The sequence below is a fragment of the Taudactylus pleione genome, unplaced genomic scaffold (assembly GCF_031769625.1).
Source record: "Taudactylus pleione unplaced genomic scaffold, aTauple2 ptg000032l, whole genome shotgun sequence".
Taxonomy (NCBI): domain Eukaryota; kingdom Metazoa; phylum Chordata; class Amphibia; order Anura; family Myobatrachidae; genus Taudactylus; species Taudactylus pleione.
In genome coordinates this window covers 7,864,442-8,008,620 of record NW_028284434.1, presented here as the reverse complement: position 1 = coordinate 8,008,620, position 144,179 = coordinate 7,864,442, and the positions used below count along the sequence as shown (strand labels likewise).

Here is a 144,179-nt window from a genome sequence, read left to right as displayed (position 1 = left end):
GCCCAAAAACTGTATTTGCCAAATGCACCTGAAATCTTTAAAAATGTGTGTATGAAATAAAAAATGTGACAAATGTTCTCCATTGTATTGTGACATTATTTGAAAAATGGTTTAGAATTAATCCTGGCCCACAATCCAAAAACGAAATCCCCCCCAAAAAAACAAAGGATTTAAAAAAAAAGGTTTCTTTAAGGAACACTTTGAAAAAAAAAAAAAGGATGCAAATTCGCCAGCCAAAAGCAAAATGGTAAAATACACACAAACATGATGACATTATTGTTATAATAGCACAAAACCCCCCCCCCAAAAAAAGAACATTCCTAAAAATGTACGCTAATTGATTGTGTAATCCTGAAATTAGCAGCTGAGATTTTCACCTGCGTACGGTTTTGTGCTAACCAAAAAAACTCTTTTCAAAACACATTACAAGCTGGTTTGCAATTCAAAGTTGATTGCTTTTCTGACAAGCCGTGATAAATCGATGAAACATCGAGGAGGCCCGGACCGGAGGACAAGCCCATCGCCATTGTGGTCGAGTAATCCACACCCCAAGCTGTGCGAGCAATTTGAACGGAAAGAGGATCAGCCAGTGACGTATGACTTGGTACGAACACATTTGACGTTCGCATGAGCTAATTTATGTACGCTCCAAAAACGCCTCGCCACGCCTGCGTTTTTTCCATCTCCACCCCCGTCAACGCCCAAAAACGGCCTGTTCTGTCAATCACATTTCACATGTCACTTCCTGTTTGCAATTTGACGAACGAGACAAAAAAAGCTTGCAATCTGCCGTACGCACATGCGCAGTGTAACACTGGCGCATGCGTGGTTTCACAACATCGGAACGCAACGAGCGTACTGATGCTAACGAACGGCTCTGAATGAGGGCCTAAATTCCATCATAAATGATTTCCCCGATCCCAAAAAGGAACTAGCCAAATGTCAAAGATTTTTGAGAAATTTGGGTAGTTCTCATGAGCCCACTAATAAAGATTGGCGTGTGGTGTTAAGGGCCTGTCTACCACGCAATACCGACGTGACAAAATTTATCATGGACTGTGTATTGGATGGCGACGTTCCCTTAACAGACCAAGTAAACCAAGGTAACATTTCCCGCATTGTGACTCAATTGGGTATATATTTTCCAGTAGTAGTTAACAAAATCTTCACAATCAAACAAAAGGAGAGTGAAACTGCAGAAGACTATTGCGACCGGGCTCTGCAGGCTATCACCCAGTACACTGGGATAGAAGATATTAAAGATAGCACTCACCACAGGGGAATGATAGTCACGATACTAATGGACGGTCTAAAAGAGAATTTAAAAACTTGGGTTCAGACCTCACAGCCTGGCTGGAGGGGACTTACAATAGATAACCTCATAGAGTCTGCCATAGAACATGACAAAAACATCTCAAAAAAGAGGGAGATCTAGAGCGAAAAATTAATGGCTGTCAGTATACAAGCTCTGGAGGGAATGACGGTAACATCACAGCCAACAGACACACTTGCACTTGCACACACACTCATGTCAGAGCAAGTATGTGCTCTCACTAACCCCACTCAACAACAAACACAACTCTATCCCACTAACCCAATGCAACCACAGGTCCCAGGCTATCCACCAACTTCTTATCCCTCACAATACCCTTACCCTCCCTATCCTTACCCATATCCACCACCTTTACTCTCTGCTCAAATTTCACAACAACACATGCTTTCACTTGAATCACGGACATGTTTTAATTGTAAACAAACAGGACACTTAAGTAGAAACTGTACAGTAAAAAGAGTATGGACCCCACATCAGGGGAGACCTGGATACCCCCATAAGGGACATGCACAGAGGCCAGCAAATGTTCAGCAGGCACCAGCTTCAATTGTAGCCGTAAATGCTTTATTGGAGAATGGTAGCCAATGCTAGGGGTCAGGTCATACCTGTAATCTACAGATAGTCAGGTTAACGGGAAGTACTAGGGAAGAACCAGACTTGATGGTTGATGTAGCTGGTACTGAATATCCTTTTCTTGTAGACACAGGGGCGACCAAGTCAGTGATGAAATCTCCCATTAATTTACAGGTGACCAACGAGACAATACCAACAATGGGTGTGACAGGTAAAGTGGAACGTTATCCTTTAACAAAGTCCACAGAGGTCAGTATTGGGCCGTTGCATACCAGACATTCTTTTCTCCTGGTTGCCGCAGCTTCTACTAACCTGCTGGGCAGAGACTTGTTATGTAAAATAGGATGTGTTATATATTGCACCCCTGATGGTGTATATTTAGATATCCCAGAGAGAATGGTATACGAGGTGCGGGATATGTTAGACACTCCTCAAAGGATAATGTATCACTCTACAATTTTAAAAGAAAATCCATCACAAGTACTGTAGATGAAATGTTGTCCCAAATTCCAGATTCCCTTTGGACTAAAGATGGACAGGACACTGGATTAATGGCAAACGTAAGCCCAGTAATGGTAAACTTAAAAAGCGATAGGCAAGCTCCAAAAATCCCCCTGTACCCACTAAAACAGGAAGTAGAATTAGGGGTATTTACAATAATTGAGCGATTATTGCAACAGGGAATTTTAGTCAGTACAGCTAGTGTTGCCAACAGTCCCATCTTTCCAGTAAAGAAGAGTGGTGGGAGGGGTTATAGACTGGTGCAAGACCTTAGAGGTGTTAATAAGGTAGTAGAGAGCCAATTCCCTGTAGTGCCAAATCCAGCTGTCATCCTGATGCAGATCCCACCAAATGCAACCCACTTCACTGTCATTGACCTCTGTTCTGCTTTCTTCTCTGTGCCTCTCCACCCTGTCAGTACCTATTCGCATTCACATACAGAGGTGTGCAATATACATGGACACGATTACCCCAAGGTTTCATAGACAGCCCCAGTATCTTCTCCCAGGCATTGCATGACTGTTTACAATCTTTTCAACCTGCCAATGGATCGGTTCTAATTCAATATATGGATGATTTATTGCTATGTTCTGACTCGTTTATGTCATGTGTGAATGATACTAAACTTTTCTTACTTCATCTCTCGCATACAGGACACAAGGTGGCTAAGGACAAGTTACAGCCGTACCAATCCAGAGTAAAATATTTGGGACACTGCCTGACCCAGGAGTTACGACATCTTACAAATGATAGAATCCAGGCCATACAAAACGTGACACTGCCGCAGAATCAACAGCAAATTCGTACCTTCTTGGGAATGTGTGGATATTGCCGAATGTGGATTCCAGGTTTTTCTATATTGGCCTTGCATTTACAGGAACTAGTCTCTTCCTCAAAGCCCGATCGACACGATCACACAGGGGAATCAGAACAGGCTTTTCTTAATCTTAAGGATAGTCTGACAAAAGCTCCTGCATTGGGAATACCCGATTATGAAAAACCTTTTGATTTATATTGTACGGAAGCCGATGGTTGTGCTGCAGGTGTCCTTACACAAAAACATGGTGATGCCAGTAGGCCCGTAGCATACTACAGTGCCCAATTGGACACAGTAGCAAGATCAGTCCCCACCTGTTTGAGAAGTGTAGCAGCTACCGCTTTATTGGTGAGTAAAAGTGAGGACGTAGTATTGGGCCATGATATGATTGTCTACACTCCCCATGCTGTATCTGCCCTGTTGAACTCAGCTCAAACCAGACACGTCTCCTCGGCTAGGTTCACCAAATTGGAACTAGCTCTAATCGCTCCTGCAAATATTACTGTCAAATGTTGCAGTACGCTGAATCCAGCAACATACCTACCATATGTACAACATGACGTACAAAGGGTGGAAGGAGAGGAGTTGCTGGCGGGAGGTGAGTTCGGCAGACATGATGATACTCACGATTTTATGACATATCTGATTCAGACCTTTACTTGTAGACCTGACATACATGACACACCTTTAGAGAATGTGGATTTAACTTTTTACACGGATGGGAGTTGTCATAGACAAACAGACACAGGTGAATTATGTACAGGTTATGCTGTTGTAAATGACACAAACATCATGGAAGCTAAACCTCTCGATCCTCCTCACTCAGCCCAGGTGGCAGAGTTAGTAGCATTGACTAGAGCATGTGAACTGGCAGCAGGCAAATCTGCTAACATTTACACTGACTCGAGGTACGCGTTCGGGGTGGTGCACGATTTTGGGGCTCTATGGCGTCTGAGAAATTTTATGACAGCAGCAGGCACACCAGTTGCACACTCCCGACACATAAAACATCTTTTAGAAGCAATCCAACTGCCCAAAGCAGTGGCAGTAATTAAATGCAAAGCCCACACATGTGAGGATGACCCGGTGTCACTGGGCAACAACAGAGCTGATGAAGCTGCAAAATGGGCAGCAGGGTTAAAAATGTTTTCTCCAACTGAAACAATTATGTCATTCCAAACTATTGATATGCTGAAATTAATTGAGATGCAAAATTTGTGTTCAATTCAGGAAAAATCCATTTGGAAGTCCAAGGGATGTGGGCAAGAGTCCTCTGGGCTCTGGAGGGACGGACATGGTAAGCCAGTAGCCCCCAAGGCATATTACCCCAGCCTGGCTGAGGCAGCACACGGTCTAACTCATCTAGGTAAACAGGGTATGTGCAGGTTGGTGAGGGCATACTGGTGCGCACCAGGTTTTTCTTCACAAGCAGAGAAGATGGCAATGTCCTGTCTGACCTGCTTGAGAAAGAACATAGGGAAAGCGATCCCTACTGAACCGTCCCACATTCCACCGACTGATGGACCTTTCCAGGTGATACAAATTGATTTCATCCAATTACCACCCTGCGGGAACCTTAAGTATGTATTAGTGTGCACAGACGTGTTTTCTAACTGGGTTGAGGCCTACCCAGCAGCCACTAATACTGCTGCATTTACTGCCTAGAAAATAGTCCAGGAATTTGTATGCAGGTACGGTATCCCTAAGATCATCGAGAGTGACAGGGGTACTCATTTCACAGGTGATGTGTTCCAAAATATGTGTAAGCTGATGGGTATTAATAGCCTACTTCATACCCCCTACCGACCGCAAGCCAGTGCCATGGTAGAGAGGATGAACGGGACTATTAAAAATAAATTAAGTAAAATTATGGCAGAGACTGGACTAGGATGGCCAGAAGCGTTACCTTTGGTCCTACATAGCATAAGGACCACTTCCAGACCTCCTCTGACTCTGTCCCCATTTGAAATATTGTTCGGTAGACAACCTCATTTGATTATGTCCTCAGGAAGACTTGAAGGGTAACAACGAGGTAACTGTAAAGTATCTTATATCAATGAGTAAGCAGTTAAAGCAACAGCAGCAGAAACTGAAATTGTTGTCTAATGATATGCCTGAAACTAACTGTCATGATGTTGAACCAAGAGAATATGTAATGATCAGAAATTTCTTGCGTTCAGGTTGTTTGACTGATCGGTGGGAAGGTCCATACCAGGCGCTGCTGACGAGTACTACATCTTTGAAGGTGGCCGAGAGATACCTGGGTCCATTCCACTCACTGCAAAAAGGTCAATCAACCGGTGGAGAAACAAGGCGGAGACAAGGCTGATAGTGTGGACCTGTCGCTCGCAAGCTTGTTCCGGGAGGATTGAAAAGGTCGTAGTGAGATACCTGAACTGAGAGAAATTTTGCAGGACTTGTTGTTAAAATGGACGGGCCTGCTGTGTTCATTTTCATATTCTCTTTTAGAGTGTTCAGCATCCTGGTCAGTTCGGGGATATCCAGTGTCTGTGATGGGGGACCGATTGAGGAAACGGGAGCTGATGGCAGTGCTGATGGAGTGGAGACAGGAGGAGTGCAATGCCAATCAGGGGAGTGTCTGTCCAATCTTAGTACTGTTATTGTTAAGAGAGATGTCATTCCGGATACTCGGGGAAGATGTGGAAGTTTATCGTCTGAAGATTCTTGTGTTTGTGAACTTTGTGGGTCCCTAGTTGATGAGAACTGTATCCAACGGTGCCAACCTAAATATAATCCGTACTGGGGTGGGTATCCTCTAGAGGATTATCATAGCATGGTAGGCAAAGTGTTAAATCAAACTGATTGCTGGGTGTGTTCACATGTGCCACAGGGACAGCATAATGTAGGGTTGGTGCCATTTCCGCTGAATATCACGGAAATTTTAGAATTGCAAAAAGGGAAAACATTGGATGGAAAATTCCTCTCATCCAAACCACCTCATTTCAAACTCTATCAATTCCAAGTAGATAGATCACTTTTGTGTTTAAACATAACCAACCCCAATAAACCCGGAGGTTGGGAAGTGACGGGGAATAATCAGACGATGACCTTCTCACAAAGAGCTGATAATGAGTCCATAAACTATGATCTGTTACGCTCAATTAAATCAAGTGGGAAACATTTTAGGTACAGGTATACATTGAGTTCCACCAAAGAAATTATTGATAAGGTACCAGATGGTTATTGTGCTAAAATAATACAACCAGAAACTTGCATATACCAGATGGAAGAGCCTGAGATAGGATTGTTTGCAAGGGAAATGTGTTTAATGATAATGATGCATACCATTCCTTATGTTCTCCCCGATAATGTATATTTTATATGTGGAAGAACGGCGTATAAATGGCTCTCCCCGAGTTCCGAAGGTTTGTGTTACCTGGAAGAGTAGTCCCAGAAGTTATGACCCTCACACATGTTTAAATGCTGGGAATACATAAAAACACACCGTCACCATATCTTCACACACAATATGAACACAGAGGCAAGAGAAATATGATACCTGGTGATATGCATAAAGCCGCTCAGTTAATTAGTGAGATAACCGGCTTCCAAGTTTTAGTCACACTGGATCCCACCAGGATCGCTCGGGGTACACTAAATTTTAGATATATCCAGGAACTTGGTAAATTAATAGATAATATCACCGAGATGTACGATGACACATGCAGGTACACAGGGAGAGAACTGCAAGTGTACAAGAAAGAACTGGTGCAACACAGGCTAGTGTTGAATTATTTAACTGCTGTTACTGGAGGGTATTGCATAACGTTAGCCACCCAATTTGGAGTAAAATGTTGCACTTATGTCACCAATGATACCAGCGACCCCAAGTAGGTGATAGACCGGAAGATGGATGAGATTCTGCAGCTAAAGTGGGAATTCCGTAAGAACCATAACGCATCAGTGGCTGAAGCAGGGGAAAAGATAGAAGGATGGGTGTCATGGCTGAACCCAGTGAAATGGTTCTCAGGTCTAGGGGAATGGGTCCAGGAAGTGATCGCCAACATAGGCAAATTCTTGATCCTTATACTGATTGTCATCATAGTAATTGGCATATGCGTCCGATGTGTTCCTATTGTGTTGAAGTGTGGAAAATGTAAAAACAGAGTGAAATGAAGGAATGAAACTATGATGGTGGTCAGAAATTATAATATGTATACCGAGGTAGATACAAAACTGCATTACAACCCTGAGCTAGGAAGTACCATCATTTAATGTATTATATTTAGACATGCATAGAATGTATCATTGAAATGTTATTTATAAGAACACCTCAGACAATGTAAAGTCTCAATTCCCCTTCAAGACTGCTGTTATAAGACTGGTGCATCCCCACACCTTTGACATGATCTTCCAAGATCCGCGGTGTGCGTATAATAGTAGTTTTATGTCCCCACTCAGAGACACATTATTGATGGAGTAAGAACCACCTTGTGCCATCCCATAATAACACTAAATAATATGTAAATGTAAGCCTAAATTAAATTTTAATAGCAGATTGTGATAGCATGTTGTTCGCTATCAAAGGGTGGACTGTCGAAGCTGGATTATTGGCTAAGACAAGATCAGTTTAAAATTGAATCGCAGCGACACCATCTTGCGACTGGTCGCAAGACGCCATTTTGCAAAATGGCCGCCTAAGCGCCATTTTAGATAAACTCACATTTTAGTACATGTGGCGACAATACCATTAGCATCATGCGAATGCATCTGTGACCATCACCATAGGTTACGGCGATTCAGCGAAAGCCTATTTCATTACTTTACGTATTATAAAGGATATATTCCAGAAATGGCTTTACAGTATTGCATTAGAGCAAGTGGCCAGGTGACAACTGGCTTGTGTAGATAAGCTTCCTGGATAGTGTTTGCCCTCACTACGGGTGGTCCGGCTAGAATACATTAGCAAGCTTCCTGCAATGACATGATTTCAAAGGCTAGAGTGTCACCTTAGGTCTGTCTCTTGTAGATGGGGTATTTTGCATTTTCACACAAGAGACCGGGAGAATAAAAAGTTTTTTTTTCCTTTGAACACAGAAATGTGGGGGCCTGCTGACAGAGGACATGTAGAACTATCTGGCCCAGCATGTCACGCTGCTAAGATGTTAAAGTCAAGTGCACCCATCTTCATACACACATTAATATGTCTTTATATCAAATCCCGAATACTCACACATTACATATTCACACATAAGGTTTAATAAGCTTTAAAGTATATGATTTAAGTTGGTTCAGTTAGTTTAAATGCTGTGAAATAAAGATATTTGATAACTTAGGTTCTGTACATGATAAGAAAGCAGTGTTTGGGTCCGTACTGATGTGTACTCTTTCAACAGAATTCCGGTACTATCGGTGTGGAGATCGCATCGTGCATTCGCAAGTTATGGATCGCAGAACCTACAAACAACAAAATGTTTTATTTCATGAACTGTTAGGATGTTACAGAGGGCGTGACTAGAAAGATCCCCAGCTGTTAGAGGCAGGGAGAGTCTATTTGAACCAGCCTGTTAAATGTGCTGTAACATATGCTTCTCCTCTGAAGCCTATCTCCGTGTCCGGAAGCGCTGCATATGTATACTGTACTTGGGTCTGTATTATTTCCTTTTACGCCTAAATTGTGTATAGATCAATTGCGTGTAACTGTCTGAACTTTTACCTGAATAACACTTGTGCTTTGGAACCACAGATTCCACGTCTAAGTCTTTATTTGCGGTCTGACTGCGTACGCAAATTAGCGTTATTCTTAGAGTTTTATAGGAAGGATTTTAGAAGGTATAGGCAGGGGTATATAGAGGTTCTGATCCAGTTTCGATAGTACATAGGGGGCTTGGCTATCCAATCGGGAGGGACCAGCATGAAACATAGTGAACACATTCCCTCCTCTCCCAAATTTCAAGCAGGGGTGACTTTGAAACAACATCAAGGTAGCTCCCAATAGACCCTGTTGCAAACTATAATATAACAATTCATAAAAACAATAGTATAAGGTACCAAAAATAACAAAATACTCATGTCTAGCAACTTTTTCAATTATGAAAAAAAAAAAAAAAGTAACAGTATGGGCCCCAGGTGGTGTGCCAGGGCACATTAAAAACCATATAGGAATTAAAAAAAACATATAGTAAAAGGTAACATTAAAACATTTCGGAAAAAATCCTACCATGTAACAATTATATTAGAACTTTAAAGTTCAATGATAACACTAGAGATGGAGCCTGAATGTAAAGGAGGTTTGGATGAGCCAGAGGGTCTAATCGGTGTTCCTGGGAGAGGGGTAACATGGAAAAAGTGTTGCTTCGCAGCCACTGGGCTGTCACAGATATAAATATGACCATTATATATTACTTTCAGTGTGGCTGGGCACAATAAGTTAAACCTTGTATGCGTTTTGAGCCACTGAAACAGAATAATCCTGAACGATAAGAATGCGGTGGTCAATGACAACAAAGGTTTAAACCTTTCTATAAGCAGCCTAAATATGTTCCTTAACATTTTGCATGCAGATACACCCGCAGTCACTCACAGAACATAGGCATGCTGAATATCATTGTAATCAACAGAAGCTGCCTGTGCTATCTAGTTGCATCATTGTGCGAATAAGATGCATTTGAAGGTAAAAAGATGCATGAGAAGATGCTCATCGCTACCGAGTCACACTGAACTCCCACGTTATGTGTGGCGCGACTTGAAGTGCACGGAGGATAGATGTATGTGGGCACATCTGTACCTGCAATATACCCAACAATGCCACCTACCAGGGCCGGATTTACCGCTGCCCATCCTAGGCAGCAGCCTTGGGCCCGGCGGGATCCAAGGGGCCCGTGGCTAAGATGTATAGAGTGACCGCGCTCCCCCCACCCCCACCCTGGTGGCCGCGCCTGGCACCACCTCCCCCCCAAAAGTAAAATAAGGTGGCCCCGTTACCGTGTCCATAGTGCTGAGTGCATTGACAGCGCTGCCAGTGCCGCTCGCATCATTACGTCAATGTGCATGACGCTGTGTGGCCCTTTCCCTCTGACCCTCTTGCCTCTGTCCTTGGTCTAACGCTGCGTGATGTGCCACGTGATCCTCCGAGGAGCAGCTGCAGCAGGGAAGGAGGGAGGAAATGGAGCCAACCTACGCCGGGCACACGCACAGCACAGCTCTGCACCTCCACTGTTCCAGCAGCTATTTGTGGGGATGAGTGTGACATAAATGACAGGATGTATATATATATATATATATGTGTGTGTGTGTGTATATATATATATATATATATATATATATAATGTGTGTGTGTGTATATGCATTATTATAACCCCAGCTGGGGTAAATATATAAAATAAAAATCCCTGAAGTGCTGTAAATTACTTGCCTATCATTAGGGGTATTTCACTTGGGATTGTCCATGTTATGGCAAAGGCACTTGGGTGGATGTACTTGGACTTATACGAGTGCCAAAACATTTGCTTTGTGTGTGTGTATATATATATATATATTTATATATATATACACTACTTTGGTATAGATGCAGGAGGGATTTGTGGGTTGAGGGGGGCCCCAGAAATATCAGTGTAACGGGCCCCAAAATTTCTGTTGCAGGCCAGTCCGGCTCTATCATTAGGCAAGGTATAGAGCGCCGGTGAGTCACATGTTACTGCTGTCTATCCCCTCTCCCTGCGCTATCAGGAGGCACTGCTCCGTAATGCGATGTGACATCATCATGTCATACCGCAACTTACACTGACCAACGCAGAGGAAGAGCCACTCGACGAGCCATGGAGGTCAGCGGCGCTAGTACAAATGTCCCCGGCAGGTAAGTTTGGGGGGGGGGAGGGGTGAAAGGTGCTGTGGGGGAATGGGAAAGAGTCGAGCTGTGAGGGGAGGGGATCAGTGTTGAGAAAGGAAGGGGGGGTCTCTGCTAAAGTGGTCTGTGCTTTGAGGGCAGAGGAGTCTGTGTTGTCAGTGGAGGTGGTATCTTTGGGAAGAGGGGGATCTGTGCTGAGAGATGAGGGGGGGTCTGTGCTGAGAAGTGAGGGGGGGTCTGTGCTGAGAGGTGAGGGGGGGTCTGTGCTGAAAGGTGAGGGGGGTCTGTGCTGAGAGGTGAGGGGGGGTCTGTGCTGAGGTGAGGGGGGGTCTGTGCTGGGAGGTGAGGGAGGTCTGCGCTGAGAGGGGTCTGTGCTGAGAGGGGCCCCAAAACCGGTATCATGCCTAGGGCCCCATGAGGTCTAAATCCGGCTCTGCCACCTACCTAGTCTGCTATTCACTATAGCTTCCTGCATATCTTTGCCTACAAAATCAACATGCACTTGTACACAGTCTAAACCTGTGCACCCCTGCATGCAATATTATTTACAGCCTGGCTATTCCTGTGCCATGGTGGTGGTGTTGGGGTCCCTCTAGCCCAGTGATTCCCAACCTCAGTCCTCAAGGTACACTAACAGTCCTGGTTTTAGTGATATCCATGCTTAAGCACAGATGGTTAAATCAAAATAACTAAGGTACTAATTAAGTCACCTGTGCTCAACTATGGCTATCCTTAAAACCTGGACTGTTAGTGTGCCTTGAGGACCGTGGTTGGGAACCCCTGCTCTAACCTCTGGTCACTCCTACCAACTCTTACCTTCTGAACCCTCCATTTCATTCTTTCCATTTGACGCTCATGATTTTCGCCTCTTCCAACTTCGAGTAGCTGCCTTTTTCCGTCCCCCTGAACTTAGCTCAAAATTCCTAGATAACTTTGCTTCCTGGCTCTTAATCTTCAAATTAATTCTCAAGACCCATTTCTTAGTCAAAGTTTTCCAGCGCTCATCCTAACCCACTACTCCATGCTCCTTCCTCACAATCTAGCCCATCTGTGTCACCCCTGTTTGTCTGCCCCTCCCCTTTAGAATGTAAGCTCTCACGAGCAGAGCCCTCTTCCCTCTTCTCCCTGCATCTCCTTGCCTTACTTATACTTTCATTTACAATGGCACCTAACACTTGGTTGCTGACACCCTGCTGCTTATTTAGGTGTTATGCAGCAATGCTGCGGAACCCTTGTGGCGCCATATAAATAAAGGATAATAATAATAATAACTAAAAGTTTAACTACAACCTGCTTACTATCATGCAGTTCCTGTCTCAGCCAGCAGGGTTCTACATTCAAGATCTACATCACCTACAGAGAGGGAATCGGTATGTAATGCCGACGGTTCAAATACAGACAGCTGCAGTCTGGTGGTTGGAAATTCTGACAGCTGATGATAAGTACCCTTACCCTCCCCTCTCCCCCCCTAACCCTCCCTTAGGGGTGCCTAACCCTAACCTCCCCCCCCAGTGCCTAATCCTAACTTAACCCCTCCTCCCCACACCCTAAACCTAACCCTCCCAGGGGAAGTGCAATACCCTAACCCTGTCCCTTAGTGGTGCCTAACCCTAATCCTCCCTTCTTCTACGCTAACTCTCCTGGGGGGTGCCTAACCCTAAGTCCCCCGGGGGAACCTATACCTAACCATCCCCCACCATGGCTTGACGCTAAGACACCAGGCATACCTTCGTTCGGTATGCCGGGTGTCGGGATTCCGTAGTGGGGCTAATGGTAGGAGTCGGGATTTCGAGGCCTATCTTTAGTCCCATGTCGGGATATAGGCGGGCGGGATAGCGCCCATTGGTATCCTGACTGCATCCCATAGAGAGTGCATATCCCTTAAGTGTTTTACTGTCTGAACTTACACTTTGGGGTAAATTTACTAAAGTGAGAGTTTTTAGAAGTGGAGATGTTGCCCATAGCAAGTTGCAACCAATCAGATTCTACCTATTATCTTCTAGAAAGTGCTAGTTAAATGTTAAGTAGAATCTGATAGGTTGCTATGGGCAACATCTCCACTTTTAAAAACTCTCACTTCAATAACTATACCCCTTTGTGTTAGTTTCTTGTGCATTGCCGGTCCCAGCATGGTCACCAGCTACACTGTCGGTCCCAGTCCAGATTCCAGTTGCATTACCGGTCCCAGCCCGGTTAGTAGTGCCAGATTAGTGCCCATGTGGGCCAGGAGCTGAAATTTATGAAGGGCCTATTGTGTGACGACGCAGGGTTTGATCAGCACTGTGGAGAAGTTCTCCTGTGCAGGCAGGGTTGATGTGGTGGCGCATTATATTACTGCACTACTGTACCTCTCCACACTGCATCCACGCCCTACAGTATATCACTGCACTACCTTCCCACACTACGGGCCTGATTCAGAGCCGCTCGTAAGCGGCCGCTAGTTCGCTCTGAGTGATGTTCGCACAACTGCGCATGCATATGGGTCGTAATGCGCATGCACAAAACAGTCATTGCGGTCGGAAATCGTGAGCTCGTAAAACAGCGAGGGGCTGCTAATTTGATTGACAGAATGTACCGTTTGTGGGTGGTAACAGGGGAAGGTGCTTGAAAACGGCCGAGTGGAGATCCGTACGCAGGCGTGCCTAACGGTCAAAAGGCCGTTTAATGGGAGTGCATAATTATTAAAGGAGCGTCATCGACCACGTCACTTGGTTGTCTTTTAGCCTGAACTGCTCGCAGTGAAAGCAGTAAGAAAATCCTACCACAAGCACTGCGAGCAGTTCAGATGCTTTTTGATGTTCCCGATTAATCTAATAAATACCGGAGATGATGTGAGATGCGAACGGCGTCTTTACAAAGTAGCGAGAGCATTTTTCGGACGCTCGCTCAGACATAGAGGCGTCAACACACCGCAAAGAGCGAGTGCTCAATTTAAATATCCGGACCCTTTTTTAGAGCGACCATCCGCAAATAGCGTCCGGCTCTGAATCAGGCCCTACATCCCTGCAGTATATTACTGCACTAACTCCCCACACTGCATCCACGCACTATATCACTGCGCTATCTTCCCACACTCATTCCTGCAATATACATATCTCCCAACATGACCCATTCCAGGAGGGACAAAGGGCCTGATTCAGAGCTGAACGCTCTGACCAGAGCGCTCGCTCTGAATCAGTGCCCTCCTACCTGAAAATAGAGCGGCCTCCTGGCCGCTCGCATAGCTGTGGGTGACCACCCACAGCATATGCGAGCGGCCAAAAAGATGGTCGCGATGGTCAAGACCATCGCGACCATCGGGCTTGCGTCTAGACCCTGCGGTAGGGTCTCGCTGCCGCAAGCCCAGGAGTGATTTTGGCTCTATCAGAGCCAAAATCACTCCCACTGACATCACTAGTGATGTCAGTGGGGCCGGCTTCAGACGGTAGGCGTTCCCATGGGTACGCCTACTGTCTGGCAGCCACGCCCCCAGCACGCCCACCAAAGGGGGCGTGCTGTCAATCAACATCGACAGCACGCCCCCTTGGTGCGAGACCCGGAGCGACGGAGAGCCCGTCGCTATCCGGGTCTCGCGCATGCGCACGACGGAGCTCCCTCCGTCGTGCGCATGCGCAGTGGGGCAACATCGACCCGCTTGCGAGCATTCTTTGCTCGCGAGCGGGTCTGAATGACCCCCAAAATGCTCTGTTCCTGGACTTCCCTTTTAATTTATGATTACCATCACCTATTTTGAAACACCTTTCTTATCAATTACCTAGTTTAACACAGGTGACGGCAATCATAAACTAAGAGGGAAGTCCATGAATGAGCAGAGCATTTTGTCCCTCCTGGAATGGATCATTTTGGGAGGTATGTGTATATCACTGTGCTACCTTCTCACACTACACACATTATATCACTGAGCTACGTTCCCACACTACATCCCTGCAGCATATCACTGCACTAAGGGCCTGATTCAGACCCGCTCGCGAGCGGATCCGGCCCCACTGACATCGATTTTAGCTCTTATAGAGCCAAAATCACTCCAGGGCTTGCAGTCACCGAGACCCTACCGCAGGGTCTCGTCGCAAGCGCGATGGTCGCGATGGTCTTGACCATCGCGACCATCATCATGGACGCTCGCATAAGCTGTGGGTGGTAACCCACAGCTATGTGAGCTTGCAAAAGGGCGGAAGAAAAAAAAAAAACACGCCCTGATTCAGAGCGGGCGCTCATTCAGAGCGTCTGGCTCTGAATCAGGCCCTAACTCCCCACACTGCATCCACACACTATATCACTGTGCTACCTTCCCACACTACATCCCTGCAGTATATCACTTCACTAACTACCCACACTATATCACTGCACTACCTTCCCACACTACATCCCTGCAGTATATCACCTGCAACTCCCCACACTGCATCCACTCACTATATCACTGCGCTACCTTCCCACAGTACATCTCTGCAGAATATCACTGCACTAACTCCCTACACTGCATCCACACTCTATATCACTGCGCTACCTTCCCACTCTTCATCCCTGCAGAATATCACTGCACTAACTCCCTACACTGCATCCACACTCTATATCACTGCGCTACCTTCCCACTCTTCATCCCTGCAGTATGTCACTGCACTAATTCCCCACACTGCATCCACGCACTATATCACTGCGCTATCTTCCTCTTATCTGCATCTCTGCAGAATATCACTGCACTAACTCCCCACACTACATCCACACACTATATCACTGCGCTACCTTCCCACACTACATCCCTGCAGTATATCACTGCACTAACTCCCCACACTGCATCCATGCACTGTATCACTGCGCTACCTTCCTACACTTCATCCCTGTAGTATATCACTGTACTAACTCCCCACACTGCATCCACACACTATATCACTGCGCTACCTTCCTACAGTACATCCTTGCAGTATATCACTGCACTAACTCTCCACACTGCATCCACACACTATATCACTGCGCTACCTTCCCACACTACATCCCTGCAAAAAATCACTACACTAACTCCCCACACTGTATCCACCACTATATCACTGCGCTACCTTCCCACATTACTGTACATCCTTGCAGAATATCACTGCACTAATTACCCACACTATATTAAAATGACATTCAGACAAGTTGTATATATAATGGTTAGGTGCCACATTGTCCTCTTCATGGGGCCTATTCATCAACACTAAAATATCGATGGAGGTAATTAGGTTTAGAACTCGCATGGAGTTCTACCTAATTAACGGAGGAATTCATCATTCCTCCTCTCCATAAGTATCTATTCTGAAAAGTTGCCATTTTTGCGATGACAGCTTTTCAGGAAATAGATACTTTTCCCTCTCTACTCTAATTTACTGCAGCTGTAAACGCGTTACGTTCACAAAAGCAGCGCATGCGCAGCACTGATTACAGCTGCAGTAACTCTGTGTCCAAAAGTTGCCCCCTCCGATCCCCTCCCCCACCTACCTGGCTGCCTGGACCCCGACAGGCTGCAGCCGCGGACCCAGACCTCCCACTTGGCTTGGTTCTTTATTTATTTATTTTTTTTACGTATTTTCTGCCCTAAAATCTAACCAACATATTAAAATAGGCTGGCTGGCAACTTTTACCTTTGGGGGCAAATGCAAGCAAGTATCTCCGATTTTTTAAATAGCGCATGGCAGCTTAAAAATGGGTTTGACTCAGGGGCGTATCTATAATGGGTGCAGGGTGCGCGGGGAACATGGGCCTCTGGGCCAAGGGGGGCCCCGCACTGCACACCCTGCACCCATAATATTACTTACCTCTCCTTAGTCTTATGTCGGTGCGGGTGACCGGCGCTGTAAAACGACTCGAAAATGACCTGTGCATTCATTATAGACTCTGGGCACACTCTAGTGCCCAGAGTCTATAACTCCAGCGCTGGCCGCACACACCTCAGTACGCTGCCGGCCGCCGGGGCGGAGGGGAAGGGGCCCATGTCGGAGACTGCACATGGGCCCCCTCCTCTCTAGAAACGCCCCTGGCTTGACTAAAACCTATAGGTGTGGATAGCTAATGAGTGATTTAAAATTGGTATGTCACACCCCTGGAGATCCAGGGTCCCAGTTATCTCTCACCCCACTATTGGCCCCACATTAGCCCGATGGAATAGATTACGCAAACTAACGTGTGTGTCGTCTACTCTCTTTCCCTTGACTCCCCTCTTCAGTAACCCTGATTTCCCTCCGGGTGTTGCCGGCAGCGCATTTGCTATTTGGAAACGTCAGGGAGTGCAGCGAGTTGGCCAGCTGATCGAGGGGAGAGTGGTGCTCTCCTTCTCCGCTCTACAGGCTACATGGGGGCTCCCTCCGGCTGAGATCTGGAGATATCTCCAATTGAAGCACTTTCTACAAAGGAACGATGTTCGCACGGCGGGATCTAGATCTTTGACTCCCTTTGAGGATTTGTGCCTGACGCCTTCGTGCCCGGCGCATTTTCTCTCCCGGGGTTACGCACTTTTGATTGAACATTTGTTCCCTACTCTTCCCAAATACGCTAAGGATTGGGAGCGAGACCTACACCTTGATTTAGAGAGTGATTGGAGCAAAGTTTCTCAAGCTACGTTTGCTAGCTCAGTTAGCTATTCTGTGATTGAGACACAATTTAAGGTATTGTCCAGGTGATACCGATGCCCTCTCACGTGAGTAAAAATGTTTCCGGGGCTAACGGATACATGTTGGAGGTGTGATATGAAGACAGGCTCCCCACTACACATCTGGTGGGACTGCAGTCTATTACGTCCCTTTTGGAATCAGGTGATTTCTATTACTAAGACTATAGTGGGTGCAGATACCCCCTCTGATTCCTCCTTCTGGCTTCTCAATTTATTCCCTGGCCCTATTTCAATCTATAAAAAGTCCCTGGTGAAGTTTCTTAATAGTGCTGCCAAAGCTGTGATCCCGGTGCGTTGGCGTTCAACTTCTCCTCCCACGCTTAAGGAGTGGTTCACCCGTATAGACCTGTATATGTCCATGGAAGATCTCCGAATGGGCCCGGAAAGATATCAGGAGTTTATTTCTACCTGGCACCCATGGTTGGAATTTAAGTCTTCTAGTACATATTTAAGTTTTGCGGATTGAGCTCTGATTATTTACCTATTTTTTTTTCTCTTTTCTTCCTCTCCGTAAAGGGGCTGTTCCTTCAGGAGCACGTATATATTTCTAATTGAGAGCCACCAGCTCTCCCAAACCATTCTCCTCTTTCTCACTTTCTCTCTTCCCCTCTTTTCTGTGTTAGATCAATATTCATTTATTCATCTATTTCATGTATTTTTATTTAATTGTTTTTTTTTTTTTTTTCTTGACTATTGCTGTTAAGGTGTGGCTTTATTTCTATATCTAGCACTTGTTATGTGTGATGTATATTTCAAACTATGATACCGAATGTATGTGGTTTTTCTCACAAATTGTTTCTTTTTTGGAAGCATAAATAACAACAAAAAATCTACCAATAAACATATATTGAAAAAAAAATAAAAAAAAAATTGGTATGTCACAGAGATATAATCGAATATAACACCTACCAGCCCCTTCTGACAAAGCAAAGAGTATTCTAGAGACTTTTATACAATTCTGAAAGTCTAGTCTAATTACCTCAATATAATACAAATAATTATTGTAACCTATATGCAATACAGGCAGTATCTAGCAACCAATATAGAATACACAGAATTCTAGTGACCTCTAAACAATACAGGGACAACTCTAGTGACCAATGTACAATACAGGAAGCATTCTAATGTTCTAGTGAATGTTGTAAAGTAATTTCACCTGCTTCTTGACCTTTAATAAATATGGGCTGCTGCTATAGTATGAAAGTCCTGTCCATTTCTTAGTGGCAGTACAAGTCCATTTTCTAGTGCTCCTCAGTAGAAAGGAAAGAAGCTATGGGCCAGATGCCTGTGCATTCCGCTTGCTAGACATTCCCTATCTCAGGAAGTATCATGTAATCCACAGTCCAAAATAATTCCAGAACCTGTCACTAGAACACTACTGTGCCATGAACTTCCCATTTCTTACTCCACTACAATCATGGTCACACCCAAACAAGTTGTGTATGTTATCATCAGCAACTGTTTTTCACAAAATAGTCCTTTGTACATTATAGATATAAAAGGTATTGTGAAGGCAGGATAAACCAACCAGACATAGGGTCTCATTCAGACCCGCTCGCGAGCGCTGTACACTCGCAAGCGGGTCGATGTTTCCCAAATGCATATGCGCACGACGGAGGCGCCTCCGTCGTGCACATGCACGAGACCCGAATAACGACGGGCGATTGACAGCACGCCCCCTTTGGTGGGCATGCCGGGGGCGTGGCTGCCCAGACGGAGGCGTTCCCCGCCTACCGTCTGGGTCCGGCCCCACTGACATCACTAGTGGGCCTGATTCAGACCCGGTCGCAAGCGCTGAGCGCTCGCTACCGGGTCGATGGTGGCCCACAGCACATGCGCACGACGGAGCCGGTTCAGTCGTGTGCATGCGCGAGATCCGGCTAGCGACGAGCAATCCGTCGCTCCGGGTCTTGCACCAAAGGGGGCGAGGTGTCGATGTTGAGTGACAGCGCGCCCCCTTTGGTGGGCGGGCCGGGGGGTTGGCTGCCCAAACGGAGGCGTTCCCATGAGAACGCCTGCCGTTTGGGGGCGGCCCCACTGACATCACGAGTGATGTCAGTGGAGAGATTCCGGCTCTGTTAGAGCCGAAATCTCTCTGGGGCTTGCGGCCACAAGACCCTACCACAAGGGTCTCGTCGCAAGCCCGATGGTCTTGACCATCGCGACCATCATCATGGCCGCTCGCAATAGCTGTGGGTGGTCACCCACAGCTATGCGAGTGGCCAAGAGGCAGTTCTATAAAAAAAAAAAGCCCGGCTCTGATTCAGAGCGAGCGCTCTGTCAGAGCGAGCGACTCTGAATCAGGCCCTGAGGCCCTCATTCAGAGCCGCTCGTAAGCGGCCGTTCGCTCGTAGTCATCCGATGTTGTACAACCACGCATGCGTCGGTGTAACAGTGCGCATGTGCGTACGGCTGATTGCGATCATTTTTTCAGTCGGTCGTCAAACAGCGAACAGGAAGTGACATGTCAAATGTGATTGACAGAACTGTCCGTTTTGGGGCGGTGACGGGGGTGGAGATGGGAAACCGCAGGAGTGTCGAGGCGTTTTTTGGGCGTACATAAATTATATGATGCGAGTGGCCAATGTGAACAGAAAAAGTGATACGTCACTGTGTGATCCAATTTTCAGTAAGACTGCTCGCTCAGCTTGTGGTCTGGTATAGTCTACCGCAATGACGATGGTCTCTTCGTCCTTCCCTGGGCTCATCGATGGAGTGTCGATTTATCAATTGAGGCCACAGAAACAATCATCTTTTAATTGTTAAACTGCTTGTAAGGTGTTTCGCAAATAGACCTTTTTTAGTAGCTAAAAACCGAACGCAGGTGAACTACTCAGCTGCTAATTTCGACCTAATACAATCAATTAGCAAACATTTTTTTTTGTTGTTGTTGTATTTTGAAATATTTGTAAGTGTTTTTTTTGTAGTTAAACAATATTGTACGCATGTTTTATTTTTGTGCTAATATTTTTTGGCCAAAGAAACCAATTGTCATTTTTTTTTTTCCTAAGTGTTTTGTAAAATTCATTTTTTTTTTAACCCTTGATTTTTTGAAAAATAAAACAAGTTTCTATTTCCGTTGTATTGTTTGTAATTTTGATGGAGGGATTACCGTTTAACCAGTTTTGTAATAAATCAACAATAGAATTGAGCAGATTTTAAACAGAATTTGTTTTATTTTTTATTTTTTTATTTTTCGGAAAAAAATTTAAAACAACGTAAATCAAAATAAATTGTTTGTTTTGCCACACACATAAAATAAGTGGCATTTCATACACAAACAAATAAAAAAATGAAAAACAATTCACAAGAAAGGAGAGGGAGGTTTTGGCCATTAAGGAATATGGGGCAAACACAGAGATGGATTGTGGGGAAATTAGCCAGTGCTGTCATCGCCTTTAGGCCGTTTGTCCGGGGGTTGGAGTGAGCCGGAACGGGTCCGGGAGGTCCTTCGCCTGGCCCGTCCAGAGGCAGATGTTGGGGCCTCTGGACTAGGCATAGGGCTAGGCACATTTTTGGAGGGATGGCTGTTGTTGTGCCAGAGGTGGAGGGTAATGATGTTCTGGCAGGAAGGGAGGCCGGTTCCAACATGTGCTGGCGAATGAGCTGCTCCAGGGCATTGGCAATTCGCACGTTGGCCGCAGCATTTTCCTCCAGGGCGTCCGCCACCCGTAGCAGACTGGCGTCCATCCTCAGGAGAATCTCGGTCTGCTGATCCGTTTTAATATTGAGATCACTGAGGAGGGCCACTGCCTGCGAGGGGGAAGGCCCTGGACTGTCTTCCACAGGGTCCCCAGCCGGATCTACTGCTTCCTCCCCTGCAAATCCAGAAGAAATTCTGCGGCCAAAGCTCACCTCTGGAGCAGACTCATCCGCCTGTGTCTCTGTGAGAAAAAAGAGAAGAGTAAAATTAGAATCTAGAAATTTTCAAAAACACATTTCAGAGTTGTTAACATTACAACATTTACCTGGGTCAACATGAGGAGCCGCAAAGTCTGGCATGTCGGTATCCATGTTCGACACGCCAAACACCTCCTCATCCTGCACACACCCCTGTGCCAGCTTCTCCAAATCTGTGAGCTCAAGTGACACAGGGGTGGGACCCCCACCTGTCCCCCTTGCATGCCTAGCCCTATCAGCAAGTTTTTGTTTCAGGCGATATTTGAAGTCGCTCCATCTGTAGTTTAAAAAGTTGGCATTATTACTGCAGTATTTTGACCTGTAAACACTTTTTAGTCAAATGTAGTTTTTACGTACCGGCGTTTGACCTCCCGGGTTGAACGTCCCAACTCACCCCATTGACAGCACTGGCTATGTCGTCCCACATTTTCCATCTCTGGCTTGCACCCATATTCCTTGCTGCCTGTGGTAGGGTGTCATTGCACATTTGGACCAAAACCTCCATCTCCTTCCTTGTGAATTGTGGCTGCCTTTTTTTTTTGTGGGCCTACTAGGCCCAGCAGCCTCTTCCATGTCATCCTCAACACCTTTTTTTAAAAAGAAAATAATTATTTTAATGTAAAATGTTTCCCAAATATTGTTAATCAATCATTTTCTACAAAAAATACAAATACTTACCTGGCGCCTCTTGGCCAGTACCTTGCTGCTCTCTAGTCATTTTGGACTCAACTACAGCAGACCGATTTGGGATTTCAGTGACGTTTTTATACATGCGTCAGCATTAGTAGGCCGCATCATTGATTGTGCGCTCCTATTGTCCGTCCTTAATTTGTGCGGGAAAATAAAGACTATTTATGGCTTGGTGTGACTCCATTCGAGGTGGCATTTTTGGATTGTTGGAGGTTTTGCGGTGTATTGGTTTGTTGGTACTTGGTGGTTGTTTCGAAGGAGTAGTTGTTATTTGTTATTTTTTTGGTTTTGTTCAATTTTTTTTTTGTTACGTTAGCATTGTTTTTTTTTTTACTTTTTTTTGTTTGAATTTTTGAGTATTTTAAAAATCCACCTGACAAATTAATAGTAAATAGTTTCCAATATTTATTTTTTTTTTACATTTTTTTACAGTTATTTTGGCAGTGACCCAGTGACGTTTTAGAACTTTGGGATATTTGTCTGTTTTTGGTAAGTGTTTTTGCTTTTACGAATTTACAAATTTCAATGTGTTGGTCTTAGCATATGTTTCGCTAAGTAATGGGGTTTTTTTTCGGTGTAAAATCATGTATTACCACTAAATGTAGCGTACTATTTAGCGAACTAATGTGTCCTTATTTAACTGTAAAAGTAGCGTACTATTTAGCGAACTAATGTGTCCTTATTTAACTGTAAAAGTAGCGTACTATTTAGCAAACTAATGTGTCCTTATTTAACTGTAAAAGTAGCGTACTATTTAGCGAACTAATGTGTCCTTATTTAACTGTAAAAGTAGCGTACTATTTAGCGAACTAATGTGTCCTTATTTAACTGTAAAAGTAGCGTACTATTTAGCGAACTAATGTGTCCTTATTTAACTGTAAAAGTAGCGTACTATTTAGCGAACTACTGTGTCCTTATTTAACTGTAAAAGTAGCGTACTATTTAGCAAACTAATGTGTCCTTATTTAACTGTAAAAGTAGCGTACTATTTAGCGAACTAATATGTGCTCCCTTCTCTATTTTTTCGCAAACTATATTTTTTATCATTCATAGTTTATTAAATTAATCTAAAAAGTATTTTCTACTTTGGAAATGTAGGTTGTTTTGCACGACACGTCCCAGGCCTGTAAGCATCTTTGGTTTGCTTTGAAAAGATAAGTATATTTTTCTTCACACATTTGTCTAAAACAATAACTACCTGGCTTACCATTTCAGGTTGATGTTGGTCGTATTATATTGGCCATGGTTCCAGAACCCGACCAAACTCAACTTCGTCCCAGGCGTAGGCCTCGTAGGCGTGCAAGGCCCCAGATATATAGAACACGTGTCACCCTTTTTGGAATGCCAGATGATGAGGTGTTAAGGCGCTACCGTCTTCCGCCACAAATCATCATAGACACTCTCTCATTAGTAGAGAGTGATCTTGAGCGGCAAATTGGCAGTCCTACAGCAATACCACCACTTACGCAATTAATGTTGGTGTTACATTTTTGTGCCTCAGGATCCTTTCAAACCACCATGGGAATAGTGGCAGGAATTTACCAATCCTCCTTTTCAAGGATCCTGAGGGCAGTGATGGATGCACTTTTTAAACACCTCCATCATTTTATTAAAATGCCATTGGATATGGGCTCCCTTAGTGTGGTGAAGGCTAATTTTTACCAAATTGCTGCCTTCCCACACATCATAGGGGTTGTGGATGGTACTCACATACCACTTCAGCCTCCAGCAAGTCTGGAGGCAATATGTAGGAACCGAAAGCACTTTCATTCACTGAATGTAATGGTGGCATGTGATGCCTCCCTCCAGATCCTGTCCCTGAATGCCAAATTCCCAGGCAGTGCACATGATTCCTTCGTCCTCCGGCAATCAGGGCTTTGGCACAAATTAAACAACCTACAAGCTGGTGATGCGTGGCTTCTGGGTAAGTTGATACCTTCTGTTGAAAACAATCCAAAGCTTGGTCCTGATGTTATTTTTTATACTTTCACAGGAGACAGTGGTTACCCTTGCACACCCTGGCTGCTCACTCCTTATTTGGTTCCCACACCAGGGCCACAAAGTCAGTATAATTCTGCACTTACAGCCACCAGGCAGGTGGTGGAGCACTGTATCGGCCATTTAAAAGGCGATTCAGATGCCTCCACCGCTCTGGTGGTGACCTCATGTATTTGCCAGATATGGTTTCGAAAATTGTGGTCCTGTGTGGGATATTTCACAACATCGCCATAAGGAGTGGTGTCCCAATGCAGCCAGAGGATGCCTTGCCTGAGGATGGCCCCCCCAAGATTGGTTGGAGGTCAGTATGTGGGGGGGTCATACGCGATGACATTGTTGCCATATTTTTTAGGTAATTATTTCCCCAAATTAATTTAATTGACACAATGTAGACATGTAATATTTTAATGTACAATTTTAATTTTTTTTTGTTTTTGTTTTATTCCCTAAAATTACCATAAAAAACGATGCATACTACCTGATCCAAAAAAATCACTTCATGTGGACACATTGGATATAACTTCTGGAACAATGATTTCTTCGCCTCATTTGTGGATTCATGTTGGCATGTTACTTCTTCAAACAGTTCCTGATTGTTGTTTTTCTTTTGTTGATTTTGGTGTTGTTTGGATTTTTGTGTGTGTTTTCAATGTGTGAATTGATTGTGACAATTCACTTGGTGTTTATTATTTGTGTGCATTAAATTTATTTTTAATGTTAAACAAACATTTCCTTGGTAAATTACAAGCAAGTGTAACCTGGTCAAAAAAAGGCAAATTTGCTTAATGGCTAATCCTGTAATGTGTTAAATTGTAAACGTTTTGACCCTGCTTTGTGGCTAAAAACAAACAACAAAGGTATTATGGTGAATCAGCATGTTTTCCAATCTAGGCCTAAGCAGGTTTTGTTTATTTTTTACATTACCCCCCCAAAAAAACAAACTATTTTTGCCGTTAATTATACAAACCTATTGGTATTGTTAGGTGTTTAATGTGCCAGCTTACATACTTACTTGAGCTTTCTACACTCAAATTTACATTCATTAAAAACTCATGGTAAAATAGTAGACTTATGTAAGGTTCAACAATCTATGATTTACAGACAAGGAATGAGACTTAAATAAATCAAAATAAATTTTATTTTTATAAACATTTTTGTAACAAAAAAAAAAAATGTGTGGCGCTGGAGCGCCAATATATTATCCAAGGCCACAAGCATGGCAACGACATGGCCCCTCAAGATGTTTAAGCCAGCATAAATGTCAGCGATGCGCCTCTGGTCCTCTGTGGGTTTAAAAAATGTGCGGATTAATAAAATGACACCTTAAGTTATATGTTAAAAAACAAGTAACAAAATCAGACTCTACAAAAAAAGGTGAAAAAAAACATCAACAAAACAAAAGGAATGACAAACGAAAAGATTTTAGCAAAGAAAGGACAAAATTTTTTTTAAAAACAAAACAAAAAAAAAGAGTTAAAACTACGCAAAAATACGACATTTGTTGGTACCGCAAACAAGAAAGACACAAGTATGAGTGTTTGGACATGTGTCATATGTGTAAGGGGAAAACATCCTAGACATTGTTTCACAAAGATATATATCCAAAAAATGTAAAATACTTTACAGTTTTGACCTGCACAGGCAAAAGGACAACATCAACCAAAAACAAAATAATGAAAAAACAACCATAGTTTAAAAGGGAAACATACCGGTCATAATGCTGCCTGGGCCTGGAGCCCCGAAATCGTCCTCATCAGAGGTGGGCCAGTGCAGCACGGATGGAGGACGGGTTATTTGGGAGGAAGTTGAGGGTGAGGAAAAGAGAGGGGGGGGGTGGAGGGGAGGGTGAGGAAAAGAGAGGGAGGAGTGGAGGGGAGGGTGAAGTTGGAGGGATGGGAATGTGAGGAGAGGGAGGGGCCTCACGGTCTGCCAGGTCTGGGGTGGAGGGGGAATTTGGGGAAGAGTGGACAGAGGATGTTTGGGTGGGAGTGGGGGATAGGGGACGAGCCCGATGTCGGTGGCGTCGGAGTCTGCGCTCAGCCCCTAAATGATGTTGATAAATTTAAATTATTACATATTTCATTTTTCTGGAAATAAATGTACACACCAAAAATAAATTAAATTAAAAAAAACAGGGCTATACGGTAAACATGCACATGCAGGTATGTCCAAAATAAAGAAACAGGGCTATACGTTAAACATGCACATGCAGGTATGCTCCAAAATAAAAACACAGGGCTATACGTTAAACATGCACATGCAGGTATGTCCAAAATAAAAAAACAGGGCTAGACGGGAAACATGCACACGCAGGTATGCTCCAAAATAAAAACACAGGGCTATACGTTAAACATGCACATGCAGGTATGTCCAAAATAAAAAAACAGGGCTAGACGGGAAACATGCACATGTAGGTATGTCCAAAATAAAAAAACAGGGCTATACGGCAAACATGCACACGCAGGTATGCTTACATTTAAAAAAACAAATCTGCTCACGCAAATTGGCCAACAGGCGTGGGGATCTGCGGCGCAGATCCGACCACCTGCGTTCCAGTTGGCCTATATTTCGGTGATAGCCGAAGGAACGCAGGCGGCGGCGCACCTCCGCGTAGGCCAAACGCTTGCGGAGGTTGGTGATGGGGGGCGGATGCTCCATGATTCTCCGGTCCATCACATCAGTGAGGACCAGGAGCTCACGCCTAGAAAAAGCTGAGGCTCTCATGATGGCAAAGATTTTTTTTGCACAAAACAGTTTTAATAAAGGTCCTAGAAAAAATTTGATTGGATAATGTACTTTGTAAACTAACAGAAACCATTCTATTGGTTAATGTATGAGTCATGTGACCTACACCCTCACAAATATAATGTGAGTTATGATAGGCTTGATGCAGTGACATGTGTAAGCTAATTTAAATATTTTTAAAAAAGTTACAAAATCGGCCTATAAAAAAAACGCAAATCAATAGTAGCATTCAAACAAACTTTTATTTTTGAAAAACCATGCCCTTGGTCCAACCGTACGTATTCTGCGGAAGCAATGATACACACTAACAATAATAAAGTTTATTGACATTGAAAAAAACGGATTGCAAACATGTGAATAACAATTAAGCTATTAATATAGTGATTGCCATTAATCGATTCAAGTATGTTTGCTGAATTAAGTAGCAGGCAATCGAAAACTGACAGGGCCACTTCCGGGATTGACTTGTGTGAGCGTTCCCTGCAACCAAAGAGGAGACGGACGGTCGCTATTTTGAACATTCGCTAGCTAGAGGAGGGGTTGGGAGAATATGGGGTGGAAGATTAGCTGCGAGTGAACATACGAGTGAGCTCTTGAATTTACATTTTTCCGCTCGTACGGCGGACGAGCGGCCACTTGCGTCCGGGTCTGAATCAGGGCCTGAGTGCACAGTTTGTGATATAGTGCTCACAGAGAGGTACAGTACTTCCGTGCCCCCTGCTCCTGAATGCCAATTGCAAGACATTCTGGGGCGCACAAGAGCCAAATTGTCTTTGGTTGCACCCCATGTGAAAATGTCAGGGATCCTATGGGCCCTCACTATCTCACAGCGTGCTGCTGCTAACTGCACTTTGATTGGTGTGTGGAGATTTCACACCACTGTGATTGGCGGATGGCCAGGGGATGGGCAGGCCCAGCAACAGGGGGGTACAAAGGGGACAGGAATTTTGGGAGCCCAATTCACATGTCCCCCTTGCCTCTGCCACTGCTGTTTAAACAGGGCACCAACACGACAATTGCGGCTACATCCATCTGCCAGTGACAGAAGGCTGGCCCTGCGCAGCGTGCGTGACATAATGACATCTCTCCGATGAATCAGAGAGGAGCGCCAGAGAAGACTGAGGAACACTGGCAGAGCAGCAGGTAAGTGTTGGCAGGGGCCTTACTGGGCTAAAGAGTCACGGGGTGAGTGGTGGGGAGCTGCAGATGAAGGGGGGCAAGGAGGGGGGTTGCAGACACAGGGCTGGGGAAGAGGGTGGTATGTGACAGACATGGGCAGGGGAAGAGGGGTGTTTGTGACAGTGGCTGGGAAAGTGACAGACACAGGGGCTGGGGAAGAGGGGTGTTTGTGACAGACACAAGGGATGGGGAAGAGGGGTGTGTGTGACATGGACTTGGTAAGAGGGGTGTGTGACAGACACGGGCTGGGGAAGAGGCGTGTGTGTAACAGATTCAGGGGCTGGGGAAGAGGGGTGTGTGTAATAGATTCAGGGGCTGGGGAAGAGGGGTGTGTGTAACAGATTCAGGGGCTGGGGAAGAGGGGTGTGTGTAATAGATTCAGGGGCTGGGGAAGAGGGGTGTGTGACAGACACAGGGGCTGGGGAAGAGGGATGTGTGTGACAGACACACGGGCTGGGGAAGAGGTGTGTGTGTTACCCTCCGTAGCAATGCCCCTCTTGCAATGCCCACTGTAGTAGTGCCCCTTATGCAATGTCCCCAGTAGCAGTGCCCCCAGTAATGGTCCCCCATATGCAGTGCCACCTGTAGTAATGCCCCCTATGCAGTGCCCCTTATATAATGCCCCCAGTAGTGGTCCTCCTATAGAGTCCCCCAGTAGTGTCCCTTATATAGTGCCCCCAGACCCAGTAGTGGTCTCCACCAATGCAGTGCCCCTTATATAGTGCCCCCAGTAGAGGTCCCCCTATAGAGTCCCCCAGTAGTGGTCCTTATATAGTGCCCCAGGCCCAATAGTGGTACCCCCTATGCAGTGCCCCTTATATAATGCCCCAAGTAGAAGTCCCCCTCTATGCATTGCCCCCAGTAGTAGTGCCCCCAGTAGTAGTCCCCCTATGCACTGACCCTAGTAACGCCCCCCCCAGTGCCCCCATGAAGCGCGCCCCCAATGCAGTGCCCTCTGTAGCGGCCCCCCTCTATGCAGTGCCCTCTGTAGCAGCCCCCCTATACAGTGACCTCTGTAGCGGCCCCCTTACACACACCAAAAAAAAAAAAATCACAACTTACCTGAATCTCCGTTCCTGGCGCGCCCGCCGCAGTCAGCTCCGGGTCCCGGCTCTTCTCCTTCAGTATGGGAGAGACGTCAGCGTCATGACGTCTCTCCCATCACACGCTGCGGGGGGAGCCAGAAGGCCGGGCTCATGAGTGAGCTCCAGCCGGCTCCCTCCGTTGTGCAGCAGCCAATGAGAGTCTGTCTGACTCTCATCGGCTGCTGTAACATAGACACAGCTGCCGCCGGCGGCTGTGTGTATGTCACTGTGTAGTGTGGACTGCGCTCACTGGCCCTGATTCAGAGCCGGACGCTCTGACAGAGCGCTCGCTCTGAATCAGGGCCGTCCCTCCTACTTTTTGGAGTGGCCTTCTGACCGCTCGCATAGCTGTGGGTGACCACCCACAGCTATAGCGAGCGGCCAAAATGATGGTCGCGATGGTCAAGACCATCGCGACCATCAGGCTTGCGGCGAGACCCTTGCGGTAGGGTCTCACTGCTGCAAGCCCTGGAGTGCTTTTGGCTCTATCAGAGCTATTGGCTCTATCAGAGCCAAAAGCACTCCCACTGACATCACTTGTGATGTCAGTGGGGCCGGCCCCAGACGGTAGGCGTTCCCATGGTAACGCCTCTGTCTGGGCAGCCACGCCCCCAGCACGCCCACCAAAGGGGGCGTGCTGTCAATCACCATCGACAGCACGCCCCCTTTGGTGCGAGACCCTTAACGACGACTTGGCCGTCGTCATTCGGGTCTCGCGCATGCGCACGACGGAGCCGCCTCCGTCGTGCGCATGCGCACTTGGGCAACATCGACCCTCTTGTGAGCGCTCAGCGCTCGCGAGCGGGTCTGAATCAGGCCCACTGCGCGGTCTACACTACACTAGCGGCGGGTGCAGATAACGTTATACCAGTCCCAGCCCAGTTACCTATTGCTATACCGGTTCTAGCCCTGATACCTTATACTAGTACTCTTCTGGTTATCTGCATGCGAAGGAACTTAATCAAGCCACCTAATTTTGTTCATGTATCTTCCAAACCAGCTCCCACTGAAAACTCCAGTCCGGGTACAGAAAATCTTCAGTTCTGGCATGCCAAGTGTATGAGGATACATTTGTATTAATGCCACTTAAGTAAGTTGAAGCATTACATATTGTAATATTGTCAGCCAATGTAGGGAGACAGCAGTGGTTACCTAATCTTAAATTACAGTCCTTACTGCTCCTATCACCTTATTTTGCTATCAGAAGATGAGGAGTCACAGAGTCTGTACATTGAACATTAAACCCATCTTGTTACAGAGAAACTCAATCTAACATGACACTCACACCAGGAAACATAACCCCATTGATAATTTGAGCTTTGAACGATCGTGCTGCTAGAAAGACAGGAGCTATGGATTTGCCAGATTAGTTCCTCCAACACAAGGAGAAACAATATTATTTATACAGTAGCACTACAGATCTCCTTTTCGGCTTGTTCTGGATTATAGGCCTTTGGCCCTGATTGAGAGGTGCTCGCAAAAAGCGAGCGTTTGCTCTGAATCAGGGCGGGCGCTTGTTTTTTTAGTTGCGGCCTCTTGGTCGCTCGCATAGCTGTGGGTTGCCACCCACAGCTTATGTGAGCAGCCAGGTGATGGTTGCGACGGTCAAGACCATCGCGATCATCTGGCTTGCGACGAGACCCTTGCAGTAGGGTCTCGTGGCTGCAAGCCCCAGTGGACTTCCTGCTCTAATAGAGCAGGAAGTCCACCTACTGACATCACGAGTGATGTCAGTAGGGCCGCCCACAAACGGCAGGCGTTCCTGCAGGAACGCCTCCGTTTGCCCAGCCACTCCCCCTCCCCGCCTTCCAAACGGGGCGAGCTGTCGATCAACATCGACAGCCACCCATTTTGGATGCGAGCGCCGGAGCAAGTGCTTTTTGCGCTCGCTCCGGGGCTCGCGCACGCGCAGTGTGTACTGGCACACCAACGACCCGCTATGCGCTCGTGAGCGTGTCTGAATCAGGCCCTGATTCAGCAGCATATGCAATGGCGATTACGGACGCAGATCAAGCGATTGTTTGCCATCGCTCATGCGTATAAGCCGCACTGCGCGTGTGCAGCGATCACATTGTGAAAATGGACGCGCAGAGGAACCCATAGCAAAGTGAGTGACAGACTGTCAGCGTTTGGGGGTGGTCGGAAAAATGCAGGTATGTCTTTCTGAACGCCGTTCCATTGGTGTGCATAAATAAGCCACTACGATTGCATGCGCAGTATGAGAGCTCTCTGCGTGCGAGGAAACTTGCAGTGTTTGCGGGTGTCTAGACTTATTGCAAATGTTGGGTGACTGGCCGATGTTCATCAATGGTACCGATGTTTATACAGAAGAGTGACATTGGACGGATATGAGAAGGCAGCAGTGGGCGTCTTTACGTCGGCTGAGCTTTGGCAGGCATTAGCATATTTTCGCAGCTGTGTTCCGTGCGAAATCACAGCTGCGTTCCATGCGAAATCACAGCTGCATTCGCATTAGAGTCCTCTATTGAATCTTTACCAAATGTGGTTCAGTACAAGTTTCATACTGCTTGAATCCATTACAATGCTGATAAAATGAATTTACCTATAATGTGCAAATTGAGGATTCAGTTATGGAACCAGGATATTTACCATGAAGGTGCAGAGATTGCTTGTTTGCTTTAGGCTATGCACAGACATAGGCACAGATCAGATGCCTTTAATTGCACTAGAAAACTTAGGAATATTGGGGGTCATTCAGACCCGCTCGTGAGCGGCAATACGCTCACAGGCGGGTCGATGTTCCCCCACTGTGCATGCGCATGACGGAGGGAGCTCCGTCGTGCGCATGCGCGAGACCCGGCGAGCGACGGGCTCTCCATCGCTCCGGGTCTCGCACCAAAGGGGGCGTGCTGTTGATGTTGATTGACAGCACACCCCCTTTGGTGGGTGTGCCGGGGGTGTGGCCTGCCAGACAGAGGCGTTCCCATGGGAACGCCTACCGTCTGAGTCCGGCCCCACTGACATCAGTAATGATGTCAGTGGGAGTGATTTTGGCTCTGATAGAGCCAAAATCACTCCTGGGCTTGCGGCAGCGAGACCCTACTGCAGGGTCTCGTCGCAAGCCCGACGGTCGCGATGGTCTTTGACCATCGCGACCATCATCATGGACGCTCGCTATAGCTGTGGGTAGTCACCCACAGCTATACGAGCGTCCAGGAGGACGCTCCATTTTCATAGAGGAGGGCCCTGATTCAGAGCGAGCGCTCTGGTCAGAGCGTCCGGCTCTGAATCAGGCCCATAGGCCCTGATTCAGAGGCGCTCGCTATTTGTGAGCGCTCGCTCTAAATCAGGGCGGGCCGTTTTTTTTTTACCCCAGCCTCCAGGCCGCTCGCTAAGCTGTGGGTGACCAACTTCGACAGCTGTCGATCAACATCGACAGCCGCCACGTCTTGTAGCGAGCCCCGGAGCGAGTGATTTCTCACTTGCTCCGGGCCTTGCACGTGCGCACTGCCCGCCCATCGACCCACTTATGAGCGCATAGCGCTCGCGAGCGGGTCTGAATCAGGCCCATAATGATTGCTATGGACAAAATCCAAACATTGTGATGAAGAAGCAAATCACTTGTTGAATCTCCTATTTATTTATTTTTGTTCATATTCATTTTACATATCAATATGCCTTTTACATCATTGCAGGTTAGGTGCTAAGTTTAATAGCCACTACATAAAAATTGTGTGACAGGATCAGGGGTTTTAAAAAGACTTGCACCAATATCAGTTAGTTCAGCACTCATTCACATAGGGCCTGATTCCGATCCGTGTATCCGGATTGGACACAAGGTAAGCGAATGTCCACCATTGCGAATGCGTAAAAGGCGCATTAGGCACGCACAGCAAGTGAATTGCGATTTTGGTCACAAAGAGGATTTGCTCGCATAGTGATTGACAGGTAGTCGGCACATGGGGGAGGTAAAGGGGTGTGGCTACAGAAACGCAGGCGTGTCAGGTTCGCTTAAATACTGTTTCTGTGCCTGAATATATTAGCCACCTCGATCTTGCTCGCACCTGGAGAGCCCTATGAATGTCATGAGAGCCACACTGTTTGAGTCAGGTCAGGTTTACTCAGAAGGTCAAAGGACGCCTAATATGTGTCAATATTTCTGATGTTTACGTTATTGCACGTTATCGCATATAAGGCAGCAGTGGGCGACACAATGCTCAGGTAAACTTCTGAGTCATTAGCGTTTATATTATATAATATTAGTGTAATAGCAAATGCAATTACATCCATATCGGAATCAGGCACATAATGAGCATGTGTAAGTGCAGAAATAGCGGAAATTCTTGGCTGTTACTGTCATATCAAAGTGGTTCCCAAACTGGTTGTCACAGGGCACTTGCAGGGGGCCACGGGTTGGTGGTCCAGGACCAAATCAAATTATTTATGGTCAATGTGATAGGAAAAACCAGTGCAGGTTACACAAATAACAGACAACTCCTATGGCACCTCAAAATTAAAGAAGCCTGATGACACACAAGAAAGAGACACTAAACTCTAATTAGTCCAATAGAAAACAAATGTGTGACATAATAGGATCTAAATTAATGTCCCAAAATAATAAATCCAGTTCTTCTTAGATGCTTTTGGTTCTTTGTATTCCATTTCCAAGATCCCTCAAATGCATACAAAAAGAGAGGGCAATATAATAGTGTGATACTGTATATAATTTACCCCCTTGGTACATATGACAATGTGAAAAAGATATAGGGCCAAATGTAATAGGGTGAGAGTTTAGAAAATGTGAAAGTAAATGCTCACACTTTTTAAACGTGGCCAATGTAATAGAGCTCAAAAAAATCTCACGATTTAGGGCCTGATTCAGAGCCACTCGTAAGCGGCAGCTCGTTCGCTCTGAGCGATGTTTGCCCAACTGCGCATGCGTACGGATCGTTATACGCATGCGCGAACCAGTCAGTGCGGCCGAAATTCATGTGCTCGCAAAATAGCGAATGCCTGATAATTTGAGTGATAGAGTGAGGCGTAGGTGGGTGGTAACAGGGGAAGGTGCTTGAAAACGGGGAGTGGAGATCCGATCGCAGGCGTGCTTAAAGGTCAAAACGGGCTTTTTATGGGTGTGCATATTTAAAACAGCAGCGTCATTGACCACGTCACTGGGTTTTTTTTAAGCCAGAAATGCTCGCAAAATTGTGGTAGCAAAAACCGACCACAAGAATAGCGAGCAGTTCATACCCTGTTCGATGTACTCGATTAATCTAATAAATAGCGGACATGACGTAGGAGCGGCCAGGGGGCGTAATTTCCCAAAAAACGACCGCAAGTTTTGTACGCTCGTTCAGACCTAGAGGCGTGAACAGACCGCAAACAGCGAACGGTTCATTTGAATAGCCACCCCTATTTTCAGGACGAGCGAGCGCTAATTGCGTCCGGCTCTGAATCAGGCCCTTAATCTCTCATACAGATGTTTTCCCATTTTGAAGATAAAACTTGACCAATGTGAGAGTTTACTGCTAAACTCTCACATTTTCTAAACTCTCCCCCTATTACATTTGGCCCATACTCTCTGATAATGAGAGGTGAGTAGTAGTAGTTGCACCTAATACAGCCAGATAGTAATAGCAAGCCTTTGGGATTAAGGACCTCATTCAGACCCTGTCGCAAGAGCTGAGCGCTCGCAACCGGGTTGATGTTAAGGCCCTGCGCACGCGCAGCGGCCGCACTGCGTGTGCGCAAGCCCCGGAGTGAGAGAGAAACTCTTTCGCTCCAGAGCTCACTACAGCTTAGCTAGCGACCAGGAGGCCGCACTAAAAAAAAAAAGCAGCTGCCCTCATTCAGAGAGAGCGATCGCTTCTTGCGACCGCCTCTGAATGAGGGCCAGAGTGCTTACACCAAGTAAAATTGATCGCCATCTTGTAAAGGTTTCTTTAGACCAGGGATGGGGAACCTCAGGCCCTGGGGCCGTATAAGGCCCGCGGAATCATTTGGTCTGGCCCTCTGAGCTTTTTTTCTGCTAGTATCATCTGGCTAGCAGGGTGCCTAGAATGACACCCTGCAGCCAGAATCTATGCCGCAGTGCTGCCTGGGGTGTCCTTAGGACACTTCAGATGGTCACACCGCTGCCCTTACAGCTCCCCAGAGCATCCTCAGGATGCTCCAGGCATTGCTGTAATCACCGGCAATTGTGGCCCCACCCCTATGTGACATCACACGGAGGGGGTATGGCCTGCATCCGGCCCGCAAATAATGTTATGTAGATCAAATTGGCCCTCGGCAGAAAAAAGGTTCCCCACCCCTGCTTTAGACCAATATCACAAACGGGTCCCAATAATGGGCACATATGGGAAAGAGAAGTGAACTCACAGGGTAGTATGTGACAACGACACAGCGTTTATTGTGGTTATAACTGTAAACAACACTAAAATTCAAACAGTGGGATAAAATTAGTACTAGAAATGTCACCCCGAGGAGCAGAGCATCACTCTGCCTATTTTTTTTATAAATTGTAGAACATTTTTGGGATGATTTGATAAATAACCCGCTATGTTTTTTTAGGGGCCAGCGGCGGAGCCACTGTGTTAATTCAGAAGCCAGTGAATTTCATGAGATATCACAGAGATACTGAGTGCATGTAAGTTTGCTATGAAATTGAGTAGTGGTTGCTGGGATGCTGTTTCAGAAGACAGCCAACAGGTGCATGAGAATCCATTCTGTCCCAAGATAACTGAAGTGTGACACAGAGTGAGAGCTGATGCTGGGTCATAGTAAGGGAAAACATACAGAGAGTCGAAGTGCAGAAATGAAAAGTCTACAGAGATTGTCAGCTCTTGGACCAATCTGTGTGAAACGTTGCCTTGTGGTAATTCAGTGTAATTTAACAAAGAACTGTAATGGAGAGAACAAGGCGATATAATAAAGGTGGGCATATATTTAATCAACTAAGATGATTGGTCACCCAACAGGGGTGTAACTAGGTATTTGAAGGCCCCATAGCAAAGGGAATGTAAGGGCCCCTATGTACCACCCAATGGTAAAAAATGTATAACACATGTAACTTTGACAAGGAAGATGGGCCCCCCTCAGCTTTGCGCCCCATAGCAGCTGCACCCAGTTACGCCCATGGGTATTGCACAATTACTGTGTCTGTAAGTTCACCAACTAGCTTGCAACTAGCCCTACATGTGCAGTAGCACTGGCTCCCTTTAAACTCTCCAGAAAGGTACAGATGTGTCCTCGCACTGTTTGCTGCAGTTAGGCCAAATAGCCCCTCTTGGCGCGCCAGGTCCTGTGAGACTCTTCTAGCGCTGGGCGTCTGTTTTGTGTTTTTTTTGTGTTGCTAAAAATGCATCTAAGTTTGCAATGTGATGCGACTAGGACACACCAGAAGACTCTGCTGTTAAATTTGATATGCGGCAATTGTATATCTGTGTGTGACTGAGTCTCTGAATCAGCATGCAAAGTGCTACAGTGTAGCAGCTGCAGCTTTTTTCCACACTAAGGGCCTGATTCAGACCCGCTCGCAAGCGCTATGCACGTGCGCGAGCCCCGAAGCGAGCGAGAAATCACTTGCTCAGGTGGTCGCAACAAAAAGGGGCGGCTGTCGATGTTGATTGACAGCTCGCCCCGTTTTGTAGGCGGGGAGGGGGGGTGGCTGGCCAAATGGAGGCATTCCCGAAGGAACGCCTGACGTTTGAGGGCAGCCCTACTGACATCACACGTGATGTCAGTAGCTGAGCTTCTGGGGCTTGCGGGAACGAGACCCTACCACAAGGGTCTCATCGAAAGCCCGATGGTCGCGACCATCACCTGGCCGCTCACAAAAGCTGTGGGTGGTAACCCACGGCTTAGCAAGCGGCCAGGAAGCCGGCTTAAAAAAAAAGTTCCATTCACTAAGTTCAGCCGAACACAGATATAAAAGTGTCATATATCAAATTAATCAGCACGGTCTCCTAATGTGTCCTAGTCACATTGCATTGCGACTTAATTTTCGTCAAAAATAAAATACCTGATGCTAGCAGAGTTGCACGAGACTTGACGGCTCACTCACGCAAGGCATGTCGCGCTGTGTGGCGTATTGAGGACAGATGTAAGAGGACACATCTGTAGGTGCCAGGGCCGGATTAAAGGCAGGGCGACAGGGGCGGTCGTCCAGGGACCCCCACACATAGGGGGCCCCCACACACTGTCCCCGACCCCTGGCCACATGCCTCAGGTCAGGTCCGGCTAAGGTTGGTCGCGATCTACTAGAAGCTCGCGGAGCTCCTGCATGTAGATCGCGACCAACTAACTGGGAACGCTGGCCTCTGATCGCTTCAGAGGTCACAAGCGATGAGAGGAGCCTGCGTGCCTTTACTGGATCTAGTTAGATCCAGCAGGCAGCGGCAGCAGCGATGGCGGGACCTAGGAGCCCTGACAGCGTGGGGTGAAGACAGGTAAGTTTTTCACAGGGGTGTGGGCGGGGAGGGGGATTTAGTACTGGGGGCACTACATTAGGGTGCACGACTACAGGGGGCATTGCAGGGGGCACAACTACTGGGGGCATCGAATAAGAGACACAACTATTGGGGCACAACTACTGGGGGCATTAGAGATGGGGAATAACTACAGGGAGCATTGAATAAGAGGCACAACTACTGGGGGCATTGCAGGGGGCACAACTACTGGGGGCATTAGAGAAGGAGCACAACTATTGGGGGCATTGGAGAAGGGGCACAACTTCAGGGGGCATTGCAGAAGGGGTACTATATGTGTGTATATATGTATATATATATATATATATATATATATATATGACCTTTATTGATAGGGACCCACACATGTTTGTTGCCCAGGGGCCCCCACAGAGCTTAATCCAGCCCTGGTAGGTGCCAAAGGGTGCATCTAACACAAAGCCAGTGGGCTACATTGTAATGACCTGTTCTATTTACTATGCTTAAAGCTTTTCTCAACTATCCAGAGACTTGCACTGAATAAGTAAGTAAAGCTGTACGCTGTTAATAAAACTTACCTTGTAATAATACTACTGTATTTTACTGCCAACCAAATTAGATTAGTCTTCGTTCATTTGACTAAAAACTTAGGGCCTGATTCACTACGGATCTCTATTGCCATCGCAGCTGCGATTACGCACGCAGTCTCACTGCGATAGTATGCTAATCCATTGTGTTTGCTATGCCGACGTAGCACCGCATAAGGACGCCCACTTTACCTTACACACACCCGTAATGTTTAGCAAGACTGCGAAACCATTGGTACAATCGAGTACCATCGCAGCCTCACACACACTTGCACAAGCTCTGACCTTACTCAGAAATTGCTAACTTCAGTGCACGCTATGAGACCTTAAGCTGCGTACGGTGTCGCAGGGGAAAATTTATGCACGCCCACGAAACGGTGTTGAAACTCACTGGCGCGCCTGCGTTTCGACACTTTCCACAAACGGCACTTCCTGTCAATCACTCTGTGATGGGTCTGCGTAGTCACTGCGAGCGCAATCTCGATCGCAGTGGCCTGGTCGCGCACTGTGATGCATGTGCAGAACGCAACAATCGGCCGATTGCGTGCACATTAGCAACTGAAATCCTTGCTGAATCAGGCCCTCAGATGTGAAATATGCGTAAGCATTTGGTGTCAAAATATAATAATAATGCATTGCTCAAAGGAAAACACATACATGTCTGTGCCATGTATTAGCACAGGAGAGAAGTATTATATAATAAGTTAGTGTCTTATAAACCCGGAGCAAAGGTGCTTCTATGGGCCAAATGTAATAGGGGGAGAGTTTAGAAAATACAAGAGTGGGGCAGTAGCTCTCACATTGGTCAAGTTTTATCTTAAAATGGGAAATCATCTGGATGAGATTTTAAATTGTGAGAGTTTTTTGAGTCTAAAAACATGTGAGTTTGCATGTTCTCGGACTCTATTACATTGGCCGGCTTTAATAAGTGTGAGAGTTTACTGCTATACTCTCATATTTTCTAAACTCTCACCCTATTACATTCGGCCCTATATATGCAACAAAAATTCAATTTGAAATGTTTAAAACTTGAAATGTATTTCATTTCAATGGCTTGATTGCTATATCTGTACAACTCATTCTTTGAATTACTTCAAGAAGGCACAATAACATCACAGTAAGTGACACTTAAAACACACATTAGATAGGTGTATTAGATGGCCATTAAAAAGATCCCACTTACCTGATAGAGGTTTGTTTTTCAATGGACCATTCAGCTATGATAAACAGCCTAGAAGAGTTGATTTCCTTCTTGTTCATCAACATAACTCACATCCTGTGCCTGCCTTAGGCTCCCGACCAGGTACAATTCAATTGTAAACTAAATGCATTTACCAACAGATGACAGCAACCTAGAGTGGGAGAAAAGAGAGATGAGCAACAAGCGCCCTCTAGAGGCTTTATAAAATATGCGGTGGTATCTAGTACATTAGAGCTAAGGCAGGCAACTTGCAGCTATGCAGCTGTTGTGGGACTACAAATTCCAGCATGCTATATTGTCTGGCATCCTCACTTTTGTAGATGCACAATAGCTGATCCTGCATTGGAGAATCTCAGATTCACAGCATAAGAATCTGTATATGTAAAAAGTGCATCATCCATTTATAATTGATGATTAGAACAATGAAAATAGAAAACAGTAAAATAAAACAAAGTAATCATTCAATTAATAATAAGTTCTTGGTTTGTGTTAAAACCAAGTACAAGATAAGCTATTATCCTGCATTCCTTATTGTGATCTCTCCTGTATGGCCAGTGTCTGTAATCTTTGATCATAATAAAGTTTAGCATAATAGATGAAGTTTTAATTATGAATGAATCGTAGGATAGGGTAGGTTTTCTCCAATGACTAATGATATGTGTCCTTGTGTCACCATAGATTGTTCCCATATCTTAGGGGCTAGATGTAATGCAGAACGTTTCGTACCAAGGAACATATATTTGGAAAATTAATCTGCATAGTATTCAAAGCAACTGTCTGGATGTCATGGATCCTGCTATGAGGTATTGCCTCCAGGTGTGATACATGGTGCTGATCTAACCAGGGCAGCAGAATAACCTGGTATGTCACTGATAAGTGCCTATTCAATCACATTATGGGGCTGATGCAGATTTGCATGCTGCTATGACCGCTGGATGGTCTTTGCCGTAGTCATGTCTGCGACTTTATGCTAATGCTAGTAAAAGCCCTTCCCCAGGTGTACAGGCGTGTCTGCAAGGCAGGGGCGTCTTTAGCGAGGAAGAGGCCCGCGTGCATCCCCCGTCACGGGCCCCCTCCTCAAACTCCGGTGTCCGGCAGCCGACTGACGCGGCTGGCCTGACACCGCAAAAATCAAGACTCTGGGCACTAGAGTGTGCCCAGGGTCTATTGCGCATGCGCAGATCACTCGGAATAGACGCAGCCACCATTTTCCGGCGATCTTCTCACAGTGCATGCGCAATACGCCAGAAAAATGGCCACGGCGGCTATTTTCAGGCATTTGAACAGCGCTGGGAGACCCAACGCGGGACTTTGGAGAGGTAAGTATGACAAAGTATGGGTGCAGGGTGTGCGGTGCGGGTCCCCCCTGGACCCGGGGGCCCGTGTGTACCACACACCCAGCACCCATTATAGATACGCCTTTAAAATGAATAAAGGTGCCTGTGACCAGCTGCTGATTTAAAATATTTACTAAATTCAAAAGATACACAATGATAAAATACAAATAGATAACAATTTCTCTAAATCACAATAATAACAATAATAGTCTTTAAGTGGAAAAACTCCTAATGACATGACCTATTCAATAATGGAACTAAATAAAATCGAGGTTGTAGCAACATTGAAGTTTGTTAGTAAAGCAGGTTAATGTCAGGAAGTGCGATTCAGCAGATAGTCAGTGAGCCGAGGGATTAGAAGACCAGCAATTTGATAAGGACAAGGTTCATGCATGCATTAGATAAAGTCCTCTACCTTTGTTAAGGGAGGATATCTCCAAGCAATCTGTGCTTAGTGTGTCTTGATAAATGTGCCAATGCGATGATTTTATGGCATTCAAAACCAAAGTATATACTGATGGTACGTATGCTACCTGATATGTCCAGCTGGTTAGTCTTGCGGCTGCTCACCCTGCCCTCGGTGGCGCCGAGTCCCAATGCAAAGGGACCTCCGCTCCTGTGACGCGGCCCCCCCGCAAGCCTTGGATAGGGGCGATGAGGGTGTACTCCACCGCTACCTCGTGCTGCTGTATTCCGGATGCTGCTACATGGACTTCCTGTTTCCGCGTTCCACTTGCGTATCAATGACAGCCAATCACCTGACGTGTTTCTCCGCCCACAAGACCGGCGGTTTCTTCAGAGGGATGATCTTACGACAGTCATAGCCTCCTTAAATACCTCATATGAAAGCTACCAATTAATCAAATTTTTACAAATTGCCTCATTAGATTATTGTTATCAGCTTTTGTTCCTTACGTATATACATTAACCCATTCATATAAAAAATGGATTATCTATATTCAACAAAAGTATAATAAAACTTTAAAATTATCTCTTTTACCATAAATTATGACATTGAGGTGTATAATCTTATATCCTTTTCTAATCCCACTAATTCTATATTTACATCGTAGTAATGATATGTATTCCAAGAATTTATGTATCCTTTACTTGATGGTTAATTTATTGGTAATATTCTGGAACCTTCACATACTATCAATGTGGTGATGTTCCTATATCAAGACCAGTCATAACCTCATGACCACTTGGATACATATATAACCCTATTTAACATAACTTAGTATCCATTAAAAAACAATATTCTAGGTAGTATTTCAGTATAGATAATTTGACTTGAGATAAAGGGTACCCATTAGCTAAAACAACAAACCTATGGGTCAAAGATGACCCGTACCTATAGGAATATGAATGAGCACATATAAACACATATAAACACACACATAACATTACAAGTATACCACATGTAAGTATACTGATTATCATAGAGACTATATGTACATTGATATTTGGAGGAGGGGAACATATTTCTTGTGGCCCAGGAATGTGTATAATCTATATGTTGTTAAGTTCTATGGTTTCATTCAGACTCAGGGGTTTAAGAGTCCTGAGTCTGAATATCCAATAGGCTTCTCTCCGGCAAAGGAGATGGAACCTATCTCCTCCTCTATCTGTAACTTTTACTTGTTCTATGGCTTTCACTTTAATATTAAAGATGGACCCCTGTTCGCATTCTATTACATGTTTTGAAAGATTATGATATGTATTATTTTTCCTAACATTCCTACAATGCTCAAGAAACTGTGTATTAATTGGGCGCATGGTCCGCCCAGTATACTGGCGACCACAGCCACATTCAATAAGATATACAACATACTGAGAATTACAATTAAGAAAGCTATGAATCTGAAAAATTTCCCCTGTGATGAACGACCTGAAATTTGTGCATGTGTACATGTAATGCACTTGTCCCTTCCACACCTGAAAAACCCTATGGGTCTATCTGGTAACCAATTCCCACTCGCCCTATCTGTCTTGGTTTCAAGTCCTGACCTGTCACATTCTGGCTTGGTTATGGGCTTCTTCTTTTTTTTAAACATACTTGGTGCGAGTTTGATTTTGAGATTGTCAGATTTCCTATATACCACCTTCACTGTATCTCCCAATATTGGACCCAATATTTGATCTGCCTGTAAAATTAGTGCATTTTTCTGTATGACCTTCTTAATGTCTGCAGCATAAGTGTTGTATTGAGTTACAAATGAACAGTCATCCTTCCTTATCTCTATTGACATATTCTTGGGTTTGTCATCCCTACCTCGTTCCAACAACTCTGTTCTATCTTTCTTTTTAGTATCTTGTAAGGCTTTGTCTAAGACCTGGGTGGGGTAACCTTGTTCCAAAAATGCTGAATACAACTTTGTAACCTGTTGATTATAACTTTCTATATCAGAACAATTCCTTTTGATCTGATAGAACTGGCTTTTGGGAATATCCCTCCAACTTTTAAGATGACTACTAGTGTAATTTAGAAAACTATTTGTATTTACCTTTTTGAAAAAGGTTTCTGTATGTATACTGTTCACTGTAGTGAGTGAAATATCCAGAAACTGAATACATGTGGTGCTAATAGTGCTCGTGAATTTCAAACCATACGCGTTACTGTTAAGTGAACAAATAAATGTGTCAATGGAAGAACGATCCCCATCCCAAACAAAAAACAAATAATTGATATATCTCACATAGAGGACCAGATTTGCCCGAAACCGCCTCCCCAGATGTGCTCCTCCTCCAAAGAGCCTTTTAAAGGTTGGCATAACTCAGGGCGAACCTGGTTCCCATAGCTGTGCCTCGTGTTTGTAAATAATACCGTGAATCAAACAGAAAATAGTTGTGCTCTAATATGAATTTAATGGATGCAAGTAGGAAGTCACGTAGTCTCTCCCCCATATTATGATCTCTCCTTAGATACTTCTCAATTACTTCAAGTCCTTTTTTATGAGGGATATTAGAGTATAGTGATTCTACATCACATGTAAAAAATGTATAGGAATCCTGCCAACTCAATGTGTTTGACCCTATTGAGAAATTCGGTTGTGTCTTTGATATATGACTTGAGGGTGACTACGTGACCGCAGATGTACATCCACATAAAGTGATAGGTTCGAAGTAATTGATCCAACACCTGATATTATGGGACGCCCAGGGGGTGAAGTGAGGGATTTGTGAATTTTGGGCAAATAATAAAATGTGGGAATAACAGGATAAGTGATAAACAAAAATAACCACTCTTCTCTGGATATAACACCACTTGCCAGAGTGTTATCTAACAGATCTCTGAGTCCTCCCTGGAACTCCCTTGTGGTGTTCCGGGATAAGACACTATAAAAAAAGAGTATTCCCCAATTGTGAGAATGCTTCCTTTAAATAATCACTAGTATTGCGTAAAACTACACCACCACCCTTATCAGCCATTTTTATGGTGATTTTATCATCCGACATTAGTGCCTTCAATGCCCATCTTTCATCAAAAGTTAGATTGTCTTTTAGGGAGGACTTATTTGCATTCGCACACAATTTGAGAAAGTCTTCCAAAGTGGTATTGTAGAAACCCTCTACACAGGGACCCCTATATTGTAAGGGATACAAATTTGATTTATTTTTCAATGTATGAATTTTGTTAGGAATATTTTTATTGTGATTTACCAGAGTATCTATATCATAGATGGGTACATATGGTTCTCTATCGGGATCTTCCCCACCTGCTAAATCCTCCAATATTTCTAAGGCCTCATTGACCTCCTGATCTAACAATATGGGGAGTGCATCTTCATTGGTCTTTTTCAGATGTTTAAGTGCAAAGTATCTTTTCCTACTAAGATTCCGTGTAAATCTGTTAAGATCTACAAATAATGTAAAGAGGTTTGGTTTCTGAGCAGGAGCAAATTTTAATCCTTTACTTAGGATAGTTTTCTCAGGGGTGCTCAGGACTCTCGATGACAAATTGAATACGCCATTGGTTCTTATGTCCGTCTTAGATTTTTTTCCTCGCGTATTTTCTTCCTCCTCTAATTCCTCTATATCTCTTTCCCTTGTTCTTTTCATACTGCCCCATTCTCCTTTGTTTGTCACATAACTTTTTGAGGGGACCATTCCTAAAAAAATCACTGTGTTGGTTTCTCCCATCATTATTGCCTGTGTGTACATGAGTTTTATTTTTGGGTTTGGCACCTCCTATAGTTGGGCTTTCTAAAGATGGTCATTCTTTCCCAAGACATTCGTACCTATTTCTATGTACATATCCATGGAATTCACCATTCGATGTTTGTTTATTCAATCTGTTGGTGGTTTTATTGAATTGTTGTTTGGGAGCAATGAACCCACCTCCCTGACCATGTTCAAAGGGGTTAGTTTCTTCTCTTACATATGTTTTTTGTATTTCTATTTCCATAATATTGAGAAGGGGAATTATTATATCGATTATATGGATGACTGAATTTCACCTGTTTGAATGATCTTGGATTCTCTCTATTGTACGTTCTAATGGTACCGGTCTCATAGTCGTATCTGTCTCTTTCAAATTTATTTATTTTTTTAATCCAATATTTTTTATTGTAGTTTAGTTTTTGGTACATAGATAAGTTTACAAAAATAAAGCATAAAACAATTGTAAACATTACATTACTGCTTTTTAAACACTGAAACATCAATACAATAAAAAAAAAATAATTACAAATAAATACATGTGTGGTTTCTCTTCTTTCTATTCAAATATCACTGTGCAACTCAGCTCCTCCACATATGGATCTTTTAGTAAATACATTATACTGACAACAAATACAGCACTACATATATATAACTGTACACCTATTCTTATACTTTGTAACTATCCAATATATGGGCAAGGAGTTACCACCCCCGACCGATTATATGGAGAATCCAACCATCTATCCCATACTCTATAGTATTTCAGTATTATATCCTTAGCGGTATAAACATATTTTTCATGTGCGGCAACAGCTCCAACCAGAGATATCCAGGTATCAAGGTTTGGCCCAGAAGATGCCATCCAATCTCTTACTATACATACTTTAGCAAGCGTGCAAAGGTTATTAGTATAGAGCACAATAGGCTTGTCAATTATGTCTGCATCTATAACAGCCAGAACACATGCCGCAGGGGTAAGAATATCTTGAGGTATACCTGTAGAGACAATAACCCTGATCACGCTCTGCCAAAACAAATTCACTATAAGACATAACCATAACAAATGCCAGAAATTACCATCTGAAGAATTGCATTTGGGACATTTTGAGTCCATCCTACCCCCTATTCTCAATAACCGGACGGGTGTCATATATACTCTATGTAATATAAAATATTGTATTTGCTGATACCTTACAGACATAGTGGCAAGGCGAGGACTGGCAAGGGCTACACTCCAATCATCTTCTGTCAATACCCCAATGTCATTTTCCCATTGTTGTTTTATGGATACCAAGTCAGACTTATGATGCTTGTTCAGTAAGTTATTATAAATCACAGATATCAAGCGACTAGAACTGTCAGACTGTAATAGAGTTTTAATAGGAGATTCCTGTATAGACAGAGGAACTTCAGAGAATTGGGCATTAATAGCATGCCTGAGCTGTAGATAACAAAAGAAAAAATGGTTAGGGACACCAAACTCTAGCTGCAATTGATGAAAGGACTTTAAGACACCCGCCTGAAATATCTGTCCCAGAGACACTTCTACCCACTGACCCCAGGCTTCTCTGGCCTGGAGGGCAGAGAGTTCCTCAAGGCCTTTGGCATCAGCTAGTGGAGTATCTTGATCTATGCCTTCTGCCTGCATTATACGCGAAACAAGTCTCCAAATAGTGATGGCCTAATTAAGGGGATATTAACTATGTGTATATTATCACTCAAGAGTAGACGTAATGGCGTTAAGGACTGAGCCAATACAAGGGCAGGTAGGGATTCAGTAGTTTTATCATTTATACATTCCCATATATGTGTTAATTGTGCAGCATAATAATATAATTTAAAAAGGGGTAACGCCAGACCACCACAATCACGAGGTCTGGTCAGAGTGTCTAATTTTATCCTAACTCTCTTACTGACCCAGAGAAGTGAGGGCAATAGACCATCAATCTGTTTGAAAAATTTCTGAGGAATATATACTGGAGAGTGATTCAAAATGTATAGGATTTTAGGTTGGAGGACCATTTTGACTAAATTTACTCTGCCCGTTAAAGTTAATGGCAATTTACCCCATATCGGGACACGGGACTTGAGGTATTCAATCTGTGGTTGTACGTTCAATGATAAATACTTTTGCGGTGTATTAGAGATCCAGATTCCCAAGTATTTAAACGAGTCCACCCACTTCAGGGGAAGATTTATGATAGGGTCATTGGGGCAAGTTCTCCTGAAAGGAAGGATACAGGATTTGTCCCTGTTAATTACTAATCCTGAGTATTTCCCAAATAAATCAATAATTTCAAGGACCTTGGGCATAGAGATCTCATAACGCGAGATAAAGAGTAGCATATCGTCCGCGTAAAGTGCAATTTTATCTACCCTTGGACCTAGCTCAAACCCATAAATGTTTGATTGACCTCCAATCATACAAGCCAAAGGCTCAATAGCCATAGCAAATAAAATGGGTGACAGGGGGCATCCCTGCCTTGTTCCCCTAAAAAGTGAAAATGCTGTAGAAACGAAACCGTTTAGTGCCACTCTCGCTACAGGATCCATATATAAAAGTTTTGCCCACTTAATATAACCTGGGCCAATACCAAAGCGTTCCATAGTTTCCCAAAGAAACAACCACTCGACCGAATCGAACGTCTTGGCAGCATCCAATGAGACAATAACAGAGGTTTCTGCATCTGCCCGTTTTATTTGTAAGTGTGTGAATAATCGGTGTAGATTGACTGCCGTGGACTTACCAGGCATAAAGCCTGTCTGATCAGGATGAGTCAACTGACTTATGACTTGATTAATCCTGGAGGCCAATACTTTTGCTAGGATTTTTACATCTGTTGGAAGGAGTGATATAGGTCTATATGAATCGGGTTTGGTAGTGTCTTTGTCTGGTTTAGGTAAGACAATTATTAATGCCTCGAACATTGATTTAGGTAAAGTATTATTTATATACATTTGATTAAAGAGCTCAAATAATTGGGGTACAAGTATTTTATTATGTTTTTTGTATAGCTCAAGGGGGATCCCATCTAATCCTGGGGCTTTACCATTGGGAAACGAGTTTAATGCTACCTCAATTTCCTCTAGCGTCAAGGGAGAGTCTAAAAAGTCCCTCGCCTCAGGGGAGAGTGTCGGCAATGGAATAGCAGACAAGAAGTCTCGCACTTCTGGTTGAGTATATACCAACCTAGATTTGTATAATTGTTGATAATACCTTACAAAATCCTCCGCTATTTCCGGGGTACGCATGTAACGGTATCTGAACCAACTAATTCAACCACAGTATTAGATGACTTCTGTTCTATTCGAGCCAGGTTAGCTAAATATGATCCAGGCATATCACCTGTTGCATAATGTAAATGCGAATTAAATAGAATCTTATATTGGGCCTTGTAAGCAATCCTGCCATAGTTTTTGGGTATCACACCATGCTCTTTTATTTGTTTCTGATCTGTCAGAAATATAGGCTAACTCTAAAGATTTGCAGGAAACTTCCAGATCCAATTCTGTTTTTTTATAGAAAGACTCTAAATTAGCAACTCTCTGAAGTAAAGAACCCCTTAAAATTGACTTAGGCGTATCCCAGAGAACAGCAACGGATGCAGTGCCGCTATTTAATACAAAAAATGATTTCCAAGCGCCCTCCAACTCTGCTCCAGTGCCCATGCGTGACAACCAGAACTGGTTAAATTTCCAGAGTTGTTGACTCCCGTAGGGAACGAGAGCTCTCTAAAATGCGGCCATCTGCAAGGTCCGCCCACCGGAAGTCCTAAAGGTGCTATCTTATCTTATCTTCCAGGGTAGAAGTGAGAGTTTCCCCCTCGCCAACTCTCTCACGCACACACTGCAGGTCATGGTGTATAATTGATAAATCTGACTGCACTTTTCCAATTTTTTCTGACAGCCTAGTCTCGCAGGCTGTCACTGCCTTGAGAACGCGTTGAAGCACAGTGTCTGAGTGGCTCAGCCGAGGCCGTCGACTCTGCTGGGGATGTAGGTGGGGAGTTATCACCCCGTGCAGTAGAAGTGGATTGAGCAGGGGGTACTCTGGAGAATTTCTCCAGCTTCGCCACAGCAGCAGAATTCACAGGAGGGGGTCTGGATGTATATTACTGTATAGAACAGAAAATAGTGATGTATAGGAGAATATATAGACAGCCCCTCTTTTTAAGTATATGACACAGAAGAGAGTCATATTGATAACAGCAGTTGTCAGGGGATATGATGGAGAAAAGGCTATTTCCGCGTTTACAATACTATGTGAGTGTGAATAGCACTGCTCATCAAAAGCACCAGGACTGAGCCCACTTTCAAGGACAAGGGGGAGCCACTCTCACCAACAGCCACTGCAGGGAGACCGCTGAGTATATTACTGCTCCGCCGACAGCCGCCGGTATGAAGCGCCTCCAGGAAGTCACAGATAGCCGCCGGGACTCTGCACTCGCGGGGAAGATGGCGCCGGCGGGACACGTGACATGGCGCCGGCGCACTCGATCTCCGTTTGCCAGGTAAGTCAGCCCCCGCAGCCGCAAACAAGCTGCTCACCGCGGCCACTATATCTTCAGCCAGCCAAGCACCGGAGAGGAATCCCGGGGGAGCCGACAGGATGTTAAAGCCGGATAGATGAGACCGGAGAGCGCACCAAGATGTGTGCACTTACATGCTCTCCATGGTCACGCCTCCTAATTTTTTATTTTAATTTTGTACTTTGTGCGTATTTAGACACAACCATTGGAACTTGCATCAGGCCTAGAGTTTACAACCAGTTATGCTACATGCGTCACTCCCATAGCAGGCCCATCAGTCAGTGCATCTCCGTGCGTCTGAATAGCCACCACCCAGTCACCGCCTAGGTACGCCAATACGTTACTGAGGCCGTGCAACTCTATCGCTATTGCAACTTTGCGTACACATCATGGGACGCATGCGCTGTGTGACTTTTTATCTACTAAGGTACGTATTCAATTAGGTACGAAAAGCCATTTTCTGCGGAAAAGTATAGCGAGTGACGTCATTTCGCCATGCGAAAAGTTTACTTCATATTCGATTCCGAAGACTTTTTCGTCGGTGCGGAAACACAATGCACTGGAACCTGTGAAAAAGTTTCGCGTATGAATAGGTGTGGGAAAAAAGTGCAGAATTGGGGTGTTGGGGTGCACCCATGGGACAGTCCCCTAGAGGTAAACTGCATCAAAAAAGTTAAAAAAATACTTTAGGTCACCCCAAAAAAGTACTTTCATTTTGGGGGCCAAACTTAAAAGCTAACGAAATAGACTCCGGGGGGTCCCCAAGTATGCCCCAGGTGTTTTTAAGTTTGCAGGTGCTTGCAGCAGGTGGATTTTTTACGTTTTTTTAGAACTGCCCTTTAGCAACATTAAAATATGCTAGCACCCATTTTCATGTACCCCAAATTTGCTGGGACTACTTATTTTCTCCAAAAAAATAATTCAAAATGCTATTCTTCACCACTTACGCAAAGACGCTAAATAGCAGCTATGGAGATCATTTAAGTACCCCAAATACCTTCAGCAGGGCTATTTAGGGGTATATATAGTGATCCCCAATCTTTTGGGGGGTGTCAGGCAGATTTCCGCAAATCTGATAGTACTTTTCGCATATTAAAGTTTCACTGGGTCCCGTTTTCACCGATTTGTAATTAAATATGGGAATAAGCGGGCACGCGTGCGATACTTTTTCGCATTGAAAACCAGTGATGTCTTTGAAAAGTCCAGCATGCGAAAAGTCCGGGACTTTTCACCTGGAATTGAATATGACTCTCAGACGCTAGTGTGTAGTTAAAAGACATTGACCAATTGTGTGAGTACTGGTGCTGTGTATGACTCAGAATCAGGTCCTATAGCTGCCTTTGGAGGTCTAGAAAAAACATTCAGATGACTGTTTATTGCCATAGACAAATTCAAATCCAGTTCCCATTGTCAAACGAACTGGAATTTATTGACAAGAGGACGGGCACTGATAGCAGAATTAAATACCACTGTGTTCCCTTCCTGACAAGAGGACAGGCACTGATACCAGAATTAAATACCACTGTGTTCCCTTCATGAGTGGGGATGGGTATGAAATACCGGCGGCTGACTGAATCCCGACAGTGCAAGCACAAAGGTGGAGAATCCTGATGGTGGTGGTAAGTAACCTAAACCTCTCCCTACCTTAACCCTCCCTTAGTGGTGCCTAACCCTAATCTCCCCTGGTGGTGCCTAACCCTAAGCCCACCTTCCCGCCCCCTAAACCTAACCATCCAGGGAGAGGGGGGGGGCGTCTAAACCCTAACCTCCCCCCCAGTGGTGCCTAACCATAACCCCCCCTCCCCGCAGCCTAACCCTTCCCGGGGGTTGCCTAAACCTAATTTTTCACCGGGGGTCCCTAACTCTAACCCCCCCTTTCCCGGGCTAACCGAGCATACTTACCCGGATCCATCGTTCGGGATTCTGGTGGTAGAGATGCCAACTCCAGTATCCTGATCCCCTTCTGGATAGCGGCGTCTGCATTTTGCCGGGCATCGGGATTCTGCCGTCAGTATATCTTCGGCCGGCTTCAGTCTGCCGTCATACCCAGTACATCCCCCTGAGTGGGCTAGTAAACATATTTATATATAGAGATAAGTTAATTCATATGTCATTGATGATATGAAGAGATGTCTCTGCAGACTCTTATTTATACAAGACTACAAAATATGAATTTGTTTATCTCTTGATTTTTCTGAACAATAGATAATATTGGGATACTGAGTTTTGGAGAATGATATTGTGACATTATCCAACAATTTTATCTTACTGAGTTAATAAGAGCAATAACTGTTGCAAATGAATTATCATGTGACATTATTCTGATTTATATTACTGCCGGTGTTATAGGGACAAGTGCAATATCTAGAATATATGCTCTAAGTAATCTGTGTGCCTTACACTACTGTTATACAGGATATGTGCAATATACAGTAAATGAATACAATATTTTCTAACAGGGAATTGTGCAATATTGAGGATATTAATTATTTATTGAAAAGATTTATGTATCTATTTTGATTAATGTCACTTTAATAGATTCTATAACACTGCCTTAAGGACCATGTACAATATAATGATATTTCTGATATGTGTTTGAAGATAGAGATATCTTAAGGATTAAACTTCCTATACTATTCATTGGTTGCCCACTGCTATCATATGGGATATGTGCAATATTAAATAGGTAAACAGCACTGTACTGTTGGGACTACGAAACAGTTATCACGTGGAACTTGATTAATTGATTTCACTATACTCTGCATGAGCAATACATACTTTTATATGGGAAATGTGTAATTATTTATGTGACAGTGACTATTTGAATGTATGAATTTTGTACAACACTACTACCTCTTGGGAAACGTGCAAATATATATATTTTTTTCCGTGTCCTATTGATGTAGACATGGTATGATGTCGGTCCTAGATATTTATTATAGGACCAACTGTACAAGCCAGTATTAACATTCTTCATCCCTATTTAGGCAATATTAGAAATCCTACGATACCTCAGTATACCCATTTATTTGATTGTGTCCGGTAGATAACTTGTCAGATAATATCTGAGATTACCAATTTTTCTATATTTTCACCTTTATTATTTTCATAATTTTCTATTTAATAGGTATAAATAAAAGTTACGTTTTAATTATTACTATCTTTACACACTTTAAGAGTGCCCCCAAAAAAGGAATTTTTATTTCTTTTTTGCCTTTGCAAAATATAATTTGTTTAAGCCTCAGCTTACTCAGGCTGGCCGGCTTGCGAGCCCAGCAGACTGTGTACGTCCACACAGTCCCTGGGATGGTCACTCCCAGAAAAAGGGCCACTCCTGCATTTCTGGATAAAAGACCTTATAATGAGTTCTCATAGGCAAAGTTACCTGGAACCGAAAGCCCACACCTTGACAACAATAGAATTATTATATAACAGAATTTTACTAGTGCTGCATGTTCTTCTCAGTATCACAAATTAAATAATCAGCACCACCTGTGGATCATTTAACATGTGTCAGCCAGTATAGTAAATACATCTGTGCACTAACTAGGAGATCTGGGAAACATGCACTGTAAAAGCCCCCATACATCAGCAATGTGAAAACCACAATTGAACAATTTGAAGATTTGTTGCACACATCCACAAGCAGACAAAAAAACGACTGCACGATTATGACATTGTAATCGTGCAGTCGTTTGACTGTCTGTGCTGTGCCTACACTGAACGAGCAGTTGTTCAGTGTAGGCACATCAATCATCCCCTAACATGCTCAACCTGACGTTATCACTCGCTCTAAAATCAGGTTGTTCAGCATGTTCAGCCGATAATTGATGTCGGAAACGACCAGCGGGAGCGTGCATCGCTGATTGTTTCCGACATTAATGTGGCCGATTCATGTACGATTCATGAGCGATTGAACGATATCGTTTTCATTCAATCGCTCATAGAAATCGGGGCAAGTGGATGTGTGCCTTTAGGATATCCCAATCTAGCAATCTGCCCCCATATATTACAGATCTTGTGCAGTGATTTGCAGATAATTTTCAGCTAACACAGATCTTCCATCATTTTACTAGTAACAGTCTGTAAATCTGCTGATCATGTCCATACACTAGCAATCTACAGCCCCAATCCATCTGTGAAATACAACATGTTGGACAATCTGATTTACCAATTCCAATCACTTTTTGGTTGCAATCTGCGATGTGTGAAGCCCAGACATTGCAGATTTTTATACACAATCATCTGCAAGTTGCAGAATTGCCACAATCGATTGCTGAAGTATGGGGGTGTGGCCGGAGGCCAGCCACACAGGGGTAATGGCTGCCGCGACACTGAAGGGGTTAACCCGTGCTGCGGCGCCATTTTTAAATGGACAAAGGGGCGCTAGGCGCCATGTTAAAATGTATTACCGGCGCTAGGCGCCGGGTGTGTGGGGGGACTGTCTGAAGCACTGCATGCTGCCGGAGTTGAGCTCCGCCCGAGCGGCGATGGCAGGTTTAACCCCTGGTGCGCAGTGCTGAGAGAGGGCAGTATGGAGCGCTCGCAGCCAGAGTTCTGTGCTGCGGTGCTCAGGAGGATTAACCCCTGGTGGAGCCCCAGCAGTCCAGGACTGCAGGAATAAGGGAGCCCAGCACTGAGCACAGTATAAATAGCACAGATGTACATGTGGTTAAAAGCACAAAATGTATTTAAAATGTATGTGCAGCACTGAGCCAAAACAGGAGGTCCTGGGCTGATGCTGTGCACAGGCACAAATGGTGAATGTATTTAAAGTGTTTAAATGTATAATTTAAGTAAAGTGCACTTAACTGTGATGCTCTGGACAGCCAGGGGATCCAGAGTCCTCCGTGGGCTACTGGAACCCCCAGCCCCTTCCAGAGGAAATAAAATGTTCTCCTATGCAGCCTCATGCCTGGAAGTAGTATGAGGAGGTGCATAGGGAGCTGGCTAAGGCAGCCAGCTAACCATTTCAGGGAGCTTCAAAATAGCTTCCCTTCCGTGGCCAGGAAAGCGTGCCCGGGGATCCTGCTTCCCCACCTCTGGAGCTCAGATTCAGGCAAAGGTGGCTGGGCTGGTCCCTTAGCAGATACCTGGAAGTATGTTTTTTTGGGAAAACCTCCCCCGGCCCTAGACGAGCTGACTCCTGGGTGGTGACCAAAACACCAGGTAGTCTCAGGCTCAGGGGAGTGACCACTCCCCACTGTCCATAGGGGACAATGTTATACGTGCATGTGGCCAGCACATGCACAGGTCATGCACTTAAGGTGATTGGTTGGAAACCACAGGGCAGACTTACCCCCTGTGATGTTGTGTTAGAATGACGTAAAAAGAGGGACTGTGAGCCCTGTATGTGTACAACCCTGTAACTTCGTTGAGGAGAAGAGCTGCTGATAAGATTCCTGTATGTGGTACATCTTTGAAAATCCTTTGTGGAGAATTGCTGTTTGATTTCTGTGTGATATTCCCCTTCAGACGGAAGGGAAGGTCTTCTTTAAGACTTTGAGCAAATAAACACTGTTTGCCTTTACTTCAATTGCCTCAATCTTGCGACCAACAGAATTGCGCCAAAACGCTATTCCGTTCTCCTGCTGTTCTGGGTAAGAGCTCCGTGTCTCCAAGTTCAAGCCCTCTGCCAAGCTACCGTGCAGACCTGGTCCATTGCGAGGGATCAGGTGGGAACAGCCGACACCAAACAGGAGGTGTGTCTGCAGTTAATCAAACGCATACGCAGCAGAAGCGGTTCCAGGTTCCAAGGCAGGAGCCTGAGTGTACCTAATAAGCGGTTCCAAACGCCGATGGTAGAGTTTGGTGGTGGCAGCATCGTTACACGCCCACGGTGCAGTGGGCGGAGTCAGTGACAGGCGGTCACTGACGGTGAGTGGGAGTCCAAAAGCGCTAACCCGTGACCAGGGACGGCCTAGGCGAAAGGCGTCCGGTCACAGGGGGCCTTTAGAGGTGTACTGCTATCAGTGGCGTAACTAGGGTATTTAGAGCCCAGGGCAAATGTAAAAATGGAGCCCTCCCCCACCCATGTGCACGTGCCGAAAGTGCGCGTGGTGAAAAATGGGCGTGGCCACTTAAAGGGGTGGGCGCTGCAGCAGTCAATGAGAGTCTGTCTGACTCTCATTGGCTGCTGGTTAACACACACATCGTCGCCGCGCGGGGGTGATATGTGCGTAGCAGCAGCCAGCCAATGAGAGTCTGTCTGACTCTCCTTGGCTGCTGGTTAACACACACATCGCTGCCGCGCTGGTGGCGATGTGTGTGTTAAACTGCACAGCCTAAGCCCGCCTCCCACCCTCCTTCTGGCGCTATTGGGTAAGCGCTCAGGGGGAGGGAAGAGACTCGGCTGTGCAGCACAGGACCGGCGCCGGGAAGCCTAGCACTGGTCCTGTGTAAATGTGTAGCGCTGACCGCACACACTGTGGTCGGCGCTACAATGCCTAACTAGGACGCGCCCACACACCACCACACACACCCCGCGCTGTCCTACGGTGCCCAGGGCACGTGCCCCGCTCGCCCTACCTGCTATAGACCATCAATAGGGTTATTTATTAATACCATATAATAATACACTATCCAATGCATAACAAGTCCAATATGTATATATATGTCCAGGGCAGTGCTAGGTTCATCTGCTGCTCCCCCAGACTCCCGGACTTGCTCCAATGCTCTGGAATGGTGCTCACATCTGAAATAGAAACATTTAGCTCAGGCAGGATGACTCCACTGCTGCATATAATGGCTTACTGTGATCGCTGGTCCTGTATATACTGGAATTATGACACACAATACACTTTGTATGACGCCTATTAAAGCTGGTTAAGTGCTAATTATGTCCTCTTCATGGACTGGCCACACTCGCCCTAAAATCAAGCATTTGCAAACCCCCCTCTAGAAATCCTGCGTTTGCCACTGGTTCTGGTGATAACAAAATATTGAAGTTGGGATCTTCTCACCTCTCCTTATCAAATCCACATACTGAAATACCGACTATCTACATTAACAATGTTGTCGTTCTGGCAATGCCGACATTATGCTAATGTCCAAATTTGTGAATGTCAGAGAGCACAGAAGAGTAGAAAAGGACAGGTAGGGAGTGTGACAGAGTGGATGCAGCATAAATCAAGTTACTGTCATGAATTAATAGTACATCCCAGGGAGGGAAAGCAGAACAAACGGAAGAGATAGGAGAGGTGGAAGATGAAATAGTAAAGGGGAAGGAGAAAAGAAAAACGAGCGGTATATATATATATATATATATATATATATAGTGAGAATAACAGAAGTTGGTCCAAGCTTGCCAGGCTTTGATGAAGGATTTAGAGGAATTATTTAGAGTACTGGTCATGTATTCCACATCCTATTGATGATATCATGTTGTGAAGCGGCAGAGGCTTCTTCCCATCTATAGTGAGCTGGCAGGTGGTGCCGGGAGAGTGAGAGCTTTCAGGGGGAGTGTATCCTCCACAGGTTTGGGGAATACAGAGATTTGGAATTTATTTATCTTCCAATATGTTCTTAAATATATAACCAAATACAGTCAGGTCCATAAATATTGGGACATTGACAGAATTTTCAGATTTTGGCCTCTATTCACCACCACAATGGTTTTGAAATGAAACAAACAAGATGTGCTTTAACTGCAGACTTTCAGATTTAATTTGAGGGTAATTACATCCAAATCGGGTGAACGGTGTAGGAATTACAACAGTTTCAATATGTGCCTCCCACTTTTTAAGGGGCCAAAAGTAATGGGACTATCAACTCAAAAGCTATTTCATGAACAGGTGTGGGCTATTCCCTCGTTATTTCATTATCAATTAAGCAGGTAAAAGGTCTGGAGTTGATTCTAGGTGTGACATTTGCATTTGGAATCAGTTGCTGTCAACTCTCAATATGAGATCCAAAGAGCTGTCACTATCAGTGAAGCAAGCCATCATTAGGCTGAAAAATCAAAACAAACCCATCAGAGAGATAGCAAAAACATTAGGTGTGGCCAAATCAACTGTTTGGAACATTCTTAAAAAGAAAGAACGCATCGGAGAGCTCAGCAAGACCAAAAGACCCGGAAGACCACGAAAAACAACTGTGGTGGATGACAAAAGAATTATTTCCCTGGTGAAGAAAAACCCCTTCACAACAGTTGGCCAAATCAAGAACACTCTCCAGGAGGTAGATGTATATGTGTCAAAGTCAACAATCAAGAGAAGACTTCACAAGAGTGAATATAGAGGGTTCACCACAAGATGCAAACCATTGGTGAGCAACACAAACAGGAAGACCAGATTAGAGTTTGCCAAACAACATCTAAAAAAGCCACTACAGCTCTGGAACAACATCCTATGGACAGATGAGACAAAGATCAACTTGTACCAGAGTGATGGGAAGAGAAGAGAAGGAAAGAAACTGCGCATGATTCAAAACATACCACCTCATCAGTGAAGCATGGTGGTGGTAGTGTCAAGGCGTGGGCATGTATGGCTGCCAATGGAACTGGTTCCTTTGTATTTATTGATGATGTGACTGCTGACAAAAGCAGCAGAATGAATTCTGAAGTGTTTCGGGCAATATTATATGCTCATATTCAGTCAAATGCTTCAGAACTCATTGGACAGCGCTTCACAGTGCAGATGAACAATGACCCGAAGCATACTGCAAAAGCAACCAAAGAGTTTTTTAAGGCTAAAAAGTGGAATGTTATGCAATGGCCAAGTCAATCCTCTGACCTGAATCCGATTGAACATGCATTTCACTTGATGAAGACAAAACTGAAGGGGAAAATGCCCCAAGAACAAGCAGGAACTGAAGACATTTGCAGTAGAGGCCTGGCAGAGCATCACCAGGGATGAAACCCAGCGTCTGGTGATGTCTATGTGTTCTAGACTTCAGGCTGTAATTGCCTGCAAAGGATTTGCAACAAAGTATTAAAAAGTGAAAGTTTGAATTAGGATTGTTTAGGTTGTCCCATTACTTTTGGCCCCTTAAAAAGTGGGAGGCACATATAGAAATCGTTGTAATTCCTACACCGTTCACCTGATTTGGATGTAATTACCCTCAAATTAAATCTGAAAGTCTGCAGTTAAATCACATCTTGTTTGTTTCATTTCAAAGCCATTGTGGTGGTGAATAGCGGCCAAAATCAGAAAATTCTGTCAATGTCCCAATATTTATGGACCTGACTGTATGTGGCCATGATTCCTCCAAAAGATTAGGGACAGGCCACTAGAATCCGACGACGTATGAGATTTAAAAACATACATATCTGTATTCTGTCAGGTTTGCCGTTTGTGGATTCCCTTACTGAGGGGTTGTGATCTTGAGTCCATGGAAGATGATGTTTGTCCATGAAAGATGACGTTTTGCCTCTTTCTGAGACCCGATTTTTGGAGGGAAAAATCTGAACTCGGCGTGCAAACTCAAACCTATACGTGCCTACACATCCCTAAAATAGATATATTTGCATCCCTTGCAACAAGTTTGTCCAAGCGCAAAGTTACTTTTCTTTTTGCTTTGCTGCTAACTCAGAATCAGCCCTGTAATACTTGGTAATATATAAAGTTTCCTATATGATTGGAGGTCAACTGGAACAATTCCAGCAGTCATAGGACCCATAGCTAGAGACAATTGTCTTATAAAATGACTCCTGAGTTGCGATACATGGATGTGATCTCCATTGGTGATTGTGAGACTTCAGCGGATGGCTGGAGAACAAGGAACTAGTAATATATTTGCATCATTCTGATAATTCAAACAATAAGGGAAGGGGAAGTGGGAAAAGTTATTAATACACATAAGAGGTTTTTTGGATATTATTAATCACTATACTTTAAGATACCAATTTATTCGTATATTGGACTAATACTTTGTCATTTTGTAATCTAAATGTTAACAGGAGATCCCATTAATCTCTGCCATTTAACTTAAGATTGGCAGACTAATATGTTATTTTCCCAAATTTGCTGTTATGATAAATGTAATACTATGCTTATTGCTATTAATATGAATTATATCTATACATGCTGGATCGCTTATTTTTGCTGTCCTTTACAGGATTGGCTAGATAATATGTCAATCATTTATTAAGGCTGCTGATTGGCCTTAATGCATATGTGACGTGATAGGTTTAACATCATGTCAATCATTTCTGAGTGAAATTTAATTGGTTCCAGCAAGGGTTAAAACAGGACAATGAGATGTTGATGCTTAGGTGTCTCGTTGTGAGCAAGCCCCTGGTGGCGTAATGCGCGTCAACCCTTAGTACCTCCGACCACGGACCCGATCAGCTGACCGTGAGCTCTCTCACTTCCACTGCCTTAGACGGAACTTCACAATAGCCGATGCGGATGGCTGTGAATTGTATTACGGCACATGCAGGGGACTGATGAGACACAGCTAATTTCAGCTGACAGGCAGCAGATGCGGACACTCTGAATCCAACACTATATCCATGCTAACTAAGCAGAGCTCTGTACAGGTATTATCTTTACTTTTTTTCTAAGGTGGCGACCTGACTGGTCCGGGTGTACTTGATTTCTGCTATACCATTTGGCATCAGAGATCATTTAACTCCCAAATAAAGGATCTTTAACAACCCACCGTTATACTTTCAATTCCATGGATACCAGCCCCCTACTCTCTCATCCCCTGTCCAATGCCAGGTAATAGGCACAACAGGTGAAAGTAGAAGTGGGGGACATCTAGGTGTCTTACTTTCACTTATTCTACATATAATCCTGTACTTAAATTAACTATTTATGTTAAGAGTTCAACTATGTGACACCTAGGAATATATGCTGATGGTTTACTGAGATACTAGGATTACTATTGTTGACGATAATTATCTGTCATACTGATATGTTGCACACATGGTGATATTCAGATAATTATTGACTTTTTGTGCCTTATCCTGTTCTCAGAGTGATATATGTATAAACTATAGTTAATTCAGATATAGATACGTATCACATTAATACTGGTATCAAAATTCAGGTTTATTTTGTGATCTTTGAACAATAGTATTTACTATTCGATTTGAGAATTGCACAACTGATTATTGGGAGAAATTCTGTCATAGGGCTAATTCACCTATAACTAGCCTATTGTTGTGAATCTAATTTTTTATACCTGTTACATATCTATCACGAGGTCAATAGAATATAAACCTTATCTGTGTGTATTTTATACACAGGTTCTATTTAACCATCCTAGACTGGATATGAAATGCATATAAAAATATAACCACGGATGTCACATTGATATGATATATGGTATTCAGAGTACAGGGCAGTATTTTTAAAATTGTGTACTGCTATGCTTCCAATATTTTCGCTACTTGATGTTTTTACATATATTGAGATATCATATTTGTTATAATTCACCTATGTATATTTTATAAGGTATGTTCTTATTAAAGGTTATGTTTTAGCTATATTTACATCATATCATAATTGTTTACATATTATAAGAGTGCCCCACAAACGGAACTTTCTTTTCTGTTTTGCCTGTGCAAAACAAAACCTTATATATCATTCTGATAATGTCCACCGTCCTATTTACCCTCTTGCTCCTTCATATTTTATGTTTCCCAGCCTTTGTCAATTGTGGTTTTCTGCTTTGAAAACTCCAAACAAAAGAATATATTTTTTTGTAATATTGCATAACTAGTTATAAAATACATTTCACATCAGACTGCTTTTAGTTCTTGGTATTTTATGGCATCCACAGCTATGGGGCAATCTACGAGTTCTGTCACCTAATGAGCTGTGCTGCAGACACTCTAAGGCTGGACAGGAATCAATGCATACTGTAATAGAGAAGATGTCAATCCAGACCTGTCAGAGCAGAGCCGTAAGTAGACTTTTTGGTGCCCTGTGGCAGAAGAAAGAGCATTGCCCCCCCCCCTTCATTGTTCAAATAGGGACATAAGATAATTCACCTGAAAAAGGGTCATGGCCTCATTGTAAAGGGCCAGGGAAGAGATAGGAGAGGCCAGGAGATGCTGGGGATAAAAGAAGGGGAAGCTACAAGTAAGAATGATAATAAACATGAGAATTGACTGGCCCAAACAGCTCCCCCTGCCCTGCGGCCATGGCACAGGTCGCACCACCCTAGTTACGGCCCTGTGTCAGAGGCACAGCTGATAAGAGACACTGGGGCTGATTCAGCTTAGTACAGAATTGCAAAGCCACATGGAAGCAGCTTTGCAATTCGTCCTTGCTAATATGCAAATGCAGCAGGTGGTGTATGACACCCCCTGCTACATTTGCGATCCCAGCACTGCGACCAAGGTCGCAGGCTGGAATCACCATTGCGATCATTGGACTGTATGGTGGACGGTGCAAGGCTGCTGGCCAGCTGATTAAGCCTCAGCTTACACAGGCTGACCGGCTTGCAAGGCCAGAAAACTACGTCCATGGACGCTGCCCATGGCCTTGCCACTCACGAAAAAAAGGAGGTTGTCACGCCCCATTTCCGTGATCGCCGGCCGTTCCTACCCCCGCGTGTCAATCAGGCAGAGCAGGGGCTACGTACGATCAAGCAGGACCTGTTCTGCACATTAGAAGAACAGGTCCTGAGCATGCGCAGATTCCCGATAAGCGTGAATCTGCATTCAGCCAGTGCAATGCTAAATCAGCCCCACTGACATCTACTACATCTATATACAGTGGAGAAAAGACATGCACCTCACAGTGTAATATGTTAAGGTCGTATATGTAGCTAATGCTGAATCTGAAATATAGCTTAATTGTGTACCAGAAATACGCAAAAGGCAAAGTGATGCCGATCTGTGAGTCCAGTGCCCTCTAGTGGATCTATAATCGTCCTTGTGTTCCTTTCTGTCAGACCATGACTAAGAAGTAGTATCCAGTAGTATTGCCGGGTACACACTAGACAACATTTTAAACAAATTTGCTGATAACGGCCATTCGTTAAGTCAAAATCTTTAAGTCGCCCAGTGTATACCCGCGCGTCGGCAGTGACCTCATCTGTCAGTCTACATGTACTGTAGGTCTGATGGGCGATATTGCTGCTGGCACTGGCCAGTGAGGTCAGTACACACTACCCGGCTTAACAGTGGTAAATATATAAAATAAAACAGATGACCAACAATAATGTAACACTAATGGGATATAGAAAAAAGGGGGTTATGGGTATAAGGTACCATCGCACAATTGTGAAAGATGGGTGTCAGATATTAAAAAATTCACAATTTATTACATATATAATGTGCAAATAGCAAAATAAATGACAATATTCCATATACACTAATCCCACATGTGTCACATGGATCTTGAATAAATATCTTAAGTATAAAGTGACATGGTGCAACAAGGGAATACAAATCCCACATTAGCCACAAAAGATCGTAAATAAAGTGACAAAGCGCAAAATGGAAAAAGACTTCCTTTTGGAAGATAGTGAAAGTTCCAGTTGGTAGGAAGAATGTTATTTCCTAACCCCTCATTATTGCTGCGGTGGGCTAGCCTGCAAAAAGCAGAGGGTCCCGGGCTGGAAAGCTCGGCACCACCGCAGAAGATTTTCCAACCACAAGTCCTGGGGGGAGTGTATGTATGCACGATGTATGCTCCGCGCAACGCGTTTCGGTTATGAGACCTTTTTCAAGAACGGATCCGGATAATTGTGCGCTTAGTACTAATGGGATATAGGGTACTTTTAGTGAATGATGCAATGCAGGATGCTACATGCTCAGTAATAAGTTATGTGCAGCAGAGAAAAGACTTTAAAACTTATCTGTTCAATAAAAGGTAAATATTTGCAGTTCAAATAGTGGAAAGTACCATCTCGGAGGTATTGTAGGTCAAATGTGCAGTCCCTGGGCACCTCGTAGCCTTTTGTAGCGGCTTGACATCACTTTACGGTGTTCTAATTGTTTCAGTTATGGGGTCTTAGAAAAGGTGTGGGGTCCAATATGATTAGTGGATGACAATTAGGGAAGAATAGGTATCACCTAAAGCTTAAACATGTTTACAGAAAATGCCTGTAAAGTACACTAAACTGTAGATCTGGGGTATTTAAAATGTGGCCCTCCAGCTGCTGTGTAACTACACTTCCCAGGATGCCCTTCCATATTTTTACTATTAGGGCATGCTAAAACTTGGCAGAGGGATAAAATTTAGGCTGTGGAAGGGGACGGTTAGGTTAGGCACTAGGGGGAGGGTTAGACACTAGGGGGACGGTTAGGCTGTGGAAGGCGACGGTTAGGCACTAGAGGGAGGGTTAGGCTCTAGGAGGAGGGTTAGGCACTAGGGGAGGGGTAATGTAAAAATAAAAAAATGTGTCAACAGTTTGTTTGTTGACCTTTTTACCCTGTCAACCTTTTGACTGTTGACCCTTTAACCCTGTCAACCATTTGGTATTGACCTACGGACTGTCTATCTAGTCACTGTTGATTTTTTAAACCACACCCTTTCATTATTGTTAGGATAGGCTTTGTCAGCTATAGGCAATGGTAGCCGGTGAAGGCTATACCTGGTCATTCCGGACATAGCTATTGCCAACCAGGGGGCTTCCTAAATAGGGCAAAAATGAACCCCACTCCTCCCATCTCTACTTATGACTCCTCCTACTTCTAATCCTGACTCCTCCCATTATATTGTTATTTGTATAGTTTATATTTGATGAATTATTTTGTCCCAACGCAACTCTTCACTTACAGTCAGGTGCAGAAATATTGGGACATTGGCAGAATTTTCATATTTTGGCCTCTATTCACCACCACAATGGCTTTGAAATTAAACAAACAAGATGTGCTTTAACTGCAGACTTTCAGATTTAATTTGAGGGTAATTACATCCAAATCAGGTGAACGGTGTAGGAATTACAACGGTTTCTATATGTGCCTCCCACTTTTTAAGGGGCCAAAAGTAATGGGACTATCAACTCAACAGCTATTTCATGGACAGGTGTGGGCTATTCCCTCGTTATTTCATTATCAATTAAGCAGGTAAAAGGTCTCGAGTTGATTCTAGGTGTGACATTTGCATTTGGAATCAGTTGCTGTCGACTCTCAATATGAGATCCAAAGAGCTGTCACTATCAGTGAAGCAAGCCATCATTAGGCTGAAAAATCAAAACAAACCCATCAGAGAGATAGCAAAAACATTAGGTATGGCCAAATCAACTGTTTGGAACATTCTTAAAAAGAAAGAACGCACCGGAGAGCTCAGCAACACCAAAAGACCCGGAAGACCACGGAAAACAACTGTGGTGGATGACAGAAGAATTATTTCCCTGGTGAAGAAAAACCCCTTCACAACAGTTGGCCAAATTAAGAACACTCTCCAGGAGGTAGGTGTATATGTGTCAAAGTCAACAATCAAGAGAAGACTTCACAAGAGTGAATATAGAGGGTGCACCACAAGATGTAAACCATTGGTGAGCCACAAAAACAGGAAGACCAGATTAGAGTTTGCCAAACAACATCTAAAAAAGCCATTACAGTTCTGGAACAACATCCTATGGACAGATGAGACAAAGATCAACTTGTACCAGAGTGATGGGAAGAGAAGAGTATTGAGAAGGAAAAGAACTGCACATGATCCAAAACATACCACCTCATCAGTGAAGCATGGTGGTGGTAGTGTCATGGCGTCGGCATGTATGGCTGCCAATGGAACTGGTTCCCTTGTATTTATTGATGATGTGACTGCTGACAAAAGCAGCAGAATGAATTCTGAAGTGTTTCGGGCAATATTATATGCTCATATTCAGTCAAATGCTTAAGAACTCATTGGAAGGCGCTTCACAGTGCAGATGGACAATGACCCGAAGCATACTGCAAAAGCAACCAAAGAGTTTTTTTAAGGCTAAAAAGTGGAATGTTATGCAATGGCCAAGTCAATCCTCTGACCTGAATCCGATTGAGCATGCATTTCACTTGATGAAGACAAAACTGAAGGGAAAATGCCCCAAGAACAAGCAGGAACTGAAGACATTTGCAGTAGAGGCCTGGCAGAGCATCACCAGGGATGAAACCCAGCGTCTGGTGATGTCTATGCGTTCCAGACTTCAGGCTGTAATTGCCTGCAAAGGATTTGCAACAAAGTATTAAAAAGTGAAAGTTAGATTTAGGATTGTTTAGTTTGTCCCATTACTTTTGGCCCTTTAAAAAGTTTGAGGCACATATAGAAACCGTTGTAATTTCTTCACCGTTCACCTGATTTGGATGTAATTACCCTCAAATTAAATCTGAAAGTCTGCAGTTAAAGCACATCTTGTTTGTTTCATTTCAAAGCCATCGTGGTGGTGAATAGAGGCCAAAATATGAAAATTCTGTCAATGTCCCAATATTTATGCACCTGACTATATATGTATAGTTAATTATTTTTGTTGTTGCCCTCACCCCTTCTCTTATTTATAATTAATGTTCCCCTATTACCCTTCATGTTCACTTACTGTATATGTATGTGTGTGTGTGTTTCATTTAATACTGCTTTGTCCCCCTACTCCCTTTTACTTAAATTATACATATGCTCAAAGAATTTTTGGAACACCCCCCACCCGAATATCCTGCGCTTGCTCCTGGCTGCCCTGTCAGAATAGAACCAAGCTCCAGCTACAGAAAAAGACAGCAGAGAGGATAGAAAGAAGGAAGTAAATATATATATATATATATATATATATATATATACTCATACACACAACATGCTTACAAACACCACAGCATACATACACACGACATACTTGCAAGCATACATACACACATGACATACTTACAAACACACACAGCATACATACATACATACATACTCAAATTACATACAAACACACACACATAACATACACACGACATACTTACAAACACACACACAGCATACATGCAAACACACAAGAGACTGACCTGTTAATACAAACCCCCACCCCCCACCCAACCAACACTAACAATAGACTGTCACTGACCTGTTAATAACACACACACACACACACACACCACCACCCCCTACCCTGCCAACACTAACAAGAAGAGTCTGACCTGTTAATAACACACACACACACCACCACCCCCTTCCCTGCCAACACTAAGCTTGCAAGCAGGGCCCTCTTACCTCTATGTCTGTCTGTTATTACCCTGTTTTGTTCTATCAATGTTTCCAATTGTAAAGCGCAACGGAATATTATGGGCTATATAAGAAACTGTTAATAAATAAATTAATTAAGAGACTGACCTGTTAACCTCTCAGTGCTGTGCCGCGCCAAACAGCTCCTCGATCCCTTGCACTGGGAGATGAGTCACTGCACCATGCGGGAGCCGAGGGAGGCAGAGCTCACAGGCTCACAGCAGGGTTGTGGATAGATCCCCTTCCGCAGATGTACCTACGGAAGGGGATCTATATACACAAAAGTAACAGCAGCCAGTCAGGACAGCCGGGTGCGCTGCTGATATACACCGCAGCAGGCACCCGGCAAACAGAAATTGCAGCAGGGGCCAGGTCAGCATTCTCAACTCAGTGTGGCTGTGGCCACCCGCACCCTACCTATCCTTTTCAGCGGGTGCCCAGCACACCATAACCTGTCTGTCCACAGCAGAGCGCATTTATTGCTATGGTGGCACTGCCAGGTGGTGCCCCCTGGCGGCCGGCGCCCCTGGCAAGCGCCATCCTTGCCAAAGTATAGATACGCCCCTGAATGTGACACAGCCATTATTTAGATGTCCTGTTAGTGAAATCACTACCTGTGGTCACTGTCCTTGTGTGTGACACAGTATACAGGGCCTGATTCGGCTTGTACTGAGATGCCGATACCATTTGTAGTACCTGCAGAATCAGACACAAGCTGCGACAGGCCCTGAAATTGGTTGCGACCTTTATCCTTTACCACCACTCACCCGTTACATACCCCAAACCCTGCCTTACTGTCAATCACACTGCAGGAAAAACGTTGCTACCGTGTTTCCCCGATAATAAGACCTACCCTGAAAATAAGCCCTACCCTTACTTTTGTAGCCCGGTCTAAAATAAGCCCTACCCCGAAAATAAGACCTACCTTAATCTCTTTTTGAGCTGGGAACGCTGCAGAGACCAGCGTTCCCAGTCATGCAGTGCGCGGGTGACGTCATGACGTCACCCGCGCGCTGAGGATCCTGTGCATCTGCGCCTGCTGGATCATATTAGATCCAGTCAGCACGCAAGTGAGAGGGACATCCCGGACGGCGGCGACTCAGGTAAGTACCGTACTTGCACTGCAATAAGGGGGCCTGCATAAAGGACACTGCTACAGGGGGGGGCCTGCATAAGGGGCACTGCTACAGGGGGGGCCTGCATAAGGGGCACTGCTACAGGGGGGGGCCTGCATAAGGGGCACTGCTACAGGGGGAGACTGCATAAGGGGCACTGCTACACAAGGGAGGCTGCATAAGGGGCACTGCTACAGGGGGGGCCTGCATAAGGGGCACTGCTACACAAGGGAGGCTGCATTAGGGGCACTGCTACGGGGGGGCCTGCATAAGGGGCACTGCTACAGGGGGGGCCTGCATAAGGGGTACTGCTACAGGGGGGCCTGCATAAGGGGCACTGCTGTCAATGTTAGTTAAAATAAGACCTACCCCCGAAAATAAGCCCTATGGTGTTTTTTGGAACCAAAAAAAAAATAAGACAGTGTCTTATTATCGGGGAAACACGGTACGAGCGACAACGGTAATGTATCTTGGTACCATGCACAGTGCAATTTAGACGCATGCGCAGTTTACTGATAATCTAAACTCTGTAAACATTGTCTTTGTGTCCATCTCTGAATCAGGCCCATAATCACCAATATTGACACCAGAATGTGGACAGTTAAAATGTTGACATGGCCATATGAAATGTCGACATTAGTGAAAATGATGACATTAGCATTAGGGCTGAGATTAGGTTTAGGGGTAGTGTTAGGATCACCTGACACAGACAGGGTCCAAATTATGAATGTCATCCTGATATACTGATCAGTGTGAGAGCTGCATATTTTGCACCGTTATCTACTGTATAAACCAATGTTATTAGAAGAATGTTCCCCAGTAGGTCAGTTAGACCTTGAGGAACACTCTCTGCAGCAAACAGATACATTTTATTAATTTCCTATAAGAGCTAATCTGGGTCTTCTTCCTAGTGGGCTTTGTATACAGCACCAGTATATTTGTTTCTGCTACGCTATCAATGCAGATAGAAGAGAGGTGATAAAAAAAAGGAAAGAGACCAGAAAGGGCTATTGGAGATTGTTGATGGGTATACAGGATGTTGGTTATAAAGACGGTAATTTGGTGAATGTGTACAGGTACTTACAGTAATAAATTGGATCAGGCACTAACCTCATTTTGCACAAACTGCAAAAGGGGCTACATTTAAGGTTATCTAAGCTTAAATGTGAATGTGGGGTTATAATGTTAACTGAATAATTGTAAAGGTTGCTGAGTCTATAGGTATGAGCATAATTATGAGCATATGGATTTTATCCAATTTATTTGAAACTAGAGAATGTACCAAACTCTGTAATAACATGGATCTGAGCACGGGGCGGTTTTAGAATTTACTAGTAATACCCCACATTACATTAATAACCCCCCTTCACATTACAGAAATACCCACCATTCCTCCACACAACTGTAATAGCACCCCACACCTCTCCACTATGCGATACATACACTGCGGCAGCCAGTGGCATAGGGGTATGTGAGAAGCAGGATGGAGAGGAAAACATTAGTTCAGGTCACATGTAATAAGGCTACTGGACCCTGGTGATGGGCAGATACCAGGAAGCAGGTCAATGTTGGTTCCTACCCTCAAAATTGCAAAGTAGTATTAGGCAAATTGTGAGTGTACAAATACTGCCAAACTAAATGCGCCCATATGCCCTGCTCCCTAAATTACTCATACTCGTACTTGTCTCTTGTCCAGAAATGTCCATATTTTGGAGTTATCTACACTCCCAGAAGAGACGACCAGCCTCCCAGATCCACCTACTTCCCTAGTGAACTGGGCGGTCAGGGGGCTTGATAACATAATTCCTGGAGGGGAGCAATTAAATATAAGCAAGTATGGTTACAGCAGCAGAAGGCTGGCAGGGCATTGTGGGACTTATCACAACAGCTGTAGAGCCATAGTTACCTTTTTGGACTGGATATGTGGAACTACTGTGGGTGCATTGGTGTGCTCTTCTTTCTGATTTTATATAGAACACAAACTATTCAATGAATTATTGCTTACAACTTTTTCATTGCCTAGTGAAGGCCTTGGGATGTGAGATAAATATAATCAGAAATATGGTACTATACAGTGCACAACTTATAACAATTATTATAGTGGGATATAGTTATATTACCTACCATCTGGATGTCAGCTGACAAAATCCCGACGCCAGAATACCACGGATAGAAAACCAGCACAGGAATCCCGACATGAGTGGAGATGCCACCAGCCGGCATCCCGATCGTAGGACAGGGGGGTTAGGCACCACCGTGGGGAGGGCGGTGGGGTTAGGCACTAAAGGTGGAGGGTTAGGTTTAGGCACTAAGGAGGGAGGGTTAGGTTAAGACACTAACCGTGAGGGTTAGGGTGCGGGGTAAGGAGGGTTAGGGTGCAGAAAAGAAGGGTTAGAGGGTGAAGGATTAGCATACTTACATAATCTTAGCCTCTGGATGCCGCTGTCTGTCTTTTTTTGACAGCTGGCATCCCGAGTGCCGGGCTCTCATACCCAACCCATTATAGTTGCTAATTAGTAATTACTATATAAATATTTGTTTCATTTTACTGTCTAATGCTAATGACTTTCTATGCAACAGAGAGGGATGAGACAGATTAAGCTGTTAGTTTGGTGTTAAACTGGGCCTTTAAATCAAGTTTTTTACTTACATGTCTGCCTGAGATGGTGGTTACTTATTACTGTTATAAATAATAACACCAATAGGTTTATGTCTACCCAATAGTCTTTATGCCATATTTAAAATATATTACATTTGTTTTGTCCAATGCACCTAATTATTATCATTGGTGAAACAATAGCAATAATTATGTTCCTAGTCCTCACCTGTTAAGTCTGTGGCAATCAGATCTTTTATTCCATAGAGATTTTCTTTAAATTTAACACTATTAGTGATGTTTTGCATAAATAGTGGTGACACAGCAGAGAGTCACTGGCACTGCAGGAGGTGGGTGGTAGGTAGCGGTGGGTTGGGGAGGATGTGCAGAGCAGGAAGAGGAGAGATGAAGGACCATAAACCCTGGGTGCAGCACATCTTATAAGGTGGATATTCCCTTGTTAGAGGTCAGCCACCAGGAAGAAGGCTGCTGTCATGGCTGGCCACTAACAGGGCAGGACCAGCACACGGAGCCCAAGCTACAGAGTGGAAAATACAAAAAGTCTAAAAAAAAAAGCTAACACATTTCCGGTCTTTTCTATGGCAGGGTGGTAGGACCTGTATTAGTCTCCAAAATTTAACGAATCAATTTTCCTAACATTCTTGTCTACAATCATTCCTTCTTGATGAGGTTTTTGGCTGACTGGCTACATGATCAGGAGGTTTTACGCCAACACATTCCTTGAATCACAATTCCTTCCTACAATGGCCTTATAATACTTTCTACATATTCATGACCAGGAAGTTTCACCAGAAGTCCGTGACAACCCCTTAATAACGACTACTAGACGCCTCTGGCACATATTGCAACATAAGCTCTGCCTCAATGCTCAGAAATCGGTCCACCTCCCATTGTTGCTCAATTTAGACTTTCAAAAGGGAGAGGCAGCTTATCATTTTACGATATGGAGGGTGGGGGGCGTTCACAATATAAGTCATGTGCTGAACTTAAAAATGAGGTGGCCCCTGATGTTCCACGAGGCAACAGAGAAATTTGAGACCCCGCGGGCTTATCCTTAGCTTACTTCCAGGCACAGCATTATACAGCCTCTGTAGTGCGGGCATTTTCAACAGCTGACTGGCACAGCCCGCTAGACCAATGTTTTTCTAGATCAAAACCTACTCATAAGGCCAGATCTATCTACTACAAATTTCTTAGTGAAGATTTAGATCACAATGTGGTTAGATAGGCAATGCAACAATGGCTGACACAATTCCCAACTCTCTCTTTTAATGATTTAATAGATTGATGAGATCACGGTCATTACTGACCGCCAGTGCATATAATGAGCTTTTCCTAAACATATATCATAGGACCTATTTGTCCCCTCACAGGCGATGTAGAATGGGTCTATCTGACTCTCACACTTGCTCTAGATGTGCAGGGGAGGAGGTGGATCTCTATCACTGCCTTTGGGAATGTCCAGTTGTCCAGGGCTTCTGGAGGCGAGTAAGATGAGATGCTAAGACTCATTTGGACAACTATGTGCCTTTCACCCCTGTATGGGCTGTTCTGGGTATATTTCCAAGGGGACAGAGACTTACTCCGGGTAGCAGGAAATTATTATGTTACAGGCCATTTTACAAGAATGGGTACACCCAATTCCAATCAATTTTCAATTATATAAGGAGAAGCTGAATTTTATCTTTCGAATGGACTGGGTGGAAACTATGGGCATGATTCAGAGCCGGACGCTCTGACAAGAGCGCTCGCTCTGAATCAGGGCCCTTCTACCTAAAATTGGAGCGACCTCCTGGCCGCTCGCATAGCTGTGGGTGACCACCCACAGCTTATGCGAGCGGCCAAAAAGATGATCGCGATGGTCAAGACCATCACAACCATTGGGCTTGCGACGAGACCCTGCGGTAGGGTCTCGCTGCCGCAAGCCCAGGAGTGCTTTTGGCTCTATCAGAGCCAAAAAGCACTCCCACTGACATCACTAGTGATGTCAGTGGGGCCGGCGCCAGACGGTAGGCGTTCCCATGAAAACGCCTCCGTCTGGGCAGCAACGCCCCCGGCACGCCCACCAAAGGCGGCGTGCTGTCACTCACCATCGAACAGCACGCCCCCTTTGGTGCGAGACCCATAGCGACGGCTTGGCCATCGCTATTCGGGTCTCGCGCATGCGCACGACGGAGCTTCCTCCGTCGTGCGCATGTGCACTAGGGCACCATCGCCCCGCTTGCGAGCGCTCGCGAGCGGGTCTGAATCAGGCCCTATGTCCGGTAAAGAGAAAAAGACGCCTTTTCTTTTTTTTGACACATGGTAAAGCCTTATAGCTACTCTACCAGTTTCCACATAATGCCAGATCCACCATAGTATGCGCCTGACTCAATGGTATGAGACCCAAATTCTTTTGGGAGATGCTCCCATAGTGTTGCCTAGCGGGTGAGTGTTAGACATCATTCCCCTTTTTTCTTTTCTTCTTATCTATCACGGCTGTTCTCTGGATGTCTTATTATAAATTACATTTTATTATTGTACATGTATTTATAATCCATGTCAGGTTTTGAAACTTATGTTTCTGTAGTGCTAATGACATTTTTGGACATGTTCTGTGATGTAATATACTGTAATATACTGATCATTATTATGTATAACAGCTGTTGTGGTGCTGATTTTCTATGTACATATGTCAATAACTTGTTTGTAGTGTTTTTCCTTCCATAAATAAATAAATAAAAACAAACACATTAATATGTGCCCTCACTTTGTTCTATGATTCTGGTTCTTCCCTTGTTCACATACAGAAGTGGACTGACCATAGGACTCGCCCGGAGTGTTCCCATAGGCCGGCAGCCCCATGACATCATTGGACCACATAGTGCATCTTTAAAAAAAGTTTTTGTTTATCAGTAGCAGCACTTGTGGCAGGCCCATCTCTCCAAGTGATTGGCTAAATCACACAACGAGCAGCTCAATTGCATATAAAAAGGGGGCCATAAAGGCTTCACAGGTGACAGGTAACTGATGTAAAATGGAAGATCAGAGAACCAGCCATTCATACTTATACAGCTTTTATATCTAAATTCCGGGTCCAACCCGGAGGTTGGAACTGGGTTCCAAACCGGATCAGACCCGGAATTTAGCTGCGCCGACCCAAGATTTTCCCGAGTCAGCGCCATTCACACAAGAGCCGAGTCTGCAGTGACCTGGCTCTTCTGGCGTGGAAGTGGACCCTTGGAGATGATGTCATCTCCAAGTGCCACTGAAGCCAGCCAACCAGCCGGCATTTGATGGTACACACATCTAAGCCAAATCTGACAGAGGACAGGCCAGTAGGCCTTCTTCTCCTGGTAAATGGGCACCTTATGTCATCACATACTTAAATACTCTAACACAAACTAGCATAAAATGTAATTATTTAATTCCAATGTAAGTCTGTCACTTTACACACCGAAGTTACTATGCACGCCTCGGGTAATTGGAGCTTCTGTGCTATTACAGTATAATCTCACAGTCATACATCAAGCTGCCAAACCGGCACCCAGGCTAGTAATATATGTCATGGTGAGGTGACACTCAGGATAAGTTGCATCATTTTAGATGTGTAAAGTGAAATGGGGATGCAGGGACAGAGAGGAGGACGACCACTCTGCTATAAGGGAATAATGTTAGGTGTGGAGATGGAGAAGTGTTGACTAGACAAAAAATTAGGAATATGTCTCTTGAGCTTCTATATATGCAAACTCATTTTTAATCAATCAATCAACCAATAAGTCAATCGCCTATGAATGCTGTTACCAATAGAATTTGGCATGCATCCCCCATGAGGTGTATGACTAGCCTCTTACATGAGGCACTTATGAATCTCCATAAACATTACCATTTCTTATTACCACCTTAAAAATAGCCGCAAATTATCCCCCCCCCCCTTCCCCCCAATATAACTTTCACTGTGTTACTCCAAGTTTTGCCAATTAATGTTTCATTGTTGCATTATCTTGGAGAATTAGTTACCATGCTGGCAATTTATATACATATGTACATTTTTACCTATATTCCATTACTGCAGTTATAAAAATAAAGAAGGAATATGAACATGGGAAGCACTTCAAGTAAGGCATAAATAATGTGTGAATTACATTGACATCTTTAAAATATTAAAAATAAAACTTTCCATCCACAAATCTCTCTACCCATCAAATACGTATCCTCATGGATAATACATACATTACAGTGCATGTGAGAGAGCAACAAGCAGGTGACATCACATGAAACCATGGCCTGACCTCATGCACCTGTTGTCATGGCAACAGAGTTGTTTACTTTCAAAGTTGTGAGCGGCAGTTAGAAGATCCAACTGACGTTGCTGCAGAAGACGGAGCCCAGTGTGGAGAAGCAGGACCCAATGCAGAGGAAAGAGCAGACATTAGGAAGTAAGAGGAGCAGAAAGAGGAGCAATAAGGAGACCATGGACCCAGCACAGAGGAAAGAGAAGATGGCAGGAGGGAAGAGGAGCAGAAAGAGGAGCAATAAGGAGACCATAGAGCCGGCACAGAGGAAAGAGAAGATGGCAGGAGGGAAGAGGAGCAGAAAGAGGAGCAATATGGAGCCGAAAGCGAAGAAGCCATGTCCTGAAGATGGTCAAGAGAAGAGGAGAGTAAAGAAAACCAGGAAGAGAAAACACAGATCGGAAGAGTCCCTGGCAAAGAAGAGGAAGAGCGCAGCGAGTGTGTCTGAAGAATTTGAAGGAGATCAGCCAAGACCAGGTACAGAGGGGAAGGTGGTGCCTGTTTAAGAAACATGTAACATATGAGCTGCCCTAATGAAGGTCACTTGTTGCTACATTTATTTGCTTAATGTCTTTCTGCTTGTTTTTGTTGTTGTTGATTTAACCACTTAACTGGCTAATATATATTCCCAAAATGTCCCTTAAATTGTTGATTTTTATATTATCAAATTAGGTATATGATGACTATTCAATCCTGATTCAGTATAATTTTATTAATAAATATGCATATTAGTTAATAAAACCACCACATTTTACTGGTTACAGTTGTTTAATTAATTTTATTTTATACGCCGCTATACTGCTGGTAATGACTGTTTTATTGTGTGTATTGTGAAATAAGATGAGTACACACCTTTTCCATCAGCAACTAATCAGATTAAACTCTCCTGATCAGCCGAGTAGGGTGTCCCCAGCGTGACCCCGCCAGCTGCCTTGGAGCCCAATACACACTGTGCAGACATAGCAGTGTATGGGCTTCTATGGGATCGGGAGGTCAGGGCTGACAAATATATAACAGCCCATAAGATGTGACCTCCCGATCCCGACAGTTCTAGGAGCATTACACACCTATACAATCATTAGCCTGATCACACGATATTGTGTGATATGGGCCGAGGATAGTATAGGTGTGTACCCATCTTAACACTACATACACTGAACTTTTTATCTAAATACATTTGTATCATTGTATACCAATATATATCTAAATTTAAATACAAGTGTCTTTTAGAGTACTACTCCTTTCAGACAACACTGGTTATGCCAATAGCATTATTTCTCTGCATCGCTGCTCCCTGATAGAAAGCAATGACCAGGGAAAATACTTGTAATCAGCACCACATTCTCCCATTTACTAGTGAATCTCTATATTCTCAGGGGGGGACCCTCAGATTAGGAATAGGCAGCAGAGCATTGTGATTAGGAAGTGCAGTCAGAGACCCTTATTACCTTGTACTGTTTGTATCCTTATCCTACACTCTGACTTGTAGATTCCAGAAATATTGCATCAAAGTATGGATAAATGACGTTAAAGCAGGGTAACTAAATGATATCTCCTGCACCAGCGGTTGGGCGATGCTTTTAGGCTGGAAGGAGGAAGAGGGGAGATTTTATGGTAACTGAGGGGCCAGTTGGGTGGACTGAGACAGGTGGCTGCCGGCAGGCTCCTCTGACACTGACACATCAGATGCGACTGTGTCAAAGAAAGCCCCGCCTGGTGTGGTCACGTCTCATGGGACCACGCTAGACAACTGATTACACTGCCAATACATATCATTGTTAGCCTGAAGATAAGTGGTCTGTCCTGTACAAAATTTTAGGCATTCTAAAAATATAGGATTTCCCCCCCTTACTGAAAGTGAATGCAGGAATGGGCATTATGCCACATTGTAGCTTGGCCCATGTGTTCTCTGGAAATACAATGTAAAAATATGCCAGGCCAAAATAAATATGCAAATTGGCAATTGGTTCTAAGGGAGTCACCTTACATTCATAAGCGCTGGTAGATGTAATTACTGCTCGTATGAAGTGATGACCTATGATTAGATTATACAACATCATCATCATCCATTCCTGGAATCAGACCCACCTTAAGGTAAATCACCAGTGGCCGTATACCAACCAACCAACCATTCATCAGAACAATTAAAGTGTCACGGGTTGGGTATGGATTGCCATAGTCTGGATCCCGAGATGGTTAACATACTGACACTTGTTGGTCGGTATGCTAACCCTCCTCCTCTCTGTACCCTAACCCTCCATTTGTGGTGCCTAACCCTAACCTCCCCAAGGGCCGGTTGTAGACCTTGTGGAGCTCAGGCCAAAGCTTTCTTTGGAACCCCCAAACCAGCAAGAGGGACAGTGCGCGCCGAAGGTGCGCGCCAAAAATATAGGGGCGTGGCTTTGTGGGGAAGAGGCGAGGCCACAGAATAGTACCACTTCACATTACACTACACAGTAGTGTTGGTTATTCAGATTACACCACACAGTAGTGTCCATAATTCACATTACACCACACAGTAGTACTCCTTGCACCCGTTACATTACAGTAGAGCCTCTTATACACGTTTCACCACAGTAGATTCACTAAAACATGTTACATCGCAGTAGAGCCCTTTTTCCACATTATGCCATGGTAGAGCCCTTTATATGTTACACCACCACACCACAGATGATGACTCCTCGGACCACTGGCTAAGATCCCAGGAGTCATCAGGCATCCCCGTCCCTAGCCCATTGTTGCTCAGCTTCACAGTCTGATACCGACCAGTTACAGGAGGGCAATGCTGGCGGCGGGCAAGGGCAGCGTAGGGAATAACGGGCGGCGGTTGCAGTTGATAAGCTCTGCTGCCGCCACCGATGCCAAGACTTTCGTCTTGTTTTTGGCGCCCTCTAGGGGTAAGCGCTCCAGACGATGGCCCTGTTAGCCTTACCCTAGAACCATCCCTGCCTCCCCCCTAGTGCCTGAACCTAACCCCCCTCCCTGTACCCTAAACCTAACCCTTCCCCCTTAGTGTCTAACCCTAACCCCCCTCTTGTGCCTAACCATAATCCTCCCCCTAATCCCCGATACTTACCTTCGGGATGCCGATGGTTGTATTCTGTAGCTGGGATCCCGACTGCTGTTGGGATTCTGGCGCCGGTATTTAGACCATCAGCATCCCGTCAGCCGGGATGCTGACTACATCCCAAGTGTCACATTTCCTTTTACTTCATAATGAAATTGTATAACACACAATGGAACAATACTGTGGCTAATATCTCTGTCACAATGGACTAAGTATTAACATACAGATGTGTCCTCATACACCTAGACTCAATATGCCATGCGGCGTGAGACGCCAGGTCCTGTGCAACTCCGTGTGCGCAAAGAATTTTTTAAAAATCTTTTTCACTCAAAAAATGACAAAACGCTTCAGGAGACTGCACTGATTTATTTTATATGTGACACTTATATCTGTGTGCGACTGAATCTGTATACGAACCACAACAGGCCCTGGCATGGAAGAAAGCTGAGGCTGCTGCACCGTAGCTCTTTTATACATATTCAGACTCAGGCACACACAGATACGCTTGCTCAAATATCAATTAACTCCTCAAAATCAGGACATCTCCAATATCCAAAATGACATGGCATGGGCAGAGGCTGGCACACTCAGCGTGGGCAGAGAGCCTAGCAGACAGAGCATGAGCAGAGAGGCTGGAAGAGACTGGGGATAGGTAGAGAGGCTGGCACAGACAGGAGAAGGGCAGAGAGGCTGGCACAGAGAGGGGATGGATAGACAATGGAAAAAAAATAGAAAATGCCACAGACAGAATAGTAGGTAAGGCAAGAAAACAAATAAAAGACAGAGGCACTCATTCAGAGCCGCTCGCTATTTGCGGTCGTTCGTTCTAAAACAAGGGGTGGCTATTCAAATAAACCGTTCGCTAATTGCGGTCTGTTCACGCCTCTAAGTCTGAACGAGCGAGCAAAACTTGCGTTTGTAATTTTGAAAAATAAGCCCCCTTGCCGCTCGCACCATACGTCATGTCCGCTATTTATTAGATTAATCGAGTACATCGAACAGCGTATGAACTGCTCGCTATTCTTGTGGCTGTTTTTTTCAACTGCTATTTTGCGAGCAGTTCGAAGTAAAAAAAAACAAGTGACGTGGTCAATGACGCTGCTGTATTAATTATGCACTCCCTTAAAACGCCTGTTTTGACCTTTAAGCACGCCTGCGATCTAATTCCACACCCCCATTTTCAAGCACCTTCCCCTGTTACCACCCACATATGCCTCCTTCTGTCACTCAAAATAGCAGGCATTCGCTATATAGCGAACAAACGATTTTCGGCCGCACTGACTGGTTCGCGCATGCGTATTAAAATCCGTACGCATGCGCAGATGTGCGAACATCGGTCAGAACGAACGAGCGGCCGCTTACGAGCGGCTCTGAATCAGGGCCCGTGAGAAGAAAGATACAGGAACATATGACATACTTGTTTGCATTCCAGTCTACTCTATTCTCTATGTGCAGGGACAGGACAACATTGCAGCACACTAGAGGTGGAGACAGTGATCCTGCACAAGCAGACCCCTGTCCCTCTCCATAAGAGTAGCACCACAAATAGGACATCAGCGCAAAACTCAGTAAAAAAAAAAAAGTCAGGTTAACAGGGGGGACCGCTCAATCATCTTGTGCCTCAAGTTGACCCCCCTGCATTTGCCTATGCTTAGGAACTGGGGGGTTATAATAGTTTACATACAGATGTGTGTACATACGTCTATCCTCTGTGCGCTACAAGTCACATTACATAAAGCGTGACAGCAGTGAGACTCGGTAGCTGTTTTGTTTTTTCGTGTGACTTTTTACCTTCAAATGCATATTATCCGCACAGCTATGCAAATGGGACACACAAGCAGCTTTTACTGTTTAAAATGAATGCGGCATGCCTATGTTCTGTGTGTGAGAGGGGGTGTACCTGCATGCAAAATGCTACGTTACACTGTCATTATAAATCGATTAAAATCCACCCTTAGTAATTTTAGTAAACTTAAGCTCTGGTGTTTCCAAGTAACTATACCGGGTAATGTTATTAAAGGTAAATTTTATTCGATTAAAATTCAATCAACACTGATGTTGTGTTTCAGGGGCTAAATCACACATTTACTAGCAGACAATTTTTTTGTATTGAATTTTAAGTGTTATTAATTTGTGATTTAGCCGTCGAAACACAACATCAATGTTGACTGATTTTTAGCTGTAAAAGAGCCCTATAATGCACTTTATTTAGTGTTCCCAATGATCCCAGTGCAGTAATCATCACCATCACCTTACTGTGTCCTTATAACAGTTTTGCTAAACAATAAATTAATTGTCTGTCTCTTATTTTATTCCCCAAGGACCAAGCAGCGTCTCACCAGCCTGCCCCGGTGACGCCTCTTATTCCAACAAGAGATTTAAGATCAGACGTGAGATCGGCCGGGGCAGCTTCGGAGTAGTAAGTTCCATGACGTTACTATAGTATATGTAGTATCTTAATGCAGATGCAAATAGATACATTATTCCATATATAATAAAATGGCAAACCTGTAACAGTCATTTTCTCCCAATCAGAAACCATCTAAACCTTCTGCAAATATGTGATTATTAAACCAATACATTACTAGGTAGATTTAGCTGTACCATACTTACCTGCTCTCCCGGGATGCCTGGGAGACTCCTGAATCTCGGTGGCTCTCCCAGACTCCGGGTAGGGTAGGTGAGTCTCCCAAACACGGATCACTGCTGTCTGTCCTGCCCACTTCCCAAGTGACCTGGGCATCTTGATGACACGTTTCATGATGAATTGCGCCAACACCCGCCCCCAGCTTTACAGGGACAGGAATTGTGGTTCTGTATAGCAGGGACCGGGCCACGATGATGCAAACGCTGCACCACACCCCACACATCCAACCTGGCTGCTCACTTCCACAGTACAGCAGTAATATCTGCACTATACGCTGCACCATAAAGGACAGCTCCCTATAGGTGACTGTAAGACAGCTCTGTACCTACAGTACAGCAGTAATATCTGTAACTATACACTGCATCATAAAGGACAGCTCCCTATAGGTGACTGTATGACAGCTCTGTACCTACAGTACAGCGGTAATATCTGCACTATACGCTGCACCATAAAGGACAGCTCCCTATAGGTGACTGTAAGACAGCTCTGTACCTACAGTACAGCAGTAATATCTGTAACTATACGCTGCACCATAAAGGACAACTCCCTATAGGTGACTGTAAGACAGCTCTGTACCTACATTACAGCAGTAATATCTGCACTATACACTGCACCATAAAGGACAGCTCCCTATAGGTGACTGTAAGACAGCTCTGTACCTACAGTACAGCAGTAATATCTGCACTATACGCTGCACCATAAAGGACAGCTCCCTATAGGTGACTGTATGACAGCTCTGTACCTACAGTACAGCATAAATATCTGCACTATACTCTGCACCATAAAGGACAGCTCCCTATAGGTGACTGTAAGACAGCTCTGTACCTATATTACACCGCCTGTGCAATATTACACCGCCTGTGCACATGTGACTATGGTACCCATATCATCTAGCAGTTTCTTCAGGGAGAATCATTGTAAAAATAGTTGTCTGTATATGTCATTGAGGCTGATACTGGAGATGTAGTCAGGAAGCCGACGGTCGAAATGCCGACTGCCGGCTTCCCGACTGTCTAATCCCGGCAGGTGTCTAATGACAGGCGTCAAAATCCCGACGCCTGTCATTTTACCTACGCCGGGAGCCCGATGTCCGGCACACTGATTGAAGGTAAGCCGGGCGCGGACAGCCGTGGGGGGGATGGTTAGTTTAGGGGCTCCCGGGGGGGACTTAGGGTTAGGCACCCCCCTGGGAGGGTTAAGCTACGGGAAAGGGGGGTCAGGGTTAGGCTCCCCCGGGGGGAGGTTAGAGTTAGGCACCCCCTGGGAGACTTAGGTTTAGGCTGCGGGGAAGGGGAGGTTAGGTTTTGGCACATACAGGGGGGGGTTAGGCACATGGGGGGGAGGTTAGGGTTACGGGGGGGTAGTAGGTTAGTAAATATAAAAAATACTTACCTGTCGGGGCTATCAGTCCCCCTGCTTCAGATGTCATTTAGGTCCCTCATTAGTCCCTCTGCACACGCAGAGATCAGCATACTGGCGCTCCGAGGGGAACTATCCTTGCACTTGTTGTGTATGCACGAATCTGATCGTTCTAGTAGGATCATCGTGGGAGTGTCATTGTCATTCCACAAATGACATGGCACAATATTATGTAGCCTGGTATTTGCAGGCACAGTGCTGCTGTGTACGATGTACTAGCATCTATGTACTCACTGCACCACACAATACACAAACCTAAATTACATCACAGTTCAAACAGTAGCATAAATGAGTTGTACAAAAAACTTACCGTTATGTTTTGATCGAGTATAACATATGTGGAAGTATACTGTTCACACCATTATACATGGGAACCACCTGGATAGGTGGCAACTGAATACTGCTTATTTACAGACATAGAGACACTCATTACACGAGTGGCAGCAAATATTTTTTTTTATTTTTTAAATCACTTTTTTTAAATCACTTACTGATATTTTAAGCATTTTTCTTATCTGCAGTTATTAAATAGTTTGATATCTACGGATCCGGGATATGTTCAGTATCCCAACACAGGGAATGCCGACTCAGAATTCCAGCGTCGGAATCCCGACACCTGTCACAATCCCAATGCCGGCATCCCGACCGCCAGAATCGCGAGGTTGGGGTTAGACACTATGGGGAGGGTTAGGCACTAGGGAGAGGAGGGTTAAGTTTAGGGTGTAGGAGGGGGAAGTTAGATTTAGGCACTAGGGGGAGGATAGGTTCAGGCACCGGGGAATTAGGGTTAGGGTAGGTTGAGGGGGAGGGTTACCTGTCGGGATGCCAGCGTTGGGATTTTGACTGCTGGGATCCCGAGCGACGGCATCCAGTACGTATCCCACAGTTTAGACTTTACATAAGTTTTCAAGAAATAAGTAAAATATTTTTAATCAAAGAAAGGGGTGTGGCCAAGATGCCTGCAACTACCTGATATGCACCAAATGCCTATCTATTTGCTGACTGTCCTGAGTCCAGTGTCTCCGAACTTGCTCTCTGTTCACTACCAAAGTAGAACTGATGTACAGCAAGTGGTTCCAGTGACGCTGTAGGAGACTGGTGGTGGCAGTGACGTAGCCTTTTACAACAGTAAGAGGACTTGGTAAGAACAAGAGGTGATTCCTATATACCTCACGGTTGGTGAAGTACGGTCACTCAGGAATAGTGACCCATCTGTACCGGCTGGCCAAGTATGCCCATTCAGTCATATGTCTGTATTACTAGCAAACTCCATATGTCCAACACCAGAAACACATACTGCAATTAGCTTATGTGTATCACCTAAGTAATACAGATGAGCCCACATACATCATTCCTCCGTGCACTACAAGTCGCATCACACATAACGCGGGAGCCCAGTGTGACTCGGTAGCTCTGAGCGTCTTTTTGTGCATCTTTTTACCTTCAAATCCGTCTTATTTGCACAACGATGAGACTAGACAGCACAGGCAGCTTCTGCCGATTACAATGAGTATGCAGCATGTCTATATTCTGTGTGTGACTGCCGGTGTATCTGCATGATAAACGCTAAATTACAGTGTTACAGCCACTGACACTGTAACATAGCATTTCGCATACAGATACACCCACAGTCACACACAGAATATAGACATGCTGCATATCACTGTAATAAGCAGAAGCTGCCTGTGCTGTCTAGTCGCATCGTTGTGCAAATAAGACATTTGAAGGTAAAAAGATGCACAAAAAGACGCTTAGTGCTACCGGGTCACACCATGGCATGGAGCGACTAGAAGGGCCAAGTTACCGTAGATGTTGTCTTGCTTCCGACAATTCTGCTGGATAACTTTCTTCCTTCACCCCCCTGTATTGTGAAATAAAGATATAGCGCTTGGGCAATCTAAGCCAACCAAAAGGTTTACCAACATGCGGAGAGGCACCTGTGCCCATAACTGGCTTCTGGTGGCAGTGATTAGTCATGTTGCTGTGTGACCAGCCAATCAGAGACCATGGTAAGAGATATCAGAAAAGGAGACCCCTCTGCATTTCTCACATTACATAAGAAACACATATGTGAGGTTACTGCAGTGACACCAGCTGGGAATCCCTTCTCTGTCAGGGGACCTATCACTATCCCCAGAGGTCTCCTTCCCCAGTGAGTTATTACCACTGAGCTCTGCTTGGGGAATGATAGCCTGAAGAGGTGGCAATGCAGTAGGTTTTGGTGATGGACGGGCTCCATCATTGCCATCCTATAAGATTGGACATGGATTTTAAATACAAAGGGGTTAATTCAATTACAAGTGGTCCCATTGGACTTGCAGATTATTGCTCACTGGACCATAGGATTGTGTACAAAAATCCACATGTCCAGGGTAAGACGTGAGGGGGGTGAGTTCAAATGTTCCTTTGAGTCGACTTGAATTAACTTTAAAGACTTACAATGCAAACTCTACTTATTTCTATAAATATAAATGGAAAGGCTTCTCTCCCAGCAATAATTATGCTGTTGAATAGATAGTGCAGCTGTTTCTCACTACACTGTTCCTCCTGCCACTACCAACACTTATATTACTCAGAAAGAGCTATGTGGTCAGGGATATCCTGCAGACTGGGCTAGTTAGTGGCACTACAGGCATTAGATTCACTGTTCAAAAGATGGAAACAGAGATCTAGGTTGAGAGTCCCCCTTGGTTGGGCGTCTTCCTCATAGGTAATGTTATGAATGTGGGCGGGACTGAAGGCAGCCTATGTAAGCAGCTGATGTCACCACCTGCATCACATTTAGGAGCTCATTTTAATGTCTGATATATGGAAAGTATTCACAGTGCAAATAATCCTCATTAATTATATTCATAATATTTCATTATACACTGGAACGGCCATTTGTGCTCCCCACCCTGTGATATATCTATATCTCTGACACATTCAGGTCCTGCTGGCATATGACAGGGTGACACAGAAGAACGTCGCCATGAAGCTCCTGGAGAAGATTGGGATGTCAGGGAGAGAAGTGGGCAGCGCAGAGATGGAGAGGAGAGCTCTGCAAGCTACATCAGGAAGCCCCTTCCTCATGCACAGCCACCTGACATTCCAGACCGAGGTATTACCATAATACACATCAGAACAACGTGCAAATGACGCGATGGTCATTCACTTTCCCTACATCCCCGAACAAACAATAAATACCGTACACACGATGCAATCTTCCAAACGACAGCACAATATATCATGTCAGAGGATTGTATCCAATTAGTCTTTTCTCCTGAACACACTATGCGATCATTGTATAGATATCTGGTAGTTCAGGTGATGTCGATAGAGGAAAGATTGGACCAATATATCTTATGGTCTTCTGGTTGGGTGTACACACTGCACGATTTTGCTTAACATCGTTGAAAATATCTTTAATGTCCCGATGTCCCTTCTTCCCAGAACAAACGATACTGAGTGTACAAACTGTGTAATTCTTCAAGCGATGGAACAAATTAATGTGAGGTTTGTATATGATTTATCATTGCTCCTGTACACACTAGAACAACCAGGCGTCTTCAGAAGCCAAATCAGAATGACATATCGCCTGGTTGCCCGGTTGGTTGTAAACACTACACGATGCGCACCAGATCGTTCATGATATCTTCTGACTGACCATGCAGCACGGCCAACAGCATACACACTGTACAACATATCGTTACAATATGCCTCAAAACGACATATCATACAGTAATTGTCACTGTGTAATATGGTGGAGAGTATGGTACCTGCTGTAGGCTCTGGGCACCCAGACCAGGTAACTGGAGAATAAATGACTGTGCTAGAGTAAATAGCACATATGTGACTGTTTTGTCTGTGTCCTGGGATAGGAGCATTTAGGTATCATCATGGAGTATGCCAGCGGAGACCTACTAAAGCTCCTGCAGAAAAGAGGCTGTCTTGAGATGGACGCTGCAAGGTAAGATCCAACAATGAGCTGACGTGAGCCTCTGTGTAATTATGTGCGAGGGACAATGTGAGACATAGGAGCTTACAGTGTGGGGAATGAGATACATTATGTAATACATGCAGTGGCAGAACAGTTATCATACACTGCCTTCATTACATTTACCCTACTGACTATACCAGCACTGGCCACCACTGATCACCACATTGTGTGTTCCATAAGGCACAACCACATTACAGATAGAAAAGAAGATATAGTCAGGCCAGAAACCACACACAGCCACACATGTACACACACACACACACACACACACATGTACACATACACCCAGCCACACATGTACACACACACAGCCACATATGTACACACACACATGTTCACATACACACAGCCACACATATACACACACACACACACACACATGTACACATACACACAGCCACACATGTACACACACATATAGCCACACATGTACACACACACATGCACACACACACAGCCACATATGTACACATACAGCCATACATGTAAACACACACACAGCCACATATGAAAACACACATGTACTGTCAAATCTGATCACTAGCTATAGAGCTAATGAATGAATTAGTTCTTGGTCACCCACAGAGTCTTGTTTGCTAAAGGCTACATATAATCATGTGTGTAAAGAAGGAGACACAGGACACAACTGTATGTACCACAAGCATCTCCATCTCTCCTTTATTTTAACAGAGCAGCCCACATTTATAAGTTCCGTCTAATACATCTGGTATTCATTATCTGCAGTGAGACTATAGCTCTGTTTAAACATTGGAATCGCATACCTTACCATATATGTACATATGCTTTTCTGTGCACACATGACAGGGTCTGTACAATGAAATAACTCCATCCTGTCCTGTGAACCCACCCTCCATGCATACATGGCATACAAAATGGATTCTTATTCCAAAATGGCTTCTACATATTCCCCCCTTTCGATTCAAATTTTACATACTATTGTCTTTCTAGCTTACCTAGCCATGGCCCACCCCCTATGTAGCTGGTCCCTACTTCACACAACAAGTTATCCCTCCTAACAAGGAAGCTGCATGGGGCAGTGCCCATTCAAGACCACATAGGTGATGAGTCCCTCAGTTCCTATAGTCCTGTATCTTCTTTTCATCTGTATTCTTGCAAAAGCCTTCAATTATTGCCATACATTGTTCACATAAGTCTCTGCAAAGCAATGGTTCTCTTGTCTTTCAAATTGCACAAAAGTTCTGGGTATGTCCATGTAGCAGGATCATAGTTGTCTTTGACATTTCTTTAGACGCTTTAAACCTAGAACAGTAATCAAGTATAAGTATTTTCCTTATTAGTCATATATCTATCCTGACAATCATGTAGATGACTAGTAATTTCAATCCTTTAGGTATTAACATGAAAATACCTGAAAACTATTCTTCTGTTCCCTTGAACCAACTTGACATATTCAACCGTGTAAACTATCCATTACTATCAATATTATACTCTGGATCATTATGTATCTTCCTAAACTGGTCATTCAATTTCTTAACTTTCTCTAACTGTACATATAACGGGTCAGATAAATTATCAGCTATATAATTACAGCAAACAGGTCTAATTTTTTTTACACATACTTCCCTGTGTAGCTGTGAGATACTCAAGGATCAGCCTAAACTGTCCCAAAACCTTCACCTGGAATTTCAATTCATTCGTAATTATTTCAAAAACATCACATATTTTATCTGTAACAGTATTAAATAGTCTGGCTAAAGTTTCTATATAGTGACCATTGTTTACACTAGGTATGGATATTGATAAAACTAGAAACAAAACTATAACAAGAACGAATCATAGTATACAGTACATCCTCACAAGCCTTTGTTTGGCTTAAGGCCTAGCAACATATATCAATTCATAACTTCAAATTACTCCAACTCCCCTTATGTAATGATCTTGCAGTGTGAGACGAATCCAAATTTTCTTTTCTGCCGCCTTTACTGCCATCAGAGTAGTTAGGAGAACTTGATAAGGACCTTGTAACTGGGTCCTAGGACTTTTCCTTAGATGCTTCTTTATCACAACCCAATCACCTGGTTGCAGTTTGTAGGTGCTGCAACTGAATTGGGATCTAGAACATAAGAGAACACCTGGTGGTGGACTTTGGTTAGTTTCTATTATATATGCCTCACATATTGAATCAAGTTACTATGCTCATATTGTAACTCTTGTAGGAAGTCGCATCTTGTTCTAACAGCTATACTAAATAGTATTCTATAAGCTCTCATCCTACGTTTCACACTGGGAAAGTTCTTGACTAACAATCATATTAAAAAATAAACATTCTAACAAACTTTTCATAGTTCAATTTGACTGCATAATTCAGTCTTTACACTCTATCATTGCTTTGGGTCCTATTTATTCTCAGATTCTCCAAGATACATTCTAAAAATGTTTTTAATAAAATGTGTACCTTTGTCACTCTCTATTACCTCAAGTACTTCACATGTACGAATAACTTCTGTCATTTATTTTCCTTTTTCCTATTGTTTCTATTGTGTTTGCTACCTTGCAAGACCATAGTCAATTTAACAACAGGTCTGAGCACAGAACATACCCAACACTTAACCAACTATATAAAATCAATCTTTCGTTTCTGGAAGGAATAACATCTGTGAGGTACTCCTTTCTTTCTTCTTCTAGTACCTTGATCACTTTTCCTGGGCTGTGCAACGATTAGGGGTAGGCTTATGCGGCCTAACTGAAGTCTGGGGCTATCCAGTGCTTCTTGGCTATTTTTACCATAGCATCTCTAAACTTATGAGTGCTTCCATGAAGTATATGGGCTCAGACTGAGAATAGTGCACGTGGCAGACAGAGGTGGTGCTTAACCATCCATCCATCACCCGAAGTCGTGCAAGTCTTTCCAAGTCATACTTCTTAGGAACCTGTAACTGCAACTTTTACTAAAATCAGGTTCAATGTTTCTGCTGTTTCTGCTCGCCAATATCAAAATATCAGGTAGGTATATTACTGCAGCCTGTTTGGCCAACTTGGTTTGCTGGAGCAGTTCCTCTTCTGGGGTATGTTCTCTGATATGTGCTTTTGACCTTACTTAAAACTAAATTTGTCGGCATTTGAAAAGCAGCAAAAAAAAAATCTAATACAAACTATGTATAATCTATCTATAATTTACAATAACATAACTTATCGAAAAAGATTTCATTAATTCAAAACAATCATTATCATTAAAGATGAAAAATAAAAAAAAGTAATCATAATTTTCATCTTCCTGTGTCTCACTAGTCCCCTGTGGTTGCTAGCTGAACTACATATAGTATTTGCATTAGGGATGTGCAGGCTCAGACCCTTCCAATTTGCATATGCTGTGCTGCTGGATCTTCTCTCATATGCCAGCATCATCCCCCCACAGTACATTTCCTCCCTCCTCTTGAATACATGAGAAACGAAGTGATATCTGGATTCAATCTTACCTAACTGCTGTAATATAGCAGAGCTAACACAAGAACTAAGTTACAGTACTTTTAAATTCCTGCTGTCTATCACCTTTTAAGTACAATACAGTATACAATATGACCTAAAAATCCTCTCAATTGTTTAAATATCTTTAGTACAGGCACTTTTTGTACGACTTTTTCCCTCACCCCCCCCCCCCCCTTGGGGTCCAGACACACCCTCTTGGTTAGGTTGGGTTGGAGCTTTGAACCCCAAAAAATTGTTTCTGTTTATCTTACTTAATCCTAAACTTTAATATTGATCTGAGTATCTTAACCAAATCAGTTAGAAGCATACAAAAAACATCCGGCATGTTTTAAGTAGTGTCAGTGTAATTCTAGTTACATTCCTGTAAACAAAATTAGTTTCAACATCCTGACATTTCCATGGGTGAAAGTACCTATCAATCCATCAATCCCTTAATTTATGTCTTTTTTAACAGTTTCTCATGATATTATACAACTGATGATAATTTCTCTTCTATAACGGGTATATTACCACATTCCCTTACACTCCAGAACTTGGAACATCTGGAGTGGATTATTGGATTTTTTTAGTTTCATTTAAAGCTTACTTGACCTGCGCAACTGTATTGGCAATATGCATTCCTGGGCTGCTTCTAATTAATTCAGTCCAGTCATATCTAAACAGCCCCTATTCTACCTATATTCTCTAAAACAATTAACATCTTAATCTGTAAGCATGCATCATTCAACAGTTTAAAGAAATCATGAACTGATAAAACATTTTGTTAGGGAAATTTTACATCACTTTTACTATTATTAATCCCTTCTGCAGCAATCAAAAATAATTACTGTTTCTTTTAGAATTACAATATGTCTCTGCATTCTTTTGATCTCACAAGTTACAGAAAAAATATAAAAAATATCAAATAAAGCATTTTGTTACTAATGCATTCAACGTCAATCCTTTTTCCAATCTTGCAATGCACATTTTTTATTTATGGGCGTCCTCATGAAAAAATGGCAATTCACTCACATTAACCCTTTCAATTCCTGCACAACTTCTCCACAATTCCCTAGTACACCTTCACTACGCACAATCATTCACACACGTCACATCTGACCAACACAATTGTTCCAACCAACTCTACTTTCTCAAGTTCACTCGACTCTCTTTTATCACATACACATGGGCCCATTTCATTCACAAGCAAACATTCAGTTACAGCACGGCAGCCATTTTCTGTGACATCCTGCATTCCATTGTCATCAGCAAAGCAACTCTATCACAGCATGCCTTCACAATACAAATGAAATATACATTTTGAGAAGAAAAACAAAACAAACAAAACACTAGTTATAGAAAACGCAACATTCCTCTGCAGTGATAATTAATTAAGTGGGCATCTGGGGGTCATTTCCATATTCTTATTCACGTTTATTACATTTCTCAATCAGACCTTTCAGTGTGTCATCTAGGTTATATTTATTAACCTCTGCTTCTCATATCTCATTTTTGTGAGGTTTAAACCAGTCAGTATCTGGGGTGTCAGCTTATTTAAACATTCATCAAATATCCTGCTTTATGATTCCCATAAAGCTTCGCTAGAACATTCCCTTGTCTAGCTTAGTCAAAGTCCCTTATGACTAAAATCAGACCTAATAATGGCCCCCCTCTTATTAGAGGTTACTATTCTCGTGCACAAGAATATCAAATGTTTATATATAGGCTGACAGCCACGCACTGACTTTTCCTGCCTCGGTTATTAACACTATTGACTGGATGTAACGTTCCTCCTATTTCTCAAAACACTGCCTGACAAGGTCTCCCTTTCTGTTCTTTCAGACACTAATACATGAAAACACATTTCTGTAAATGTATCCAATCCTTCTCTGATGTACTTTTCTAAATCTAATGGAATTTTATGGCATTCTTCTATTTCATAAACAAATCACTGTGTGGGGCCCTCTTCTAAAATTAAATCAGTGACTATTATCAAAGTTACTCTAAAAACAGAATTAGGACAGGTTTGTTACATAACAAACAGACAAAAAAGACTTTAAACATTCACCTATCATTCACTGAACATATAACAACAGATTATAACATGTTTAAATAACAACACCTTTAGGGTGACCAATAATTACCCAAGGATTGATTCTAGCAGGACAGATCATCAACTGCAATGGGGACACAGCTACCAGGAGGGCAAAACATTTCTGTTTACTCACCAGGGAAATTGTCTTGGCAACTCTGTCCCCAGAGCACAATCTCACATCCTCTGTCCTGTGGTCAATACTGCTGGGCATCTCAGTGGGAATCTCCATGTTGTCAAATCTGATCACTAGCTATAGAGCTAATTAATTAATTAGTTCTTGGTCACCCACAGAGTCTTGTTTGCTAAAGGCTACATATGATCATGTGTGTAAAGAAGGAGACACAGGACACAACTGTATGTACCACAAGCATCTCCATCTCTCCTTTATTTTAACAGAGCAGCCCACATTTATAAGTTCCGTCTAACACATCTGGTATTCATTATCTGCAGTGAGATTATAGCTCTGTTTAAACATTGGAATCGCATACCTTACCATATATGTACATATGCTTTTCTGTGCACATATGACAGGGTCTGTACAATTAATTAACTCCATCCTGTCCTGTGCACCCACCCTCCATGCATACATGGCATACAAAATGGATTCTTATTCCAAAACGGCTTCTACAGTACACACACACAGCCACACATATACACACACATGTACACACACACACAGCCACACATGTACACACACACACACACACACACACACAGCCACACATGTATACACACAGCCACACATGTACACACACTCACATACACAGCCACACATATACACACACACAGCCACACATGTACGCACACACACAGCCACACATGTACACACACACATGTACACACACACACACAGCCACACATGTACATACACACACACAACCACACATGTACACATACAAAGCCACACACATACACACTTGTACACACACACGAGCAATATTTGTTATCCCCTCCCCACTTGTTGGTCACTCATCATTTAATCGCTCACTCTCTCCTGCATGCATTGTCCTTATTTCCCTTCTCTATAGCTCCCTTACACTCTCCCCATCCCACATTGTGTCTCTCTATCCCCCATATACACAGTATGGGGCTGAGTCAGTCGCACTCTTCTGAGACCGCATTACCATCTTCTGCCATAGTTGCGTCTGCCACTTTATACTAATGCTAGTATCAGCCCTTCCCCTGGTGTACAAGCCTATGTCTGACTGTGATGTACAGTTTGTGTGTATGTAGATGCTTGTCCCATGCTAGGAGCCCATTCTCCATCAGATTATGGCCTCCAATGTAAGCATGTAAGCATCTGAGTGTATGACCAGTTATGTGACACTCCCATCAGACAGTGTATCTCCTACATCTGAATAGCCACCTCCGAGTCACTGCCCAATATATATCAGAGACCGTGTAATAACTACTGCACCTCTTTATGTACACAATGCGGGACCAGATAGGAGGAGAGCCTGGCCATGGGGGAGGAAGTAAGCAGATTGGTGCTATAGTAACTATGCAGTGGCTGTCTGGTACATTCACACCACCTCCTTTATAAGGGTCTTACATCTGTGACTTATGGTCCCATAAATATGGCACAACCTGTACTGCACTGATCCCATTTGCCACCCACGACCCCCCTCCCCCATCTCCTGTTGGTACTGGTACATAAACAAAAGGATCACCAGCTGCTCTGATGCGGGGTTGATCGAAGTGAATGGCTTGCTGTGCCACCCCCAGCAGGTGGCGCCCCTATGCACATGCCTAATGGGAAATCCACTACACTAAGTATTGGTGCATACACACGGTCAGACTTGCTAGATCAACGATATGCGATTTGAACGATTTTACCAATGATTTCATGAACGATTTCTGACAGTATTTCAATGAATGAAATTGTCCAAATCTGACTGAAAACACAGTCGATTACAGATATCGTTATCTGACATGCGGGCACACGTATCGTTCATCGATGCATGTCAAACATGTCAACGATATGAACGATGTAACGATTTTTACAATCGTTATTGTTCTTATCTTCTAGAAAATCTGACCGTGTGTACCCCCCATATGTGTGAGATAGAGAGGAGATATCAGAGGAAAACCAGACAGATAGCAAATCTATACAGTCCTCACACTTATTATATATTCCATGTAAACACTAATTCTGTATGTAAGGAATCCTCATGGAGAACAGGATCTGGGATATTACAATAATGTTACATTTCTATTGTTACAGATTCTACGCTGCAGAGATTGTCTCCGGTCTCCAGTACTTCCACATGATGGGCTTCATACATCGGTAACTACCTTTCTCTCCTCATGTCATTATGTATAGAAGAAATGGCACTTTTGGGATTACCATGTTCATACCATGATTCCCAGAAGTAACTGTTCTTACAATGGTAAATGAATGAAAGTAATTACATCCTTAGAAAACTAAACAATAATTAGAGATACAATAAGGGCCAAATTCAATTAGAGGCGAAAAGCAGCGGTCGGCGAAAAGTTTTCACCGATTTGCGCTTTTCTCCTGTTTTCAAAATATCTCCGTATTCAATTCCCGGGAGTTGTCACCTAGACGAAAACTTCACAGGCAAAAACGTTTCTCCAGCAAAGGACATGAGAAAAGAACCGCAAAATCCATATTTTGGGGTACAAATGTGGGGACTTGGTTCAGAACCCTTTGGACACCTCCTAATGACTAATTATGCAAAAAAAATTCATTTTTTGGGGGGCAAAAATGTAAAAAGTGGGCCTAGTATTTGGGGGCTATAAGGTAGAGACAGGTGTATAAGGCTGCAGGAAGCTGCAGGAGGTGTATTTTGGAGATTTTTTAAATCTTCACTTTAGAGACACCAAAACATACTAGTACCCATTTACATGTACCCCAAATTTACCTGCGGTACTTATTTTGCTCAGAAAACATTGCATTATATCATTTTTTCACACTTAATGCAAACATGCATATAACAGCCATTTGACTCAATTTAACATCACTACTTATTAGGGCTATTAATACTCTTCTGTACTGATTTCCAGGGTCAGGGAGGCTTTTTTTGGGTACAGACTGATTTCCCCAAAACATGCTGTCCTTTTTGCTAGTTTCGTTATCAAATACATTCGCCTATCCGCGTTTTCGCCTGTTTTGGAATTGAATAGGGAGAAAATAGGGCTTTTCACGGCTAATTGATTTCGGCCCTAAGTGCTACGTACTATAACCATGATTACTAAATATAGGTCAGTACAGATATGTAGGTAATAGATATCTGTGCTATTGTCATACCTCCCAACTGCCCAATAACAGGGTGCCAGTGCACCGTGCCACACCCGCCCCCTGAGTGACGCACATACAGTTATAAATATGCACATCCGGCTGTGGGTGGCTGGGAACATCATCACCGGGTAACTAGGGTGCTGCTGCTCAGAGTATACTAATGATGCTCCGAGGGGCAATACTACAGATTCCACTGCACTGTGGGAGACATCATGACAACTCTCCCCACACAGCATGGAAGCCAAGAGATGCGGTAGGGCACAGGTTGCGGTGGTACTGCCTTGGGGGAGGAACATGGACAGATCTGCCCCCAGGGCAACCCTCCCTGTGCCATGGCACCATTCAAACTGCCTCCTTATGGCCCTGCCTCCCAACACTGAAGGTGTAAAGATTGGGACAGTGGTGTGACCATGTAATGGAGGGGCGTGGCTGGGTATCAGAAGGGCATGGCCACACTCCCATGGTGTGGAGCAGTAGGCTTACCCTTATGTCTCCCTCCAGTAGACCTACCACCCTGTCACTGCTGCATACACCTTTGGTAGAGCACAGCAGAAGGGAATAGGATACCTCCCAACTATCCCACTGACATTGGGCACATGGGAAGTACTGTATGCTATTGGTGTATATGTGGAGCTGATAATGTTTGGTTCCCATTAGCTTGTTGTCTTATACTGAATAACTACACAAGTGCAAAGTACAAGAATGCAGGGCAGGCAATACTCAGTATTAACTACCGAAAGGAGTAAAATAATCCATGATCAGTATAATGATATTCTATATGACCCACAGAAAATGCAGACTTGTACTGCATACAGAAAGTATAGCACCTGGCACCAATTTTATTTAGTACAAGTTACTGATTGCCTGCTGCTTTCCAACATAGCGATTACTCATCCCATACAAGAAATAATACAGACCAAGATGAAGGAAGCGCTAGCAATCATTATTTATTATCACAAGCGTATTCAACATAAATAACACACAATATGAAAAATTATACCAGCGGTATTCATATAATTATCACAATATATATAAACTGGTTTATAAGAAAACACAGCACATAGGGACTGATTCAGCAAGGAACGCAGTTGCTAATATGCACGCTATCGGTTGATTAATTTGCATTGCGCATGTGTATGCATCGCAGTGCGCGTGTGCTAACTAGCAATTGCGACAGGAACTGCGTTTGCAGAGGCTGCGCAGACCCAGGGCAGAGTGATTGGCAGGAAGCACAGTTTGTGGATGGTGACAGGTGTGCCAGTGTGTTGCACCGCCATTGCAGGGGCGTGCATAAATTATCTAGTTCGTGGCCATATACAGCCTGAGGCCTCATAGCGTACGCTGAAGTTAGCAATTCCTGAGTGAGGTCAGACCTGCCTTATCTGTATATATGGGTCCGATGTTACTCGATGTTACCGTTTAAGTTGCCCAAGTATACGGATGTGAGTAAGGGGAAGTGGGAGCCCTTATGTCAGGCTGTGATCGCAATGCGATTACAAATAATTGATTTCACCGCTGATATTAGCAACTGCATAGCGTGCGTATTAGCAGAATAGCGATCCTTGCTGAATCAGGCCCATAGTTAGCAGCCCTAGGGATGATCAAGCACATGTAATGGTCTATTTTGTTAGTGAAGCAACATTAATGGGGGTATCCAATTGCGGGAGGGAATTTTAAAAAACTTGCGGTACAAGGTTTGTTACGCAGTCGCTGTGTTTTTTTTGCTTTTCAATTAGGGGACTAAAAATGGGACGCAGTAAATCACAGCGTCTTTTTTTCTCGCACCTCCAGAGTAAAGCTGGCCACACATCTAAAGATTATCTGTCCAACCAGCCAACTGCTTGTTTGGTTGGAATGAAAATCTGGTAACGTATGAAAGCAAATGACAATCAGAAATTTTCTCCCAAACTGGACAAAAACTGTTGTTTGAACAAATTGTTTAAATCAAACATTTAACAAACTTGTCTGATGACCATTTTCATCTGATTTCTAGCATTTAGGAGCAAATTGCTAATCATCAATTACTCCCATACGTTACCAGATTTTCATTCCAACCACTCAACTAGTTGGCTGGTTGGACAGATAATCTTTAGATGTGTGGCCAGCTCTGATTTTTCCTAGAATCGTTAATTTTAGGAGAAATCAGTAGGACTTGCACTTGGATCCTGGTGGCAGCAACCCCCTGAGGACTTATTAAGCACTTAGAAGTTTCCAATTGGCTTAATTAGTCCTTAATTACTCACCTTCCGAAGCAAAGTCTTCTTCATCCAAGGTCGAGAGCCGGGTCTTCTGCAGCAAGGTTAGTATGTGAGTGTGTGTAAGTGTTTGTGAGAGTATGTGTGTATGACCCTCGGTGTGTGTGACCGCCCCTCTGTGTGAGTGTATTCCCCCCTATAGCTGGCGCTGAGAGAACTACATCTTCCAGCAGCCTTTGCGCCTCCCAGCAGCCCCCTCTCCAGTGACAAGATGGAGAGGAGGTCACCGAGAGCTGTGGAGACCACCTGAGACCCCCGGAAAGGTCAGAATAATTTTTTTAATGTAATTTTTTTTTACGCGCTGCAGAGTTTTCAGCTCTGAAAACCCAGCAACCACTTTTTTAAAATTGGATACCGTGGGTATCGGGAGTGCGCATACCCGCAGTAATCCAAATTTGGGCGCAAGGTTTTTACTTAGCTAACTCTCGTGCCCAAATAAATCACCCCCCATGTCTCTAATCATGATCGAGCTGTTTGTTAGTGAAGCAGGCTTAGGCCCGTATTCAATTTGATGGCAAAATGTCCGGGGACAGACTTTTCGCCATCATCACAGGATTGTCAGGGATAAAGTGTCAGGCGCGTGCCCGCTTTATGCCCGTATTCAATTAGGATCCAGCGAAAACGGGACCCGCCGGAAAGGTAAGTATTAATCCAGGGAATTTTCGGGAAATGTTCCTGGCACCCATCTAAAGATGTCCAGACATGGGGGCTCACTATGGGTACCCCCGTTTTTGCCTGCAGAAGGTAATCAGGCTTTTTCGATAGCCGCGCAGGTGCATAATTGCGCCTGAGAAGAAGGGGTGAAGAATAGCATTTAGCTATTTTTTGGGTGAAAAATAACTATACACATCAAATTTGGAGTACATGAAAACGGATGTAAGCATATTTTTAATTCACTAAAATAATTTTTAAAAATGCTTCAAAAATGCACCTGCCACTACCACCCGCATTATTGAAAACACGTGCCGCATACGTGGGAACCCCTCTGGAATCAATTTCACTAGTTTAAAACTTTGTCCCCCATTTTTTTTTTCACCCCCATTAAAGTTAATTTTTTGTGGTGTCCTGATTTTTTTTTTCTTACTTTTTTGGACACACATTACTTTTAGGGGACATTCCCAGGGGTGCAGGCTATTTTTTTCAAGCCTGCACCCCTAAACCCCATTTCTGCACTTTTTTTCACCACCTATTCAGTGGAGAAAACATATCTCCCTTTTTCTTCAAAGACTTTCTGCACCGGCGAAAAGTCTTTGAAATTGAATACGGGGATAATTGAAACAGGTGAAGATTACGTCATTGGCGATAAATTATCGCCGATAACGGGATTTCGCCTCAAACTGAATACAGGCCTTAATGTAAGTTGCTTTACTTCCTGAGTTATTTTATATTTCTTCCTGGCCGGGAAACTTTGGATTAGTATAACTCATCAAGAACTGGTTAGTAATGTATACAATGGTTACTCTACCAGGTCATTCTCATAGGGAGTGTATGCGGTGTCCTGATTCAGCACCTCCTGGCTGCTGGTGTAGACCTACAATACAGCCATACCTGGGGGAGCAGGACTCCAAGTGCAACAAACTTCCAGGGCACATATAGGTACCACTTGGTGTCATTTAGCGGCAATAACACATTTCCCTGCCTCCACAACTTGTCAGCGGCTTCCTCAGCATTCTAGGACTATACCAGCAGCACAACCACACTACAAGGCGCACACCCATTTCATCAGGGCTGTTATAGAAATCAGGGAAGCTGTGTGCAAGATATTTGCATGGGACCCTCCACCCAGAGAAATAAGGTGCTGGCGCCTGCACAGAAGACAGATGTGCAGTAGGTGGCACTGATGCCAGAGGGATTGCTCCCTTCTGCCCAGATGCACTGCCCTTCACAGTCCTTGGTACTGGCCTCATAATATGGACTGCCCTGATCCGCCCAGGTGTAATAGGCATTTATCCTCTAGGTGGCGCATGTTTCCACAGTCACAAATTAGCCTTACTCACTTATACTTTGCATTTCTTCATTGAGTACTTGGTACTTGTTTGCAATGACAGATTATGATCCACATTCTAAATGCAAAATGTCCCTTTTACAGAGATATAAAACCAGAGAACATACTCATTGATGACGCTGGCTATATTAAAATAGCAGATTTTGGGCTGGCGGTGACCACCTTTCATGGAGTCACGGGAATTGCAGGAACAGCAGGGTACATAGCCCCAGAGGTAAGGCGATAATATTATACAGATGGTACTTCACTACCATGCAGCATGTGAAATGATCAAAATGTCCAATCTGATGATTCCCAGTGTGGCCGTAATAGCGGTCCCGCTAGGCTGTTTTAGCGGGGCGCCTGCCTCCACCCGCGGGTCACAGTGTCCTGCGGGTGGTCAAAACGTCGGCACAGCGGTCACTGCCGGTGAATGGATGCCAGGTTGGGGGCTGCCCGGCATGTCCGTAAGTGCCGGGCACGCCCCCAGGCGTCACGAAAAGGGGACACGTCATAAAGACACGCTCCCTTTTCTTTGGCCACGCCCCCTATTCGGGCGCACAGAAGTGTCCTAGCTCACTAGTAATAATAAAAGATGAAAGAATCTCATAAGAAATGAGCAACCTGCATACTATGAACAGTCACTGCTTAATGATCTAAATTGCATTTAATAGGGATTTCCCTTCATTCCACTCAATCACAGGCTTTTTTACATTCCTGGTGGTTTATGGGCCTGATTCAGTGATGGACGGAATTGCAGAGCGCACACAAGCGGCTGTGCAATTCCGTCCATTTCAAAAGCAAGTGCAGAAAGTGGTGTCAGACACGTCATTGCTGAATCTGCGTGACCCCAGCGCTGTGACCGAGGTCGCAGCCTGGGGTCACCATCGGAACAATCACGACCATCAGTCGCAAATGTTGTCACAGACCATGGCCTCATCCCTGCCGGAAAACATGGGCAACACCCCCCAGTTTCCGGGAACGCTGCCATGGAACGTCCCCGCCCCACCTCTCAAACACAGCAGCCTGTCAATCAGGCTGCGAACTCACAGGCGATGGGCTGCAAATGCGCAGTACACCCACCATCTTAGATGTGCGCTAACCATTGGGTTAATGTACATCTCTGAATAAGGCCCTATGACTGGCTGGCTGTAAAGCAGAACTAGGGTAATAAAAATACATATATTGCCTGTGCATACATGTACTAAAAGAATGACAGTACCTTGGCCATGGTAGTAGGTGTGCGCTTATCCCAAGAAGAAGTACCACCCTAGTGACTGCCATACAATACAGAGAGCATCCAAGTGACCACCATATTATTATCCTTTATTTATATGGTGCCACAATGGTTCCGCAGCGCCTTACACAGTACATGAAAAAATGAGCGAAAAAGAAAACAGTGACTTACAGTACTAGACAATACAGGACAAGGACATAGAGCTGGAAGCAGGGGCGTTTCTAGTGAGGAGAGGGCCCGTGTGTAGTCTCCGTCACGGGCCCCCTCCTCTCTGTTTGGCAGCGCTCTGAGCTGTGCGCGGCCAGCGCCGGAGTTATAGACTCTGGGCATTTTCCCTGTACTGCGCATGCACAAACGACGGGATGCTATGGGCAACATCTCCACTTCTAATAACTCTCAATTTAGTAAATGTACCCCTATGTCACCAGTGCTCTGCTCCACTGTCTCCTCCCCATCATTGCCTCTGACCGTGTCTAAATGGGTTCCCACCCGGGACTCCTGCTAGCTTCAGCGAGTTGCCCTACCCTGGCCCCTGCTTACTGTCTGTCCCAGTCTGTGGTGTGATAGTAATATTTGGTACTTTCTCTATGTGCTTATGGTACAGTATGGTCTGCTATGGGTGGCTTCATTATGTAATTATCACTGACTCCCATCATTGTGGTGCCATCCTCGCTGTACAATGCCAGGAATTGCAGCACTGCATAGTGAAGGAGGGGCCACAATGTTGAAACTGTTGCACCACACACCCCTCCTCACTTCTTGCTGCCCCCTCCCAGAGGCAGCAGCCAAAATATCAGCAGGTATGATACCTTGTACTTTCATGAAGTACTGTCCCTCTTTGTGTCCTTTATGTGACTATTGTACAGTGCTCACTGCTCAGTCGTGTTCTCCTATTTATAATACCGTGTAACCTAGTGACCTGTTTTCCTCTTACTGACAGATGCTCTCAGGACAGCAGTATGATGCCGGGGTAGATTGGTTCTCCTTTGGGGTGGTACTATTCCAACTGACCACAGGAAAACCCCGGGCTCTTCTGCAAGGTCTCTGTGTTGCCGGACTGTCACCTAAGTCCTATTGCAGAAGACATCCTTGAACAGGTCAGTGTGAGTAGATACTTAGGACTCAGCACTACCTACAAGAATATCATGAAGAATGTGTCCCTATAATCAGTATGTTATGTTCATAAACATCCTATTCTCTATTCTCAGCTATAAATGGAGAACTTATCTGTATTATAGCGTTTCCGCTAGGCTGTTTTAGCAAAGAACGCGCCCTGCCCGATTTTGAAACGCTAAAATGTGCCCAGCACTTATGGTGGCACCCCGCTGAAACAGATGGACGTCTGCTGTCCAAATTCACGAGCCGCAGTGTCCCATGGGTGGGAAAACTTATGTTGAAACAGTCACCGTCGGTTGAATAGATGCCGTGGCATCTTTTCACTCTGGGCCACCTGCAGTGGCAGAAAAGGTGGTGTGCTTTAAGGCCATGTCCCCTTTTGAGAGGCCACGCCCCCTTCACCTAACACTCATATACAAGTGGTGGCTGAAGAAAACTCCAAGCCAGATCTATCAGTGCTGCAGGAGTCACTTTACCACTGACATATTCTATCCTAGTTTTAGTGTAAATTAGATGCACATCCTCTGATTAGGGTAAAAGATTAATGCTTTCTTGTTTGAATGAATTATATAGCTACCAAATATGTAGGTATAAGGGAACAAATTATAGCTGAACTGTCATTTCAGATGCATTTTTTTGCTCTTTTCAGCTCCTGTGTACAGATCCTCAGATCCGTCTGGGAGTAAATGGAGAAATTTGTTATCATCCTTTCTTCGCGGGTATGGATTGGTTGGCGTTAGAAGATCTGCGAGTACAGCCTCCATTCATACCCGGCAGAGTAAGTGCATAGAACTGGAAGGTACCGTATAGGAATCTCATCATGTTCACCTGCTAATCACAACCCTCATTAGATTATGGGAGTCATGGGAGGGATAGTCTAAAGCACAGGTTCTCAAACTCGGTCCTCAGGGCCGCAAACACTGCATGTTTTCCAGGTCTCCTCACAGAATCACAAGTGAAATAATTAGAATCACAAGTGAAATAATTAGAATCACAAGTGAAATAATTAGCTCCTCCTGTGGATTTTTTTTAAATGTGTCATTGAGTAACGAATACACCTGTGCACCTGCTATGTGACCTGGAAAATGTGAACTGTGTGGGGTTCTGAGGACTGAGATTGAGGACCACTGGTATAAATCCTTTCATGGGGAGAGGTTGTTGGCATTATGTTGTGTTACCAGACACTGGGCATTTTTTTTTAATCATAGGATTTTAGTACATTTTCAAATAGACACTGGGCTTTTATCACCACTCGTGTTTGTTCTAATTATAACAAGACAAACATCAGCACGTAAGGGTTAGTCAAAACAAAACCATAAGGTCATCTAAAGGCACACATCCACTAGACCACAGGTTCTCAAACTCGGTCCTCAGGACCCCAAACAGTGCATGTTTTCCAGGTCTCCTCACATAATTACTAGTGAAATAGTTAGCTGCACCTGTAGATATTTTAAAATGTGTCAGTGAGTAATGAATACACCTGTGCACCTGCTGTGTGACCTGCAAAAAGTGAACTGTGTGGGGTCCTGAGGACCGAGTTTGAGAACCACTGCACTAGACCACAGATTCTCAAACTCGGTCCTCAAGACCCCACACTGTGCATGTTTTCCAGGTCCCCTCACAATCACAAGTCAAATAATTAGCTCCACCTGTGGATCTTCTAAAATGTGTCAGTGAGTAATGAATACACCTGTGCACCTGCTGGGTGACCTGGAAAATGTGAACTGTGTGGGGTCCTGAGGACCGAGTTTGAGAACCTATGCACTAGATGACAGGCAAAAGACTGCACAATTACGACATTGTAATCGTGCAGTCGTTAGTCTGTCTGTGATGTCCCTACAATGAACGAGCAGTGAAGTCACATCAATCATCTGCAAACATGCTGAACCTGACGTTATTGTCAGGTTGCACAACATATTTGTACGATTATAGATGTCTAACTGACCAACGATTTTCAAACGATTATTTAACAATATCGTTATCGTTCAATTGCTCAATTTGATCGTCTAGTGGATGTGTGCCTTAAGAATGACAAAATTCCCTCATAATTATATCTCGCACTGCCTATTTAATACCCATTTCTGCCACCACTAATGGTGCCTACATACTTGCCAATATTACTTAGCGATTGCACGATTACGACATTGTAATCGTGCAATCGCTCAGTAATCGCGCACTCTTATGTCAGAAACGACCAGTGATGTGCACGCCCGCTCGTCGTTTCCGACATTGTCCATCGCCTGAACATGCAGTTGAATCTGTTGATAACGACAGATTGGCATGTTCAGGAATGATGGACTTTGTCTGCACTGAACATCTGATCATTCAGTGCAGACACTACAGGTGATCCAGAACGATGGTACGATTACGATGTCGTAATCGTACTGGCTTTCCTTATCGCCCAGTGTGTATGCTCCTTAAGATTTGCCTCGAGAGCTAACTCTTTAGTAAGTCTCATCCCTGACTTATCTCAAAATACAATTTCAACCTTATTTCATAAGAGTTATTGTAAACCTAATAATCTTCTTAAATGTAGCAGTAAAATAACAAAACCTAATGCACATGCAACTTCTGTAAGAACACAAAGATGACTCACCATGCTTATTAAACAAGAGGATAAAATATTGACATCCAGATTATTGAAAATAGTTTATTAAATTAGGAAAGTATAAAAACATAAAACTCACATTCAAGTACTTTTCATGTTCTGCTGCCTGGGGGAATGCTAAAAGATGGACTGTACCTCATTAGCGGCTGACCTCCAACACTGACAATTTCTAACAGTAATTTCATGTTTTTTAAATGTTCTCTTCCTCTACTTGTGAAATTATGCAGGTGGGGTGTTGGTATACACTTTTAGTAAGAAATTACATATTAATGTATTAACCGTTATGTATATAGCACACATAGGGCCTGATTCAGAGCTGCTCGTAAGCGGCCGCTCGTTCGCTCCGAGCGATGTTCGCACATCTGCGCATGCGTATGGGTTTTAGTACGCATGCGCGAACCAATCAGTGCGGTCGAAAATCGTGTGCTCGCAAAATAGCGAATGCCTGCTAATTTGAGTGACAGAATGAGGCGTTTGTGGGTGGTAACAGGGGAAGGTGCTTGAAAACGGGGAGTGGAGATCCGAACGCAGGCGTGCCAAACGGTCAAAACGGGCGTTTTAAGGGTGTGCATAATTAACAAAGCAGCATCATCGACCACGTCAGTTGGGTGTCTTTTAGCCAGAACTGCTCGCATGATTGCGGTAGGAAAATGCAACCACAAGAATAGCGAGCAGTTCATACGCCTTTCGATGTACTCGATTAATCTAATAAATAGCGGAGATGACGTATGATGCGAGCGGCCAGGGGGCGTTTTTTACAAAATAACGACCGCATGTTTTGTACGCTCGTTCAGACATAGAGGCGTCAACAGACCGCAAAGAGCGAGCGGTCAATTTAAATAGCCAGCCCCTTTTTCTGAACGAGCGAGCGCAAATAGTGTCCGGCTCTGAATGAGATCCCTAGGGCCTGATTCAGAGCCGCTCGTAAGCGGCCGCTCGTTCACTCCGAGCGATGTTCGCACATCTGCGCATGCGTATGGGTTTTAGTACGCATGCGCGAACCAGTCAGTGCGGTCGAAAATCGTGTGCTCGCAAAATAGTGAATGCCTGCTAATTTGAGTGACAGAATGAGGCGTTTGTGGGTGGTAACAGGGGAAGGTGCTTGAAAACGGGGAGTGGAGATCCGAACGCAGGCGTGCCAAACGGTCAAAACGGGCGTTTTAAGGGTGTGCATAATTAACAAAGCAGCATCATCGACCACGTCAGTTGGGTGTCTTTTAGCCAGAACTGCTCGCATGATTGCGGTAGGAAAATGCAACCACAAGAATAGCGAGCAGTTCATACGCCTTTCGATGTACTCGATTAATCTAATAAATAGCGGAGATGACGTATGATGCGAGCGGCCAGGGGGCGTTTTTTACAAAATAACGACCGCATGTTTTGTACGCTCGTTCAGACATAGAGGCGTCAACAGACCACAAAGAGCGAGCAGTCAATTTAAATAGCCAGCCCCTTTTTCTGAACGAGCGAGCGCAAATAGCGTCCGGCTCTGAATGAGATCCATATTCCACAGGGCTTAACAGTATATTTCAGAAATTCACATCAGTCCATTCAGTAACAGTATATTTCAGTAATTCACATCAGTCCATGCCCCAATATATGTTCCCTAGGAATTGAACTCATGACTTCAGTGCTGACAGTAGTGCTAACCACTATGCCATCCCTGCTACCCAAGGATGATGTAGTGTGTCCTAAAAGAAACAGAGCGTTAATATTAGTATAAATAAACAGAATATAAATAAATGCACATAGGCATATGATAGGCATATGGAACATGAATAAGTTAGATAAATGATTTGGGGAGATACTGGGTGCCTTGTGAATAAGGCAGTGGCGTAACTAGAGCATTTGATGCCCAGGGCAAATTTGAAAAGGGAGCCCCCCTCCCGCCCCCCAATATGTGCGCGCGTGGGAAAAAATGGCCGTGGTCACTTAAAAATGGGACGTGTCAACATGACACATCCCTTTGTTTTCACGCTGAACATTCCTATCCATATGCACCTTAACCCCAGTAGTACCCCTTATACAGTACCTCCAGAATGCAGTTATGGTCCCTCTTATGCAGGCCCATAGTAGAGCCCCTTATACAGTATCCCCAGTAGTGGTCCCCCTTATACAGCCCCCAATTAGTTCCCCTTACTCAGTGCCCCCAGTAGTGGTCCCCCCAAATGCAGTGCCCTATGTAGTGTTCCCCCTTATGCAGTGCCCCCAGTAGCAGTCCCCACAATCAAGTGCACCCAGTAGTGGTATCCCCTTATGCAGTGCCCTTTATATAGTGCCCCCAATAGTAGTCCCCCCCCCCCTATGCAGTGCCCTTTATATAGTGCCCCAGCAGTAGTCCCCCCCATGCAGTTTTCCCCGTAGTGGTCCCCCTTATGCAGGCACAAAGTAGTGATCTTCCCTATTTAGTGCCCCCTGTAGTGGTCCCCGCAGTACCCCTAGCAGTAAGCCCCTTATATAGTGCCCCCAGCAGTAGTGCCCCCCCCCTCCCATGCAGTGCCCCCAGTAGTGGTCCCCCTGATGCAGGCCCCCAGTAGTGACCCCCCCTATCCAGTGGTCCCTGTAGTGGTCCTTCCTGTTATTGCCCCCAGTTGTGGTCCCCCCAGTGCAGTGCCCCTAGTAGTAGGCCCCTTTTATAATGCCCCCAGTAGTAGTTCCCCCCCCCAAGTAGCGGTCCCCAGTTGAGGTTCCCCCTCCCGATTAAGTGCCCCCTGTAATAGCCCCCCCCAGTAGAGGTTCTCCCAATAATGGTGCCCCCAGTAATAGCCCCCCCCAGTAGAAGTCCTCCCAATAATGGTGCCCCCAGTAGTAGCCACCCCCCCAGTTGTGCCCCCACCCCAGTAGAGGTCCGCCCAGTAGTAGCCACCCCCCTCCCCCGTTGTGCCACCAGTAGTGCTGACAGGTTTTTAAAAAAATATATATAAAAACATACTTACCCGAATCCACGCTGCTGCTCCGGACCACGACACCGCTCCCGCCGCCGTCGCCCGCCAGTCCTCCCGGGATGGCGCGCTCAGCATAATGGGAGAGACGTCATGATGTCATGACGTCTGTCCCATTACCCACTGCAGGAGCCGGACGGAAGTCTGGCTCTTGCAGTGGGTGCTGCAGCAGTCAATGAGAGTCTATCTGACTCTCATTGGCTGCTGTTTAACACACGCATCGCCGCCAGCGCTGGCGGCGATGCGTGTGTTATGCACAGCCTGAACCCGCCCCCTAGCGCTATTGGGCAAGCGCTCAGGGGGAGGGAACGGGCTCAGCTGTGCAGCACAGTACAGGGGCTGGAAGCCTAGCGCCGGTCCTGTGTAAATGTGTAGCGCTGACCGCACTCACTGCGGTCGGCGCTACACTGGTGGCTAACTAGGGCAGGCCGGACTGTGGCTGGCGGCGTCCCCCCGCGCCGCCGGTCCAACGGCGCCCAGGGCACGCACCCTACTCACCCTGCCCTAGTTACGCCACTGGAATAAGGTTGGTACCCCAGTACGGCACAAGTCATATGACTAGCATATGAATATAGAATAGAATATATTCTACTAGCTACATTGATGTCAGAGAAAAATGTATTATTAAAATTATTGATTTGATGTATGCTGCGCCCTGTATAATACATAATGCACTTGGAGGGATCACAGCTATTCTTCTCAGGACTCACAGCATCCGGACAGGCAATTAGCCATAGGTGACATGCTGATCTTATCTTGTAGCTGGGTTCCCGGCCTCAGTGTACAGCAATACCTCCAGCACTGCTGAGTACTGCTCAGTGTACAGCAGTTGTGTCAAACTCGGGCCCTCCAGCTGCCGTGGAACTACATATCCCAGCATGCCCTGCCACTGTATTAGCATGCCCTAATAGCAAAACTTTGGCAGTGAATGCTGGGATGTGTAGTTCAACTGCAGCTGAAGGGCCCGAGTTTGACACCACTGGTGTACAGCAACATCTCCATCATTGTCTTTTCTCCAGTTCCACTGAGGCCTGCTCAGTGTCCAGCTCACATACCACTAGTCCCCGTCCAGATTCCAGCACCAGTGGTACCAGCCCCATGTCCAGATACACTTCCACTACTACCACAGCATCAAGTACCACCGGTTCCAGCCCGGTGTCCAGCTCTCGTCGAATGGTTCTAGCCCAGTGTCCAGTTCCACCGGTTCTGGCCCAGTGTTCAGTTCAAGTGTCACCAGTCCAGTCTGGAGTTCAGTCCCATCGGTATCAAACCAATGTTCAGTATTCCCAATTCCAGTGTTACCACTTACAGCCAGGTTATTTGTCTAGCTCGTTATCCCCAGAGTCTACTCCAGCAAGAAGCATCATTAAAGCACTCGCCAATTTCAACACAGCTTCATCTACAGCCCAGTGGTCCAGACCCTGTGCCCACAGACATATACCTTGGATTAGAACTGGTCGGATACAGACATGTGTCACAGGATAAAACAATTGATATCATTGGGAGTAATAAGGAACGGAGTAATGACAATGCGTAAGACAGCAATAATGTCAAAGCTGTAATTGATTATGCTTCCACTATGGCGAAGACAAAAAAAGGAGACATGGTAAATATTACCTTGGTTAACTCTCTTTCTTCGAAGTCCACAGGGTCTTCACTGGGGTGTAGGTGGGACCTGGAGGACTGGACACCAACAGCAAAGCTTTTCAATCCCTGGATGCTCTGATCCTTCCACCCTATACCCTGCCCACAGCCTGAGAGCATTTCAGTGTTGTTAACAAGCCCAAGGCAGGAGCAGGGTAGGAGAGAAGGAAGACTGGTACATTGAGGAATCACACTCTCACACAAAGTGACCAGGAGAAGAAAACCCAAGACCAGAAGACCAAGTGGCCGCCTTGCATAGCTGTTCAGCTGAGGTTTCACGCCAGGCTGCCCACGAGGGACCCGCAGAGCGAGTAGAATGAGTAGAGACTGTAGTCGGCACCGGAAGGCCCGTCTGCGTGTAAGCCTGTGAGATAGTCATGCAAATCTATCTGGTCAGAGTCTGTTTGTTAGCTGGCCATCCTTTCATGTGAAATCTATATAGGACAAAGAGGGAGTCCGGTTTCTGGATGGAAGCAGTACGGTCCACGTAGATCTTTAGAGGACTGACCACATCCAAAGAGGCCTCACCAGCCGAGAGGTCTGGTAAATTAAAGGCCAGAACCACAATTTCCTCATTCAGGTGGAAGTGAGAACCCACCTTCGGAAGGAAGCCTGGAGTAAGTTCGAAGAACAGCCCTGTCCTGATGAAATATCAAAAAGGGGGAGCGTCATGAAAGCGCCCCTAGATCCAATACCCTATTGGCAGATGTTAGAGCCAGAAGAAACAGAGTCTTCGCAGTGAGCCACTTGACATCCACTGATTCCAGGGGTTCAAATGGAGGCTCTTAAAGTGCTTGGAGCACCACTGACAAATCCCATGGAGCCAGAGGAGGGACAAAGGGAGGTTGTATTCGTAGAAAACCCTGCATGAAGGTTTAAACACCTGGTATAGGAGCAATTCTGCACTAAAAACCAAAAAGACAAAGCAGAGACCTGCACTTTCAGAGATGCTAGGCAGAGGGCTAGATCCAATCCAGCTTGAAGAAAGGCAAGAATTCTAGAACCCTTAAATACCTGAAGATCATAGTTTCTGGAGCACACCATTGGAAATATGTATGCCATATTCTGTGGTAAATCCTGGCTGGGGATGGTTTACATGCTTTTCTGGACCACAGAGCTGGAAAAATCCTTAGCCGTTAGGAGGGATGTCTCTAGAGCCAAGCTATTAAAGACAGACTGGTTAGGTCCAGATGTAGACATGGACCCTGAGACAACAGGTCTACTCATAAAGGAAGCTGAATAGGAACGTCTATGGAGTACCAGTGATGTCTGGGCCAGGCCGGAGCTATTAACATGATTATGCCTCCCTCCTGTCTGAACTTTCGAAGCACTCGAGGAAGCAGGGATATTGGAGGGAAGAGATATGCTAAATGGAACTTCCATTTCACCGACAATGTTTCTATGAAAGGCGCGTCGTGGTCCTTTGTTCTGGTTCAATAAATTGGAAATTTGTTGTTGTGTCTAGAGGCCATGAGATCCACCTCTGGAAGCCTCCATTTGTCCACTAGAAGCTGAAAGACTTCTAGATATAGAGACCATTCCCCTGCATGCATGTCTTGACGGCTGAGGAAATCAGTCTCTCAATTGAGAATCCCCAGGATGAACACTGCGGAGATGGCTGGGAGATTGCGTTCAGCTGAGGTGAGAATGCGGGAGACTTTGCTGACTGACTTCGAGAGCCCCCTTGGTGATTGAGGTAGGCCACAGCCATGACGTTGTCGGACTGTACTTGTACTGGCCTGTTTTTCAGAATATTCTGAGCCAGAGTGAGAGCTCTGTAGATGGCTCGAAGTTCCAGGATGTTGATTGGCAACACTGTCTCGACTGGGGACCATGGGCCCTGGAAGGAGTGTTGGCAGTTTACTGCTCCCCACCCTCGGAGGAGGCATCAGTGGTGAGGACAGCCCAGTCCGGGATCCAAAAGGGACGACCTTGTTTCAAATGAGTAGTCTTTAGCCACCAGGCTATGGACAGGCGAATCTCTGGGAGCAGGCTCATCATCTGGGATTTGAGCAGAAGGGGTAGCCCCATTCCACCTGCAAAGGATCAGGTGTTGGAGGGGCCTGGAGTGAAAATGGACGAACTCTACCATGTCGAAGGTGGACACTATTGATCCCAAGGCCTGCATTGCAGAGTGAATTGACACTCTGCAATTGTGAAGCAGTCTGCGTAGTCCGTCCTGTAGTGCTGAAATCTTGTTCGCCGTCAGGAAGATTCTCTGAACTCGAGAGTCCAGGAGGGCTCCCAAATGTACCATCCTTTGAGAGAGTGTCAGGGAAGACTTTTTCCAGTTGATCAGCTAACCGTGCATTTGTAGAAAGGCAATGGTTACCTGCAGATGGCTATGAAGAGTCACTGGGGAGCTTACCAACAGAAAGCGATCATCTAAGTACGGGAACAGTCTAATCCCTTCACGACGAAGAAAGGCTGCCATAACTGCCATGATCTTGATAAAGACCAGAGGGGCTGTTGAGAGGCCAAATGGCAGAGCCTGGAATTGGTAATGTTGCTGCAGTGTAGCAAACCAGAGATATTGTTGATGAGAAGGCGCTGTAGGTACATGTAGGTAAGCATCCTGAATGTCTAGGGATACCATAAAATCTCCAGGATTCATAGCTAGGATAATAGAACGGGGGGAGGGGGGGGGTTTCCATACGAAACCTGGGCACCCTGATAAACATGTTCAGAGACTTGAGGTGGAGTCGATGAGAACCTTTGGGCTTCTAAACTAAGAAAAGTGTAGAATAATAGCCCTTGCCCTGCTGTGAGTAGGGGACCCGAATTATTGCTCCTGAATTCAGTAAGGACTGAATGGCTTTTTGGAGCAGCAGGGCCCTGGTTGAGTGCAATAGAGGTCCTGTGCAAAAGAACTGTTGGGGAAGGAGAGGGCGTATCTGTGGGAGACCACTTCTCTTACCTAGGCATCTGACGTAGTTTGATGCCAAACTTGGGTGAATTGAAGAAGTTGGCCTCCCATCCTGGAAGCCCCCATGGAGAGGCCCTCCCCGTCAGGCTGTAGGCTTGTCCTCAGACTTGGCAGGTGGATGTTTAGTAGCCCGGGCTTGTTTGGCCCTAGGCTTGGAAGCCTTGGCTGATGTTTGTTGCCGTGGAAAGGACTGACCCTTGGCTTTGCCTTGAGGGCGAAAGGACCGAAACGATGACGGCCAGGAGAGACATATCCATAGCTGCTTCACCTAAGTAGGAGGCTGCATCTCTAAAATGAGATCTGTAGGACAGCTGTTCCCTCAAAGCATCAGGGGGAAAGTCTCTTCTAGGGCCTCTGCCCAATTATCAATGGTTTTCACCACCCAGGTCGTAGCCCTAGCAGGACGAGTAATAGCTCCTGTAAGAGAGTATATAGATTTATGACAAGCTTCTATACATCTATCTCTGGTCTCCTTCAAGGAGGTTGCAGTATGAATCAGCAAGGTGGCATTTTTAACCAGATGTGTTACATGAGACTCCACTGTTGGGAAACATCTCATTTAGTACAATCAGTAGCTGGAAGCGGGTAAAAGGAACTGGACCGTTTTGGAATTTGAAACCTTTTACCGGGCATATTCCAAGCTTCACTCATGAGATCAGATAGCTGGTCAGCATGAGGAAACTCTGGTAAAACAACCTTTTGTCGCTTAAAAAGTGCATGTTTTTCTTAGGAGCAGTTCATCCTCTTCTATTTGTAGAACAGTTTTAACAGTTCTCACCAGAGCAGGTATATTTAGATTAGAGGGTGGCTCCTCTTCTTCTGAGACGGAGACAGAGTGAGAGAGTTCTGCGTCTTCTGCCTTGCCAGATGATGTTCAGAATCATATAACTGTGTGGATTGGAAAGATATCATAGTACGTTTAGTAGGCTTAGTAGGTAAAGGTTTATCTTTTTGCAGCATTTGCTGAGGTAGACAGTACATCTATCCATGGGGAAGGCAAAGGATTTGCAGTGGGTACCTGTTGTGGCCATTCCATACTTGGTCCACAAGTTTTGCCAATATTTGTGAAAAGGCAGCCCAGGGTGAGTTGGAGAGACACCGGGGCTCATGGACCTGGGGCTGTGTAACAATTAATACACAGACCATCCTGAATTAGGTCCTCTGTGGCTAAGGCCGCAGAGCAGGACTTACAAGCTATCAAGAGTAGGAGGAGCAGCATCAGGCTACTTGTTATTCTTTCCACTGTCAGACAAAGTCATAAGAATACACAGTATGATACAGTGCAATGAACACCTTGCAGTATGTGTAATATGTGCAAACGCACTATATATGTCACAGTGTAGTGTGCAACCGTGCTATATAGTATGTGATTGTACTCACACTTATATAGCAGATGTGAGGTACAATGAACCCCCAATACCTTAGTATGTCAGGATATAGGAGAAAAAAGGGACAGGCATAAACTGACAGTATAGAAAATAAAGATTAGCGCTAGCACAAGTCATATACAAACGCAGAAAAAAACATTACATGTCTGTAATGGGCACTAAAATCAACTACACAGGCCACTGTTGCTGGCCCGTGGAAGAGGTATACAGGGAGACTGGATCCAGCGTTTTCCGGAGAGCTGCTTGCCTAAAATGGCTGCCGCTCGTCTCTGAGGGGAGCGGATGGTGAGAGAGGAGCAGCTCAGGGAACACCAAGACGGCAGTGGAATGGCGCCCTGAGCTGGGGAGGGGCTGCAGGGAGAGCACCTTATCCCCAGGCTGACGTTAACCACCGGGTTCTTTGGGCTTTATAATATGCCTAAATGCCAGTATCGTTATGCCCCTGTAGTCTATTGGAGTAGTGGGTGAGCACATTAGCGCCTTCAGTCTGTCTCCTGAGACCGGAGGGGAGACTGCACTAAAACGCGGGTCCCCGCGAATGGGGTTCCGCTTCACCTTTACCCTGGATTCCCAGCTGCAGACTGGATTTCAGGGAGCCTGCTGGCTAGTCCCCCTTGGATCCCCACCGCGAGTACCTAGCACAGGCTTGGTGTCACGGTGCTGCGGAGGGGTGATAGGGCAGCAGCACAGACATCCGGAGAAAAGTCTGGTGCTGCTCACCCGTTTGGTAAAAAAATAAAAACTAAATGAAATCATAAAATTAAAGCTTGGGCTGCTTAATGCAGCCCTCTGTTATAATGGTGGTCCAGCTCCTACCGGACATCAATGAAACTGAAGAGCCCTCAGGCTGTGGGCAGGTTATAGGGGGAAGCGGAACATCCTGGGATTAAAAAGCTTTGCTGTTGGTGTCCGTTCCTCCTGGTCCCACCTACACCCCAGTGTCTCCCTGGGGAACCCTATGGACCCTGAAGAAGAAATTAGACTTTTTATGCAGCACTAGTTACAGATAGACCTTAGTTATCTTATGTGTCCGGAAGATTTTCCCTCACTTCTTTTTTGTAAAATTTGTCTGATTGTCTTTTACCTGCAGCCACCAATGAAGGGACCTCCACCTCCCCAGATGCTGGAGGAATAAATATCAAACACAGGAGTGGGCAGCCCTCCATTCCATTGCATTGATAAGAAGCTGCAATACAAGATCAGCCCGCTTAAGAACATCCAGCCCCACCGCCAGCCTGACTTATGTAATGTGGCAAACATCGCCTATCATCAGTTAACATCCATTCCATTCATAAGAAGCTGCAATACAAGATCAGTCTGCTTAAGAACATCCGGTCCCACCGTCAGTCCGAGTTATGTAATGTGGCAAACATCGCCTATCATCAGTTAACACACTTATGTTCTCCAAAGCTCTGAAAGTACTGGAGACAGAGATTGAGGCATCCACAGCGTCTAATTAACTAAGGTATGGTAAGATAAGGTAAAGTAAGTTAATAGACTAATGTAAAAACTCTTTTCATAGACAAAATATTAATACAAATAGAAAAATACTAAATAACATACTAAGCAAAAAATAGTAAAATAATAAAAATAGAAAATAAGTCTTATTTCAATTTTTTGTTAATATTTTCAGATGTGCACTTTTAATCAACTTAGTTTCATAACTTGTTCATTTACAATTTAAACGTTTAAATATTTCAATTAATAATGTAAATATTATATAGTGAGACATATAATGAATAACATCAGAGGAGTGAGACTGGCTGGCTAGTTAGGGGAGGTGGAGGCCGGACCCTTAAACCTTCATTAATATGTCTCATTATATAAATATGCAATAATAAACAATAAAATAAATTCTAAATTTGGACAAAAGAAACTAAATAAATAACATCAAAGGAGTGAGATTGGCCGGCTAATTAGGGGAGGTGGAGGCTGGACCCTTAATTAAAATGTTTAATCAGACCAATTTGTTGTTAATGTTATATAAATATTCAATAGCAAAATACTATATTGTAATTAAAACTATTTCTATATTTAGATAAAATAAACTTAATAATAAAATAATAAATAGAATTATTTTCATTGTATATGTTTTGCGAATATTTTAGACATGCATATTTTATTTCATTAAGATTTTATAGTAGATATTAAAATAGATTAAACATTAAAATTAATAATGAAAATATTATATAGTAAGTTATATAATGAAAAACATCGGAGTAGAGTAAACTTATTAAATAACATCAGAGGAGTGAGACTGGCCGGCTAGTTAGGGGAGGTGGAGGCCGGACCCTTAATTAATCTAGACCAATTTGTTGTTAATGTTATATAAATATGCACTAGCAAAATACTATATTGTAAATACAACAATTTCTAGATTTAGACAAAATAGACTTAATAACAAAAAATAAATAATAGTATTATTTTCATTTCATATGTTTTTAAATTATCTTTAGACATGCATATTTTATTTAATTAATATTTTATAGTAAATATTAAAATAGTTTTAAATATTAAAATTGATAATGAAAATATTATATAGTAAGTTATATAATGAAAAACATCGGAGGAGTGAGATTGGCCGGCTAGACAGGGGAGGTGGAGCCCGGACCATTAACTAAAATATTTTATTTAGGCCGATATTTAGGACAAAATAAACTTAATAATAAAATAATAAATACAAATAATAGTATAATTTAAGTATGTTCTGCAAACATATTTTAAGCATGCACATTTTTTTTAATGATTGTTATATTAAATATTAACATGGTTTACATGTTAAAATTAATAATGAAAACATAATATGGTAAGACGTAATGAACAACATCTGAGGAGAGAGACTGGCCGGCTAATCAGGGGAGGTGGAGGCCGGACCCCATTTAGGCCAATTTGTTATTAAAATAATATCTATATTTAGACAAAATAAACTTTATTTGAGGGACATTAAACCACAAGTGTTTTTTTAGTGTTGCCAGTCTAATACGGTGTTGGTTAGCGCCCTTCTAAGATTAGATGGCCTTAGGCAGCCAATGAATACTCATAGGGGGCTGGTCAAGGGGTATTTAAAGGAGAGCTTCATGTAAATCTGTCTATTTGTTCCAGTTTTTTCCAGGACAGAGAAGTGCATTTACAGTTTATCCTACTAACAATCTTTTAGTGCTTTCATTTCAATTCTTTCTTCTACTCTATATTAATTCTCCTCCTCTCCTCACTCTCCCTGTCCCTCTCCTCACTCTCCCTGTCATTGTTAAAATCCCTTTTATTCTCCTTCATCCTTCCTATCTCTCCTGTCTGCCACACCCCGCCCACGACACATTTCAGGTCCCCCTGCCCCACTGGTCGCATACCTTCTGGATGGGAGCTCTGCGGATGCAGGCCGACTCAGCGACACCTGCGTCGCCTCCGGTAGCCCTTGACTTGTTGTCCTGTTCCTCTGACTCTAGCGAGGCCATGAATGCGCTACATACATTGTCATCTTTGTTGTCAGCCACGTCGGTCTCTCCTTGTGCTCCTGTAACACTGTCCTTGTCTCCGCCATCTCAAGTGCCTGCACAACTGGCCCCTTTGGCTGCCCAGCTCCTCTCTGCTTTGGGCATACAGAACCCCATTCTCTCGCCTCCTCTGGTTTCTGCTCCACCTGTACCTGTTATATCTCTTGCAGCACCTGTTTTTTTTGTGTTGCTGTTGTTCCTGCAGGTACCTCTTCCACATCCATGACAGACGTGCCTGCTGCGGCAAACACTGGATTGGCTGCTGTTGCCTGTTCTGGTTTTCCCAGTGAGTTGTTTGCGCCTGCTCGTAAGGGTGGTAAGCGGGCGTATTCTTCGTCCTCGTCATCCAGCTCAGACCTTGTTTGCTCAGGGGATAGGGGTAGGAAGCGGTCGAGAAGACGCTGTCGCCATTCCCTCCGTAGGTCTAAGAGGTCACACTCCTCTAGTGAGCATATTTCAGTTTCTCCAGGGGCATCTAAGGGTGGCGTAGTGCACTGTGACAAAACGGCTGTGCTTAGAGGGCTACGTCGGAGGATCCGTGACAACATTAATAGGGGAAAATATGTCAATGTTTTTACCCTTACGGCAAAAGCTAGGAAAGAATTCAGGGCGGCAAAATGCCACGGGGGTATGGGGGAAGAGAGATATTGCTCGTACCTGAATTGGCAGGCGGGTTTCTTTATATTTGCTGCATGCTATCTGGAATCCCGCCTACAGGAACCCTTGAATGCCATTAGGTATCTTCACTTGATGCATTCAATGTTCCGTTCTGTATGTAACTCCTCCTGGAGGACATATGATTAGGAATTCCAACATAAGCAGTCGGGATCCTCGATCATTGATTTTGGTTGCAAGGACGTGGAGGTCTGGCTGGATGTGACTCAGCCGGTCCCTGCCCCTTCGGTGCCTCCCCCTAGGCGTACACAAGCTCCCTTCGAGGGACCCCCCCATCGCTTACCACCGGACGGTGATATGCCTTCAATGGTTCCAGCTGCATTGCAGGAGCCCGTTGCAGGTTCCGGCATGCTTGCCTTCGATGTGGGGTGCCTTACCCTGCAAAGGATTGCTTCGTGCCAAGTCTGGTACCGCCCCCGGCCATCCAGCTGCCAGTGTCGGATCTAAATAAGGCGACATCCCCTTTACGCCTGAGTCGCATGCTGTGCTGGCTGCGGCTTTATCCCCATAGGGAGTTTTTGTTTTGGGGTTTTTCACAACGGTTTTCATTTACTTCTTTCTGGCCCTGTGTCTCTTGGCTACCCCAAGAATTTGAAGTCTGCGTCGGAGTTACCGCAAGTTGTGCTCGTGAAAGTCATGAAGGAGGTAGAACTGGGACGGATGGCTGGTCCTTTCCTGACCCCCCCTTTGTCGGGCCTAGTTCTCTCACCTGTGGGCATCGTCCATAAGAAGGAGTAGAGTAAATTTAGGCTCATTCAGCAAATGTCTTACCCGCAGGGATCTTCGGTTAATGATGCTATTCCTTTGGAATTTGTCACGTGCAGTTTAAGTCCTTCGACCAGGCTTTGGAGCTGGATCAGGCATCTGGCCCTGGGTCCTTGTTGGCTAAGATTGATGTTGAATTGACATTCTGCCTGTTGCCACTACACCCGGATTCTTTTATTCATGGGTTTTCACCTGCAGAACAGTTTCTACATAGACAAATGCTTGCCTATGGGCTGTTCCATATCATGCGTCTTTTTTGAGCGTTTCAACACATTCCTCCATTGGTGTGTTATTGCTGGCACAGGAGAGGTCAGGGCGGCCCACTACGTCGACGATTTCATGTGTATCGGTCCAGCTGACTCCCCTCGCTGCGGTAAGCTACTTTTTTCAATGCAGTCATTGTTTGTGTTTTTCAGGGTCCCAGTCACGAGCGAAAAAACGGAGGGTCCAGTGACGCAGCTCTCCTTCCTGGGTATTGAGGTCGATACCTTGGCTGGTTGCTGCCGTTTCCCCCAGGACAAATTGGATATGTTGCGAGGGTTTATTGAGGGTGCATTAGGCGTGGTTAAACTCACCCTGCATCAGGTGCAGTCCATGCTTGGACCTTTCCACTTTGCCTGCAAGGTCATTCCTATGGGGAGGATCTTTTGCCGGAAATTGGAAAGGTCTATTGCTGGCATCCTTCGCCCTCATTATTTTGTCCGTTTATCAGCCGTGATGTAGAGTATATATGCAGGCGTGTCGTTTATCTCTGGGTTATATAACATGCCCGATCCCTCAAGGTCCTTCTTGGTCTCGATGGCTTTGAAGGGTTGGTCCAGGTCGACCCCTACAACAGTCGACTCCAGGCATTCCATTGACATTTCCCTGTTGCATCGCTTGTTGGCTGCGGTCCTTGCAGTTTGTTTTTCACAGTTCGAATGCCTGTTATTTCAGTTGAGTTTTGCCATTGCTTTTTACGGAGCGTTTCGGGTCTGTGAATTAGTTGCCCCTTCTAAGAGGGCTGACCTACCACTCACTGTTGCGGATGTGATTGTACGTCCAGGCGCAGTACTTTGCCTTATACGACGCTCCAAGACGGACCAGGCTGGTAGAGGGCGCTAGCTTCCCCTTCAACCATGTTCCATTCCTGCGGTATGTCGAGTGGTGCTGGTGCACGCCTTCGAACATGTGCGTGGTGAACGAGATGGGGCATGGTTGATGCACAAGGATGGGTCCCCGGTTACGAAATACCAGTTTTGTCATGTCTTGAAGCGTTGCTTGGCATCTTTAGAGCTTGAGGCGAGTGAGTTCGGTACTCACTCATTAAGAAATGGATCTGCTACAACTGCGGCTTCTGCTGGCTTATCCGACGGGGATATACAATCCCAGGGTCGGTGGCGCTCTGCTGTGTTTCGTCGCTATATTCGTCCGGGTTTATCTGTGTTCCAACATAGCTCACCGGAAGCCTAACCACTCGCCGACATACTGCGGGAGTCTATGAGGAATTTTTATTTTTCCCCCAGGGCCAAATTGGATTCCGAATTACATGAAATGGCGTGATTAATAGTTTACTCCTGGGTTTTTTAGTTTTTGCCTCAAGTCCGGTTGGCTACGTTGTTCCCATTCCCCTGCCCTTCTTTATGTTATGCTTCCATGTCTTGTTGGTATGGTGTGTGTGTGTTTTGGCTATTTTGTATGTTTTTTCTTTCCATGTTTACCTTTCATTTTCACGTTTTCAGGTGGATTTGATGTGAAGCCGATCTGGGTGTTAGGGAATTCCTATATATTCTGGGCTGCTCGATCCTCATTAGCTTATGATACTAGCAGTTTCTCTCAGCCGCATTTAATTAGGTGGTTAGGTTTTCGGGGGATGTGCTGGGACTCTCTTTTAGGTAGGTTTGTCTGCTGTGCGGTCTTATGGGTTGCCTAAGGTGATAGTGTTGCATCTGGGCGGGAATGACTTAGGTAAGTGAACTGCTCTAGATTTGCGCTCTGTTATCATTAGGGACTTTCATTTGATTGCGGAAGCTTTGCCTTACTGTAAGTTGGTGTGGTCCTTCATTGTCCCTAGGCGTGTGTGGAGGAATACTGAGTCTGCTGCGTGACTTGATGTGGCTAGAAAGAAAGTCAATACTGCAGTGGGTAGGTACATGCTAGAGACTGGTGGTGGTGTGGAAGAGCATGTATTGATACAATTTCACGATATACACTTGTATCGGGGTGATGGTGTGCACCTTAGTCCTGCAGGTCTGGCTATTTTTCTGGAAGGTATTTTCTGCTGGATACGGTGTTTCTGTGTGTAGGTTTGAGGTATGATGGTGGCGCATCGGTTTAGGCCTCGCTTGGCGGAAAAGAACTGCACTTGGTTAGTTATGTTAGTAGTTATGCTTAGTGGGTGCGCTCTCCTTGAAAGTGGAGTAAGGTGCCAGCCAATTGTCCTCTATGGGAAATGGCTATACCACCCAGAAGGGTGCTAAGAAGAAAGGCGAGTTGACCACCAATGCTTGGCTTGTGTGTGTGTTTGTTTGATCTGTTTGTGGTTATTGTCTTGTGCGTTCTTTTTGTGCCGTCACCAATATTAACTTATAATAAAATTGTTAGTATTTGTCAAAAATAAAATTGACAGATTTTAAAACGCCAACACTGTTGTCTGTGTATTTATTTTAGCAGTTAAGTTGCATTATTTATAAGCTATTATAAGGGTACACGAAAACAACATGTTAGTGAGTTTAGTATGCCCGAAGGCTGACAATTAGGCATGAGGGACATTAAACCACGAGTGTTTTGAGTGTTGCCACTTTAATAAGGTGTTGGTTAGCGCCCTTTTAAATCAAGATGGTCTTAGGCAGCCAATGAATACTCATGGGGGGGTCGCCTAGGGGTGTTTAAGGGAGAGCTTCATGTAAATCTGTCTGTTTGTTTCAGGTTTTCCCACCTTCCCTCCCTCTTTGTTGTTTGATTATATGTTTGAGGTTTGTTGTATGTTGCAGAAAAGAACGGCACTTGGTAAGTTATGTTACTAATTATGCTTAGTGGGTGCGCTTTCCTTGAAAGAGTAAGGTGCCACATCCGGAAACCACTTTACCCTCTGTATTACATATTTTGAGAGATTATGGAAAGATTTCTGGTTTTACCATTAATCATGATAAATCACAGGGTAAATTACTAGGCTCCCAGGATCACCTCCCCTGGTGTGCAGATTATAGGATTAAATGGACTTCCAATTCTATTACATATCTTGGCATTTTCCTTCCCAAAAATATACATAATTTATATAGTTTGAACATACAAAAGATAATTAAAGAAGCACTAGGGGAATTGGAGAAAAGGCCACATTTAATGTTATCCTACCTGGGACGGATACATATATTAAAAATGATTACATTCCCAAAAATCCTTTACCCACTTCAGATGCTTCCGATTCTGCTGTCTGTAGTGGATAAAAAATTAATAAACACCACATTTAGAAAATGTATCTGGCAGAATAGGAGACCACGCATAAGTTAAATCAAACTACAACAGCCTATATCCAATGTGAGGGGTGTTCCCGATACATCCGAGACTGGATTCACGGTGCGGATCATTGCACAATTTCTGATATTGATCAATCCTTCTTACCACAACAGCACCTCTTATCGTTCTTACACAATCATCAACAGGAAATAACTCCCATAGTACATGCAAAATCCTCTCCTGATGTCTTCTTGGATCGTTTGGCAAACCACCAGAAACAAAATGGGTCTTAATAGCCATCACTCGCTATTTTTTCCATTGATAGCCAACCCCGAATTCCAAAATGGCCAAGCAGCGCAACCTTTCCTTTCCTGGTGTTCTAAAGGTATATCTCAGGTTAAAGCATTAGTAGATCACACATCTCATTTACCTCTTCAGATACAAGTAATGGCAGAAAAATATACCTTGCCCAAATCACACGCTCTAGCTATGTATCAGCTCAGCATTATGCTAGCTCGATTGTGAGACATCTCTCTGCTAATGACTGGTCCAACCCTCTCAGCGTCACACTAACTAGACCATCGTCTGATGGGAAGGCCATATCTACATACTACCAAATATTACATGACCCTCTGGATCTCACAAAATCAAAGGCAGGTTTATTGATTCTCTATCAGGGGACCTACAAAATCAATTACATAAATGCTTTCACTCCACAAGATGGAACGAAACCAGATTGTTATTGGGAGATGCACCAATTACTATGCAAACAACGGTACTTTAGATTTTATTTGGTTGATGTGCCGGCCATGCCTATTGGCTTTGATTTCGATCTCTGATTTTATTACGTCTCTCTCACTCCTTTTCGGTATTGAGAAGTACTGTTAGTCTTGATTATATACATTATCTACTTTATTTCTCAATTATATAATGTTAAATGTGACACTGTTGAAGAAAACATTTTTGTGTTATTTTCCAATGTTCCTTTCTGAAATAAAAATAAATTAAAAAAAAGAAAGAAAGCGTAAGGTGCCAGCCAATTGTCCTGGATGGGAAATGGCTATACCACCCTGAAGGGTGCTGAGCAGAAAGGAGAGTTGATCACCAATGCTTGGCTTGTGTGTGTGTGTGTGTGTGTGTGTTTGTCTGATCTGTTTGTGGTTATTGTCATGTGCGTTCTTTTTGTGCAGTCACCAATATTAGTTTAACTTATAGTCAAAAATGCAGGGGTAGACATCCCCCCTCCCACTGGAATTTACAGGCAGCCAGGTATCTCTGTATACCTGCTGAAATCCCCCAAAGGAAATCATAGCCAGCTGAATGGCTTGTGACACCACAAATGACTATGAGGGGTTAACAGTGTCTGGTTTTATTGCCCTGATATGCTAAATCCCCTTGTCAATGTGATGGAGTAGCCTTTGTCCTAAGGGGTCTATGCTAGACACATGGGCACCGGAATCCTCACCTCTGGAGTGAGGTAAGACATGACTACTAACTTCACCCAATAGGGCTCAGGGATGACACCTCATGGTGGGAAATGGCAAACTGAGGGTTTTGCAGGGAGTTCTAATCTGAGATCTGAGTGGAGTTCCTAGCCGGAGGGGCAGGATACAGGCAGGGCTGGGCACAGGAGTCGGGAGATCCTGCCAGCCTGCCATCCACAGACCTGGCTATAAGGAGGAGGTCTGGCGAAAGATATGCAGCCAACGCGTATGCTCCTACTGGACTGGTCCTGAGGTGTGCGGCTGGTGTGCTAGCTGGAGCTAGGTGACTGGCCAGCACGCCCTGCTCTTGGTGAGCAGAGGACAATCAGGCCGGGAACAGCAAGTCAAGGACGGAAAAGCCATTTCCCTGAAAAGCGTGGAGTCACACAGCAGCCTCTCTCGAGCATAGTTTTCCCCAGCCAAGGCGGTTATGTAGGACGCATGTAACTGTACACATTTCTACACTAAAAGGGGCCTCTGCTGTAGGGACATATGTGTGGGGTCCCCAAAGTTTAGCTAATACTACTGGCATGTCTGCATATATTGTATAATAGTTCGTAGTTGCTGTTTTACATGTAGAATTAGTGTGTATATAAATAAAGGTAACGTACCTTTGCAATTGCCTCATTTCCTGTGCGATCTAAAGGGACTCTTTAAAGGAACCGGGGTACTGTACAAGGTAGTGAAAGGCGATTGGGTGAAAATAATACACGCATACACCCGGTATCCTCACAAGTTGCATTATTTATAAGGTATTATAAGGTTACATGAAAAATACGTTAGTGAGTTTAGTGAATCTGCCCAAGGATCTCCCTCCACCAACTAGCTCAGACATTAACTCAAAGGCAACCATGTTGAATATATATATATATATATATATATATACCTCCTTCCCCACAAGTAATTTTTAATATTAAATTAATAGCATTCACGTTATAAATACATTTATTTCCCTCCAACCTGCCCCAATAACATATAAATAACAAATAAAAGTCTTATTTTCCTAAAATGCACCAACAAAACTGTATAACCCAGTATGTAATAGTGATCCCATATTGCATCAATAGCACCTACATTAATAATTAAATTTTTTTACAAAAAGCCTCCTAAAAACTTTGATACCACCAGTAGCCTGACATTACATAAATAGCCCCCCCAGTGTCCACATAAAAGTAACATCTGGACTGTAGAAACAAGTTGACTATTAAAAGTGTTTGGAGAACACAGATTTGTCAGTATGGTAACACAGACTCCCTCATTTCCTTCCAATAACCCACCTCAAAGTGTAACCAATTCCGCTACATATAATACCGTAATAGGTAAAGCTACTGCTATTATACTGTAACTATTTTATCTGCAGTATTTGATACATCACTATGTAATAAGACTGTATATATTTACAAGTAACAGTTTTCTTGCATTGTCTTCACTAGAAACTACAGGGTGATGCTGAAGAGAGGAGCAATGAGATTAGGAACATTATAATGATAAATGTAAACATTTGGTTAGATATTAAAGATTTAGGGCCATACCCTATTAGCCGCAATAACCCGTTTTTCCCCCATTTCATATGTGAGAACTTCTTGTAACTAATGATTATCGTACAACCCAATTAGCCGCGGTGGCAAGGGGGTGCGACAGAGTCGCTCTAAGAGAGGAGGGGCCTGTGTGCCAGAGTCTACTGCGCATGTGCAGGTCTCCGGGAATATGGCGCCTGCGTTGTGGAGAGGTAAATATATGGAGAGGTGAGTATATTTAGTGCATATTGTATTTTATTGAATTCAACAAAATAGTGATAATACATATATTCAAAGAGAATTAACAGTGGTCAAACTATCCTTACATAGAAAAAAGAGGAAACATTCGGTTAGTTTGTCAGAACCACCGGAAAAATGTCTAACATCATATTACCTGGTAAGTATATATAATTGGGTTTCATTGGGTGCAGGGTCTACAGTGTGTGGCCCCCCTGGTCCCAAGGGCTCGTGCACCCATTATAGATATGCACCTGGGGTGTGAATTCTCCATAGCGTTATGCTGCAAAATGTTATCACCACCTTCTGAGTAGGGGATAAGTTGGAAAAAAACCCTATTTTTGGCTAAAAATGTAGGGACTTGGTTCAGAATAACTGGGACACCCTCCTAAATGACTAATTCGAAAAAAACAAACAACCACTCCGCCCCGCTGCTTCCCCCGGCTTTTGCAGAAGACCACACATGTGCATAACGGATCTCCTCTGACACCCCAGAAATAATGCGGCTGTCTGTGACCACCGACATCACTTCCGGAATCGTGCCCCAGAATGCCGTGCGAACAGAACTCTGGGGCACATGTTCCGGGGATCGCACTGCGAGGAGGGGAACTTCGATCCCCTCCAAGCACTATTTAGATGATCTCTGTAAGTGCAGAGAGCAGCTTCAGCAGGGGGGAACTTATGATCGGTTCCCCCTGACACACGCTCATCTGCACTTTGCATATGGGGGGTGGGGTGTATATGGCCCTGGGGGATGGGGCTAACTGTGGGGGAAAGGGATCTAGCATCAGTGGGGGTGGGAGGCTAATAAAGAGAATATGACTCTGGAGGGGGGAGTGGGGCTTAAATAAAAATAAAAAATACTGGTCAGAGGGTAGGAGGAGGAGATGGGAATAGAAAAATGGTCTTTTTATAGGGGGGGGTGGTTTAAAAAAGAGGGATATTTATTACTACTAATGGAGGTGTGGGGGTATTATTATTAGGATTTATGACACCTGGGGGGTCTATTATCTATAGGGGGTGGGCAGTTATTGTATAGTGAAGGCCTATGGACACAAAGGGATGGGGGGTTGCAATACACCTGATAGATAGATAGATAGATAGATAGACTTTTATTTAAATATATTATTAAAAATCATTTTCAAACTGTATTAAATAATAAAAGAAACCGGACCATTTCTGAGTGGTTTTCTGGGAAATTTTTTTTAGTTAAGTGGTTAATTTCCATTATTGGGGTGAAAAGTAAAAAGTGTTGGAAAATGGGTAGAAGACAGAAGCAGCCAGATGAGTTGTGAAGTGTATAAGGGATACGCTCTCTGCTCAGAGTCAGCCAATTCAGCAATGTTGATTGGATGGTGCTTCACACAGTACAGATGGACAATGACCCAAACATGCTGCAAACACAACCCATTTGTTTTTTGAGGCGAAGAAGTGGAATATTCTGCAATAAACGAGTTAATTACCTGATCTCATTTCACTTGCTGGAGTCAAAACTATAGGCAGAAAGACACACAACAAACAATAACTGAAGACAGCTGCAGTAAAGGCCTGGCAAAGCATAACAAAGGGGGAAACCCAGCATTTGCTGCTGTCTGTGGGTTCCAGACTTCAGGCTGTCATTGCCTGCAAAGGTTTCTCAACAAAGTATTAAAAATGAACATTTTATTTAGAATAGTTTTGAGCCCCTGAAAATAAAGCACTGTGTATAAAAATGGTTGCAATTCCTAAACATTTCATACAATATTTTAGTTCAACACCTTATATTAAATCTGAAAGTCTGCACTTCAATTGCATCTCCATTGTTTTATTTCAAATCCATTGTGGTGGCGTACAGAGCAAAAATTATGAAAATTGTGTCATTGTGCAAATACATATGGCCCTAACTGTATTGAATGCTCCACTTGACTCATTCGACTAATATCAACACACAACAAAGAATTAACCCCCTAGACAAGACCATACACAATCTAGGTGTGTAGTTACAGAATTACAGAAAGGAAACAATACCAATCTTGAAACAATAGCTTGAAACAGATAAACAAGAGGAGAACATATCATAAACATTAATAGATCCATATTTATCAATAGATCATTTTAGTATCAAGAATACAGCCAAGAATAGAAAGACCCAGCACTCGGTGGGAAACCCAACAAACCCCTTACCTTACTCTCACTAGATCATCAGGGAGTACCCATGAATACTGAGAGGGACAGCAAATAGGGGAGGGATACAGGCACACAATCACTCAGACAACACAAGCCTAGCCCGAAAAAAACACTGGTGAACAAGACCATCAACCATAAATATAAATCAAACACAGACCAAGGAATTATGGAAGACCCATTTGTTATATTTGTGCTCAGAACTAGCAGGGACACAACTATACCCCCAAACACACACAAATGATAACTAAAGTATTAGAGAAGAATGTAGGGGAGGCCAAAAACAGTATATAAACCAACTCTAGTACACAGAACCAGGTCAACTCACCGAGGGATCTCAGATTTCTTCCTAAAATGGCCTTAATAAATATGAAACCTATCTGGATATACAGAGGTCTGTCAGGAAGGTCACATTGAAAAAGAACTTTTAGGTGAAATGTGTTGGTGGAAGTAAAGGATACTGTGACCACACTTAAAGGATTCTGGGGGTGTTGAGAGTGGAGGTCTGTACATTTCCGGATTAACAACTTTAAAGGATATGCCCTGACCCCTTTAGGATCTGGTTCCATTAGTGATTTCCTGTGAAGCAAGATTCCTAAAGAGGTTGAAGTGCTGTAACACAAGAGATATGATCGACTTCTGGAACCCTGAAATATTAACTAATTATTGGGAGACAATCATTTTGTGGATGTACAGTAAACTGGTATTAAGAAAGCTATTCAGTTATCTCTGAAAGATTGTTCAAAGTTTTTTTTTCCCAAATGGAGCGCTGATCCTTTTATGTATTATTTTCCATCACTGACCATGACCAGGAACTTAAAATAATTTTATATCCTCAGACAACACCATAGACCTTAAGCTGAACCACTTCACACTTCATGGAAAAATACATCATGAAATATAAGATTTTCTGGCTTTAAGGAGAATACTACTTATAAAAGACAGGGACAATGGTGGGGACCAGGAGTACACCTAGCTATGCAAACACTAACATCTAGACTGGGCATAGTTATAGGTTAACCTGGTCCTATTGAAGATGACCTAAAGACCCATCACTGAACAATTTTATTATATACAGTACACAAATAGAAAACCTCAAATTCAGGAGTCACTGGTCACTGCAGTAATACCCCAATAAATTTCCTAGACTTATGCTGGGTACACACTGGACGATTTATTGGATGATATGGCGAATTGGGCCAATGTATCATCCGAATCATCTAGTGAGTATGCACTATGCGAGCTCACGTGTGGCAAATTCTGGGTCTTCCCGTTGTCCGTGCATGCGCGGCAGAGGGAGCCAGGGGCGGATTGTAAACATAAAAGTGACCTGGAAAAATTTCTACAAGTGGCCTCACGTGGGTGGCACCAAATCAAGTGTAGGCGGAGCCAATACCAAAGTAGGCGGGATTAGAATAACATCACACCTGTGTGAAGCGGTTGGTATCAATGTGCTTGGTAGTCTAGTGGCCCCAACACTCACCAACCTTTAAGCTGCAGTGACAAACCCCAAACGTCCACATTCCACATACCTTCCCCCCACGATATTAACACAAAATCCCAAATTTCCGGCAAATATACACACGACAGTGCGGAACCATCACAAAAACCCATATGCTAAGAAGATTGCGGCCCATACGGTGTACGTAAACATAAACACAGGTTTCCAACCTTGGTGTTAGCAGCTGGACGCCCAATTCATACTTTCATACTTTCTGTGATAGGGCTTCTTGTCTTGCTGTGCTTGTGCCAGTTGTCCCGTGAGATACCTGTGTCATGGAACAAAAATATGCAGGTGAGCAAAGGAGCACAGTAGGCAGTCTATCAGGCCAGATCCAGTGCTCAGCTCTTCATCACCACTTACAATAAGTCAGTCAGATGGGGTCCCCAGAAACAAGTTTCTGGATTTGCAGTGACAGTGGGGGGGGTCACAGGATAGGGACAGCGACAGTCACTGGATTTGGGGGGGACAGAGTGTATGGAGGTAACCTGGGCATACGGAGACAGAGACTCTGGATGTGGGCATACAGGTGGTGCATTTAGGGTCTCTGGATGTTGGTCAGACAGGGGGTGTCTGCAGGGTCCCTGAATTTGCAGGCACAGAGATGGTCTTTTGATGTGGGGAGGCAGGGGGTGTGTGCTGGAGTGCGGGGAAATAGATGGTCTCTGGATGTGGGGGGACAGGTGGCGACTCCTGGGTTTTAGTATGTGGGGGAGCAGGAGGTGCTTGACGGTTCACTGGATGTGTGTGTGTGGGAGGGGAGATTTGCAGAGTCTCTGGGAAGAGAGTAAGGCATGTACCTTGTGTGTGTGGGGGGTCCACTCCCCATCTGTATAACATTACAGTGAAGCTGACCTGAGCCGGCCACAGGGGAAGGCTGTGGCGAGGTATGACCATGGAGCCCGGTACGGCTGTACTGCCTTCTGTTCCACATCTCCCAGTGCTTGGCCGGCAGCACAGCAGCCTCTATGGCAGTGTATGGGGGCCTGCACTCTCTGTATCCATGGCTCCAGGTGTCCCGAACTCAGCAGGGGGAACTTCACCCCGATACAACCCTGGCTGGGATCTCCCAGATTTTCTCTGGTATCCCCTCGTGGTGAGTGGGACCCTGCAGCCAAAAATTACATGTCGTTTTAAAAGAAAGAGCTGCTCAACACAGATCTGCAATATGACTGCTGTTGAAGGGCAGAGATTAGTGGATCAGCCTGTGACCCGCCACTTTATAGCTCCTAGACACTCATTAGCTGCACTGAGATATAAACTAACTAACTATGACCCCCTCTGGCCAGAGGAGGGGACAGAGGCAAAAAAACGAATCCAGCTGGAAACACGGATCTTTAATCTGACACTGTGGCTCCAATGGGGCTGAATGAAAATCTTGGGACAATAATGTTTTACATAATAGTATGTTGTACAAATGTATATATGTATAGTCTTCAACAAGATTATTTATCTAGCAATTCTTCTGTAAATATTTATATACTTGATGATTTCTTTATTATGGTTCTTTATTGTCTGGCTTGCAACTCCTTGTTATAGTCTAATATTATAATTATGTTATCTACCAGTGGTATTATTTAAATATGTACTAGTCTTATTGCCTGTTCTAATGAAAATTATTTTCTTCATTATTACCAGTGCTTAGACTAATTATTGTCATTAATACTATCTACTATGTGGGCTAGACTATGTATATTTATCTTATCTTTCTTCTTGATCATAAATGCGATTGCCTATTCATGTATATGTTCTAATACTAGCGCTGATTCTCCTGATGTGCATTGCCTTCATTATTTCATCTTGTTAGCTGTTTTATGGTGATGGTTTATACTGGGAGTCTTAGTAACAACTTTCACCAGCTGACGTCCGTTATGCGTCACCATGCATGCGCCCGGAAGCCAGGATGGGACCGCTGATCTGCACATGGTAGCTAAGCTATATAAAGGTTACATGTCTTTTTTATTAACTACAATAGACAGGAAAGATATTTCAACCTGCGCCCTGGGACTGCTGCTTAGTCCACACTCAGGAGCACCACCTCTCCAATAACACAAACAAGTACGAGTGCTCCAACAACCGCAGTCTCCTGGAAATAATGTGTCTTCTCTATTTTGGTTGTTGTTCCTGCTGGTTCTTAATATTCTCAGAAGACAAAAGACCTTGTTATTTCAATAGTCAATGTTTTCATTCCCAAAACGGAAGTGTGATATTTTACAGTCACCTAATAGTGGTGAGATGCATACACACAGAGGTATTTTTAGGCTCCTCCTATGGAATCGGTATGACATACTGCCGGACCTAAGCCCAGTGGTTGAAACACCGACGCTGGAAGTCCAGGAGATGAAGATCCTGATGGCGTCTGGTAAGTATCCTAACCCTCCTCTCTCACCCCCCTAACCCTCCCTTAGGGGTGCCTAACCCTAACCTCCCCCCCTAGTGCCTAACTAACCTTCCCCCAGGGGTGCCTAAACCTAACCCCCCCTCCCCGCTCCCTAATCCTCCCGGGGGGTTGCCTAGCCCTAACCTCCCCCCAGGGATGCCTGACCCTAACCCTTCCTTCCCTTAGCCTAATCTTAACCCTCCCGGGGGGGTGCCTAACCCTACGGTATGTCCCTCCGGGAGTCCTTAAACCTAATCCCCCTTGCGGCTAACAGGTCCCGATGCCTGGCTTACCTACGTTTGGTATTCCGGGCGTCGAGATTTCGGCATGGGGCTGATGATAGGCGTCGGTATGCAGATGTCTATCATTAGTCCCATGTTGGGATTTCACAGTAGGGAAGCCGTCTTCCTGACAACATAACCCTCCTATAGCGTTCCCGCTAGGCTGTTTTAGCGGGGCGCGGCGCCCTGCCCTCCTTCTGGAGGACAAAAAGCGCCCTGCCCTAACAGTCTGTGGGTGCCGTCTTCACCCGCGAGACGCAGTGTCCCGTGGGTAAAGAAATGTGCGGTGACCTGATCACCGCCGGAGAATAGACGCCGGGCGCATGCTCCCGGCATCTATTCTCCCTTTCTGCAGCGCTTGGGGGCTGCCGGCGTGTCCGTAAGTGCCGGGCACGCCCCCAAGTATGATGAAAAGGGGGCGCGTCTTATAGACACGCCCTTTTTCATGCGCGCGCACAAGGTTGCCCTCTCTAGCTCCAGCGCCCTGCCTGCCGCCGGAGCTAGAGTGAACACTACTCCTATGTATCGATCTCAGTATTATGGATAGTGGTCAAATATGAACCAGTGTTTCTCCGTCAGGAGTAGAACTCACCTGGGTCCAGGTATAGTTGTTCACCAAAAGATATCATTACACTGGGCCCCTGTTCCGCTCTCCACCAGATCTCTCCACGGTAAGTGTACAGACAATGGGCCTGATTCAGCAGTGGATGGAATTGCAAAGCTACAGGCAAACAGCTGTGCAATTCCGTCCTTGCAATTATGTTAATGCAGCAGGAGGCGTCATGCGGAGGTTGTCGCCGCTCCCTCCCGCCCACAAACGGCAGCAGACCGTGAATCACTGACAGTCTGCTGCTGGACTGCGTGCGAACATGTGCAGTATGGGTCCGACATCTGCGCAGATTCCCGACCATCGGGAATAGTGCACTGCTGAATAAAGCCCAATGTCCACAGAATAAGAATAAGTTACAACGAAAAAAGGATTTATTGACCTCATGATATTCACAGGAAAATTAAAAGTTCCAAAACAGTTATTTATTCTAACCAGGAAAAAAAAACATAATAAAAATGGATATAAAAGATATAAAAAATACAATCATCCCCAGTAAGAACCCTTAGTAGAGTGTGGATACATAGACAGACCTCCTCCCTCTCATCTGGAATAAGTGGGATCACAGGTGTCCAAGTAGATGGAATAAACACAGTCCACAGTCACAAGAGGCTCCCCTGTACCACCAACGTGTTTCTGACCTTTGTCCTTCCTCATAGTGTACTGGGCATCACACAAATTCAGCTTCATATAACTACCATCCATATCACGTTCCTATGGGAGGGAACATAGGGGGCGGCAAACACAAATATATGGGCAAGACCACTCGAATGTTAAAAGAAAAGCTCTCAGAGTATGTAAGAAACATAAAAGGCCTGGAAACACATAGGAGTAAATTTACTAAAGTGAGAGTTTTTAGAAGTGAGTTTTAGAAGAGATGTTGCCCATAGCACCCAATCAGATTCTAGCTATTATCTTCTAGAAGGTGCTAGTTAAATGCTAGAATCTGATTGGTTGTTATGGGCAACATCTCTTCTAAAACTCACTTCTAAACACTCGCACTTTAGTAAATTTACCCCTTAGTGTCTCTATGCATTTTAAACAAATCCATGAATGCGATGTGAAACATTTGGTGGCTTTTTGTGATGTACAGGTAGCTCAGCCCCATTGGAGAACGAATGATAGAGATAAAAGACTGTCTAGACTTATAATGAAAAATATATAAACATTAAAAACACCGACCCCTAGGGACTTTAATACAGATTTCGAGATGAAGTGATTCCTATAAGCCTGCTGCACAATTTTATTATCTATCTACATATTCAGAACTGTGGTGTAATTAATAGAACGTTTTATTAAGTTGTGGTTCTCCGATACCAAATTCTTGGTGAGAAACACCCTACCAATTCCAGATAATGGAGTAAAGCGCCAGGTGTAAAGTATAATTAAATCAACTAAGAAGGGGTTGGCGTGGCTATCGGGCGCTCGAAGACACGTGTATTAGGTCGGACCCCGTAGTCGCCTGAAGATCGGCGCCTCCTCTCTCGCCCCTGGCATATATCCCTCTGATGGACCGGCGGATTTCGGCTTGCCTCCCTCTCCTGCTGCTGAGCTCCGCTCCGCGCGCTGTTTGGCGTGGCTGTTGAACACCCGGAGACGTGTGGCCTCCGCTGTGCGCACAGGAGAGACCCTGCGGGTGCCTGAGGCTCGGCGCCTCCTATCCCACTCCTGGCATATTTCCGTCTGGAGGGCCGGCGGATTACAACCTACCTCTTTCTCCTGCTCCCGGGATCCGCTTCGTGCGCTGGTTGGCGAGGCCGGCGGTTCTATTAAGGGCGGAGGTGACCGGCGTCCTCATTGCTGCCACTACTGAAAAGTTACCCCCAAGCTGTCTGCTTTTACAGTCGGGGCTCCGACTGGCACTGAACCATCATCAGACATCAGCGGTGAGTGACTGGAGTACACTACGCACTCGGCGGTCTGTTGTTGCCCCGAGTGCGTAGTGTACGGAGATATAGTTGATTCCCCCACACCTTGGCCCTTTCTCCTAAAACCCCCCTTGTATTGGCCTGGAAAGGAGGGTCCGACTGCTTGAGGATATATTAGCTGTGGGGATAACTCCTATAAAACCACAGCTTGCATTACATATATATTTATGAACATTTTGCTGGATCCCTATTTGGTTGCCGGGGGCTACGTACTTGGCGCTTGAGTTCTTCTCTTCCTCCTGAAGTGGACCTATCCCTACGTTGTTCCTCTCAATTAGCATTTTCTACAAAAAGTTAAGGACGCTGCGATTTGTGGAAACAACTATAATATATTTGTGTCCCCATTTCTATATTCCTTACAGGTCTTCAAAAAGGCCATTAACTGTCAGATCCATATTAATTTCGAGACTGCTAAAGTGCTGGGATATTTTGTTGGTTACAACCCTTTAGTATAACTCACATTTTTGATATATATGTGTGTGTATGTGGGTATGCATATGCGTGCTTATATATATGCATATCTAACTGTTAGTAAATATTTTCATTCTATCTAACTGGTCAACTCTGGCTTAATATTTCACTATTTCACACTGTGGATTACTTCATTATATGTCTGTTAATATACTGTCACCGAATAGGGGTTAATTTTTCTGCTAAGAACCGTTTCCAGACCTGATACTTTAAATTATTTGTACTATAATATTTCAGTGACTCACCCTGCGATGTAATACCGATTAAATAATGCTTGTATTAAGTCTCATATTGCCTGTTAACTTTTCTAGCTGATAGTTAGAAATTCTGAGCTGTGTAAAATAATTATCTGCTGCTGTATTTTGGGTACTGACGCCATCTTGTGGTGGTTTTCTTTATTTTGAATATTGTGGCAGAACATTCTTAATAGGTGACTTCTGTGGATATATGTAATTGTTTATGGTGTGCAAAGGGACCTAGCCGCAGGTTTTTAGTGTGTAAACTTTACTGGGTGTAACTTACTCGTAGAATATTACATGTTGTAAACACCTATTACTATATATATATTTACATATATATATATATCTTTATCTATTTTTATGAGCCTCTTTTTTGTTTTGGCTGTCGGGTAATGGACAGATATTTGGATAAGTCATCACAGTCGGGCGACTCTTCACAACCTACTCCTTCAAAGATGGGCAGAAATAGACCAACGGGGAACAAATCCTCCTCCACGCCACATGGATCCTCAGAGACCCCAATGGGTCCACAGAACATTTCTTGTCCCGAGCAGGGGGTTATTGTAGCACAGACGTCTATAGCGGATATGATCGAGGCAATCTCCAGAACACTTCTTCCCCAGATTGACAAAAAATTTGATGTCATGCAAACATCTCTTGACTCAGCCTTGGCGAAGATCGATGCCAATACTTCTCGTATCTCTGGATTGGAGCAAAGGTTGAGTGACGCGGAAGACACAATTCATTCCTTGCAAGTTAACCTTGATGCCTGCTCTCGTTCCTCTGGGACATTGGTGGAGAAATTGGATGATCTCGAGAACAGAAATAGACGCAACAACTTGAGATTTATTGGAGTTCCTGAGGCAGTGAGAGGGGTCAACATCTGATGGAATATCTTTCTACTACCTTGCCACGGGCTCTTAAATTGTCTCCAGATTTACCCCCACCACAAATAGAAAGGGCCCACAGGATCGGACCAGAGAGAGATAATGCTGCAGGTCGACCAAGGCCAGTTATTGCTCGATTCCTGGACTTTAGAGTTAAAGAGCAAATTCTCATGGCCTATCGGAAGTCTTCTCAGTTACAAATTGACGATACCAAAATTCTGATTTTCCAAGACTTTTCCGCTTCTGTGGCTCAAAAAAGAAAAGCCTTCTCTCCAGTGTGCAACTTTCTGGTAGAGAATAAACAACGCTTCGCCCTTATGTTTCCTGCTAAGTTGCGAGTAGACGTAGATGGCCGCACTATTTTTTTCGATGACCCGGACAAAGCCAAGGCTCATTTTCTTAATAGGCGCTCTCCTCCGAGGTCTCCAAACCAAAGGCCTTAAAAAGTTTAAAATAAAGGTGTATTGTGTTAACAATTGTTTGGAACAACTTGCGGCTGGTCCCCGCGTTCGCTGACTACTACTGGCGTTCCTTATAGGTCCGCAGAAATGGTGTAAAATGATAATATTGGTAATTTTCATTTCTGTTGCTATTTTTCTCGGTACTTCTCCCTTTTTCAGGGAATGTACAAATGTTTTTGGATGGAAAAACGGTAAAAGTAATGACTCACAGGCACATGTACTTAATTTTTCTCAAATTACATTGTATCACAGATCTTTTGACGTTATGTTTATATTGAATAGGATATGTTTTTGCAAAAATTTAATCTGCCATGCGGAGGCCCCCCCTCAACGATATCTCCTCGAAGGCTGGGACGGGGAGACGTCTTTTCTCTTTATTATGTATTTTTTTGTTATGTTTCCTCCTGAGGGTATAGGCTAATGACGTCGCCCTTGCCTTCAACCTCTCAGGTAGATAATACTTTAAAGATAATCTCTTGGAATGTGGGAGGCCTCAATACACCTATAAAAAGAAAGAGGGTTACTACACTTCTTAAGAAGCTTAAGGGTTGTATAGTGTTTTTGCAGGAGACACATTGGAGGGCTGGAGACGACTCCACATTGAGGGATTCCTGGATTGGTGAGTGCATTTCTGCTCCCTTTAGAAATAAATCACGAGGGGTAGCGATACTACTACACCGAGCCTTACCATATGTGATTCATGATAAACACCTGGATCCGGAGGGGCGTTTTATCCTTTTAGATATCTCTATCTCACATACTAAATATACTCTATTGAATCTCTACGCACCTAACTCCCCGGCCGACGTTATAAATGAACTCTCTCAGTTTCTAATGACCAGAGATACTCCGAACTTAATAGTGGGTGGCGATTTCAATACGGTTGCGGACGCAGTATTAGATAGATCTGCCCCCCCGGTAAGACCCCACTCGGTTTATTGGCAACATATGACACGATTTGAATCTCTCCATGGCCTGATTGACCCATGGAGGATTCTAAATCCTACTGGTAGATCATATACTCACATATCGGCAGCCCACAGAACTTTATCTCGCATCGACTATATTTTAGTGGCGGATGCATTATTTTCAAAAGTACAAGAAGTAAACTTGGGTGATATAGTCATTTCCGATCATGCCCCAATCAGTATTTCTATATATAATACATCTCTGGTAGCTGCCTCCCGCCTTTGGCATTTCCCCACATACTTGACTAACTCAGAAGATTTTCACAATATCTTAACAACCAAATGGAATGAATATTTGGATGACAATATAGAGCATTGGGAGGACCCTGTACTCTTTTGGGAGGCGTCAAAGGCGGTGATGCGGGGCCATATTATTAATTACGTCTCTAGAAAACGTAAAGAAGCTAATAATCAACATAACTCTCTGCAAGCGGCCATGTCCTCAGCCTTCCAACTGTATATATCTAATCCGGTCAGGGAGACTTTTGAGGTCTATAAACAAGCACGTAAATTGATGGAATCTTATTTACTTTCCCAAGCTAAATGTAAATTAGATTATGCTAAAAATAAATATTTCCGATGGGGAAATAGGCCAGGAAAACTGTTGGCTACTATGTCCAAGGCTAGAGTTGGGAGGAGTTTCATACATATGATCAGAGATCCAACATCTGGGACCTCATATTCTCAGACAGATTTAATCTCTAAGCAATTTCAGAAATACTATGAACTTCTTTATGAGGATAAACCTATTGATTTGACTCTCCAAGATAGACTATTGAGTGAAGCGCACCTCCCTAGACTGACCAGGGAGCAGAGAGATAGGCTTGACAGAGACATATCTCCTACTGAGATTAATGACACTATCTCAGGCCTTAAAGCTCACAAAACTCGGGCCCAGATGGTCTTTCAGGAGAATACTACAAATTAATGCGACATAATGTGGCCCCCACTCTATTAGAACTTTATAGGCGTATCCACAAACACACTCCTTTATATGCTACTTTTAACTCGGCCAATACCATCTTTCTCCCAAAGCCAGATAAAGATCCCCAACTAGTGGCCTCTTATAGACCAATCACATTGCTTAATGTGGATTTTAAAATATTGGCCAAAATAATGGCCACTCAATTGCAAAGTATACTTCCCGATCTTCTTACTCCCCACCAGTTGGGCTTTGTACAGGGTAGGCATTCAGTAAAGGGCATAAGAGCAGCGATAGCAGCCACGGTGGCCTCTTTTGGTGATTCATCCTCCAATAACATGCTCCTCAGCCTAGATTGCCACAAGGCGTTTGACATGGTTCTCTGGCCTCACCTTTGTGAAGTTTTGACACGACGAGCTTTTGGCCAAGATTTTATAGATTTAATTTGCTATTTCTACTTATCTCCTAAGACTTCTTTATCAGTGAACGGAATGCGAGGAGGGACGGTGGAGATGTTCAGGGGAACCCGTCAGGGGTGTGCCCTGTCTCCCTTTCTCTTTAATCTATCCCTTGATCCGCTATTACGGCTTATCCAACAAAATCTAGATATTCAAGGTATATCAATAGGTAACCGAGAAACGAAAATTACTGCTTTTGCAGACGACATATTATTATATGTCTCTAGACCCTTTTCTTCTTTAAGCCATATATTGAATTTGCTTCAGGACTTTGGAAAAATATCGGGTTTGCAAATTAATTCAGAAAAATCGACTGCCCTATATCTTAGGCCTGGATACTTGCGCCCTTCTTGGCATGCTAATACTCCTTTTGTGTGGGCCAAAAAAAGCTTTGGGTATTTGGGAGTTCGGATCACCAAAAACCCAGCATCTCTCTGTCATATGAATATCACTAGAGCCCTAACGGAACTCCGCAGAGAATTAGGAGGGTGGGGTCGTCTCCAGCTTTCTTACTTGGGCAGGGCTAGTCTGCTAAAGATGGTGTCCTTTCCTAGGATAATGTATCTTCTACAATCCCTTCCTCTCCTGCTGTCTTTAGAGGATACTAAAAAGATAAATACAGAGTTCGTCAATTTTATTTGGAATAAGGGACGTCGTAGAATAGGTCTTGTTCGCTTACAACAATTGAAATCAAATGGAGGAATAAACTTCCCTAATGTCACGCAATATAACCACGCGGCCATTTTACGTCACCTCCGTGATTGGCTACATGGCACAGACATATATACTAACTCTGATTTGGAGGGGGGCTACCTTCCTGAGTGTAATTTGATATCTTTCTTCCACATGTCAGACCATGATATCCCTCTTAATTTGAGGGAAAACCCTCTTTTATGGAGTACACGTAAATTGTGGTGTATATTGAGACACAAATCAAATTTACACACTAATAGATCAATTTTTAGCTCTTTTGAGCTCAACCCTGAGTTTCAACGGGGTCAGGCTGGCCAACCCTTTACATCATGGGCATCAAATGGAATTAGATCAGTGGGATGTCTTTTGGATTATAATATGAAACGGCCTCTCACATTCCAACAGGCGTTGGGGAAATATAGTTTTCTATCATCCTTCCCATTTGCATACTATCAAGCCCAACATTATGTTGGTGAAATCATTAAAATTTTCGCTGCACAAGATTGGTCCAACACTTTAGACCCCTTTTTGGCTAATCCCCCGCCCATATCTAAGGCCATTTCTACTCATTACAATTTTCTTAGAGTAAAGCTTGATTATGAGTGTATACAAACAGGACTACCTCGTTGGCTGTGCCATTTTCCAGAACTGACAATAAACGACTTACTTAAAGCATTAGAAAAATCCTGTCATCTCATACCAGCTAGTTCCTATAAAGAACTATTTTTAAATATATTCCATAGGACATATATAAGCCCTCACAGAGGTTTCTTGATGGGATCCTCCCCTTCACACAAATGTTATAGATGCCAGGAAGAAAATGCAGATATATTTCACTGTCTTTGGGCATGCCCCTTAGTGAGAAGCTTTTGGTTGGGTGTAAGAAATTTTGCAATTGAACACCTAGTGAACCATTTACCCTTTAATGCGGAGTGGGCCATATTGGGTATATTACCAGCAAATCAAAGGGTATCTAGGGGAGGACAAAAACTTCTTTTGGCAATTAGTGCTGCAGCACGGAAAACTATTCTTCAGATGTGGACCCAGAGGGGTACCCCTCCTTTATCTCTGTTTCATGAGAAGTTGTTCTATCTTTTCAGGATGGATTGGATAGAGGCATCCTTGGAGAGAGAGACCAGGGTTGGTAGGTTTTTTGAGATGTGGGAGAGTTATTCGACAACTTTGCCATTGAATACAAGACAATTGCTCCACAAATGTTTTTCTCCCACATCGTGGTTTGAACTTAGAATGGTGGATAATGATCCGCCGATATTGCTCTAGAGGGGAGGGGCCACTATCCGCGTGACGGCAAGATTCAATTATTGAGATCTGATAGTTAAATTTTTTTTTTTTCTTTCTTTTAGTTTCTATAATATTAGATATATATGTAATGGTATATTGTTGTAACTTGTATGATATCAAAACTATGTTATGTGTTGTATAGTGATATCTGTTATACATAACTATACAATATCACATTAAATTGTTATTTTTGTGCTAAAGAGTCATAATAAAAATATTTTCGAAAAAAAAAAAATCAACTAAGAAGGATTAAAGGCCCCCATACATCAGCAATCAGAAAACCACAACTGATCAATTTGTATATTTGTTGCCCGAATTTAGGATTTTCCAATCTAGCAATCTGCACCCATACATTACAGATCTTTTTCAGTGATCTGCAGATCAATTTGTGCAAATACAGATCTGCCAATCCAGAAAGACCCTTCCTTTTACTAGTAACGGTCTGCTAATCTGCTGATTGTTACCATACACTTAGCAATTAGGGAGGCCATTAGCCATAAATGTTATTTTTTTTAAATGCCTGGCAGCGCTGAGCACCTCCAGCAGAGTGCTCAGACGCTGCCCGGCTCCCCCTTCCCCCCTGCTGGCACTGCACAGCGTTACGTGAGGACAGAGGGCACGTTGCGCAGCCCGATGCCGGCTGGACTGCCCACCCACCGCTCTACAGGACGACGCCACCGCCGAAAGTCCTGCCCTCAATAGACCCGCCAGGAAAATCACTGTGGGGGCTGGGCATTTATTTTTTTAGAACAGGCCTGGATTGAGATTTTTTTTCAATTCCGGAATTGAAAAAAAGTCCTGGGATCGGCCTCCCTACTAGCAATCTACAGTCCCAATTAATCTGTGAAATCTAACATGTTGGACAACCTGATTTACCAATTCCAACCACTTTTTGTTTGAAATCTGCGATCTGTGAACATTTTTTTATACAATCATCTGCAAAACGCAGAATTACCACAATTGATTGCTGATGTTTGGGTACCTTAAGTCACCACACAAAGGATTCCCGGAGCGGCGTTCCACACCATACAGCCAGTTCCGGGTTCGCGATCCATAAACCGGATGTCATCATTAGTACACTTCCGGCGGAAGCTAATAGAGTTGGGACCGCGGTGAAGTTTTGCAGGACGGGTATTTCCATTTCCTTTAAGAAATACAGGTGCCGACATCCTTTGATTTTACAATTACAACAAAAGCATGAAATGGACTTTATATATATATTGTAATATTTTAATATGTTTCTTTATCGCATGTTTATGAACTTACTTCTACCCCAGAGGGACTTATATTGTTATATATACATGTTATGTTTACATATTCTTCAGATTAGGGCCTGTATTCAATTAGAGGCGAAAAGTCGGAAAGGTTTTGCCTGACCAACTTTCCGCCTCCTTCGCCTGTTTCAGAGGTGAAAACTTTTCGTGCGCCTCCGCACTTTTCACCCTATTCAATTTCAAACCACGTGAAAATGGAAAGCGGCGAATCCGGAACAGGCAGACAGTACTGTTAGAAGTGAAGGAATTAGTCTGTACCCCCAAAAAATATGCACTAACATAGGGAATCAATGTACATGTGTACTGATACCCCTAATAAAAGTGCTTGGGGTACTTCAGTAGTTTAAATGGCTTCTTTTTAGCGTCTATGCAAAAGTGATGAAGAATGGCATAAAGCAGTATTTTTTGGAGAAAATAAGTAGTGCAGTCAAATTTGGGGTAATGTTTCTAATGTTAAGTTTTTAAAAATGTCAAAAACGCAACTGCAATCCCAAAAACACCTGACTCATCCTTGCAGACCCCCAAGAAGTCAATTTTGCCAGTTTTTATGCTTGTCCCCCCACTTTTTCGCCCCAAAATTAAAAGTACTTTTTTGAGGTGTTCTTAGCTTTTTCTTTTTCCCCAGATTTGACCTTTGGGGGAGTGTGCCAAGGGTTCGGGGTCGTTTCCCCACGATTGCACCCCAAAATAAAGATTTTGCACTTCTTTTCACCTGCTATTCATAGGCGAATCTTTTTCGCCTCTTACATTGCATTGAGTTTCTGCTTAGGCGAATTCCGACTGGAATTAAATTTGGAGATAAGTTCCGACCAAGCGAAAAGTGGCAATATGGCGAAACTTTTTCGCTGATTACAGCTTTTCGCCTCTAACTGAATACGGGCCTAGGTGGGTTATGTTAGCTATAGTAACCATATATTTGTGTTTGCCGCCCCCTATGTTCCCTCCCATAGGAACATGTGATATGGAGGGTAGGTATATTACGCTGAATTTGTGTGATCCCCAGTACACTATGAGGAAGGACAAAGATCAGAAACACGTTGGTGGTATAGGGGAGCCTCTATCTGTGGAAACAGGTGGGATAATTACTGACCTAGCACAATATACTAAGTCACTTGTGCTTTATTAAAGAAAACGTGATCTGCTGTGGGTACATGAGGACTGGAGTTGAAAACCACCAGCTTGTTATCTCCAGTAGAGGAGAGGCCGGGTATTATATATATAAGGGCAAGAGGATTATGCAGATATTTTACCATCAGCCCACTATGATCTGGGCCCTGTGTGATGGAGAACCAGAACATACATGTCAGCAGTGTCTCATACAGTGCTCTTTTACATACAGTGCTCTCTTCCAGTAACCACAAGTATTCATATTAACATGCAAAGCCAGACATCACCCATATCTATCTATGTCTAACACACCATAAGCAGAGTATTGATTTCTTATGTTATTGTAAAGATCCTTTTAGATTTACTTATCTCTAAAAATTTTACACGACTCTACCTGGGTCTGACCTTCCCTGATACCAACTTTTTTGGCCCTACCTGGTGTAGGGATGGATGTCGGAAACCATTGGTAGCAACCATTGATGTTCCCAACTCAATGGAAATGGTTTTTCCATTTGATGTTGGGTTTGTGATGTATGTCAACCATTGCACCCCGCTTCTGATGGCTGCATTACTTACATTTAGCTATGGACACCGGCAGTGGTATCCACAGCACCTTTTCACATGAGTGAGTTTCCGCCATAAACTGTGCATGCACACTACATAACCAGTGCTAAAATCAGTGCAATGCACACTACATAACCAGTGCTAAAATCAGTGCAATGCATACTTGCCGACAATCAGCTCCAGCCTTCCTGGAGGGAGCTGATTGTCGGCTAACAACAGGGGGCGGGGCCGGCGATTAACGTGATATTGGGGGCGGAGCTGGCCATTGCTGTGACATTAGGGGCGGAGCCGGGAGCGGGACTATGCGATCACGTCACCATGACCCCACCCCTCTTCACAATGCCATTATTTTCGGCATTGTGAAGCAGGGGGCGGGGCAACGATGACGCGATTCATCGCAAATCGTGTCACCGGCCACCTTCGCTGCGGGGGCTTCTAGTTTTTTCAGGGGGGAGTCGGGAGGGTCGCAGGCTTTCGGGAGGCTTACCTGCCTTTCCGGGGGGCCGGGAGCGGCACCCGAAAATCGGGAGGTTCCCGGCCAAATCGGGAGGGTAGGCAAGTCTGGTGCAATGCACACTACATAAGCATTGCTAAAATCAGTGCAATGCACACTACATAACCATTGCTAAAATCAGTGCAATGCATACCACATAACCATTGCTAAAATCAGTGCAATGCATACCACATAACCATTGCTAAAATCAGTGCAATGCACACTACATAACCATTGCTACAATCAGTGCAATGCATACCACATAACCATTGCTAAAATCAGTGCAATGCACACTACATAACCATTGCTAAAATCAGTGCAAATTCTGGCCACTGTGCCCCAAGTGTGGATAAGAGGATAGCGCACACAGGAAACTTACAGTCCTCCAGAACTTACTGCTCTAAAGGATACTGACTCCTACAACCCAGAGTGTTTATTTTCAGGACAACAATTGTCACACATGGTATTCAAAAGTACCATTCTACAAAGGGCCCAGGTAAGTGTAAATTTCCAAGCACTACGAAATGTACTAATATTAAATAAAAATAAATCTGCCTATACCATATCCTCTGGTACCTTTAGCTGTATCAGGTAAAACAACATACCTGCCAATACCGTATAAGCCACCTCTCCGGGGAAATCCAAGTCGGCCATTTGGGCATGAGCTGAGACATCCTGCAGGATGGGGCGGATATATTTGTATTCTCACTACAGAAGACAGAAACATGATAATATAAGCACACTAGTGCTCAGCATACTACACACACACAAACCACACAGAGTTTATACTCACAATTATACAGAGAAATATAACATTATGGTGAAATTAGGAGACAATGAAGTGGTGATAAATTGGTTATCTCTAGTTACATGTACAGCAATTGGCCTAACAGTGTAGACAGTTAGGAGGCGATTCAATTGCTAAGTGGGAATTTAGAGCAAGTCTAAGTGTCCAGGAGCTAATGGCGACTATTTTGCAGAAGAATGCACAGGATTGGCCATGCTAAGCAGCTTCTCCTGTGCTTAGTGTGATGCAGATACGGCATGCCTGGCATTAGTGACCAGCCCTGAAGACACATGTAACGTGGTTTTCTGCTCACACCTCAGGAGGGTGCACACAGAAATCTGTGATAAATGCAGCCTCTGCGCTAGTCGCAGGAATTAATTTAAAGGGGCCCCAGCCCAAATGTTTCTAAGAAACACCTTTCTTCACAGCAGACCTAATCGCAGAACACAACTGCTCACTTTACAACGCCTGTAATTAAGGAGAAGCCTACTCTCC

The 144,179-nt window shown here is 44.2% G+C and overlaps 1 long non-coding RNA gene and 1 pseudogene across 1 annotated transcript; one reads left to right on the top strand and one right to left on the bottom strand.

Annotated features, from left to right (window-relative positions):
• Window positions 1-86,366: 86,366 nt before the first annotated feature.
• Window positions 86,367-143,576, bottom strand: LOC148538929 (uncharacterized). Its single transcript, XR_015871345.1, has 3 exons — window positions 143,503-143,576; window positions 128,033-128,130; window positions 86,367-86,971 (listed from the first exon to the last, which is right to left on the bottom strand). It is a non-coding gene; the product is annotated as an uncharacterized LOC148538929 (long non-coding RNA).
• LOC148538930 (uncharacterized) lies at window positions 118,146-120,070 on the top strand (annotated as a pseudogene).
• Window positions 143,577-144,179: the final 603 nt, after the last annotated feature.